This window comes from Buteo buteo, chromosome 13 (genome assembly GCF_964188355.1).
Source record: "Buteo buteo chromosome 13, bButBut1.hap1.1, whole genome shotgun sequence".
Taxonomy (NCBI): domain Eukaryota; kingdom Metazoa; phylum Chordata; class Aves; order Accipitriformes; family Accipitridae; genus Buteo; species Buteo buteo.
In genome coordinates this window covers 18162103-18287780 of record NC_134183.1, presented here as the reverse complement: position 1 = coordinate 18287780, position 125678 = coordinate 18162103, and the positions used below count along the sequence as shown (strand labels likewise).

Here is a 125678-nt window from a genome sequence, read left to right as displayed (position 1 = left end):
ACAGTCCATTTGCACAGAGAGAAGGAAAATACTACAGACACTTGTAATAACCGACAATCCCCCAGAGGGGGATCAGAGACAAGAGAAGCAGCCTGGTGTGCACAGCCGCCTCCCGCACCCGCTGTGCACCCTGGCAGGGCAGACAGACAGACAGACAGACAGGCTGAGCTTAGACACCCGGGCAGGCAGCGGCTGGGGGGTGGCTGAGCCCCTTTGGGGCTGGAGCTTTGTTATTGCAGATCTGGTGAGGCTTTTTGCTGTATTTCTCCTCCAAACCAACCTCGGCCACCACCCCGTTAACAGCAGCCAGACCGGCGGTGTCAGCAAATTTGCTCTTGCAGATCTAACGAGAGCTGGAGGAGAAGATGCTGCCCACAGGTCCCCCACTGTGGGTCCCCCACCAAATTTGTGCTGGGACAGACCGGGACTCCCACGTGTCCATGAACCCCTTGGCTCGGGGAGGCAAAGCTCGGCTCACCTGGGAGCTGCTGAACCCACCAGTGTGCAAACACAGCAGCATGGTCAGCCCTACCCGGCTGGAGGTCAGGCATCATTCAGGTCCCCAATAACACCACCACCAGCTTCCAAATCATCAGATTTTCACCAGCCAGCTTAAAGTTTGGATTTGCCTTCTGTCCATTAGCCACTGGGATCAGCACCCATGAGCCCGAGCTCAAATATTAACAACAATGTCCCCAGGTGGCCACCACGCAGCAGAGAAACCCCTCTGGACCCAGGATGGCATGACCAAGCTTATCGCTCTCCCTTAAAAATGCAGGGGAAGAGGCACTGCGCTTAGACCCAGCTTAAAACCAGAGCAAAACTGCAATGCAGCACTAACACTTTCAAAAAGGGAAAAAACTCAAATTCTGACAAATACAAACACTCAGGCAACAATCTAGGTGGAGCATTGGTTAAGTTATTACTTGTTGTGTGTTTAAAGAAAAGGACTCTTCGAAGCTTTCGTACCTTGGGTCTCAGTCAATACCGGGCTTACAGCTTGGTACCTGGTTACATGGTGAGCCTGGCTGCAGTGGGCGCTTCACCTTGCTCCCTGGCACTGGGAGTCGAAGGGTCTTGGCTCAAGAGTCTTCATTTAAAACATTAGAAAATATTAGAAAAGTAAGTGAGAAATCCCCCAGCCTTTCCAAGGTTTCTGCCTCCCTCTTTGGGGACATCACATCTGGCCCCGGCAGGAGCCCAGCCCCGTTCCCACGTGCCATCCCACTCTGCAGACAGGAGACGGTGAGTAAAGCGGCGGCGATGCTCTGCTGCCTCAAAATCCCAAATGAACTCTAACAGCCCTGAACTTCTGCGTCTCGTCCCAGATGTGAGACATAAATCAGGGGCAGGAGCACAGGCACACGCCGTCATGCGCCAGCCGCCCGTTTCCATGGTTTCCCGCAACTATTGCTCTCGAGGGCTCAGGGTTAGGAGGCAACTTGTTCCAGAAGGAGAAAGATGCTGCGTTGACACCATTGCGGCAAAATCCCGGCTGGGGATTGCACTGGCAGGCAGGCAGGCAGCATCGCCCTGTCAGTCTGTACGGCCCCATAGTGGGTCAGGTGACCCCCCCAGTCCCTTTGGTGCAAGGTGCTGTGCGGAGGGAGGTGGCAGCCCTAAGGGCTGGGATGGCATTTGCTTGCCTCGCCCAGCCCAAGGTTGCTGCTTGCTGTCTCAAAGGGGAGCTCAGCACAGTGCCCGCTGCCGTGGCAGGGTGGCCCAGGGCCACGGGGCTCAGGGATGGGGACAGAGGACTTGGTCCCCACAGCCGGTGGGAAGGCTGAGATGGCATCAGCCTGGGTAATCCATATGGAAGAAATCACTCCATCTCTCTCAGATCCCAATTAATTTCAACACCCTGATCCCTCTCCCCTCTCCAGTCGAGCATCACAGCCCTCCTGCTTTCCACCTCCTTCCCACGGACCCGTTCCCCGTGACGGGGTGGCACTGCCTTGCCAGCCTTGCCAGCGGGGCCCCGTCCCTGCCGAGCCGGAGCCTGCTCCTCCCGCAGCTTCTGCACGGCAGGGAGAGATCAACTGTCTGTTCAAGCCGCCCTCCATTTGCACAGCCGCAGGGGGTGAGGACGGGTTTCCAGGCCCTCTGAGCCTTTGTTCGTGGTGTGCTGTGTTCCTGCGGGGTCTGTACCCGCCTGCAGACGGCTTCTCCCACTCCCCTCCGTGCCCTCCCACATCGCCTCTCCTCCTCCCCGTGCGCTGGGTGCAATGAGAAATGTACTTGGCTCCCGATCTTCGAGTAGGAGGTGAAGGCAAAAAAACCCGAGACTTCAGCTCCACAGTGTGTGGGATGTGGATGATGGCAGATCCCCACCCTTGACTCCTCCACTGTCTCTGGGGCGAAGGCGGAAACCCCAAATCCAGACCCTCGGGGCTGAGCCCACCTTCCCTTGTGCGTGGGGACAGCCTTGTTATTCAGTTCCCAGAGAAAAGCGGGTGACTTCTTGGGCCTCCTGCAAAGTCAGCTCCCTGGGACCTTCTGACAAACACCATTAGTTGGGGTGGCCCCGGGAAGAGACCCTGTGAGATTCCTCAGGGATTGCCTTGGGAAGGAGCTGCTGGAGCTGCCCCAAGCCCGTGATGCTGGTGTGATACTGGGAGTCCAGCGAGGACCCCTTCTCCAGACCCTCAAGACACCAACCTGGCCAGAAGAGGAGCAGTCCTGGGATTTTAAGTGAAATAAGGCTGAAGGCACCAGTGTGGTTAAGCCCAAGGCATCCAGAAGAGCAGCCCTGACTCTGCCCCTTTCCCCTCTGAGCTGGACAGGGTGGGAGGTGGAAGATGCTGGTAGGGCTCGTCGTCTTTTTTTGCTCCCACCGACGTGGCTGAGGGCTATTGCAGGACACACGTGTGTGCCAGGTTGGATTTTCCTCCTTCGTCCTCCTCCTGGAGTCGCTCCGGGCTGCTGTGCTATCTCACCCGGAGGTGTTGGACTTGTCACCCTGAACACTGCTGAAATGAAGCCCCTGGTTGCCAGCCCGGCTGACCCCGCATTGCCCCCAGCATGCAATGCCTCTTTCTCTCCCCCTTCCTAATCCAGCCCTGCTGCCAACTGCAAAGTCCTGATCTGAAAAGGAATAACAAGACTTTAGGAAACGGCTTTGCAGTGCCTGCTACCCGGGGAGGGAAGGATTTAGCCTAAAGCCTATACAAATGCTCTGTACTTATTGCAGGTTTCCTTCCCCCGGCTTCCCTGATCCCAGGAGACCCGTGCACAATCCTGATGCTTCAGCTCTGCACCGGCGGCACCTGGGGCCTGTGAGCCATCACTGCAGGAACAGGCTGGAGGACAACACGCCGGGGGGGTTAAAAGGGGCTGCAGCCAACAGGACCCCCCCAGATCCAGCTGGGCTTGCATCACTGCCTGCATCTCCATCACGTGGGGGTGATGAGCCCATGCAGGATGTTGTGGGCTCCCAGTTTAATCGCGCAGCCATCATCCGCGTCGCTGGCACGCTCAGGCGCTAACTGACTCATAAAGACCAGTAGTATCGAGAGACTGGGATTCCCCCAGCTCCATGTCCTCAGCACTTCTGGGAAGAGCTGGGCAAGGGAGGTGACAGTGCGGGAGCTGCTGTCTCCCTCCCCGACCCTGGGCAGCCCCAGGGAAATGAAACCCAGGCTGCTTGTGCAGGGCAAAGCCGGGGGGCCGACGCTCCTCCTCTGATTGAAACCAGACCTCAGGCGGTGCTGCCGGCGCTGGTGGGGAATGCGTTTAAACCAAACCAGCCCACGCTCTCCTTCTTCCATTGAAATAGGGTTTGTCTTCTTTGGGGTCCAAGTCCAACAGATGCGGCTTTGTGCAGAGACCGAGGTCTGCGGTACCACCGAAGCAAACCCCCCAGTGGGACCCTGCCCCGAGCCCCCAGCTCCCAGAGGGGACCCCCAACCCCTGAGGCCACCCCGACCTCCAGCTCGCCACCCCCACATGTGGGAGCAGGATGGTGTGGGATGCCAGGGATGCTGGCCTGGGGACCGGGACAGCAGCAGCGCTGGGGTGATGCCGGGGAAGGGAGCACGGGAAGAAGACACCCAGGCAGGACCCTCAGCAGCAGCAGGTAGAGGGGCGGCGGGTGGGTGAGATGGGGACAGTGCAGACTCCCCGTGACCTTCTCAAACCTTGTGTCAGCTTTCCACCTCCTTCCCCCAAAAATCCCTACCAACCCACACAACCTAAAAATCCCAAGGATTAGGAAATCCAGGGGAACAAAGGGAAGCCAAGAGGGCCCCTGGGAGCAGGGCTGGGTGCTGCCTGGTCCTCGCAGGCAGGGCAGGGCAGGACGAGAAGCTGCCAAGGCAGCCCTGGAGAGCGCTTCCCACCCAGACAAACCTGGTCTCCGTCTGGGAACTTTTGCAAAAAACCCCAGTCCAACCCTGGGATTTGAGGAAACTGAAACCTTGTGATGCAACTGGGAGGGATGAAGCAAGAGGCTCAGGAAGCAGATGACAGATCCGGCACTCTGGGGCTGCATGGGCAAGGCATCAGCTGGCTGCTAAACTTCCTCGGATCCTGAAGAGCCTCCGGTGTCACCACCTTCCCCATTGCCCCTCCATGCCAAGCTCTCCCCGTCAGCAGGAACCGGCTGCCACCCCGGGAGCACGGCCCTTGTCACAGCTGGGTTCTTCAGTGGTAAGCGAGGATGACAGGGTTATTGGGAAACAAGTCGACACTTCCAAACAGATTCTCTTTGCTGCTCTTTTCCTTCCTGAAGCTGGTCTGAGCGTGGCAGGGGTTGCTCAGGAAAGCCAGCAAGCTAATATATTCATGTCATCTTGCATTTGGTGCCAGGACATGAAGTAAACACCGTCAGGGACCTCGCTCCGGTTCAAAGACAAGCCCTGTTTCTTATTCCGATCACATTATCCATGCTCCCTGTACAGCTTCATTGATTCATATCTTAAAAAGAAAAGCCTTCAAAACCCATTAAGTCTGCCTTGCCGTTCCAGCCCTGCTCTCAAGGGCCAGGGCAAGAAGCATTAACTAATCTGCTCACATTACCTTGCCTTTGAACCGAGCATCTCTTGGTGTCAATCAAGAGTGTTTGGAAGTGATATGCTCCCGTGCAGGGCAAGTTTTGGCTGGTGAGGTCACCCAATGCCAAGCGAGTGGAGGGACCGGCACTTAGGCATCACCCCCTGCACCGGGCGCCTTTTTGCACCCAGGGAGCACCCAGGGTTCGTGCCCGTGGAGGCATGGTGGAGCAGCCCAAGTTATGGTCCTCTGTTTGGTTATGGAGGACTGTATGGTTATAAACAAGGCCATGAAGGAGCAAGCTCCTGCGGCTGCTCTTTCTCAGGGCCTGAGACAGCACGTGGGGCGTGAGAGCGGGGACCTTGCTGCTGTCAGCCCGGCTGAGTCTCGGAGAGGGGAGAAGGGTTTGCAAGCAGCGATGTCCTCCCAGGGATTACGAAAGCCACGCTGCCTATTGCCAGGGAAAAGGAGGTCCTTCCAGCCTCTTGGGCTCCAGCTCAGCCAGCAGCCGCTGTTTATTTGGCTTCAATGACTTCACAGCGTACCGAAACATGGTCCTGGGGGCCCAGCGTGCTCCAGTCCGTCTGGCCGGGATGTCAGGCTCGGCCACCCCATGCGCTCCCCGGTGCCTTGCGTAAGGCAGCTCCGCACCCTCCAGCCTGAGTTCCACTCGGGAAGAAATTACTCACTCTCGTTTTCATCTGGCTGCAGGAGACGCTCGAGATGTTTCTTCCACCACCCTCCCAAAGGCTTCCCATCCCACTGGTGCCAGCAGCAAGGCCAGATCCATCCCCTCTGCCCCCAGCCATACCCCAAGTTCAGGGACGGAGACTGTTTACTGGACGGGCTTACAGGGATTTGGTTTTACTCACATTTCAAGTGCTGCTCGTGACTGTTGTTTTTAGGGTCTAGAGCACTTTGAGAGGACATGTCCACCAAGAGAGGATTAACCACAGCCATCCCAGGCCCTTGCCATGGCTGGATTTGGGGGGCATCTCCTGCCCCGGCTGGATGGGGATGGAAAGCCAGGCTTCCTGGAAAGCTCTGCTTTGCTTTCTCTTTCAGACTCAACCAGTCATTGAACCTGGACCGATCTGGGTTGCTTCATTTGGTTCTGGTTTCAAAATCCTTTTGCAGGGGGAAGCTGTTTTCCAGCCGATTTACGGGAATGCTCAGCATGGAGCTTTTCCCAGCCGTTGTGCTGCAGCCAGCATCTGTCCCACGTCAGCCCGGTTGTGCCCCAGGGCCAAAATGGAGCCGGGGCATGGCATAAGACCAACCCACAGAGTTGTGTGCAGCCGCCTGGGCATGGCCCCGAATGGAGACACGTCCTGACTTTGGTGAGCACCAGCATTAGACCCCCAAGGGTCTTCGTGGCTCGGTGTGGGGCAGGCAGCACTGGGGGTATGGGCAGCACAGAGCATTCACCTGAGGTCCCTCTTGGCAAAACCCCACCTGGGGGCAAAAACCCATGTGGCGACAAAAACCCACAGGGGCACCGACCCACGGCTGCCCAGGAAGCCAGTGCCCATGGCTCCCTGCCTGCTCTGGGGGTCTTCTCCCGGTCAGGACCTTCATGTACTACTAAACCCTACATGTGTGTGTTCACGGGCATGCGTGTAAACGTGTAAAGGAACCCCACAGAGCTGCCTTGCCCTCTCTCTTACAGAGGTTTCTTTCCCAGTTGTTCTCCGTAACCTAAACCCACAAGTCACTCAACTCCAGAAAACGTGTTTTGCATTGCAAAGGGCAGAGCTGGGGCAAGGTGTGTGAAGGCACTTCATTGCCCGTGGACCGGGACATCTAAGGAGCTTATAGGGGAGGCAAAGGCTTCCCTGGCGAGACAATGGAAATGGGCACAGAGGTCTGCGGGGAGACCGTGGGGCCAGAGCCATGCCGTGGGGAGAGGTGTGCGTGCTGCTGAGCGATGGGAGAGCGGGGAGGCAGAGGCAAACCCAGCCTGCGGGAGGGGAGGATGCAGACAAGGTCTCGGGATCAGCTGGCTGAGATGCGTCCATGGGGAATTACAGGCAGGTCTGAGCCTGTCAGATTACGGAGATGGGAAGGGGGGAGTGGGTTGAGGCAGGTCCGATAGGAGGAGGGCTACAGGAGCTGGAGGGAAAGGGAAGAGCGGCGGAAAGGTGGGCAAAGAGGGGGGGAAGGCACATGGTAAAGGGGGGAGCAGAGGGGAGCACCCAGCCCTGGTGGTGATGGGGCTGGTGGGGGCAGGAAGATGGGCTGGGGGAGCCATGGGGTGGATGGGGTGGGAATGGGCTTGGTCCATCACACATCAGCCCCAGCGCCCACCTGGCCGAGGTGCAGGGCTGGGGGCCAGCCAGGGCGGGAGCACCGCACGCCAAAACCAATTAAGTGCTCAAGGGGTCACGGACCAGCCACTCGGCTCCCTCCCATCCGAAGGTCAGAGAAGAGCGTCCTCATTTGTTGCCTCTTAATTACATCTGATCCTGCCCTAATTCCTCCTAAAACCAGCCCTGAGAGCCTTCAGGTGACTGCTGGGGAGAGGCACCCACCAGCTGGGGTGCCGGACCAGCCGGGCAGGGGTGCCAGCCCCGGGCTGAGCGGTGCCTCCGGGAGGGACGCGAGGGGCCGGCAGCGCTGCGTGGTGATGGAGGAAGCGCCATGTGCACCACCGTCCTGCTCCTCGGCACGCTGGTCATGATGCTGCGGCGCCGCTTCTTCAACAAAGTCGAACCGTACGTCCTCTCCCGTCCCCTTCCCGTCCCCTCGGGGCCCTGGGGGCGAGGACAGGAGGGTGAGGGGTGGCCCTGGGGTGGAAGACCTTGCTACTCAGCCCAAGATCCATCCTTGGAGATATTTGGTTCCCTTCTAGTTGCGGTCCTCTGGGTGACACCAGGAGACGTTCCCTTGTGGTGGGCAGAGGGAAGCCTTCTGTGATGTGCCGCCACCTCCTCCCTGTTGCACCAGTGCGAACAAGGAGCAAATGCAGGATTGGTCCCCTGTCTTTATGATGCAAAGGGACAGGGCTGAGCTGGGATGCTTTTATGGGCACTGATCAAGGTGTTTCCCAAATGGAGCAGTCCAGCACCCTGCTATCCATCCATTCAGGCAAGCAGCCTGGCTGCCTGTTTGTCTTCATGCCTTGGCTGGGGAGGAGACTGAGCAGTGCTCTCGGCCGTGGGGACATCACCAGGCTGCCAACGACACACAGCAACACCCAGCTGGCAAACCTTCATCTGGCGTAAAATAGCCCCGGGAGGGTCCCGCTCCATCCCTGGAGTGCTGGGAGACAGGAGGAGCGTGAGGGTACGGAGGATGCTTGAGAGCATCAGCTAAATGTTGGCTCTCAGACGAGCCAGCAGCCACCAGCCTGCAGCCGCGGCCCTGTTGCGGCGTGCTCCGTGCCCACGCGCACGCTCACTCACACACGCTCACACGCATCCTGGCTCCGAGGCAATGGCAGGGAGCAGATGGGAAGGGACTTGCTGCAGTCCCACATCAAGGCAGTGACAAAGCCGCGACCGGAGCGCAGGATCACCTCCTGCTCGGTGCATCCCTGCTGCGCCACGGGCACGGTGCCGGCGGCTGCGGCTTCCACTACCTGCAGCTCCCCGTGTCTTTTGGGAGGGAGTTTTGTTCCCGTTCAGCACTCGCTTGGCTTCAGCTTGGCGGCAGCGGGGCCACGCTCACAGCGTGGCCGAGCATCGCCCTCACTTGCTGTGCAGCCGCCTGCTCCAACGCCAGGCTCGGCTTGAGGAGGTTTCCGCTGGAGATGCACAAATCTGTTTACCAGTGGAGACTGGAGACATCTGAAAGTGGGGAGGTCAAATTGGCACTTAATGAACCAATTAAGTCAGGGAGGGAGAAACAAGACTCGAAGCAGGGAAGGCATCTCCTGGCCTGCATGCCCCCAGCCCTCCCCGTGCTACCTGCAGCACTAGCTAAATTAAGGACTCATTAAGTGCCCGAGCAAACATGGGCTCACTGCAGAGGTGGGAGCTGTCTCTGGGCTGGGGCTATGGGGGTGGCTGGCGAGGCTGGCAGAGCTGGCAGCCTGCAGGTCCATCCCTTGGGAAGCTGCAGGGCGAGCGGGCAGCGCTGCCTGCACACAGGGCAGGTACGCGGCTGGGGGACAGGTCACCTGGAGTGATGGCACCGATGCTGGCAGCGTGCGGGCAGCCCAGGGCCCCTGCCCTGGGGAGGCAGCTCCAGCCCCAGCAGAAGCCCTGCCCGTGGGAGCAGGCATGAGTTGCCTTCAGGGTGGCCGGGGCAGGGGAGCGGGGACAGCTTTGCAGCTGGCTCGGTACCCTGTTAGGAGCAAGCAAAGCATGCAAGTGTGGGAGAAGGTGTCTGGGCTGCAGGACCGGTTTGTGGCTCAGCTACCACGTCCTTGCTGTTAGGAGCAAACAGTGGGAAAGCACAAAACCTTGCAGGAGGAGGCAGGATGGAGCTTGGAGCTGAAAATTTGGGGTTGGGAGGGACACTGGGGCTGCCCTGGCTATCTCCACTCATGGCAGGATCGCCAGCCCTTCCACGACGGCTAAACGGGGGCCCCACAGCCTGGTCAGACCTCGCACCTGCCTGCCATCATCACCACCATCATCATCAATGTGCAGCTGGTGAGACAGCAACGCAGCGCGGGGAGAGAGTGAGCCTGGCACCAGCACCAGCAGCTTGAGGCTGGACTCAGCACGAGGGCTCCCCGGCATGGCGCAGGGCCCCACGGAGCATGAGGGAGACTCGCAGCTGGATGGCTGGGAGAAGCTTCCTCCGAGCCCTGCCGCAGCTTTCAGACGGGCACTTGGTCCAGATGCAAAGCCACCAGCCAAGGGAGAAGCCATAGGCTGCTAGATTAGTCCTTCTGGTGATTAATTGCTCTAACCATTAAAGACCAGTGGCTATTAACAGGTTTTCTACTTGCTCTATTTTGGACATTCATCTACTCACCTTGCTCTGTGCTGGCATAAATCAGAGCAGTTCCGCTGACAGCTTTATACCAGGAGAGAATTTGTCTCCAGTCTTTCGTATTTTGGAAAAGAGAAGTAGCAGAAGCAAGAGAAAAACGTGCTGCTGGCCAGGGACTGGGGAGAAGTGGGACAGGCGACCAAGGCAGAACAGGCCAAGGCTTCAGATGGGCATGGTGGAGGGCAGGCAGCATCCTCCAGACCACAAACTGACCTGAGGCACCAGAGCCTCAACCCGGTTTTGATCCAACTGGATTTTGCTGAGTTAGAGGACCAGGGTCAGGCTGGGTAGGCACCAGGACCCCATACAGCAACAAAGACTAGGATTCTCCATATGTGCACTGGTCTGGATGACCCCTGGATTAAAGACATCCCTGAAAACCAGCTCACAGTGAAGAAAAAGACAGGAGCCCACATGTTCCAAGGGATAAAGCTGCCTCAGTGCAGGAACGTCCCTCCGGCTCTGACGTCCCCGTGTGCGATGCAGAGCGTGCGTCCTGGCAAAGGACACAAATGAACAGCACAGGCAAGATCAGATTATGTGAAATCCCCTGCTCACTTGACCTCCTTCACGTCCTGTCTTCTATTTATATGCCTTGGAGCTGCCAGGGACAGCGTGGGTTGTCCTTGGCCCACACTCGCAGGGCTGGGGGGCTCAGCCGTGGGTCCGTGGGGTTAGGGTTGGCTCCTGGAGCTGGCTGCCACTGTCTTGAAAGGAGAGGCTTGAAGGGTTTCCTCCTAACAGCCCGACTGCGGGGTCTGCTATCCACCTCTTGCTGGAGGTGAAAAGCAAACTGAAACACTACCCTGGACTAACCTCCCCGTCAAGGGACAGGAAGGTCAAGGGGGACTCCTTGGGCTTCGGTGCGTGGGTTTCCTCAACAAGCGGTGATTTATTCTTTGTTTTATGCGATATTTAAAGAGAAGGTCCTGGCTGGGGGCCAGGGCTGGTTACAGATGTCTGCTCTGTTTGCCTTTCTCACGTTCTTCCCCTCCGGTCCCTTCCTGGCAGGAGCTGCTCACCGCCTGCTCCTGAGGGAGATGTGGGTTTGGGGAGGTAGAGATGCCGCTGGCCCGGAGCCCGGGGTTTGGTCTCGGTGCTGGTCTAGCATGGGGGGATGCAGGGCAGTGAGCACCCAAGGGAGTACGGGAGCACCCGAAAGAGCCTGCTGGGAAGAGCCAGGTCTGTGAGGGGAGATGTTCTCCATGGAGAGCTCTTGGAGAGGGATGAGGTCGGGGGCTTGGTGGGGCAGGGCTGGACTATGGCAAAGCAAAGGAGGTGCTTTGGGGAAGTGATATGTGGATTTGCCTTTACTGCTGCTTTCTCAGCCCCCTCACAACAGGCTGGACATGAATCCCCCAGGCCCAAGAGGGGTTATTTTCCTAAGACTGGGAGCCATGGCCATGGAGAGAGGGAGCGTTTTGTGCCTGTGCCAATCTCTCCCCCCACAAGGACACCCTCATCGCACCCCACACACTGCTGCAAGGCGAGAACAGACCCTCCGCACCTCAGGCTGGGGAAAACAGAGCCAGTAGCTTGGCATCATCTGGATTTAACCTTCCAGTTTAGTCCCCTCTGGGAAGCAGGACGTGACCTCCTCATTTCCACCGCCCAGGCACGGCTGGCAGCCGGCAGCAGCGGCACACAGCTCTGCATCTCTGGGCTGGAGCAATCAGCGCGCAGCAGGCATGCACAGACAAGTGTCAGCTGAATTTCTGTATGACTTTAAATACATTAGCAAGGCCACAAACACAGCTCCAAAGTGCTGCAGGCACAGCCAAGCCAATAAATAACCCCCAAACCCACCAGCAAGAAAATACCCCCCCTCTTTCCACGGGAGATAAGGCTTAGCATCACTTTCCCCCTTGTATCTGTATAGCAACTGAGCAGATCCACTCTCTACCTTGCTGTGTTTGAATCCAGTACCAGAAGGGTCAATTCTGTGCCACTTCTGCGGAGTCATTATACTGTCGGTTATATAAATGTCTGGGCATGCACAAAAGGCAGTGCTGATACAGAGGCTCCGACACCAACTCTCTCCAACACCTGCTTTTCAGCTGGAGAGAAAGCCGAGCACAAGAACATCTCGAGAGCTGTCACACAGAAAGCTGCTGTCTTTCAAGCTGAATGGAGGTCTAAATAGCTCTCACTTCTCCTTTAGAATCTCATTTCTAAATGCAATTAATACTGGCACATGCATAATGAGAGACTGACGAGTGAATACAGACTCCGGCAATAAAGAAGCCAGCCCCAAGTGCTATGTAAATATTACAAATCCTCACTAGAAGCTGACCCAGGGAAGACAGCTTGCTGATGATTAAACCCAAGTGACAATACGACTGGATTCCTACATCTGTCACAATACTACCTGCAGATACATAATGAGCCACACTAAAAGAACTAGCTCTTGCTGCTCCTCAATGCAGATAAAATGTCTATTTGTAGAATGTAATTAATCTCTTCTTCAAAATCAGGAACCTTAGTGTCCTTGGTAACAACATGCCAGTGACTCAGAGAGCGTCTCCAGCTTTTTCTTCTGATTTTTGAGCAAGTTATTGAAAGTGACCCCAAATTCTAGCACTGAAAAGGAGCTGTGCTTCAGAAGTGGAAAAGCCAGCTGGGTATCTGGAGGTGGGGATGGGTTTTACCCACCTCTCTGGTCTCGGCAGGGCTCCTTTGGCAGCTTAAGGAGGTTCCTGGACTTGTTTCAGCCATGTTCCCTAGGATGAGACGAGCTCTGTCCCAAGACCCAGTCCCCAACCCATTGAGGACAAATTCCCTTTTACCATCAGGTGTAACCAGGCAGAGAATAATACTGCAAGCAGAGCAAGGGTGAGAATCACAGGGCAAAGCTGCTCCCTCTTTTGCCTGGTTTCCACAGGCAATTAAGCGCTGTGTGATCGCACTCTGTGTCCGTACATGCACACACGCGTATGGCTGCTCCCCCAGATGGCTTTCGAGCCTGCTGGCTTATTTCGGCCAAGTTTGGCAGGGGATAGATGTTCAAAGACATCCAGTCCCTACCAGGTAGCAAAGATGCAAAGCCATAAGCACTGGCAAGGCAGAGGGATGCAGGCAAGTGTTGCTGGCAGAGCCCTGGGTCCCTTTGAGGGTTGTGCTTGGGCATCGCCTGCTCCTCCGGCCACCTGCTCCGGGCTGGCTGAGACTCGTGCCGAAAAGGCAAAGCTGGGCCACTCAAAAGCACCCAGGGGCCATATCTGCTTTCTATGAATTTCAGTGGGAAGCAACCGCTGCTGGATGTTGCTCACTGACCCAGTTCCAAAGCCCAGGGGAAGGATGGGCCATGATAAAGGGACAGCTGGTTGGAGAGAGTGGGTGACGGAAGACTTGCATAATTTATTTATTTCCTAGCAAAAAAGAAAAAAAGAATTGTTGGATAAAACCAGCCTATTCCAGGCTAAACTGTGCTGCAGGAATTCCTTGTGAGACTTGAGCTGAGGTGCTTGGTCCCCCTGCAAGGGACATTGACCCCTGCCTGCTGCACACTGCTTTGAAGAGCCTGGGGAGGGGGACACGGGGAAAAGGAGGTTTTTGTTGTTACCGAGGGCTCAGCTCCTTCGATGCAAAGCTTGCGGCAAGTTATTGCTTTCATTTAGAAAGGGCTGCAATTGGCACCACTCCCACAGCTCACCCCATCTTCTCTGTCCCCAGGCATCCCGAGGGAGAGGAAGAGACCAGAGGAGAGGCTGGCTCTGACCCTCGCGCCACATGACACTGCTTTGGAGTAAAAGCCAGGTGGGATGTAGCAGTTATCTGGAATAGATGCAGCTTTGGGGAAATTGTGGAAATAAAGTGCTAGCTTGGGGTAAAAAGCCTGGCCTTTGCCTTTCTGCCTTCCTCACAGACCCCACATTTGAATGCTGGTTTTTAATGATGGTTTCTTCCTGTTTCACCCAGGATTTCACCCAGGTCTTTTTTTGCCTACTGGTGAGGCTGTGAAGGTGCTAGAAAAGTGGCTTACTCTGGGGGAAGGAAATTAGAGCCCAAATGGCCATTGGAAGGGAAAAGCCCATTTTTCCATCACTTCCAATAGCAGCTCAGTTCCCAGGTGAGGGTACATTCAGCCCTTCCTCTGTGGCCTCCCACCCGCTGCCTGGATGCCGAGTGTCTCGTAGGGACAGAAAAGGCAGCAGAGCCGGTGGTGGTCCAGCTGGAGTGGGGATGGGGTGCATGTGACATGGGGATTTGGGACTGTCGTTGCTTTGTGTCCTGCACAGTGACCCCAGAGAGTGAGGGCAGCCTCCAGGCTGTCCATCTGCAGCTCCTAGCAAAGGTAGGGCAACTCACACTGCTGTCTTGGCCCCAGGAGGAAACCTTTGGTGTCAAGGGTGAGGGGATGCTGGCCTGGGCTGGGGCACGTGTGTGGGGTTTGGGGGGAATTGAGGCCAGGGCTGTCTTTCCTAATTCCTGCCCAGACTACAAGGCACTGCTGAATGCTTGTGAGCAGCTCGGGGACTCACCCTGCCCTGCCTTCCCTTCAGCAGATCCCCCAAGGCTCATAACCCCACCTGTCCCAGCTCTCAGCAAACAATTAACCATGACTCCTTCTCCTCCTGCAGCTCCCCTGCTTGCTGCAGCCGGCACCCAGCACATCCTGGCCTCGGCACACGCTGAAACCCCCGGCGAAACAACCCACGACATCAACCCGCAAGCCAATGAACCCGTATCACCCTGGGTCCCCTCCTGCCGCTCAGGGAGGACCAGGCACTGGGCTAAATGCTGGTGCAGGAAAGAAATTTACCTGCCTTTAAGGCTGAGCCCTGGGGGGAGGCCGGCAACCCCACGGCGATGCCCTCTGCAAGCCATAACACAGCCTGTGGACCTGGGGCGATCAGGCGTCCTGCTCCCGGCAGTGGGGTTCGCACACCCTCTGCAGATTTCCCTTCTATATAAATACATTAATAAAAGATCAGTTTGCAGACGCAGCTTGCTGTAGATGACAGCATTAGAGGCGCATCTGTTTCTACTAAGCACCAGTCTCGTGCTGGGTTTATTTGGTCCATTTGCGGCAGGGAAGAGTAGCTTTCAGCATTCAGAGATGTCTCGTGTCTGGGAGAAGTGGGGAGGAGATATATTTTTGGCTCTATTTAGCCACAAAAATTTGGTTTTAGAATAAAGAAAAATATTCCTGTTTTCTGTTTGCTGCCAAACTGAGGCAGAAGATTTCTTGTGCAAGCCTTCATTTGTTTGAGAACTCGGTGTCCTGTTGGAAAAATAAATGTTCTGATGGGAAAAGTCTATCAGCATGTATTGATCAGTCATTGGGACCAATGGACTTACAAACATCAGCTTCAACCTAACTGAAAAAGCAGTTCCCAAAGCTTTTGCCAATACACGGGAGGCAGAAGGAGACAGGTCTTTGCTTTTTTGGTGAGTGAAGTAGTCACACAGCAGAATCCTTTCTGTGGGCACAGTTGCGCCAGCCTCACCACGGCTGCAATGAATTTTCCGTGCCAAATACACCCCCTTTGCACGCAGAACAGGCTGTTTGCTCCTTTCTGAAAGCTGACCACCACTGGCAGCCACGATCAGGACACAGCAATGGGGGAAGGAGAGCAGCTGATCAGCATCAGTGGGGAAGAAGCCTGGGATGTGGCTCCTGCCTGGGATGCTCCTGGCTGATGGCAGAACCTTCTCCCTATCCTGGGGCTGTAGGGTCACCTCCCCACAACCAAGGTAAGGCCAGACATACGGACAAGAGTTCCCAGTGGCTTGGTTCTCCACAGTGAGAATTGCACAAATGCCTGTAGAGTTTTCCTAATAGATTTTCCCCCCCTGAAGCTTTTAAATTAAGCCTTTACAACCTCAACTCACTTTAAACAATTCCTTTTCTTCTTTTTAGTAAAGGAAATATTATGATCAGGAAGAATAAAACTGCTGTTTTACCTGGAGCTGCCTTCATTTTATAGCAGTTTAAAAGCAAGATGGAGAGTCAATAATGCCAGGAAGGGGGGGTCGGGGGTGAATACAATGTACATGCGCTGAAAGCAGCGCAGAAGAGATTGGGGGCTGGAAAGACAAAAGCTTTTCAGGATTGAAGTCTCACAAGCAGAATCAGCTCCTGAGATGATATAAATCACCTGGACTCCCCTGACATGCTGGTATTGCTGTAGTGTGGCTTTTATGTATTGATTTAAGGGAAAAGAAAGGTCAGGGGCTTAGCTGCAGAGGAGGCATCAGGGCTGAGGCTGCTCAGCTCTGGGTGGGCAGTGACGAGCAACAAGGAGGACCTGCAAGGTCAGAAATGGGATGGAGAGGAGCCCCAAGAAAGATGCGCATATGCTGGAGCTATGATAGCCCCAAAGACTAGGAGCAAAGCCTAGAGTAACCTGCTGAGGGTAGCTGACTGGAGCCCAAATTTGCAATCTTCATCCAGGCACAGTCATCCTGGACTTAGGGAAAATCTGGATTTCATTCTGGAACTTACCAGCAGTAACTCCGACCTTTTTCCCCATCTGAACTAGCACACAAAAAATCCCAGAAAGGACAACATGGGGCCAGCTGGAAATGGTGCCTGCAAATGTCATGGTGCTGCCAGGAACAGGGTCACTGCACTGCAAACCTGGGTGTGCAAACATTGTTCGCTAAATCGACTGCATGGAGGTGTTATAGATTTGGGGGATAAAGGTTTCCTGAGCCATGGAAAGGCCAGCTCTCTGCTTGGGGACCTCTGAGAGGGTGGATTTCATGAGAAATGTTCTTTATTTACTCAATCAGCCACAGCCAGCCGCTGAGCTAAGAGCGGGCAAGTCTGCCTGTAGCAAGCGGCTGCACAAGGATTGCTGGCCGCGATGAGGTGTTTGCTGTCTGCGCTGAGATTTGTGATGGTCCCAGAAGGCCCTTGGTGGGTGGGAGTGGGAATTCGCTTAACCTTGTTTACTGTGTCCTCTCTGCCGGCCAAAACCACCCTCCGCTTTACGAGAAACACAGAATTGGTAGTGACAGCCCTCACGGGCCAGGCACGGTGTCACCCGCGGTTCTCCGAGGGATGGGATGCTGATGGTCTCCTTGTGGCCAGGAGGTTGAAGGACATGGTCCCACCATCATGGTCCCACCATCGTGGTCCTGCTGAGTAGATGCAGTTTGAGGAGGAAGGAAGGATTGTGACATCTATGCTCTTCTTCTTTCCATCTCTGTCCCCACTAAAATACAATTTGGGAAAAACCAAAAGGGAAATGAAACAGTGAGGGGGCTACACCGAGCTGGGGGGGGTGGAGGTGGTGTGGGACCAGCAGTCCCACACAGCCTGGAGGAGGGGGGGAAGCTGTGGGGCCTTCTCGGGCCCAGCTCCCCAGGGTTTATCTGACTGTCTGTTTTCATCATTTCTCTGTGAGAAGGGAAAGGGACCACACAGCAGCAGAAAGTCCTGGAAATCTGCGAGGGAGACCGTTCCCAGCACCCTTCCCTCCACCGTTGCCCCTGTATACAATTGGCTATGAAGGACGTATGGTTCTGTATAGGCTCCAACTCAGTGAGATAACGCCTCGCAATTAAATTCCTAATTACAGCCAGCGAGTGCACTTTCCCAGCTCAGATTCTCCTGTCTTGGTTGCACAAATAGTTGCTCTGACGGACCAAGTGGACCAGGGCTGGGGTCACCCCATCTTGACTGCCCTGTTTGCTCCATCCCCTCCGTATCAGACACTGCTGCCTCCCCTCTGCTTCCGCTTCTGAGGCATCCTAAAGGCTGCTTGTGCACTACAACTTTTCCTTTTCTCAAAAAAAACCCCAACCCCCAACCAAAAAACTACAGTAGAAGCAGGGGGAGGAAATTGTTTCAAGTTTCTTAACTATCTCATGGAACAAAAATGCTTCTTAAGGCTGTTCAGGGAAAGAGAGGGTCAAATGTCCCTCATTAACGCTGATTTACTGAGAGGGCTGGGAAGTGGAAGAGGGAGACAGTCCAGCTGCCTGTCTCAGCGCACAAGGAGCCCGGTGTGGGATTCAGGCTGGGAGGTGAGGGCCGGTCCCCCCACCATGAGATCGGGGTGATGGGTTTACCAGCAGAAGGTACAGCAGGGTGCAGGCTGCTGTGCACCCACGCTGGGCTGCCTGCACCCCAGAGCAGACCTGACCTGCACTAACACGGCAGAGAGGCAGAGCAGAGCTCTCTCGGCTCTTAGTCGCAGTTTGGAAATTTGGCGACTCTCTGAAGAAAAGAGCAGAAGTTGAGTCCTTTGCAGGAAGGCTGGTGCTGGCAGTTTCCTTGCACCAACCTCAGCCCGTGCTGCCCTTCACTGGGCAGCCTGCAGCTGGAGCCTGGCAGAGAGGAAATGGAGAAGGCTGGCCCAGATTTGAGGGTGTAAATCAGCAGGGTTCCTCTCCAGAGAGAGCTCAATTACACTGATTTACACTTGCTGTGGATTTGGTCCATTCAACCCGATTAAAACTCCAGAGGAAGTGCAGAGAGGCAGGATGTAATTACCCACGCTGGAATCCCAGTTCAGAACAGGAGGCAGAGCTCTCCGGATCAAATTAATCCCTGGTGTAACTCTGCCGAAGTTACACCAGGGCTATAATTGGCCTGAAACATTTTAACTATCTCATTTAATGTTATTCATGCTCTGCTGGAGATGAGAATGTTTATCCTAAATGAGAGACTCTAATGCTCCGTAGCAATAATAGAGTGTGAGGCTTATGCGGTTTCTCATTTACAAGGATGCTGGGGAGGCCAGATTGTCACAGAAGATGCGGCAGATCTGGGCTCCCCAAATCTTTAACCATTTCCATGGCTCCTGCGATGGCTGGTTGTCCCGTTGTCCTTCCTCCAGTGTGCCCACCCTCCCCGTGCCCAGGCTGCTTCTCCATCTCTTAGAGATGTGGGGGACTCGTACCCCAGACCCAGCCGGGGACAGAAGTAGGAGGAGATGTAAACTGGTAGAAGAAGGAGAGGAAAGCACTGAGAGAGGCCTTTCAAGATTAAAGCTCTTATAAATCAGCAGAAGTGAGATTTCCCAGCAACAGCCTTACCTCCCCAGTGATGCTAGAAGAGGGGATGTCCATCGATGAGAGCTGGCTCCGTGGCCTTTCTCCGAGTCACTCCAGGGAAGCAGTCCCCCCAGGCTCCTGCAAAAGGAACAAGGTCAGTGCTGCAGGTAGCTCAGCAAGGACGCAGAGTGCCACAGTCCCTGCTGTTGGCCGGACATCCCCACAGACAGTGTTTCCAGCCCTGGGTTATCCACCAGGCTCAGAGGATGATCCCATGGTCGTTTGAGCTGCCAGCCCAGAGGAGGCCTGAGCACGCTCCCCACAGTGGGAAGCAGCAAGGCACTGGCACCTTCTGTGGGGAACGCGTCTCAGGAACCACGATCCATCCCGTTCCCCCTCCCGTGGCGATGCCAACGGCCAGACCAAGCACGCATCCTGCCGCTTGGAAAGCAAAGCCCGCAGGTTACATTTCTCTCTGCCACAGCTGGTGGCACCCTGCCAGGGATGCAATTTGGCCCTGAACGTCTGCTGCGTGCCCTGCACCCTCCCTGAGCCAGCCCTGGCAGGTACTGCTCACTGCAGGCTCTGCATCGGCATTACTAGGCTTTTGGAGGATTGCGATTATCGGTCATTAAATTGTACTTCCACTCCCTAGGCTGTTTTTAAAACAGACCCCTGGTCTTTCCCTCTGCTCCCTTGCCAGTGGAAACCACAGGAAAGGCAGATCTGTTTGTTCCAAAGCAATTTTTATGCCCTGTAGCTTAGTAAAGGCTCGAGCATTACAATTCATTCTGGCTCCTCTCTGTTCCTCAGAGGATATTGGATCCTTCTCTTGATACTTCCTTGCTCTTTATAGATGTTACCCTAGTTTTAATTTCCAAGGCTTCCAGACTGTTTTTAACAATGCTGAGCTTTCAAGTTGCTTCCTTCAAACTTTCTCCAGCCATGCTTTCCCAGAGCCTAAATAGCTTTGATTATTCCCAGATGTTTTTAGTTTGTTAACCCCAGAGTAGTATTGTGTAATGGCTTGGAAAGAAGACTAGTAGCAGGCATCCTGGGTTCTCTTTCCTGGTTTGCCAAATTACTTCCCAAGCAGAACACCTATGGGATTTATCCCACAGAAGCAACGCCAGCAGCAAGCACCAGGTTATCTTGTTGTGGAGAACAGGACTAGAGGTGGCTGAAAACCTCTTGCTGATAAAGGTAACCCTCTGAAAGCATGGGTCATTTTCTCCACCCAGTTCCTCCTTATCCTCTCTGCTGAGATTTCTAAGCAGGATGTCACGCTGGGGCAACAAGCCCACAGGGAAGCCTTTGAGCAGGCATCACCGAGGCTGCCAGGCAGCACCTAATGGAAAAGACCTTGCTCACCTCCAGGCCAGGCTGGATTCAAGCTATGGCCATCCCTACCCGTCAGCCACCCGGCCAACAGCACAACAGCAGCTCTGCTCTGCTCTGCTTGGGCCAAGTTTTCCTTGGCCTGGGAGGATGCGTGAGTATATCCTGACAGGTCAAAGTGTGGGGAGTAAGGAGTTTTACACAACTGGCTGAGCTCCTAACAAACCTCTACGGCCCTCCTGACTCCGGCAATCCTGCCGCTCTCATGCTTAAGCCATCGTATTGCTAAACACACATAAAAAATATCCCCATTCCCACTAGCAGAGAGCCAGGGTGTAGCCGGGCTGGCAGGAGATGCGGTTCCTATCAACCATCCATAAATCTTTCCGAGAACACCCCAAATATCCCATATTTCTTGGTGCCTCCACCCACATTGCTGGATCCTTCCTCTTCCCTTTCTCGGCTCAGTGCTCAGGTCCGCAAAGCCCAAGGTTACTGGGACGGATGTGAATACCTCACATAGCATCTCCCTCCCATATGGGGAGGACCACGCCTGGGCAGGGCAAGGAACAACAATGAAGAAGGAGGAAAACAAGATGGGAAAAGGAAAAAAAGCATCAAGAGAGAATATTTTTTTAGCAGAGGGCTAAACTAACGGACAAACCAACCTGCCCCGGCATGTCCCCATGACTGCAGTGTGGTACCCAGCCTTGCCAGCTTGTACCAGCTACAGCTGGGAAAGCAGGTGAGAGGCAATCCAGCAGCATGAAGCCCCTGTACAGCCAAACTGACCTGCTGTACGAAGACCCTACCCCAAGGAAAACATCCATGTCTCTGCTCTGGAAACAGAGCATCCCCAGCACCCTGCCCCACCGCAGCAGGGTGCAGCGTAGGGCTGAGCAGACGTGCCTCAGGCCAGCTCTGTCTGAGCTGGTCGGACCAGGGTTGCACCTAGAGGTGTTCAGGAGAGCAGGGAGAAGGTTGAGAGAGGAGGACCCGAAAGCCAAGCTGTGAGTGAAGAGTGTCAGTGCTTGGAAAGCGCAACCAATTTGCTTTTAGTACAGTTCATGCCTCTCCAGCAGTGCCTAGAATAACAAATTCCTTCCACTCTCCAAGCCTGAATACTGGAGGAAGCTGCTGAGAAACTTAATTGATTAGCTAGATGCGTGCACAGAAAAAAATTGCCCAGCATCAAGGAAGTCACTGTCTTGAGAGTTAATGCAGACACTGGTGGGAGATTAGAGAAACCAGCTGCGGTTTTTTATCACACAACCCCTTCTTTTAATCTGGAAACAAGGCAAGGTCTGTTTTGATGGGGTGACCCATTTTGCAGTGGCATCAAGGGGCTGGAGCATTAGGGCTGTGTCCACACTGCGCTCACCACTTACCCAGGGCTCGCTGGGCAGGTGTGACCCGATCCTCAGTCCCAGCATCTTCAGCTGGTGAAGGGCAAGGAGGCAGGCTTTGGGCTGCCTGCACCTCTCACCCCCCCCTCTCCAGCCCCAGAGGTCCTCTCAGCCATGGCAGCCCCTGAGCAGCAGAAAGAGATGCCCTGAGAGCAACATCAGCATCCAGGGTGCAGTGGATGGAGCTAAGCACACTGGAGGAGGTGAGTTTCCAGATGCCTCACAGCATCCACCCCAAAAAAGAGGTGCCCAGCTTCCCTAACCCCTGCAGGTCACCTCCCCCCTCCCAGCCCCTGCCTAGGCTTTCTGCTTTGCTCTCAGCATCTCTAGCTCTGCCCTGCCTGCCACAGGGTCACCGCCTGTGACTCTGTCACCGCACAGGATTGCTTTCCCCGTTTGGCAAAAGAAAACAAGAAGCCAAAGGCCTGCAGGGGCTGTGAACTTGCCTGTCATGTTCTCTGACAGTATCAAAACCTTTTACTGCTTGTGTTTTTCCCAAACTGTCACTGCTCATCACACCCCTTGTTTAAATCTCTGATCCCGAAAGCTTCCCTGAGACCTCTGCAAAACAAATGGAGACAGCGTGGTCTGTTCTCCGGGGGGATCAGACACCACCTCAAAAGCAACAAGGCTGACAATGCCAGAGCTCCACAGAGCAGGTACAGGCAGAGCCAAGCCCGCATGCTTGTGCTGTGTGGCTGCCAGAGGTGGGAGGCAGGCAGTCTGCTAACCCCCAGCTTCCTCCTCTCCCTCAAACTGCTCAGCTCCTGCTTTTTGGCTCAGGGGAGGGTGAAAGGGAAAGGAAAGGGCTCAGCCCTCCTGTTTGCTCTCTGCTGAGCAAAACTGCTCTCCTGGCCCCCGTTTGCCCTACTGCTGCTATTTGCTATTTGACCTGAGCAGCCCAGAGGAATTTTAGTCACGGTGCGTTCCTAGCAAAGCATTGGTTTTCTAGAGCAAAATGGGAACAGCTGCCAAGAAACAAATCTTCCCCTGACGCCTGGCACTTCTCATGGATGGAACGAAACTTCTTGAAACCCCAGGGGAAAAAACACCAGAGCTCAGCTGCAGCAAAACCCATCCCACTCCAGCCCATACCCTCCAGGGATTTTTGCAGCATGAGGGGCTCAGACAAGAGACTAATGAACATCATGATAGCATCCATACGGTACCACTTTGAAAGCTTTGAGTGAAAGAGGAGCTAAAGAGAGATCTCTTCTTTAGCTGAAAGCAGAATGCTGTGGGAAAGAGTGTACTCTGGCTGACCCCCCCCTAGCCCCAGCATCCAAGTCCAACTGTGCCCAGTGCCCTCCTACCTGTCAAGGCCTGTTGTGCCTATTGTAACCAGGAAGGATAGAGGCAGGTAGATGGTGCCAATATGGGACACACTGAGTTTACACATGCCTTGATATGAAAGAGCTTTTGAGGCTTGTCAGGGCTAAGTGAGGTTTGTCTCCAAGAGCCATGACAAAGCCTGGTGCTATCAGAGTCAGACTAGTGAGGAGGGATGCACACAGGGGTTGCATGGGCTGAGCTGGCTCTCAGATTTCAGGTGGAGGTGTCTACGTCCATGGGATCGCTGCATGCTTGAATAGCAGAGCTGGCTAACCCCTTTCCCCACAAAGGTTAGTATCTCCCCCAGGTATTAACCAAATGTGGGACAGAGCCTGCAATAGTCTCTCTGCCATGCTCATCAGTTTCTTCTCAGATTGCTGTGGCTCAGCAGGGTTTTCAATGGAGGCTAAAGACTGACATACAGAGTCTCTGGTTACTTGGAGGAGTAAGGAGCAAAGCAGCTCAGGTAGCTGACACAGTCAGGCAGAGCTCCAGCAATGCTTCGGGAGCAGCAGCATTACTTGGGAGCAGGGACATGGTCAGAGATAGCCAGAAGGGAGTTGAGGAAAGACTTTCTGGAGGCCTGGGACCAGCTGAGACACACAAGCAGCCTCAGAGCATATGGTCTCTTGGCCCTTCCAGCTGAAGGAACAACGTTTGCTCTGTGTTTGCTCACATCTTGAATGTGATAGATAGAATAAAGTCAGAAATATTGGTAACTCTTGGAGGGCTTATACCAGCTGACACCTGTTTTTTGCTGGTAACCAGGTTCCACGCTCAGTCGCGATGCAGAAGGCAGCCTTCAGACAATATCAAGGCCATATGCTTTTTCTTGTTCACCCTGATTGATACCAAGATTTATCTTGAAAGTTCCCATTGCAGTTAGTGCTCAGCAGTCTCAGTCTGACAGCAATGGGCCTGATGGAGGTTCAGCTTTACCTTCTCAGTGCATCATTTTAGCAGAATATGCTGGAACAGGCTCAGTCAGTAGCAGTACCAGCCAATAACTCACACCATCTCAGTGATTCACTCAAGTAAGGGCACTGTTTCTCCAACCACGAGGATTTTTAGGCATGAAACATGTAGAGTTCACAGCTAGGACAGATGTAGCACTGATCTGCTAAAGCCTAAGGCAGTGACACCAGGTTAACCCCAGTTAAGATGCATTTAGGTTTTCTGTGAAGGTAACATGAAGTTCACATTGCAATATGCATCACAACTTTGGTCACTGAGAGTCCTGGGAGATTGCCATGAATGCTGCGGAGTGACTAGAGCTACTGGCTGCAGGCAAGTCATGACAGCACCTTAGCTTGTAAGTTGAAGATGGCAGAAAAGTCTGATCCTTGAAAAAGCAAGAGTTCATTTATGATCCAGGCTTTCAGTCCAGGTTTACACAGCAAGCCAGTCTCAGCAAGCCTAGACTGCAGCTTCTCCTTCCGTTTCTTGGCTAGACCAGGCCATTCTGTTATAACAACACAAACAAAGTCCACTGTGGTAAACACCATCTGCTGAAGAGGAGGAAGGTTTCACACTGTGTCAGTCTCTTTTATCTCAGTGTAGATTCTGCACAGGAGCTGGCTGAAGTTAGAAAAGCAAAGGAGACCCAAGCAACAGCTTTTCCTGGTGCTGTCTGTGGGCAGTTACTGATTTAACTAGAACAGGAATTCGGAGAGGCAGGACAGCACACAAGCAGGCCAGTCCCTCACATCACTCTTCAGGCTTTGGTTGAAAGTAGTATCAGGGTTTTCCCCCACCAAACTGCATGAAGCCCCAGGCGACAGAAGCAGCCCTGCTCAAGAGCTAAGCCAGCCCAGCTGAGCTCAGTCTTTCTACTTTTGATCAGGTCACTCCAGCAACAGAAGCAGCAACAGCCAGGCTGGGACTAGCTGTATGAGGAACCGCCGCATACATCTTCCCCCGTGTACCTGCACAGAGGTACAGCCACACGCAACTCAGCAGCAGCAAGGCCAACTTCTTAAGCCACCCAACAGATATTTGAGCTTCTCTGGAAACAGCATCTTCAGATCACAGCTCAGAACCATTGTCAGACTGAACAGCTGAAGCACAAACGTAATTCTAGAGACTGTAGAGCAAATACAGCAGATCAGAGCACATTTCTATAGCAATACAGGTTGCACACAGCAGCCAAAGTAACTCACAGCAGAGACATCTCACAGCAGAAAGCTACCCAGCTATGAATGCTGAGGTGATATATACCCCACAGCTTCACATGGGGCCAAGCAGGATTGGGCCAGCGGGAGACCGGGGCAAACACAAGACTGGGCAGGAGCACAAGCCCCTTCCCTGGGTGGGCAGGAGCAGAGCAGGTGGGACTGGGCAGAAACTAGGCCTGACTGGGGGCTGGCAACCAGCTGAGACCTCAGGCAGGTTGGTGGGGAGTACAGTCCTCCTCTGCTCCCCAGGGACCTTGTTCTCATAGGTCCTCCTCACAGATCTACCCTCATTTTCCCAGCCCACAGTCTCTCCCATGCTGAGAAGGATGCCCCCCTTCCCCTGAGATCCCACACAGATGATGGTCCTGCTCCAGAGCAGATGCTCCAGGGCTTGGGATCTGGGACCCAGAGCAGCCACTGATCTCCAGCAACCTGCAATACCCAGGGCTTCAGATCAAGTCCCTCTCAGCCTGGAGCCAAACCAGGATACAGTTCCAGCTCTTCAACAGCAAAAAGCTGAATTAGTTAAAGTCATGTTGCCAGCTGTGTATTTAAACAGGAATTACATAGGGTTTCTGTTGTGGTAACGCACCAGGTGCCGGTAGTGCTACCAAGGCAGATGAGGAGGAGGGGTGGTGGGTCGGGAACTGGAAGCTCCCATCTCCTGAGAGAGGTGCTCCGGGGAAAAGAGGGGCTCCTGATTCCTGCCCCGCTCCCATGCGGGCGAGGTACCCCAGCAGTCAGCCAGCCCACAGCACCTTGCTCCTTTGAGCTCCCTGGTTCCTGCTGAGCTCTGACCACTGTGAACCTCAGGTGTGGGAAAGAAAAACATCATCGGGAGCACTCACAGCCACTGACTCCTACCATACATGCCCTGGCCACGAACCGGGATCCTACAGCACAAGGTGCTGGCCAAACGCAAACATCAAAGGTGGCACCCGTGCCAAACTGCAGCCTCTTGGAGGAAGATGTTAGGGAAGCGATTATGAATTTGGAGCCTCCCGAAGCGTGTTGGCAGCTGGATCCTCTGGATGAATAAAACCCTGCCAAAAATTAAAATCTGTTTCTGTGAAGCTGAAACAGCAAACTTGTTTGTCTTTCCTCCTTCCCCTCCCAACTATGTTGTTGTTTTAAACATTTACAGAGACCTTTATACTGTTTAAATAATGATTGGGGGGAAGAGGGAGGGATTGTTTTCACTTTTTTGCCAGCTACTCCAAGTCAGCAGCACTTCACACACAACTTCTGGTAAATCAGGTGCCGCCCACGCTGTCCTGGTTACCCCTGCCTCAGTTTGCCTGCCCCACAGCTGGCCTGGCAGAAGGAACCCCCACGACCCCCCATAAGCCTCAGTCATGCCCCCCCAGCTGCCAGGGAAGGGGGTTCCCCTGAGAGCAGTGAGCTGCAGCAGCTCCTCTCCTCTACAGGCTCTGCCGTGTGTCTGTGCGGGAGGAGTGCCAGCGAGCACAGCCCCCGGTTCGCTAGATAAAGGGGTGTACATCCAGCTCCCACCACACAGCCCCCCCACAGCCCCCCAGCAGCACTCCCCAAGCCACAGAGCTCACACACCAGTGCTGGTACACACGTACGTGCCGGGCAGCCGTAGCGTGGGCCTTTCTCCCCCCGCCGTGGCGAGGAGAGGTGGAGGACGATGCCGCCGCGGCTGAGTTCTCCCATCCCTGAGCACAAGTGCTACGGAAGATCAGCCATCTCCTGCGGTGTGCGTTCTCCCGCCCACCTCCTTCAGCAGCAAGGCTGCTCGAGATGACAGCCGAGGGGAGAAAGGAGAGCACTCGAAACGTGCAGGGGGAGAGATGGCTGAAGACAGACCGACCTTTATGCAACAGCAGAAGCATTAGGTCAACAGCAAAGCAGCAGTACATGTGTTGGTAGTTAAATCAGAAAGAAAGGCACCTGAGTCTCTCCCTCGTGGGCAGGTCTCCAAGAATTTGGGGGTTGTTTGGGGCTGATTGAGTTTTATTTGCAACCTGACAGAGGCCGGGGTGTGGCGGGGGAGGGAGTGAGGAAGGCTGCTGAGGAGAGCTGGAGGCTTTTTGCAGGATGTTTGGACTGAGCAAAAGGACAGAGAATTGAGTATGAGACATGCTGTGGAAGCAGGATGTGGGATAGAGAAAATGTTTATACAGTCAACTGTGGCCTAATCCATGGGAGGCTTTGGAGACCATAAAAGCCATCTGCAAGTGGATAGATCACATTCTGTAGGAAACTAGTGGTTTAAAACAGTGCTACCCTCACTCTTTGATCTATTCTGAAGAGATCAGACTTGGGAGCCTGAAGAGAAGGGAAGGATAAGTGGATCCATAAGTTCTGCCTGCACAGGCAGGGTGGGTAGGAAGGACCATTCACTGTCTCTTCCTGTACAAGAACTTGGGGCCACCAAACAAAACTAACAGGAGCCAGACACAGAACAAACAAAAGGAAGCTGGTCCCTCTTGCGGCATGGGCTGACCTGTGCAAGTCCTCCCCACAGGAGGGAACGGCTGTTACAGGTTCACAGGGGGACTGGGCAAGTTCATGGAAAAGAAAGTTACCGAAATCTCCATTCCAGAGAAAACCCATTAGTGGAGGCACTGAACTGACATCTGGCTCTCAACGTTCGCACCCCTCAAATGGCTGGTGGCTGGAAAGGTAGTGGGAGATGTACCATATGTAACCACCCTGCTACTGCACTTTCCTAGGCATCCATTTTGGACATCTCTCGGAAAAATGACATTAGTCTGGGTGGCCCTTGGTCTGATGCCCTGCAGCAGGGCTCCTTCAAGGAGATGTCACCTGGAGGCTGCCCTCAACAGATCTTGTTACAGACAGCAGGAGGAATAACTGCAGGTCTTTAACCAACTGCCCGCTGTAATCTCATGAGGCCTCAGCTTACTACTTTGGATGTGGTCAAATTAGGCATTTGGCCTGCTTTCCCCGCATAAGGGCAAGAAAAATGACCTAACAGGTCCTGAAATAATGTAACCTTTCATCATTTAAACACGTTCTTTCTCACTAAGCAATGAAAGTAGCAGACATGCTATTCTCAAAAGTACCTCAAAACAATTATCTCCTTCCTCTGGTATAAACAATGGGAAGCAAGAGGTGAGCCAGAGATATGGTATTTGCAATTCTCCATTTTCAGTCTTCGGTAGGAAGAAAAGTTGGTGATTTGTATTATGCTGACACAACCACTTGACCTCAGTGCAGCTTATGCTAATTACTTGCAAGAATATCCTTGTTTGCTCCATGCGTGCCTAGCATATTTCTTGTATCGAAGCTGGATAGATGAAATATTGCTTATATGACAGTGCAGACTGGGTTGACTGAATCAACGGCTGGTTGGCCAAGTAATCCAAGCAAACAGAAATACTGTTTGTGATGCAAGAGGGCCTGAGAAGTTACTCATTAATATTGGCTAGGTATTATATTTTTACACCAGCTCACTCCCTTTCTGCTTACCATGTCTTTAATCTCTCAGGCTGACACAGAAAATAGAGAGGACCCACCTCTGCCCAAAGCAAGGTCAACTCTCCATTCCTGGTAACTGCTTATCTAGCTTGGCCTTAAAGACCTTCTGTAATGGAAATCTTACTCCTGGTTTCACTAGCTTTACAGTGTTAAGTTTTTCCTACTATCTTTGAGTGCATTTGTGCAGCTGTAGACATATTCCATCTCTGGGTATGCTCTGAGGATATACATTTTAATTAAACATACTCATCCATGAAGAGGATGGATTCCTACTGCTATTGTTCAACAAGTGCATATGTCTGGCCCCAGGATTTATCTATGCATGCACTGCAATCAGAACAATTTGTTGTGTGCGCTCTGTTCTGATCAGCTCCTCCAAGGAGCGAAGCTGTGAATGCAATCTGGCTAGCTCTGACAAGATGGTCACTTTGCCTAGCTGGGACATCGGGCCTGAAGCGATCAAGTCAGCCGATCAGCTTGTCTCCATTCCCCTGACATGATGTCCTCAAGCTCCATTCCTTGTTGCACTTGAAGATGGTACCTTAAGACTGGTTTTGTTGCACTGTGCCCAAAACTCAGTTGAGGAAAGGGCAAGAAGTGGGAGGAACAGCTGAGTGGCTGAAATTGCCATTTCTTCTGCTGTTCAGCACCATTGGGAGGAGAAAGGGGAACCTTTTCTGTTCTCCACCTGCAGGAATTCATATCATAGCCCTGCCTGCAGATACCACCATGCTTCCAGAAAAGCCATCCCTTCATTGCACAGATATTCTGTAAAGATAAAGCTCTTGTTATTCAGTGTATGAGGTTCAGACTTTAGATAGGCTTCAGTTACAGCAGAGCATTTCTGAGCCTGCTAAAATTCTACATAAGCACATAGGACATACTGAGGAGGAATGGGTTTAAGTGTATATTTAACATTAAATGGAGGCTTAAGAGCTTTGCTGCTGGGAGAAGGAAAGGGTGTTTTGTTTGCAGCATGCCTTGTCCTGTGTGGGAAGATGTTGCTTGTCTGCTACTAAGCTCCAAAGAGCCTTTCTGGTATTTCTTGGGACTGATTTGAAGCAGCAGACACCAGGATCTGGGACCTCATGGCAGGCTTTTTTTAACACTACAGATCTTTTCTCTCAGAAGTCTGGCACCTGAAATACCAGCAAGCAATCTCCAGCCATACCCCAAGGGACTGTTCTTTGTGCACTGCTGTGCACACAGCATATGTAACAGAGACAAGCATCAATCTAGCTACCCCCTGCACCTCAGCGTCTCCTTGTGCTTCATACGCTCAAGCCACGCAGGGGGCTTGTGCCTGCCAGACGCAATTAGCAATGGGGGACTAGCTTTTTAATGTGTTCAGATACCCTGGTTGCTTCCCCCAGCCATATGTCAAAGATGATAACCACAGCACGACATCTCTGAACAGACGCTTTGTTTCTCCAGGCTTTGTGGAACCCTGTCTGCAGGGTGGGACCAGAACAGGCAGAGGGGGCAACCAGGAAGAAATCACATTGCTGTCAGTAAGCATGGCAAGTTTCTCCCTGGAGGGACTTGCAGACAGCCAAGAGGGGAAATGGGTGGGAAACTGGGAGGAGACCTTGTCCTTCAATTTAAGCATGGGATCAAAGCCCAGCTGAAGTTAGAGAGGTTCTGTCAATGATTTCTGTTTGTCTTTCCTTCTTTCCCTTCTCTGTCACATGTTCTGCCCATGCTCCTGTTATCTGCTCTATGGATAACCAAATACCCTACAGCAGAGCTCAGACTTCTTTGTAGAGCATAATGCTGTGGTTTTGCAGGACAAATACTGAAGTGCCTTGAGAAAGCAGAAAGATGGGGGCTTAATATATCATACAATTTGCTGGAGGACACAATCGCCTCCAGATCCTCTGCTGGGAAGTTGAGAGCAGCCCCAAAACGTTCACATGTAGAAGATCTCCATGTCCTTTTAATAGCTTTCCTTACTTGCTCAACCTTTCAAAGATTGGAGCAAGAAAATACCATAGCTGATGGAGATTGGCCACAGGACATCTATCAAAATTATGTCCAAATTGCCTCTGGAAGCAGCATTGCAACTGCCTGAGGAAGGAGAATATGTTCAACCAGAACTGTTCAGACCAGACTGTCGCTTCCTTCGCATCCCTAGGAAGGTTCACAGACCCTTCAGAAGAGCCACCCTGTTCTGCTGACCTCTGGGAGGCTTTGCCTTGTACTGCAGCTCCCGGGTGAAGTTTGCACGCCGAAGATGTGTGTGACATGGACGCCCTCTAAAGGGAAGAGCTGAGAAAACTTGATTAAGTCCCCCACAGGCGAAGTTGCAGAGATTTAGGAGACCGTGGGCATGGGCAAGGTGATCACCATCTCTCTTCATCCAGAGTCTTTGTTCTGCCTCTAAAATATGCTTGGAAACATTATCTATGCACTGCAACCATGAATAATTACAGCCAATCTACCGCATACTTAACTCACGCTGTTCTCCTGAGCTTTAATTATTGAGTCAGTTCATTACTTGGTACCTGGCGGAGCTTATCCATTTATAGGCACAAGCAGACAGTTACTCTATGGTCTGAGCAGCTTCAACCCAAAAATCACGATGGTGGCAAATCCCTCAGCACATCCAAGTCTGTCTTCTCTCCTTCCAGGATCTGAACTCTGCACAAGGGAGGATTTTATTTGTTTTATTTTAAAAAAACTTATGTCCCTTGGGGAGTTAAAGGGCTAATTCTAGTTGTGGGGTTTTATGTATTTGCTTATTCGGAAAGCTAAAAGTAGGCAGGCAGACTGCCAGCCACATCTTCACAGAGCAAAGGCCGCTGCAGTGAAGACTGCATTAATTACTGCCATTCTGTATCATCATCCGCCTTCCCACCTGGTCAACACTTGTGCAACAGGCTCCTGCAGGGCAGGAAGGTGCTGAAGCTCTCTCATGTCCTCATGCCAAGGCATGGGACTTGCTGCAGGCTGCTTCCTCCAGGCTCCTGCCCAACCTGCCAGGGCAGCCTGCTAGCTTTCTGCAGCTAGCAGAGGGCACAGAGGGCTGGGGAAGGCCTCATAGTCAGCCACTTATGTTGGAAGCTGCTTATTTTTAACAGCACCTTGGCATCTCTTTACAACCTCCCTGCACCACTGAAGAAAAAAAAAAAAAGGCACTTCTTGCAGTCTGTTGAGTTTTTAAGAGACTTTTAAGAAACACCATGGGCCATTCTGGAGAGCAAAGGACTCACAAGTCGGGTTAAATGTATGCTCTGAAAAAAAAAAAGAATCAGGTTCTAAAACAGGAACAAGACCAGGAGGATCCAAGCACTAAAAATAAACATGAAGTCATGCTGCCTTTCCCTGGGAACTTGACTGTCTTGCCTGGAGAAGGGCCTCCCGGAGCACAGGGCCAGCCGGTGTGGGCAGCAGCATGGAGCCATCTCCCTGCCGTCGGAGGGAATCCAGGAGCAGAGAGACATTGAGCCCCTGGGCAGCACTTCCCTCCAGCTCACGGCGCTCAGCTCTTCAGGATAACACGAGGTGGTGTTTTCACATGTCAGACAACAGATGAGTTGGCCGTGCCATACAACGCCAACGTAGGAAGCTTACTTTGCTATTGCTGTGGGGAACTGGACAACTTTCCCACGAGCACATCTTTGATTCCAATGCCCCAAAGGACTGTGAATCCCCCACTTCTCTCAGACATTTCAGGGATGACACCAATTAAATGCAGGGTTTTCATCTGTACTCAGATTCTCCGCTTTCAGTCTCAGGTTTGTCTGCTTTCCATTTCCAGTCACTGGAGCTTTTCACCACAAGGGTGGATAAAGATTTGGGGCAAGAAAGTGGATATTAGCTATTCTTATTTTTTTCTTCCCTCGGTTCTGTTTACACTTTGTTATTGTTCATAAGATAAACAGAATCCTACACATTTCATGGCAGGTTTTAACAGCAAAGGACAATCCTAATACATACTGGAAGCATCACGTATTCAAAGCACAGCACATACATTTACTAACTAATCTCTGACTAATCCCCAATCTCCAGCTAATTAGTCTTTTTGAAGTGTGCCCCTTCCTACATGAGCTAATGCTTGTTCAGCCTTTTGAAGCATTTAGCGTGCTAAGTACAATCATGTGCGTCTCCCTAGTAAACCGGGCAGATGAAGAATGAATAAATGCAATTAACGAGCAGCATGACAGCGCAGAAGCTCTGCGTACGGAGCCCAGGCCCAGCTCCGAGCCCGTGTGGCTGAGCCTGACCCCATCCACCTCCGTGGCTTCCCTGCACCGGCTGCGGAGCCCTCGAGTGAGGCGACAGCCGCGGAAGCAGCCTCTGGAAGAGTCGAGCCTCACTCTAGGGAGAAGTTACACACATTTCTTTCTTTCTCTTTCTCTCATTTGGCATCCCCACCCAGCAGAGACAGGACGGAGTGAGGGACCCAGCCCTGCTCACGGCTCCTGTCAGAGGAGTCCTGCCCCCCCCCCCCCCAGACACCCGCTGTCACAAACCCAAGCCCACCCCCACGGCCCCGGGGGGCCATCCCCGAGGGCACGGTGCCTCGGCCGGTGTCCCGGCCGTAGGGGGAGGGGGAGCGGCGGGGCAGGTCCGGGCCCGTCATGGAGGCCGCGGCGGGACGGGACTACACTTCCCATGAGCCCCCGCGCCTCTCGCGAGGCTTGGCGGGAGAAGCGGGCGCGCGCAGCCCGCCCCCTCCTTTCACCGCGCTCGCTCCCTGCCGACATGGAGGCCGGGCCGCAGGTGGTGAGTAGGGCGGGTCGTTATCGCCAGCCATCCGTGGGCACGGCAGCCCCGAGGGGCGCGGGGATAACGGTAGGGGAAGCGGGGCACTCTTGCGCGCCGCTGCGGCTGTCTATGGGGCGCGGCGAGGCCTCGACGTCTGCCTGTGGGGAAAGTAATGGTGCCCCCCCCCCCCCGCCATGGTGGGTGGAGGGAGGCAAGGCCGAGCTGCGGTGGGCCCCGCGGCTCCTGCTCGCCGCCTGGACGGGGCTCCGGCCTTCTCCGTGCGGGGGATGCTCCTGGCACCACGGCCTGGCCCGGGCGATGCTCGGCTCGCCGATTTTGACTACGCTTGTACCGATTCCTCCCCAGCAGCGCCTGTGGGAGGAATTAAATACAGCAGCTGGTGTAGCTCTGCCTGAGCGTTGCCCTCAGTACAGTATTGGGCCTTGTCTTTGAGCACCCTGCAAGCAGTGAGGTTTAGCGGGCTGAGCCCACGTTACCCATTGCTCTTGACCGCGTACCCACGCAGAAGGAGGTCAGCGGAACGAGTTGTACGCTGCAGGTGTCGTTGCTGCCCAGGGGAGTAGCACGCTAACCACAGACTCAAGAACAGGCTTGAGTTTTTGGGCTGGCCCTGCGTGGCCCAGGTTTGGCTGCTCTGGAAGCTGAGCTAGTGATGATAAAGTTATCCCTGTCTGAAATTAATCTTTCCTCTGTGGAAGCATGACTCTGAGGCTCAGCGTTAAAGACACAAAGGGAAAAGAATGGTCTGTTACATGAACTAACTCTCTGTCACCTTCCTCTCTTTCAGAGCATGGCATGGTGTCAAGCAAGGGTAAAAACACTCACCTGCCTGGGAAGCTGATTCCTTCACTGGACTGTCAGTAAACCTGCACCAGCTGCACAATGGTGAGAAACATCAGCTTGTCATAATCTAGTTTTCTCCTCCTACAAGGCTATGGAAGTGAGACTCATTCTGCTGTGTCAAATTATATCCTTCTGTGTCCCCAGGGCTACTGGGAGGTGATATAAAAGCCCAATGGCTTGATTAATATAATTAAGCCAATCAAGGCTGTAGCTTTGTTGCAGCTGCCACCTGACTGTGCAGCCCTTTGCTGCCATGGAGCACAAGTTGAAAGGCAGCACAGAATGAATGGGAATTTTACTGTTGTTGGTGCCCAGTAGAGCACCTGCTTGTCAGCATGGTCAAAGATGAGCAAGAGTAGAAGGGATTAGAAGTAAGAGGGATTGGATGACAGCCCATTATGGAGACACTTGACACAGCTCATCTCATAACTGTATTTGTCACAGAAATAGACCTAATGAAAGAATAATTGTTCTGTTTGCCTTCCTGGAGGTGCACTGGGACAGTTTCAAACTTGGATCGGGTTGCTGGGGGTGGGGAGGTGCAGTTCACATACACCAAAAGGTCATCCTAGAAAGGGCACACCCTGAAGAATCCTTCCCCAGAAGGGATGTGTCTGTTCTAGGTCTGTTTGAATGCATTTCTCAAGTTAAACCCATAGACAATTTACATCCTGGATGAATGGATTATTCTTGTGTGCAAAGAGGGAGTTGGATTAAGATGTCTCTGAGGAGGAGGAGGAGGATGTCTGCTTGAAACGGCTAAAAAGGGTCTAAACCACCAAAGTCTCAGAACTGGTGGGGTTTTTTTTCTAAGCAAGAATTTAAATAGCATCCACCTCCCGAAGTTTATTGTATCTGAGTGAGACAACTCACTGAAAGCATGCTCTTTTGTCTCCAAGGGACAGGTTTCTGCTGTGCTAAGTTTGCGTCAGAAATTACCTGCCTCTGAACGGAAAACTTCCTGTCTTTAATTCTTGCTCTGTGACCCAGTGCTGTTTGTTTCAGAAGAGGTGGAGAAGAATTGAGCAGAGGACAGACTTTATACAGAGTACTGTTGCTAACAGTGTTCAATACAACTTGTGTTTAGGAGGAAATTGTCCTGCAGAATCCTGGGGTTGTACTGTTGCCCAAAGACAGCTTTGGCAAGAGGACAGCTGCTAAGCTGGGCTTCAGGCTGGTAAGAATGCTTCAGTATTGCCTGCTGCTTGTTTTTAATTTACCAATTATATGTCAGATCTGTAGGCAGCATGACTTGTCTGCTGCGCAGAATACCTAATCTACCTAGTCTTTGAATGCTTACCAGAAAAAATACTAGTCATCATGAAGAACCCTGGTCATCAGCATGTTGGCATCTGGGTGTCTTTGCTGTATGTAATTTTGTAGAACTTGAGGAGTTTATATAGCCAAGAGCAGGAGAGAAACTGAGCCTGTGATGTGCTGTTATCCCTGTCTGACAACCCAGCTGTGAGGGAGAAACAACTGTCCACTGAGGCTTATGTATTTCCCCATAGTGGGTCTCCTGCCGCTTGCAAAGACTCAGATGACACAAGTGGTACTAGTAGGCCAAAAGCAGCGTCTCTCCTCTTTCCTCCTGCCCTTGTGGTGTGCAACTGCAGCACAAGCACTGTCCTATTCACACAGGCTGTTCAGCAGCTAGCTCTCCGGAGCCCGGAAATGGCAAGGCTCAGTACAGGGACTATAAGCGCTGCCTGTTGTTGTCATACCACAGTTTAGATCTGCAAAGAGCTTTTAAGTTGCTTATCCAAACAGGGAGGCACAGCAGCAGGTAGAAGGGCAGGTAAGAAATGCATTTTTATCTCATGTATTGGGTTTGTGTGGCAGGGTTTTGGTAGTGGGAGGGCTACAGGGGTGGCTTCTGTGAGAAGCTCCTAGAAGCTTCCCCTGTGTCCAGTAGAGCCAATGCCAGCTGCCTCCAGGGCGGACCCACCGCTGGCCCAGGCCGAGTCCATCGGTGACGGTGGTAGTGCCTCTGTGGTAACATGTTTAAGAAGGGGGAAAAGTTGCCGTGTAACAGCAACTGCAGCCAGAGAGATGAGTGAGAATATGTGGGGGAAACAACCCTGCAGACCCCAAGGTCAGTAAAGAAGAGGGGGAGGAGGTGCTCCAGGCACCAGAACAGAGATTCCCCTGTAGCCCGTGAGGAAGACCATGGCAAGGCAGGCTGTCTCCCTGCAGCCCATGGAGGTCCATGGTGGAGCAGATACCCACCTGCAGCCTGTGGAGGACCCGCACACTGGAGCAGGCGCATGCCCAAAGGAGCCTGTGACCCTGTGGGAAGCCTGTGCTGGAGAAGACTCCTGGCAGGACCTGTGGACCTGTGGAGAAAGGAGCCCACAGAGCAGGTTTTCTGGCAGGACTTGTGACCCCGTGGGGGACCCACACTGGAGCAGTCTGTGCCTGAAGGACTGCAGCCCATGGAAGGGACCCATGCTGGAGCAGTTTGTGAAGAACTGCAGCCCAGGGGAAGGACTCACAATGGAGAAGTTCGTGAAGGACTGTGGAGGGACCCCATACTGGAGCAGGGGAAGAGTGTGAGGAGTCTTCCCCCTGAGGAGGATGGAGCGGCAAATGTGTGATGAACTGACCGCAACCCCCATTCCCTGTCCCCCTGTGCTTCTGGAGGGGGAGGAAGTAGAGCAAAGTCTGGGAAGAAGGGAGGAGTAGGGGGGAAGGTGTTTTAAGATTTTGGTTTTTATTTCTCATTACTCTTCTCTGATCTGTTTGGTAATAAATAAAACTAATTTCCCCAAGTCGAGTCTGTTTTGCCCATGATGGTAGTTGGTGAGTGATCTCTCCCTGTCCTTATCTCGACCCATGAGCCTTTCGTCTTATTTTCTCTCCCCTGTCCAGCTGAGGAGGGTAGTGATAGAGGAGCTTTGGTGGGCACCTGGTATCCAGCCAGGGTCAACCCACGGCTTCTCACCTGATGAACAGTCATTGAATACACACGCTGTAACAGCACTTTCTCTCTAGGTGGCTGACAGCTGCATTCTGCTAAATAATTTTACGCTTTATTTAACAGAATTTGTATTTGTTTGCAGAAGAAGGCTGAACCAGCAAACTCGACAACAACAGACTTCTTGAGAAGTCAAGGTTGGTATACAAAAGGGGAGGGGAATGGTGCTAACAAACCATCAGTCACAGTGGTTGCTCTGTCAATACAGCTGTTTTCCAAGTGGGACCAGTCACTGGAAAGAGCACGTGGGGCTTTTGGCTTCCAAGGAGTGAGGGCAAAAAAGTGACGAGGCAGTCTGATGATAAATAGGAAAAGTAAAAGCTACTCACTGCTTTGACAATAGAGAGGGGCAGGAATTGTTTCAGAATTTTTAGGAAAGCAGTTACAGCATTGCTTTGTGGTGTCTCCCAACTCTAGAAGCAAGAGAAGGAAGATTGTTCTGGAGTGGGTCTCACAAATGATACCATCATTTGAAACAGTGTAAAATGACCACTTGGGCGTAACCACAGGCTTCTCACTGCTCAGTGTTTGCTGCAACCACATCATGGGTAAGTTACCAGTAAAGCCAAAGAGGATTTGGGCACTAGTGCCATTGGCTTGGGGGGAGCTAGTTTTTGTCTCAAGACCTGTACTCTCAAATAGTGCAAATTGGAAACTTCTCAGCTGACAGTTGCATTGCTCTAACACTGTCTTTTTTCCACTAGGACCTGATCTACAGCTGGCTGGAGGAAAAAGTGGTTCCCTGCTGTCTTCTGTTCCAGAATAAAATAAGTTATGGAAAATCTTGGGAGTTGAAGTTGGGTTTTGTTTGGGGTTTTTGTAAAGCTTATCTACTTGAACCGAAATGGTTTTGAGTGGGGTTTGGGGCTAAAATGCTTTCTGAAATTCAAGCAGTTGTGAGCTTACCCTTCATAGCAAGACCTGCTCCTCCCTGATACGTGAAGACTTCAGTGTCTGCAGACGCTGAAAGTTGCAGAAAAGCAATTCATGGTAACAGTGACAAAACTACTTATGGCTAAGCTAGTACTGGTGACAGAAATAGTTCTTGTGGTCTGCTTGGAAGCTCAAAGGAAAGGGAGAAGTAGTGAGAGGCAGTAGTACAGCCATCAGGTTCCTTGTCTGGTAAGCCCTTAAAACAGAGTCTGTTTAACTCTAGGGCTAGGCTACACCTTTGGCTAGAAAACCTCCCTTTGTGAAATAGGAAAGGAGGGCGTGTGTATTTGTGCCTGATGTGCACAAACAGCTCTGCCCATGAGCTGGATGGGATTCTACCAGGATGCTGCACTGTGATGGCACTTGTTTTTAAAACCTGTTCTTTTTGCCCTGTGCATCAAGGTGCTGCTGATTGCCATGTTCAAAGTCACCTCATGGGCTGTGCTGTGGCTTGGCCAGAGCTGGTTTGAGGAGGTTTTGGTGCTGTCTTAGTCAGGTGATGTGAAGATCAGGCTCATTCTTGTCATGAAAGAGGTTTTGCTGAATGCTTGTGAATAAAAAAAAAACAGGCTTGACTGGCTGCCTTGGTACCATTGTAAGGTGGCTCTGATGCGAACAAAGGTTAATTTGAGACCTAGGAACACAAGATGGGCTCCAAGCTAGAGATTACATCTGGAACAGGCTTAGAGACTAACCTTCACTAATGCTCATTTGAACTGCCTGAAAGCAACCTGCTGTGAGCTTGAGGAGGTTTTGAGGTTCCCTGGCTCATGACCAGGATATCTCTTGCCATCTCTGCAGTAAATCATTGCTCCCCAGCTGACGTACAGCAAATAGCATCCCAAGTAGAAAAAGTCTGTACTCAGAGCTGCTCCCAGAGATCCAGCACTGCAGCCTGCCTGGGGCACCAGTCCTCCCTGCCAGCCCAGGTCTCTCCGGTTTAACCCCACTCCCATCCCTGCCTCTGGGGCTGTTACCCAGTCGAAGGCTTGCTCTACTACATGCTACAGCTCCTTTGCTGCGGGACATAGGGGGGTCTTACCCCCACCCAGTTCGTCAAAACAACAGAAACAGGGATTAAAGAAGACATTGAATATTTTATGTAATTACACAAAGTGGGAAAGTGTCTCAGATTACACTGCTCCCTCCCCTGTGCCATATCAACCCTCTGGCCACCACCAGCTGGAGCAGCCTCCTCAGTGGGTCTTCCTGAGCAGTGCTGGCTTACATGGGATGGCTGAAGGGTTCAAGACCTTCACCTCCCTTTTTCTGGGGAGGAAAAAAAATTAAGAGACAATGACTTAGACTCACCCAACAAGCTAGCAGGCTCCTTAACCCACTTGGCATGGGGCTGCCTTCTCAAAGCACTTGGAGGGCACCACGTGGTCCCTGTGCAAGAAAAGCCCAACAAACCCACTACCACACACACGTGGGCTGTGGGCCAGCTCTTGCCTCCAGGATGCTCAAAGGCCAGCCGCATTTCTGATGTCCCAGCTGAGTTGCAGTAACCCTTTTCTTAGCTGATAGCTTTTAACACCTTGTTTGTTTGAAAACACCATGACCTAGAGAAGGCGAAGATCACAGGGCATGCTGTGCATCTGTCACAGGGGAGGGCAGCCAAGCTGCTGTCTTTCCTGCTGATCCCAGAGGCAAACATCCTTCTGGGAAGTGGCACACGTCAACCCAGAGCTGGCTGGAATTCAGGTGCTCTGTGGTCTGGGAGGGAGGTGTTCTCCAAACACACCACCTTCCTGTTAGCTGGATGATCTAGTCTCCAGTCCAAGGATTCATCATGCCTGTTGTGGTCCCACCACAGTGGTGAGCATTTGAGCTGGAGTGTGATGGCAAAGTGAAGGGGTGTTTTCCACACGTACACGTCTCCAGCATCCTCTTCCAGCATCACCCTGCCCCTCCTGTGCTTCAAAGGGACCACTGCTGCCCCACAGCTGCGTTCGTGGGGCTGGGAGGTCACAGCCACGTGCTGTGCTGCTTCTTGGTGCCCCAAAGGCCATGTTCAATCACACTGAGCCACGAAACATTGCTGGAGATCCCTGAGAAAATGCAACATTTCTCTGCCAGCTTCAGCTTGCCCCTTACCATCACACCACCACCGGCTGCGGTGTGGCGGGTCTTGCTCCTTGGGCTGGCTGGCCAGCTGGGGAGAGCCCTCGGGAGGGAGAAGGTGGCCTTTGGGAAAAAGGAGAAGAGCCACAGGAGTCCTCAGACTTGCCCCTGTGGGCGGCTGCCCAGCCTCACCGCTGGTAGAGGGTCATGATCCCCGCGTGGTGCAGGCTCCTCCACAGCGCTGACTCCAGCATCATGTCATGGTTGGCATAAAACACCAGCGGTTTCTTCTCCAGCTCGTAGTAGTGGTCTGAGAACTGCTCATAGTTGGCAGTGATGAACCCGTAGGCACTGACCTGCAGGGAGGGAGGTGGGACAGACAGACAAAGGACAGGGTCAGGGCTCCACCTCGGGTGGTCCATGCACCCCAGGGATGGGGTGGCACATGTAGGACAGCCACCAGGACACGCTGGTCCCCACCAGGAGCCTTACAGCAGCTATTCACAAGCCCCCAGCAACCAAAGGGGGGGATGTCCTTGTCCCCAGGGGGAAGGTGGCCCCGTGGCCTCTTACCTGGTCGCAGGTGTGGAGCGCGGTGAGGAGCATGAGGGCACCGGTGCTGGGCATGTAGAGCGAGCCGTACTGCGTGTTCAGGAGCTCCGACCGCAGGAACCTGCCGGTGGACACGGCAGGTTGGGGTGGGGGGAATCATGGCTGGCACAGCACTGTGGCCCCCAGCACCAGACCCAGCAGCACCCAGCACCCATCCAGCCCCCATCACACACTCGGTGACACCAGTGCTTGGTAAGGCAGAAGCACCAAGTGAAATGCAGGGCTCGGGGATTCTCTGATGGCTACTACTAAGGTTCAGCTTGTTTGTTGCAGGTTGCTAAAAGGCACCTCTCTGCTGTTTGAAATCACACCAACCCAGGTGCCTGCTTTCATGAAAGGTAGGAAGAGACAATCCTTTTGGGCCCTACCTCTGCTCCTGTTAGACTAGGTCAAAATTTAATTTATCTGGGGAAATGGGGAGACAAGGTGAGCACAGTGAGGTGTAGGAGGGGATGTGAGCTGTGCTGCAGCAAATAGGAATGGCAGGGGAGAGATGCCTCTGCCTTGTCTGCAGAGAGTAGGGCAGAGGTGGTTCCAATGCCTGGGGAGGACTGGGACTGCGTTTTGATGCTGGGCAGCCACTGGTCTGTACTGGAGAGAGCAGTGGTGGGAGGCAGATGGTCTGAGCCCGGCACGGAGCAGAGCTGGGCAGCAGCCACGGTCCTCATCATCCTCACCTCGCTGTAAGGTACTGCAAGAAATCTGGATGCAGCAGCTTGAACTTCTCTGCAGATGCCTCTGGTCCAAAATACTTCTGTGGTCTGCAGTGGGGCAAGGAGAAGGGCAGAAGTCATGTCACAGGAGTCCTGGAGCTACTTAGGGTTTATCCCACCAGGGACAGACACGGGGCGAGGGCAGGCAAGTCATACTCCCTCTGGTACATCACCAAAGGTGCTGGAGGGTTGGGGGGAGGATTTGGGGGGGCTACTCACTTGTCCCCCTTGTCCGAGCCCTCGGGGACTGGGATGCCCTGGATGGCCGACTTCAGCATGACATAGTCCCGGACATCCGAGGGGATGAAGATGTACTTCAGGTCCTGCAGTGGGGACACAGACGTGGCACCTGGGGGGGGGCTTTCGGGCACTGCCCACACCAGCGGGGCGAGGACTGAGGGAGCAAGCCCAGCCTCAAGGGAGAATTTGGGGTCACCTCCCCAACAAGCCCTGGGGGTCTCACCTTGGCCTGGGGTATCTGGGTGAAGCCGTACTCCTCGTAGGCGATGAGGGAGTTCTTCATGGTGTTCACCGTGAAGCCGTAGAAGGAGATCTTGGTCCCGACATCCTCCTCAAAGCCTTTGATCACGGCACCGTTGAGCCTGCGGGAAAAGCGCAGGACACATGTCATGTCCTGGACTGGCCTCTCCCCAGCACCCGTGGCCCCATCCTGCCCAGGACCCGTCCGCACCTGAAGACCAGGTCGTGCGCATCGATCGCCTTGCCCTGCCGCGAGCCGTTGAGGATGCCGCCGTTTCCCACCACGGCGCAGCGGACGCAGCCCCCGGGGAAAGCGTCCCTGTCGAAGAGGTGCCTGTTGGCCGAGGTGTTGAGAAGCCGGAGGGTGCTGCCCACCACTGGAACGGAGCAGGATGGGGCCGGTCAGCGAGGAAAAGGTGCGCATCAGCCCGCGTGAGCACCTGCGCGCTTAAGCGTGCGACAGCGCGCACGGACAAGCTTGTGCAAGAGCACATCCAGGAGCAGCACACAAGGAAGCTCATGCTATCCTCGTGTAGGAGAGGGGTCTACAGGTGGGATGGGGGGACGCCAGCCAGTCCCGCCTCTCACAGGCTCGGTGTCACCCCCTCACAGCCCCCCACCTTCCTAAGCCTGCTCCAAACAGTGGCCACCTGAGGCCGTGCAAGGCATGGGGATGCATCGGGACATCTCCAGCCCCAGCCCTGCGGATGCTGCTGCCTGTGCTGGCCGTGTCCCCTCCTGACAATGTCTCCTTGCAAATGCCACTGGTTCACTCCCCCCCCGCTGCCCCCAGCACTTCCCAGCCCAGGGATTGAAGCTGGCGGCTGCCAGGGAGAGCAGAGAGTGGGTCTGGGGTAGGAAGGGAAACAATCTCCATCCGCAACAATGGAGAGGGTTGTCCGAGCTCCTCCGGCCCCAGTTAATAATCATGCACACACTGGAGCTTTTATTCAGGGAAAATGTCACAAGATGCAGCAAATGGCATTTGCAAAGCCATCCCCTCCGCCCTGGGAGGCAGAGTGGGAAGAGATCAAGGTTCCTGGCTCCTCTGCAGGGCTTCTCTGCCTGCCCCATGTCTTCAGTCCCTTCTGCTGGGCTCCACAGCCCCTCAAGCTGCCCCGCACCCTCCCATCACCCCCCTTGCCCCATCTGCTGCCACCCCCATCCCGCTTGGGTCCATACCTGTGTGGGACAAGCCTAGCCAGCCGTAGGGGACGTGTCGTGCCTTCAGCCTGTCCCAGGTCTCCGGGGTGAAGTGCTGGTCCCACATCAGCACGGGGGTGTCGAAGCGGAAGATATCCCCAAACTTGGGGTCCACCTTTGCTCTGGCCATCACTGAGCGGAGGCACGTGCTGGGCTGGAGGGAGGAGGACCTTGGTTCAGTCTCCAGCCTGGGTCTACCTTCCTCCGACATCTCCACCCCTCAGCAGGCACTGAGGAGAGGACAAACCCAGGGACAGAGATGCTCCTTGTCCATCACATGTTCTGCTGGGTCACCCAGGCAAGGGCACTGCCTCATGCTTCAGTTTCCTGCTGCAAAACACCCTTTGGTACCCAGCTCCCTGGGGCTGGAGGGACCAGGACTTACAGAGTCACCTGAGAGCGTGAGCCCCGTGAAAGATTCAGCACCTTCTAGTGTGGGCACCCCGCTAAAGGCCCTTGCTGTACGAGAACAGCCCCAATGCCCAGGACCGGTCCCTCCTAGAGCCTGGGTCCATCCTTACAAGCCTCCAGCCTGGGCTGGTGGCCCAGGCATCATGGGGTTGGAGAGAGTGGGTGATGCTGGCTCCAACCTCCACATTGGGGAACTGCGAGGGGAGGTGCTGCCACAGCAGCAGGGAGGCCTGGGGAGACCCATGTGCATGGATGGAGGAGGTTTCTCCTCCGCACACATGCACAAAACCCTTTCCAGACTGTGCTGCTCCTCTTCAGCTTCCCCACAGAGACCTTCAACCAACAAAACCCAGCAAGGAGGAGCACCAGGGACGCTAACCGTACTGTGCTAACGATTACCTGCTTTCTGCTGGGCTTGGGCTCCTCCAGCTCGGCAGAAGGCTTGAAGGACTTCCCACTGGAAAGGGGAAAACATATAGCGGAGTTAAAAATCCATCACGTGGGCACTGGGGAACCCCACAGTGGGCAGGGGGCTCCCAGCTCGTGCCCGGACCGATGCGCACACCTTAGTCCCTTACCTCTCTAAGCTGCCTTCAAGGGCCCATCTGTGGCTGCCGGCTCGGCGCAATGTCCCCGATGGAGCCAGGACCAGCGGTTCTGGCCGCAGCAGGCTGGGAGAAGAAGCCGGTAGGGGCTCAGCCAGGGAGGTGACACTGAGCCACTGCACCCTGACACCCCCAACCTGCGAGAGCCACGGGGCAGGACCACGTCACCTCCACTCGGCTCCTCTCCACCGCTGCCTGCACCCACCCACCCTGTCTGCGCCTGTTTCTGCAAGCAGAGAGCCACAGATTTGCAAAACACGGGGTTTGTGCAGAAAGCAGCCCCTGTCTCCTGGTGGGTCCCACCTCCAAAAACTGCACCCAGCCCAGCCTGCAGCCCTGGGGAGACCCTGCCGAGACCTCCCCTGCTCTTCCCACCATCCCACCTTTCCCGAGCCCGAGAGGGATGAGGCTGGGACAAGCTGGGCAAGCCAGCAGGACACATACAACTGCTACACTGGCGAAGCAATCAGCAACTGGGATCTGGAGGCTCTCGGGGTGTGCAGGACCCCCCTCTGCCAGGGGGCCAGCTGGGGCATGCCCTGATCCTTCGTTTAGCGCTGGGGGACAGAGGCAGAAGGCTTCCCACCCCGAGCATCTTGGGGTGCCCTGAGCCCTACGGGGCCAGGCAGAGCAGACCCGGCCTCCCGGGGGGGTGTGTGGGACTGGGGGCCAGGGGCAGGCAGGGTCGCAGCCTGGCAAGCAGGAGGTGGGAGCCCACCGGAGGGGAACAGGCTCCTATTCATCCCCGCACAGAAGGGCCCTTCAGAGCCCCCCGGCGCCGCCTCCAGCCCAGCCGGCAGGTGCTCAGGCCAGAAGGGGGGTATTGTGGAGGAGACAAGGGCCCCCTTGTTACGGGATCTCTGCTTGGGAGCCTGGGGACAGGTAGAGGCAGGTGGGGAGCGGAGCTCTGCCTCCCCCCCCGGCCCCCGCTGGCGCGACGCTGCCCGGCGCGGCGGGCATTGGGTTTCCATCCCCGTCACGGCCCCTGTCGACACCAGCAGCACCCACAGCCCTGCCCGGGAGTAGATCCAGACCTGTTTGCCACCCAAACCCCGCTCTGTGCCACCCTGGGGGTACAGCATGATGCGGAGGGACAGCCCAGCCCCTTGCCTGGGTGCTGGCACTGGGGGCTGGAGCATCTCCCCAGGCACGGACAGGGAGTCATGGCCAAGCAGGTTTTAGTCCCAGCTCCCTCCTTCCACCGTCCCAGCACTGCCAGCTCTGGGCAGGGGATGCCGGGAGCGAAGGTATCCCCCCTGTGCAGGGGGCTCAGCACTGCTAGAGGAGCAGGGCAGCTTTTGAAATCAAGCCAGCGCGTCTTGCCTCAGTGTCCCATAAAAAGGCAGCTCCCCAGCAAGAGCTGCTGCCCTGCAGAGCCCCCACCATTCAAAACACACACGCTCCAGCCCAGGGGCAAGGTCCCTGGCTTAGCTCTACCCCATGGCCAGATCCTGCCCTCCAAACAGGGGCAAAGAGCCGTCCTGCTGCGTACAGTACAGGAGGGCTGACACCGGGCTGGCCCCAGAGGCAGGAGAGGGGTCGGGCTGGCACTGCTCCCACCTCTCCTTGCAGCCACCAGCTCATCCCTGAGGCTCATCCCCGGAGCACCTGAGCTGATGGAGAGGAGGGAGGGCAAATCCCCAGGAAGGTCCACCAAGGTGGGACTGAGCCATCCCAGAGAGATGCCAAAGCTGCAGCTTTCTGCAGGGCCTTTCTGGCGTTATCGCTGTGAGCATCTAAATAAACCCAGCCTGACCAAACTTGCCTGTTCCCTCAGCTTGCAGATGGGAGCGGAGCTGCCCTGGCAGGGTCTGTGCACAGCAAGGCACTGGCTGGGAAAGGCCATCCAAAGGCTGTAGGAGACCTCGTGGTTACGCTGGAGGCTGCTCTTTCAGCTCATCTCTGCCAGGTACAGGCAGTACACCCTGGTCAGAGCAGAGCTCGCCCATGCAAGAGTCTCACAGCAGCTACAAGGAAAGCTCTGTGCACTGAAAACAGCTGAGCTGCAACGAACAGCCATGGGACCCCCACAGAGCTCACCCTCAGCGAGCCACCCCAGCCCTGCTTGCTTCCTCCATTTCACGACACAGAAGATCCCCAGCCCATGTGCCTCACCAGTAGGAGCTTATCAACATTACCAGAACCTGAACAATGGACCAGGGACTGAAGAAACCTCCAGAACCAGCTCCTGCAAAGCACCAAGCTCCCCGGAGCAGCACACCCCCCTGCACCCAAAGCCCCCCTGTTTGGCCACCCACCCTTTTTCTGGCCACAGAGGCGCAACCCACCACCAAACCCCAAAAGCCGTTACCCTCACACACCATGCCCAGGCTCGTACTGCTCAGGAGCTGCACACAAAAAGCTTCTCCTACCCTGCTGCCTCTCCAGCCCTTCCTCGTCAGGCTCACGAGCCCCAGCTGCACATCTCTGCCCACCCAGCCCTCCGAGCTCTCCCACTCTTATTTCTTGGTACAGACCCTTCCATTCCCATTCCCTGGCTCATCCCAGTGCCTGCAGGACAAGGCAAAGACCCAGACGCTGGCAGCGGGAGGGTGCTGTGCTACTTTCCGAACTGCCAGGGATGCTGCGGGAGCGCCCGGGGCAGCGCGGGGGGCTGAGACCCGGCTGTGCTCGGGCTGGCTGGAGGGAGGTGGGCGCAGGCAGCCCGGCAGGTTGGCTCCTGCTGATGTTCAACGGGAGCTGGTTCCCTCCTCCACCTGTGGCCACACATGGTGCGTGGCACTCGCTCATCGCTTTTTCCAGGACTTGTGCTGACCTGATAAACTCAGTCCTTGCGTCAGCACCTCCCTGCACTCGCATCCCCGCTGTGGGTGCTGGAGCCAGCTTCCCCAGCATCACGGCAGCCATCCTGGCTGTGGCTGCTGCCCAAATGCTGCCAGGGAGGGCGTGGGGCGGCCGGGGACACCCCCCCCCCCCCCCCCCCCCCCCCCGCAAAACAGAGTGGCGCACTGGGGAGCCAAACACTTTGACGTCACCCGCCAGGATGTGGTGAAGCACCTCGTGATGCTTGGTTGACTCAGAAGATGACAACCCTGCCCGGGACCGGCCGATGCACAATGGGGCTCCGGGGAAGGAGTGGCCCGTGGCTGCCCGGGCACCAGCTGCGGCAGCGGAGCCAGCCAAGCCTGGGTGCGCTCTCTCACTGCCGTGGCATTCACAAATATGACGTCTCTGGTCTGTGGCCACCCCCCATTTCCAGAAGATAACACCGTGTATGAGTGTTGTGAGCACACGCTCTGGCCTTATCTTCAGCAAACACTCCCAGGGCCCTGCAGAGCCATTTGAGAAAGCCGAAGCAGCAACGCAAACCCGCTCTCGGAAGGCGTTTGCTCCATCCCACCGCAAAGGGCCGAGCTCCAGAAAGCATCTTTCCCTGGCCCAGCGCCAGAGCGGCACAGTGAGGCTGGGCAGAGCTTCGCGCTCGTCCTGTCTCCCCTAATAACAAAGCCACAAGCAGTGCCGGCAGCTCACCGGTGGGGTTTCAGAGAGATGGCTGGGCAGGGAGTGGGACGAGGCTGTGGCCAGCTGAACCCGGGGTGGGCTCCAGGGATTTCGGCTCCCTGCAGCCCCACTGAGCACCGGGTGGCCAGCTCTGCGGGGACGAGGGCATTTCGCCCATCTCTGTAGGGGCCTCACCGCTGCCACCAGCTTCGTGCTGAACTGGAGGGGTACTGGGCATTGCCGTGGGTATCTGGCCCTCGGGTGATTTGGTGCTGGCAGCAGCCAGCATCAAGTGGGGGGTCAGCTTCCTCCCAACCCCCTTTGTCGCCCCGTAAGTCTGCACAGAGACGCTGCTCACACAATCCTCCCTGCCGAAACGTGGCCACCTGCACCGACGAGTGAGCACCCCCAACCCTCCCTTTCCACCCCGACGGCGGGCAGAGCAGAAAGCGTGCACTCTGTGATGGCACGTCAGCCGTGCAAAAGACCAGCTGTCCCAGTTTCAGCTCCGGACTCAGCCCCGCATCCATCGGCAGGGCAGCACCAATTCCTCCGGGTGCACGGTTCAGGCTGGACAAAGAGCAATCACGGGACGGCGTGTTTGTAAACACAGGGAATCGGAGCGAACAGGACTCGCTCTGGTTTGGAGTGCAGGTCGGCTCCCTGCTACCTCGCCCTGGGCTCCTCTCTGGGGCTGGACGAGCTGACCCTCGGTCCCATCGGTCGTGGGGCAGGAGGCTGGGCTGGCTCTGCGGCGGGGGGACCCGGGGCTGGGGCAGGTCCAGGCAGGGTTAGGCAGTGACTGAGTTACCTGCAGCCTGCCACGGGCTGGGGGGAACCCACTCCCGGCTCCCATCCCGTGGGTCTCCTCTGCACCCTGCTCCTGGGATGGGCCACGGACCCAGTGCCACGGCAAGGCTAGTTTCCATTCCCAGCTCCAGCGTGGTCCTTAGGCATGTCCCACTGCCCTCGCGGGCCCCAGTTTCCCCTCTCATGGACATCAAGCTCCTTGTGGGGAGCTGCTCCACACCCCAGCTGCAACCTGCCCCAAGCGCCATGCGGTACAAGCTAACGCTGCTGCTGTTCGCAGCGCTGCTCGCCCAGCGTGGACGAGGGTGAAAACAGCCAACCTCTGCCCGGGCTGCTGGGGATACTTCTGCTCTGCAAGACCAGCGGGAGAGGAGATCCCTGCCCTGGGCAGGACAGGAGGGGGCAAGGAGAGCCCCCATCTCCCAGCTGGAGAAGAGAGAGCGTCTGGACCCCAGGGAAGCCCAGCCAGCTGCATTCCCAGCAACTCCCAGCACAAATCTGGCTGCACTCAGATCACCCCGTGCAGGACCGGCTCTGGTCCCCACAGCACCCTCCATTCCCGGGCAGCACCCTGGCAGCTGGGGTCTATCGCACCCATGGCACCCAAGAGCACCCAGCATGGAGGCCAGGGACACCCACAGCACTCTTGTGGCACATTACCTGACGCTCACAGGAGAGGAGGGTGGCTGGTCCTGCAGGACAAGTGCTGCGCAGGCTCCCTCCCACCCTGCCCACTCAGCCGTGCTCCCCAGGGCTCCCTGGGGGACCCCAACACCCTCACCCACCTGGCACCGGGGAGACTCAGGAAGGGGCTTGGGGAAGTTGCAGGGAAGGCAGATGTGACCACAGATGGGGAGATGCAAATTGCTGGAGTTTGGGAAACGCTGCAGCCCCTGGGAGTTTGCAAGCGATGGGGCAGTAGCCCCGGGGATCCGAGTAGGATCGGATGCCTTGCACTGGCAGTGGGGGGGATCAGTGCAGCTCCATGGGGGCCAAACCTCCCCCCAGGACAATCAGCCGGCTCTGATCCTAAATCAGCTCAGCGGGGACACATGGGGCTTGCAGAGGGGCTGGCTGGCTGCTGAAGGGGGTTTGATCCTGCTGGGGGCTGAGCACCCCCAGCCATCCCCAGACCCAGCAATGATTTCTTTGCACTCTGATGGCTTGAACCCCTGTGGGGACCCCTGCAGCCCCCCACGACCCCGAGGTCCTGCGCTGGGCACCCCTGGGCTCAGCTGGTGGCCATAGGCAGGACCCGGTGCCCAGGACACCTCGTGAGGGGGCAGCGCCTGCTGCAAGCACATTTCCCAAGCCAGTCAACAACCGGGGGCACAGCCGAGATAACCCGCACTGAGGGGCCCACACCGGCACCCCAATTCCCTCTCCCCACCCCAGCGCATGGTACCTCATGCTGGATTTGTACATCCCTGCCTCCCAGCCCGCTCCGCGTCCCCCCTTACCTGGCTATGATCCTCTGGCTGGGGGGCAACTCCACCGTAGCATAGTAGTGACCGTAGAGGAGCAGGGAGGATGTTAAACCTGCCAGGAGCAAAAGGCAGAGCCGTTTCCAGTGCGGGGACCCCATCCCAGACACTTCAACCGCTGGAGTAGCGCAGGCAAGCGGGAGCGTGGGAGCCCGTGCTGCCTGCACCGGGCACGCCGCCGTCCCGCCGCTGCCTGCAGTCGGCCCTGCAAACTTCCCGACCCCTCTCCTCTCTTGGCCCGGTGGGTGCGGACACCGCTCCGTCCTGCCCTGGGTGTTCTGCTGCACCTTGGAGCAGACTGGGATGGATATTCCTCCGGAGCGGTGGGAGGGAGGGTGTGAGCCGGAGGGAGGAGGCAGCCGGCTGACTGGTTCAGACTTGCTGAGAAAAAAAGCACTTTTGAGCTGCTTTTTTCTCTGAACTGGGGATTAAACATTTACTCAGACCAGCAGGAAAATGTGCTCTTTTTTGCCTCCTTTTCATGCCACCCACCTACAGCTCACAAAGCACGAAGGTTCCCCCTTTCTGTAACTTTCTTGTTTGGCTAAAACATGTGCTTTCACCACCAGCTGCTTCACAACCGGCAGCGCGCGCAGCCCACGCCAACACCCGGCGACCCCACAGCGCAGCCACCGCCGAGCGTGGCCGGAGGTGCCTGCTGCTTATTAGAAGTTTATCAGAAACTCCAGGCTCCAAAGTAAAGCCAGACTCTGGTCTTGGGGTGCCCAATAGCAGCACCGCAGCAAGCCACTCGCAGGCAAACCTGCCACCGCAGGAGCAAATCTGGTGTAAAAGGGGAGAAAGGGGGGGGGACGCACCGGTGGGGTGCTGCCTCCGGGTCCCTGGTGGCTTTTTGGCTGAGCAGATTGCGCCCCCACAATGTGGTTTTTGTAGCAAACAAAACCGTTCAGGGCTTTGTGCCAAGTTCGACAAATGGTTTGGGCTGGGGGAAATGAAAAACGGGTTTGGGGGGAAATCCGAATGAAGCATTTTGACATTTTCGGAAGCAAAGTGCTTCAGTTCCTTTTTTGCAAGAATATTTTGACATTACTTTAGTTAAACTCATTGAAACAAAGAAAACGGCCCTGCTAACTGTAGGATATGCATACCAAAATGTGTGTTACAGCGGGGGAAGGGACTCAGCAAGGAAAACAAGCGTTTTCAGTTGAACTGCAGTGACTTTGGGGGTGGATGGGGTTGTGCGTTGGATTTTTAGGAAGCCACCAGACTTGGGGAGAGGCAGCATGGTGAACCCTGCTCCATCCAAACCCTCAGCCCTGCACCCACGGCTCCCCAAGCACCCACAATGCAAGTCTCCATTCGCTTGCATTACTGCAAGTCCCCCAGTTGCCAGTCCTGGTCCTCTGGGAATTTTGGCTGTGCAGGGATGGCACCGTGCCAGCATCCACAAAGTACCCCGGTTGCATCGGTGGCGATGTCCTGATGAGAACACGGGAGCAGGTCTGCGACCCAAGGCTTGCAGCGGTGCCAGCGCTGGCCTTGTCCCAACTGGGAGAGTGGACATCAGACCTGGGTCACCACCACAGGATGGCGGCCAAGCAGATTTTAAAGAAAACTTACAGGGAACAAGCCCTGCTGTTGCGCAGGGGCTGGGGAGCTGCGGCAGGCAGGTGTGGCTGGGCACGGGGTGTCTCGGGGAAGGAGAGAGCAGGCAAGAAGCAGGAGGGACAGAATAGACCATTGCCGCTTGGACACGCAGGGATGAACAGAGGTCTAAAGCTCAGCTGGAGCTAAAACTACAAAAGGAAGGGCAGGAAGAAGGAGTTAACACGTACCCTAGTAGCAAAGGGCAGCTCAGAGAAATGTGGGTGCAGCGATGGAAGAATTTGATGCTTTTTGCCTCTATCAGTAAAGCCTGCTCCCAGCCCCTGGCAGTGCTGGGACATCTAGAAGATTCAGGGCCAGCGGAGGTGGGACAAAAGTCTGGGATCCTGCTCAAAGGTCCCCCAGCCTGGAGCCTGTCCCCACCTGGTGTGACTTGGGGATTGCCCTTGTTCACTCTGACCTGCTCCCTGTGACCCAGCGCTTTGGCTCAGGTGCTCTCAGGTCTGGCCCTTCGTTAATCATGGCTAATTATTACCAACTGTTCTACTAAGTCACAAGGGACATAGCAAGGCTTGGCCCTGGAGGTGGACAACCGATGGTCTGGAGCGAGTGGCCTGGGGAAAGTCAGGAATTTGCCATCCGGAGACATTTATGGCCCAATTACGCAAACGCTGTGAGTGGCAGCTTCACTGCATTTGCCCAGAGGGAGGAAGGAGCTCATTTCTTCACACCACTCTCATCTCTGTTTCCATGATATATGGTTTTCTACTGTTGGGGTTTTTTTTCAAAGGGGTGAAAATGAGATGCACAGTTCTTCATCTACTCTACTTGTTTTGTGCTACAATGCATTTTGGCCCATGCCCCAAAATTAAGTGGTGCTTAATTTAGAAGTTAAGTAAGCGTGAAAACCTTTTAGAATGATAGTTGCCAAATAAAGATTAGGAAAAGAACACAAAAGAAATTACAATGAAAACCAGCAAGTATCATTTTTAGCCTGGGTTTTTTATTCCAGTGATTACTTCTTGGAAACAAAACCCAAGCCATCCACATGGCTAGAGAAAGCAAGAGGAAAATAAGCACATTTTGCACCAGCTGGCTGTTGGCCACAGGTTGGTGGAGGAAAGTCTTATGCTCTTTGCCATGATGAACTGTCCAGCTGGGAGAAAGAGATCTCCAAAAATCTCCTGGAGGATTTATATATCCCAATTTGTTCAGCATAGGTCAGAGGTGTATTTAAGAAAGTGCCAAAAATCTGCTCATAGGAAATTTCCCTGAAATGCGAAGTCTGGACCTAGGAACGCGTTGCTGTCAGCCCCGCTGGAGAACGTGGGGCCATATGGCTGCCTGCGAAGGCAAGGCCATCGCATAATGAAAAATTTGTCAGCAGATGTCTCGGGAGGCTGACGCACAGCCCCTTCCCAACAGGGTGGGGAGAGCAGCGAGAGCGCGCCTTGGCCAAACGTCCTCTCGCCAGGTTCCCTGCAGAAACGGGGTCAGGCAAAGCGCCTGCCCGCGCTAACGCTGCCTGGGCAGTGCTGTGGATGCTCCCTGACAGTCTTTGCTTGGATTTTTAGGTGTTACTGCAACCAAAGTCAGGAGGTGAGCAGGGAAGTGACCACACAGAGGATGCTTGGACGTGGGGACCCCGGCACCCGCATGACGGCAGTGCGGTGGCAGCTCTCAGCTGTGGGACCGGAGATGCTCAGGGCTGTGCTCAGCATCACCCCACGGCAACTGCAGCTCTGAGTGCTGGGCTCTGCTTTTCTGCCTTGTACACCACCCCACGCTGCGGGTAGGGAAAGGGGCTCACGGATGCAACTGTGCAGTGTAACTGAGCTGATGTGCCCCATCTTTGTGCCAATCTGGCAGGATGCGGCCCGTCAGGGAAACACATCCTTTAGTCCCCTCCTGCTCCTCGCAAAAGCAGGAAGGTTGTGGGGACAAGCCATGGGCTGAGGTGGCAGGTCGGGACCTCGCATGCGGTGGCAGTATGTGGCTTACGTTGGCTCGCTCCCCTCGGCACTGCTGGGGCCCAGCCTAGCTCTCATGGCAGAGATGTCTGCACCTGGCAGAGCCGTTGGGCAGCCCTGGACCATTGACCAGGGCTGAGATAAGCTGAACACACAGTCTGAAGGCCTCTCTGCCAGGCATGAGGCAACCTGTGAGGCTCTGTCCTGGAGGGGTGCAGAGCTGGGAAACACCTTTGAGAGATTTGAGAGATTAAGGTGACAATGCAAACCACAGCCTTCCCCTCTCTTGCCAGCTCTGCACCAGGCAAAGCAGATGTACACTGATCTTAGCACGGTAAAAAGTCCCTGAGGTCTGCTGAAACACAGGAGCCTCAAAGCCACATGTCCCACGGGTCAGGCCAGGCTCTGTCCCCGAAGCACACAGCTGGGGAGAGGGGACACTGTTTCTGAGTGTGGGTGGGTGCCAGCCCCTCGTCCGTCTGTGTGGTCCCGCCTGATGCTGCACGGCTGCTGTGGGAGGGATGGAGGGAGCCTTGGGATGTCCTCAGGACTCAGCAAGTGTCTTTTCAGAATTTACCACCCCGAGGGCTGGGTCAGGCCAAGCTGGAAAAGCCCCACAGCACCCAGGGTCCTGCTGCTCACCCTGGCAGAGGAGCCCGGACTACCACAGCGCCTTGGCGTGGGAACCAGGGGCTGCTGCACCTCCAGGAGCTGTTTGCCTGCAGGGCCCTGCCCCAGCACCTGGAGATGAGGGCTCTCTGCAGGGTAGGTGCTTTTGATCACCTGGTACTTTTTGCACAACAAAGCCATGGGCTGCTCCTTGATCTTGTTCTCCCGCCCCTACTATCGATAGTTTTTCTGGTCTGACTGGATTTCCCTGCTGCCACATCCCCAACAAAGGGAGAAGGTCCACACAGTAGAGGTGAGGAGGGTGAACCCCCCACCCCTGCACAATAAGAGCCTGCCCCAAACCTCTCTCCACTTGGAGAGCATAAATAGCATTTGGTGAGTCACCAGCACAGAGGTTTTTGTGCTGACCTGGAGCTGGCACACTACTCTGCTATACTCCCATGGCTGACCTCCACGGCTGCTTGAGAGCGACGTATCTGGAGGGAGCACCTGCTCCATGCTGGGAAGCCAGGCACTGGTGTCCAGCTCTGGCTGCTCTGTGCCTCGGTTTCTTGCCTGGGAACAAGAGAGACAGGACTGACTACCTGGATGTGCCATCATGGCACCAAACTGCCTTGGAGCCATGTGTGCCACATGCAGTGGCTCTCTCTGGCACCTGGTTTGGTTTGGTCTTGGCTGACAGCACTATCAGGCACCCCAAGCCTGAGGACACCCCTTTCGGGCTCTGGAGAGCAGGGCTGGGCTGACCAGGAGCGGGGCAAAGATGGGTGCTGCACTGCCTGCATGTCCCTGAGGCACATCCCCATTCGGCCCCAGCCCCAGCTGAGGAGCTACTCGCCTGCGAACATGCAGCAGGACATGGTCCCTGCTTCTGCTAGATGAGGGTGAGCAGTCACACCGCAAAAAGGAAGAGGCTAAAACCAAACAAAAAATTCAAAGCCCAGCCAGGAAGGTGACACAGCGAGAGTTGCTGGGTGACAAAGGAATTTGTTTCCCGCAACCTGGCCGTTAATATTTAGAGGCCGTTAACTCATGGGGAGCCCCAGGAGGGGTTGGGCACAGCTGTAATAATGGCTCATGGTACTCACCCAACAGTGTCCCAAAAAAGCAGGGCTGATACAACAGCAGCTTCTGGACACGCTGAAGCACAGTTGTGTATTTCTTCCCCAAATCAGACATCTCTGGTTAAATCCAGCAGACCCTGCAGCTCCTGGCTGGCACCGAGTATCGTGTCTGCGCACGAGTAGTTGTTGCTGTGTCTGAAGCATCTCTCAGGATGTCAGACCCAATCCTGCCGTCAGTCCCTTCACTTGTGCTGCCTTCAGCACCATGCCACGTTGCACAAGCCGAGGCTGCACCTTTGCACGCACTTTGCAGCTGCAAGAGTGGCACTCACGGGTACGAAACCTCTTCTATGCATGTCCCCCTACATACCCCAAGGAGCTCCTGGACCATAAATCCTACGGGCAGGCGGGTGTTATAAAGCAAAGGACATGGGGGGACAAAAGTCTGATGCAGTGTGGGTGGCTGCAGGGCTGTGCACAGCACTCAGACATGACCTGTGCCAAACCTGGATGTGCCAGACATGGCACAATGCTGACAGGTCCCTGAACAGAAGCTGCCACCTGGTGGCACTGGGACAATCCTGCTGGCCTGCCAGCTGCAAGGACCTGGATGGGGACATTTGGGGTGGCCCTGCACCATGGCACTGGCTCTGTTCAGCCCCACTGAGGAGGCTGGGGCTACTCCAGCACAGCGCAGCATTGCTGCTTTCACCCTGGGACACACATCCAGCTGGGAGACTCACTCAAGCCCTGAATCCTGGCTCTTGCCAAGGGTGCTCCAGCTGTAGGTGCCCTCCACAGGTTTTGCCACACTAGTTTGGGGCAGGCTAGAAGTTGGCTGGGAAATGCCACCTCCAAACCTCCTCGACTTCCCGCGGCCACTCCGGACCCAATGGCACAAGGTCAGGTGGCTCTGGTGAGATGCAGCTGGACTTGTGCTCTGGGGGATGTGTCCCCGAGTGCACCACACCTCAGCCAGCCCACAGTGGGATGGGATGCCTTGGCACAGGGGGATGGGAGCAAAGTGAGGAGGTGAAGAGGACCGCCAGGTCAGAGCTGCTTTTCTGGGGCCAAAGAGGATGTGGTTTTGAGCTTGCTGGGAAACTCCAGACCACAACAAACACTCTCCTCCAGCTAAGATTATCCCTGATAACATCAAACTATGCCAGCTGTGTTGAGAGGAAAGCCTGGAGGGAATAGGCTCTGATGGTGGCGAAAGCCTCCTGGGAAGTTTCCTTCCCTTGACTCTGGGAAGCCTCAGCAGCACAGAGGAGCTGGGCGCTGGGGGAAAGCACCAGCTGGGGGAAAGTGCTGGCTGGGGGCTGCCAGCCCATCCCCAAAGCCGCTTTGCCCACCATGATCCCCTTGCTTGGCGGGACTCAGCCCCAACATGCTTCCCAGAGGAGAGAGAAACAAAAGAGGAGGAGGGGGAAGGGAAGGGTCTAAGAGAAACTTCTTCCAACTTCTTGGGAAGAGAAAAGCCCTATTCAGGCAGAAAGAATACCCATGCAGAACTGGTCACTAAGCAACCCATAGCAATTTGGTATGGCCCGACGCACAGGCAAGGAACAAAGCTGCCTCACTGCCCACCAAGAGCCCAGCGGGGTCCAGAGCTCCTGGGTGCAGGAGTTTGTCCTCAGTCGGTTCTGGAGAGTGACTAGCCTCCATCAGGCTCCCTCTTCACAGGGAGGCCGTTTGCTGCTCAGGAAGTATTTCTGATCTGCTTCAAAGCCCATGGCTCTCCATGGGTCTGTTGTTCACATGAGGCTACATATATCATTCCCAACAGAGGCACAGTGCATTTCGGCTAACTCCCTGCTCCTACAGACACTACAGGGCTTGTATGGGCAGAGCAGCCAAACGCAGGCTACACCCTCTCCCAGGCAAGCTGAATTCTTCATTTAGATTACCAATGCGGGGGGGGGGGTGTCCTTTGCCAACAAGCCTAGTGAGACATGAGAAACTGCTTGGCCTCTCCGCAGCACAAGGAAAAAAGGGACAAAGGAAATCAGGCCTGACAAACCCTGCTGACAATCCATGCTGAAATGCCTCCCTCGGAGTCCAGGGGATCCCTGGAGATGCTGCCGCCCTCAACAGAAATGCTGCACAAAAGGAAAACCGCTCGCAGCCACAGCAGGTCCACTGGGACCAGTCAAGTGTGCAGCTGGGCCCCAATCCAGGGCCTGATGAGCCCGGGGAGATGCACTGGACCTGCTTGGACACTGGAAGTGGCTTTTTGCCTGCGTGGTGTCATGGGGGAAACATCCAGCCCTTCATGCATTTGTCTCCAGCATCTGATATACTTGGAGAGCAGTTGCTGGGACAAGGACAAACTTGCCAGGTGTTTACCCACTTCCTCAGAAAGGTGTTTGGCCAGCTCCGATCCCCACCCTGCAACAGCAACGTGAACAAGTGGCGGATGCTAAGGTATGTCCATGCAAGCTGCAGATCCCCTGCAGGTGGAGGTATTCTCATTAACAGTCAGTCCTGCCCTTTCCTGGCTTCATCGTCTGCTATCTCAGCCTTTAAGTGATGGCTTTGGACGCACACTAAATAACCACAACCCACAGGGCTGCAATGAAAAATCAGCTTGGACAAAGTAGTGCCATTTATTTTGCTTGTAAAACCCCTTTCAGAAGGCCAATACACTGCAGGTTTGCTGGCTGCAACTGGGCTCCTCTCAGCACAATGGAGGACAGGCACTCCAGCAGCAGCAAGGACGGATAGCATCCATCCCTGGACTTGGAGAGCTCCTACCTCCCCTGGCAAGAGGACAAACACAGCATTTCTGGCACAGCTGGGAGCCAAGCGTGCCAAAGCCCAGCTAAGCAAGGACTTGGCACACCAGGACCATGACACAACATTCACATGTCCTGCAGCCAGGGGAGCCTCACAGCAAGATGCACCAAGTACAGCATGCCTGCTGCACCATGGAGAGCATTTACCTGCCTTTGAGCTGAGGGTGGTGCTCCTTTGGAGGTGGCATGACAAGGCCACAACGGGAAGCAGAAGTGAGACTCATCCTCTCTCAAATTAGTCACGTGGAAGTGTCCAGTCCATCCTTTTTATCTGCAGGGAGCAGAGTGAGAGCAGCAACTCCAGGAATTAAGTCAACCTGAGACAGGATCTGTGTGTCCACCTCCATCCATTGGCTACCAAGGGAGCTTGCTTAGACAATACACCCAACTCCAAGACGGGCACCACTAATGGAGAAGATCCACCCAGAATAGAAGTAGTCCCAGCCTGAAGAGCATCTCCTTGCAAAGACAGAAAAGCCCGATGAAGATGCAGGACACTGGACCATATGCTACCCAGATCCATCCTGGATTCTTCTCTCCCAATACCAGTGCCTACAACCATCAGCAACAGTCTTGCAGCACAGCCAGATGGGACTTCTTTGTTGATGTGCTGCATTTTCTTGCTGTTCCTTTCCTGGTCTGTAGCATCTGGACATTTGTAGAAATGTTGTGAGAGAACAGAGGTGCTGAAGGAGGGAAATAGCTTTGTGGGAAAGAAATGTGCCTGGAAGTCCAGAGCTAACCTTGGCTCTGGTGGTCCTCTTCCATTCCCAGTGAGGTGTTGCTGAGATTTCCCAAGCAATGGCCCTCGCCACACAATCAGGATCTCTGGTAAAGCTTCATGATATTCTCATCGTGAAGCTTTTTCCACACCTGCTTCTCCAGGTTGAAGTCATGGTTAGTGTAGAAAATCAGACGTTTCCAGTTCTTGTCATAGTAGTGATCCGAGTACTTCTCATGACCCTCTGTGATGTAGCCATAGGCACTCACCTGGGAAAGATGGAGGGCTCACTGGGGAGAGGTACCAAGGATGGAGGGAGCTAAGTGAAATACAGGACACAGTTCCCAAATGGGGAGGGAGCACAGGACTGGGATGCCAGTCAGGGCTCCTCTGGGTGACGCTGCATGGGGGTCCACAAGGACCAGACTATGAACACTGGCTCCAGAGAGCCTGCTGTCCTCTTACTGCCTCCCTAGGAGGCAGGATCACTCTCAGGCCACAGCAGGCTTCACAATCTCTATGTGAACTATTTTGGGGCTGTTTCTCTTGTCTTCAATCTGTTCCTCCACAGTTGACAAGAACCCATATACCCTCAAGGCAGATGGTAGGCAGGGTTGGAGCCACTCCTGCTCTTCCCTGTTAGCCTATCCCCCCTTCCAGACAGTGCTGTGTGCAAGAATCATCATGCCCTTACCAAGTCATAGAGATGGAGGGCAGTTAGCAGCAGGAAGGTCCCCGTTGTGGGTCTGTACAGCCGCCAGTAAGGCTTTTCCAGACTTCTAGATTTTAAAAACCTGCAGCAGGAGAGAAGAAAGCACAGAGCAGTTGCTGGTTGTGGTGGTTCAAGCTAGGCACACTTTGTCCCCCTGTGGCCTACGTGGCATCTTCCCTCCTTGCAGCAGTTTCTGGCCATACAAGGCATTTCAGACAAGCCATGAGTATGCCCACATGTGTGGGTCCTGGTGTGTGCACAGTAAAGCACAAGGCCAGCCCAGAATGCTTCATCACCTGCACTGCAACCTAAGCCCAGCTCTGCCCCAGCTTTATGGAAGTGGTAGGTCCTGAGGCAGTGGGGATAAAGAAGGGGTGGGTTAAAGGATCTAGTATGTTAAAGCCCACTCTTAAATCTGTCGTTTGCCTTGCAGTGCAGAGGTGGCTTCGAAGCTCCCTGGTGCATCCTGCTCCCCATCCACATTCAGGAGTGAAACGAGACACAGGAAAGGTCTAGAGGAGGGTCACAAAACCCGCTAGGTGCCGCAGTGTTTTATGCCAGCAGTTGTTAGGAAGGTAGGAGTCCACACCAGGAAAAAACAGCATTCGAGCCCTCTTGGCCTTGGAAAGGACCCAAGTCAGAGGGGAGACGGCAGAAGGAGCAGGGTGGTGCAAGCCATCTGGCACTGCATTTGCCTTCTCTGAGAGAAGGCATAACTCAGCTCTCAAGGAGACCGAAGGGTAAACGAAGCCAAAGCGGGGCACAACAGGAGCTCTTCTTCCTAATTCTCTTGGTCACGTGTGGCCCACGACTGGCAGATCTTACAGTGACAGTGTCCAGCAGGCTTGTGAAAGGGATTAGAGAGGCAAAGAAGACCAGCCGGGCCAGGCAAATGGGATACTGAAGAAGTGCCTATTACTGTGTTTGAGGGCACAAACAACCTCCTGAGTCAACAAGGGATCCCAGGAGAGAAGGGCTGTTACAGAGCCGTCCTCCAAGGTGCTAAGCAACGGGGAACATTAAAGGTTGGTTCTGAACTAGATCAACTCTTCTGGCACTTTAGCAACACTCTTCCCACATCTAAAGTTGCCATTTGCCCAGGACCTCTTTTGGATGCAGAAAGCCAAACTGTCCAATGGCTGCTACTTCTCCAGCTCACAGATGCTGGACATCTACCCACCACTAACATCCCACTGCAGCACCACAGAGAATTTTAACTGGCTGCACACTGGTGAAGCTTACCCCCAATCTGCTGGTGTGGTTAAACTGCAGTTACAAGGGTGTGAGCTGGGAGGAGAGAGCCCAAGGATAGACAGAGATGCTGCTGGCCAGAAAAAATAAACTTGTTAGAGTACATAACCTCCAGCTCACCTGTTTTTCATGTATCTGAGAAAATCTGGGTGAACCACCAGGTATCTGTCCATCGTGAAATCTTCATCGAATCTCTCCCGGGGCCTCTGCCTAAGGACAGGAATGGGGAGACTCAGGACAAACTCATATATTTCATCACAGCTGGAAAGGATCAGCCCTGATACACTTGGTGATAAGAGAAGAACCACAAACATTGTTAAGTTATTCTGCAACATTGCCCACATTATGACAAAGCGTCCATAACCTATGAGCATTGCAGAGATCAGGGAGGAGAGGCAACAACAGGAGACTGGAATATCAAAAGCATGTGTGTGTATAGACAAGAATTGGTGAAACCAGGCCTTCATCCATGAGTAGGCCACCATCTACAGACACCAGACCAGACAACAGCATGTGTTCATCCCAGAGGACCACAAGCTTTCTCCAACCTCTGGCCACACATTATTGAAATCAGCTATTTCTGGGAAGGAGGTGTATTAGTTACAGTAGGGCTCAGAGCTGTGGAGGAAATAAGAAATTTCTCCAGACAAATCTGCCAGGGGAGGGAGGATTTAACCTGGCTTTACCCTGGCCTGCACCTCAGCAGGGCTGAGCCCTGTGGAGAGAAAAAGGGCACAACAGGGAGCTCCACAGTGAAGGCTGTAGAGGTGGGGCCAGTTTGTTTTACCCGTAGTGGTTCAAGAATCCTTTCCTGATGTTCTTGTTCAACAGAAGAGCCTTCAGCCACTCATAGTCTCTAGCTCCCTCCAGGAAGTGAATGTATCTGACATGCTGAGAAAACAAGTGAGCATTAATGAACAGCACAAGAGAGATACATCCTTTAAAAATAAAAAGCAAGCAGGCATCTAAGTTCCCTGAGTTTCTCAGACACACATCTTTGGTCTGCAGCTTTTAACTATCCCACTGAAGCAGAATGGAGATAGCATCTGATGTGCAGCTACTTCTACATGCCAAAATGCTGGGGTAGGACTGACACAGCTTGCCACTGCAAACACTCACTCCAAGCCAAGCCAATGCAGGTTCCCTCACCAAGGGTAATGCTAAAGTGTTAGCTCAGCCCCTTTCCTCCTCATGCATGGTAAGATCAGAACTGAAGGCCACAGACTAAAAGCATCCCATAAAGGTGTGCATGCATACAGCATGGACCTGACTTACTTTTCCCTGTAGGATGTTGCTGAACCCTCTGTGTCCCAAGATCTGGAGAGAGGACACCAGGGAGTAGGCTGTGAATCCATAAAAGGAGGTTTTTGTTCCCACATCTTTTTCATAACCTTTGATTAGAGCCCCACTCACCCTGGCCAAGGAAATCAAACAGAGGAGCAGAGTTAGCAGGTGACCAGTGAAAACCCTCGCATCTATGTTTATAACAGGAAAAGACAGTGTTATTCTGGAGGAAGGGAGGATTAGGCCCATTTTGAGCTACACCTCTTGATCTGCAGGAGAGCCCCTGCTTTGGAAATGGCTCTTTATGGCTATCTGTGAACCCAGGCTCTTCCTGTGTGTTTAGGAACTTTCCAATTCCTTTTTGGTTTTTCATCTCCTCCTGCCATCAGTCATTTTGGCACTTGGCAGTTAGTGCAATACGAGAAGAGGTGAAGTTATCCAGCCATAATTACCTGCTAGCCAGCATAAGCTAGCTGTGTATCTTCTAAGAAGGAAGCCTGCCTTACCGGAAGACGTAGTCATGGGAGTCAATCTCCTGGCCCATCCCAGAGTTATTCAGTATTCCTCCATTCCCCACGACAGCACAGCTGATGCATGTCGGCCTGCTGCTGTTGCTGTCAGCCAGGAGCAGCTGCTGGTGCGAATTTGGGGGCAGCAGGGACATGACCTCCTCCACCACTGTGAAGCAAACATGGTGGAGAGTTAGCATCAAGAGCCTTTGGGATGGACACAGTGAAAGCACCACAGTTTCCACCACAAGATCCACCTAGCCTGATGCCTTTGACAGGGAGATGCTGCGAACCTCCAGCTACTTGGCATAAGGTTCCCAGAGTTTGATGGTCCCATCCTGACATGCCCTGAGGGACTCACATGAATAATTCAGCTCCATGAAGCCATACGGAGGTGCAAAATGCTCAAGGCGGTCCCACTCACTGTCACTGAAGTATCTCTTGTCTGTGAAGAGCATGATGTTGGGCAGGAAAAGATCTCGCAGCCAGTCAGACTTGGCAGCTTTGGCCTTCACTGATTCAGGGCAGGTCTTGAAAAACAAAAAGAAAACAATAAGGACTGATTAGCAGGGAGCTGATAAACCTGAGTGCCAGAGCTTGTCTGCCTGTGTGTGAGAGTATTAGAAAGAAGCATAGAAACTCCAGTGGTACATCATCCATTTCCCTCAGTGTCCCCATCACTATGAACAGGAGGCATAATTTCAGCACTACATCAATAACTAGCTGGTGGAAAGTCACCTACAAGGAAGCCAGAGTGAATCCAGATCTCTGAGACTTTCCTCTTCAGAACAACAGGCCTGCAATGCTCACATGTTTTACTGGCTTTGGGCCTCATTAACTAATGCTGTCTGTAATAGGTCTAACCTAGACATACCAAATAAGGCTAGCAGTCCCTTTTGGCAAGGTACCTCAAGGTCCTGGCCTCAGAGTGCACGTGAGCAAACACAGTGAAGAAGATGAGAGATCAAATCACTATTATCACTCCCTTTAAAAGTAAGAAAAAGCATGCAAACAACTTGTTCAACATCATAAATGAATCACACAGAAGCATGCAACTGAGAAGGAAATCCAAGACAGCTTATCCTCTATAACAACAGGGGTATCATTGCAGCTGGCCAGAGTTAGGCCACGTGTACAGATGGAGAGCAAACTCCACTGTGCTGGATTTTCCGCTGAGTCAATTTGGGCTCTACTTTCTTAGACATCTTCCCCAAATACCTACTGCAACGCCTACTGAAAGTCAAAACAGGAGACCAAGTGGACCGCATGGCCAGCTCAAATCCCGAGCAATGACCAGACTGCATTGCCAAAGCCTTGCTGCGTGCTCCACAGCTGAGCTGGGCTTTCTGCTATGGGTGAGGATGACAATCCAGTCACAGCCCGAGGAGACAGCCTTCACTCTGCCTGTCACAACAGGATTGCAGCGACAAGAACATTGTGGAGGGTTTCATGTTGGCATCATTTCACTTGCAGCATATTTCATGTCCAGAGACAGTACTGCTCAAGCTGTACTTTGTACTGTCCAAGGCTTGGTACTTCTTGTGCCTCCACAGCTAGACTGGATCAAAACCAGAGGAACTAGGGAAAAGTCTGATCATGTAGGAAATGAAGGAGGTGGGAGTGCTTCTAGTCACTCCCCCTCTCTGCAGAATTAGAAATCAGGATTGGAAGCGAGACCCAACATGTGACATCTGGATCCACATCTTCACTAACAACTTCCTATGTGCATTTTCTCCTCTTTTCCATACTGAGGAAGGGTTTTCCCCGCTGTCTCAGCTGTTCTGCACACCCAGATCCTTTGCAGCCTCAGTTACAGTGGAGGATGTTCCCAGCTTCCTGCTGTGACTGTTGTCTTCCATTTCTCTGCCAGCTCCTGCTCTGCACTCCTGAGATGGCTGCACATGCTCTGCAGCTCATCAGATGAGAAGACAGGAGCATGTGACAGTCAACAAGCAGGATCCTGGTGACCTAACCCCACTGTGTCTACAGGCAGTAACACTGGGCAGGAGGGGTGAGGTACTGTCTCATGTGGCATGTGCACTCTTAGCCATATAATTTGCCCACTCCCATTTGTATTCAGCGTGCCCAGAGACCATGGGGAGCCCAGGAAGAAGGATGCACATCCTGCACCACAGACTGCATCATCTGCCAGGCCCTTCTGCTGTGACTCATTAAGGCTGGTCCAGTGCACGAGCTGAAGCATTTAACAGCCAAGTTCCACATTTAATAGTCACAGATCTTTGGATAACAGAGGTATCTTTGGGGCCAGCTGCTCCTCTCAAGTGGCTCAATGCCACACTGAAGAGCACATCCCACCAGCAAAAGAATGGCTCACACTGCCAAAAGGGGCAATGGGGAACAACATCAAAATACCACAAGGGAGAGAGAACTCAAAAATAAAACATCAAAACAATAAAACTCCTCCTAGGATTTTTTTATTGGCCCAGTTCATCTACCTCTTCTCTCTGCACATCTCCCAAGGCATCCTGGGCACCCTGGGGTTGGGGAATGGGATTAAATTATTCAAGAGTAGCCCCTACTCCACCGGGAGAAGTCTGAGCAGAACAACATGGTGCCTGCAGCTCTGACAGTCCGCTGGAGCAACACCTACATTCCCCTAATGCCACCAAAACGTCACATGGCAACGGTGGAAGATTGTGACACTGAGATTTTAAATAGGCAAATGGCTCATCTAAGACCAGCGAGCTAGAACAGGCACTCCTGTCCTCTGCTCACATGCCTACACCCTCCCTCCTCCCTGAGCACATGAACAGTGTGTAAAGGCCACTTATACTCATGCATAAAGACCTTTCTCACTCTAGAGAGGGTTACCTACCTGTCCAAGCCTTCCAGCAACAGGGGTGCCAGCAAAAACTGCTCTGGGTAAGCTTTACAAAGAGTTACCGGCATAAGATGGTGGACAGAGACAGTACTGCGCACCATAATATGCCCCATCTGCTTGCTGAGAACTTTGCTATAGTTTACAACTTTCCTAAAGACCCTGTTCCTGGACCTGAGTAAAGATGAGATGCTTAAATTTCATTTTAAGTTAGTTCCAAACCCTCATAGCTACAAAGGAAAGGCTAAAAATATGGTCAGAACAAGAGTTCAGTGCAAAACAGAAAAGAAAAAGGCTCTCAATTCCATGGCTGTTAAGACAACCTGATGGGGGGCACCAGGCTTACTGTTTTGGAAGATCACATCAGTAATATGACCTACACAGGCAGAGGTGATCATGAGAACTAATGAAAAGAACAACACTCCCAACAAAAAGGATCTGTAAGAAAACTTTGAAGCTGTAGCTGTGCAAGTGCTACTGCCTTGACAGGTACAACTGTATCATTTGGGATTCTCATCTTCACCTCTACCAAAATATTCTACTTGAGCTGACCAGGCCTACAGTTATTCCTATTTAACAAAGAGGAACAAAGCAAGACTTGTTGAATGCCACATCTGTTATGAATTATTTGCTCTGCTGTGACGATGGTTCAATGCATAGCAAGAAAATCCTAGATAGCAACCCAATATGGTGGGACCATCTGAGTCATGGAGCTCTGAATGGGTAAAGAATCTGCTTGCTTACTATGGGTGTCTACATACAGAGTGGAAAAGGTGAATTGGCAACACCTGGGAAAGGCTCTCCTGCTGTTGATAATAAACTGCAAGGACAGTAAAAAAAGCTACTTTTTAACCATCATTTCTCCAGTGGGGCACACATACACAGTTGAATTTTTGCCAATATTGACAGAAAATCGTAAAATATGAATGGTCTCCACCCTACTGTCCCCAAAGCAGGCAGGTACATGCTTATCAGTCCTCATCTAATCCTTTTTCTTTGACCTTATTTTGACTTTAATACAAGCAACTAAGAAAGCCTCTGTTCCTGTGCACTGAGACCCTCCTCACCATCACTGCCAGTGTCATTCTTCACAGCCTAGCACAGCACAAGTGTCACTGCTGCCCCACTGCTGTCAAAGCTTTTGACTTGCTTTGGTACAGATGTGCTTGGGTGAACAGGCACACGGAGGCATTCCTTTTCCTGTTCCCTCCCCAAGACACTGCTTGTTTTCTTTAGCTGGGCTGCATAAAAGAAAGATCAAGGCAATCTGGGGATTGTAAACCTGAGTCTTCACAGGAATGCAGATGTTCCGTTTCCCAAGAGACTGGGTGAGAAATGGGATGCCTGTATGAAGACTGCCATTTAGTGCCAGACACCTAATGCCTGCCTGTAGGCATCACAAGACTAGGTGTGACTCAACTTACCTCAGGGTGCCAAGTCACAGGGAACACATATGCTGCATTGTGTGCCTAAGTCCCCTATGCAATATATCAAGGCACCTAAGAGTGGGACCACCTTGTAGCACATCTAGAAGGTGAGATATTTTCCCCAGCTTCTGATGCACCTGAGCTCCAGAAAGGGCTGCTTGGGCTGACTTTCAAAGGAACCCATGGAAATGCGTGCAATTGCAGTTAAATTCCCATACTGGAGCATGGTGGAGGACTGGCCAGGCTGAGTCGTACATATAGGTCTCCCTCGCTGGGTCCCAGCAGCATCTGCGTATACCAGTGAGTTGACCTACCAGCTTGGAGATCACCCTCAACTGTGAAGGGCACATACACCCAGGGGACAGCAGACAAGGAGGTCAACAGGGAGGCATTGTTCTTGGCGAACACACACAGCCATCACACCTACCAATGGTGGAGATGAGTTGTCCAGCAGGTACTTGTCCTCGAAATCCCAGTGCGGCTCAGACTTGAAATCAGCAGCCCTCAGCTGCTTCTTTTCTGTCACAGCAGCAGCCTGAGGAAGAGGTCTTACAGTTTTCACTGATGCAGGAGGCTCTTTTGGCTTTGTTTGGTCTTTAGATATGTTGTTTTCACGAGCTCCCTTCATCCCAGAGGATGGTTTCACCGTTGCCTTCTCCTTGGCTCCCTCCACTCTGGGAAGTGGTTTCACCATTGTCTTTTCCTTGGCTTCTTCCACCCCTGGGGCTGGTCTCACTGTTGTTTTCTCCTTGTTTCCCTGCACCCTAAGGGGTGTTTTCACTGTTGTCTTCTTGACTCCCTCCAATGCAGGGGGTGTTTTCACAGTCATGTTCTCCTTGGCTTCCTCCAGCCTGGCAACTGGTTTCATCATTTTCTCCTGCTCCTCCTTTCCTTCCCATCTTGGTGTCTTCTCAACCATATCTTGTTCGAGCCTTGTGATGTCTCTCCCCAAAATCACCTTTAAAAAGCTCCTTGAGTTCCCATTATCAGATATAGTTTAAACCCTGTTGCTCTTGGGTCTCCACTTGTAGCATATCTGGGGCACGTTGGAAAATGCTCAATTGCCTGAATGCAATCAAAGGAAAAGCAGAACCATCACACACACCTTCAACTTAACACTGAACACCTTCCAGCCCATTTCTAGTGCTCTTGACTCTGAGCCCCTCTCTGTGTTTCAGAGCAACCACTGCATACAACCACCACACTCAGAGGACTTGCCTTGGCAACTGCCACTTGAGTTTCTGCAGGATGCTGTATGAATTCAATTTCATCTTCAACTTTGCCACCAAAGTGTTATTCAACTTCCCACACCATCCTGGCCTGAATACTGCTTATCTCCCCACTAAGCAAATTCCAGAGGCTACACACTCCTCTTGAGCACTTGGCTCATGAAACATCCGCACCAGCAGTAATTGCAAACCAGCACAGAACAGCTTTGCTCTGCACTGGACAGACCACTGGCAACGTCCCCAGAGCACTGCGGGACTGTTTTGGAGATCCCGAGCTCAGGACAGGGCACACACCATGAAGGCAGCCATCTCGCTCTCTTTGCCGGTAGAGCCAAGTGCTTCAGGAACAGAGCATGAAGAACTTCCAGAATTCAGTAAGGGAAGTCTAATAAGAAGTGAAACTCACTCCTTTACCATACATCACTTATTGAGCATTTGGGGCCACAAGGCGCTTTTTCCTCTCCTCCTCACCCTTAGCCAGCTAATGCCATGGCATCACACAGCACTCGCCAGGCACACGTGTCTTAAGACAGGCACTTTGAAGCTATTAAAATACACTCTGAAGCTTAAAAATGTAAAATCTCTGCATTTTCAACAACCACCTCTAATATTGCAGCTGCCCTGTTCCCCAGTTCAGAGGCATAGGCAGGTACTAGAATATCGTAGGAGGATACAGCTGCCAACAGACTGGGCTGAAACCCAGCAAAAAAATCAAGGCCGAAGTGGTGGGGTTTTGTCCCAAACATTCATTCTTATCTGCACATGGCTGGAGGGTGGAACAGGAAAAAGGAAGGTGAAAAATTTCTGCAGCTGAGCTTTTATGTACAGCAAAGCTTTTCAGAATAAACCAGCATAGTTGTGGCAGTCTGATTTCACACTCACGTTCACCCTTTGCATGATGCATTTGTTTCAGAGAGCTGTGGATTGCTTCCGAGGTGATAAATGGGGAAAAAGAGCACCTCTGCAGATAGCAGGCTGTAGATAACAGTTCAATTGCTGCTGAAGCTTCAGAGTGGTATGGCATTCATTAAAGTGATTAGGAAATTATCAACTAAGAGGCTTTTAAAAATAATTTTGTATCAGATAAATACTTGAACCTTTCCAATGCTATTTCTGAGAAAAAGAGGTTGTGGTAAATAGCCTATCAGCTCTTCCTCTACCTCCCCTCATAATCACTAGCCAGTTTCAACCAAATAGGCAGCAGTTGCTTTCTATCATAGTGCTTCATGTATAGCCTTGTAACTGTTTACTGCCTAATAAGAGGAAAGATTTCATATATATGCCCTAAGTAAAGAGAAATTTGGTAAGGTAGCTCAGGCAGATCCTAAATCCCTGGATGACCTTCTCTGGTATTTTTAAGATGATGTTTAAAATTTTGAAATTAAAGGGCAGAGAACAAATGAAACAGGACAGTATGACAAACCACCCCCAACCCCAGACTTTCTGTATGTGCTGTCTTGCAGGGCACAGATTCCATCCCAGCTCCATTACACTTTAATTTCAAATACTGTGCCAAAGATACAGAGACCAAAACGTAAAACCGAGAGCCCTTCACATCCAAAACCTTGCTCCCTGCAGTCAGACCCACATGGCCAGGCACTCATGCCTACACAGGATCCTGCTCTCCTGACCAGCATTTTAAACCCAGACAAATGGTCAAAGCAGCTCATCAAATTTCAGGCTCTAGTGTCCAGCTGGCAAACAACTGCAGAAGCTCAATGACATTTACTGTCATTTTCCTCTCCATTTACAAAGCCCTAGGACAAATAGAGGATAAAGCCATGTAAATGCTGCTTTGTGTATTTTATGTTACATATAAAGGTATGGAAATAGAAGTGACACAAAGATAACCACATACAGCTCGTGACTAGTTGTGTTTTACTTAAGTTGCAAAAATATGGACATTTCCATTATCTGAAACTATGGCAGAATGAAATGGCTTCAAGCAGCTGGGCATGGAGTTCTTGTCCCTGCTCTGCCGCTGATGGGCTCTGTGACCAAGGACAACTCACTTCACTTCTCTACACCTCCTCCTTCTCTCCTTTCCCCTGCCTCCCTTGTGCAGATTCCGACCTCTCCAAATTGATAGCTGTCCTCCAGGTGTGGTCTCAAGTCGCTGGAGCTGAACTAAACTCATGCCACCTCCAGAAGAGATGTAGGTGTTCCCAGCCTCACCCCTCCTGCCTGCCCCCCCAGTATCAGCCCTGAGAGGTCCAGCTGAAACCAGCCCCCACGAAGACAAGCCAGACATGCTCACCAGGAGAGCTGGGACCATATGAGGGCTGGTGGGGAGGCTGGGGAGTGATGCTTCCTATACACAGCACAGGGCACTAACATGTAGGCAAGCCATGCTTTTAGTAGGAAAGGCTCAGGTATCTGCTGTGCTCCTGCAAGGAACAGTGCTTTCTGCCAACAATGCTGGAGACGTTTTACCGCAGTCTACACTGCAATTCCCTCCACACCCATTCTTGTAGGATTTACTTGACCATTGATATAAAAAATAATATATATATTGATCATGTCAGCATGACATTGGTCTCCCAGTATGCAGCATATTTGTATTAGGAATCAGATATTGAACTTGCTATAAATTCAAAGGTATCCCACCAAATTTAATGTTCAGCAATGAAATCTGGACTAGGGCTGAATGACCTTCTGGGAGCCACCAGGAAAAGCAAATACTATGTAGTGCCAAAGTATGAAATCAGGTAGCATTAGTAAAGCAAAAACAGCTTTCTTAAACAGCTACTCAAGGAAACACTGGAAATTAGTGAACCAGCAGAAGCAAGTTTTTGACTATGGATCTTCCAAAACCATGCTCTGATTCTACACAACATGGTCTGCTAAAGCAAAGTGGTCATCTCAGTCAGATCAAAAGTACAAGTTTCAGGGTAAAAAGAGACAGAGAAAGAAAGTGAGTACAAGCACTCTATCCAGACAGTGCATATCAAAAGGAAGCAGGTCTCTTACCTGAAAATCCTTGTCTGTGACAAGCCAAACAAGGAGCTGAAATTAGCAATGAAGATGCAGAAGTGTGTTAAAACAATGAGCCAAATGAGGGCTCTGGGAATTTTAGGAAGCCTTCTCCTGAAAAACCACATGGCGAGATGCCTGAAAGCGACAGAGGCTCTGCTGCTGCTGCCCAGAGGTGCTCGCTAGGCAGTGCTTTCCAAAGGTGTGTTGAATGAGTGGGCTGGTCTTCTCTCTGGATTTCACTACAAGAACACACACACCCTCTCTCCCAACATTCCCAGACACTCCGCACACAGATCCAATTTCTCAGACAAGAGAACAGCTTTGTACTGTTCCCGTCTATCATCCTAAGCTCATTGCAACACAGAGCGGGGAAAGAAATACCTTTTACTGCAAACAATGGAAGTTTCCTATATTTTCCTTAATGAGGTTAGTCCAGCGTAAGAAGGAAACCCTTTACCTCCAAATCCGGTGGAAGCATCACTGGGAACATTTGTGTGAATTATGGAAGTAGCCGTAGTTACAGTCAAAGAAATTAGCTTTCAGACCACCACCTACCCAAGGGCTCAGGCAAGATTCTAGCCATAACCATAAACAGATCTTTATTTTCTTCTTCATACAGTAATTGCTTGTAGCTCAAATCCAGAAGCAATCCCTGCCCCCAAAAGCTGATGGCTAGATATGCATCCATTTTACCTTGTGATTGCTTTGAATAAGTCAAAGTAAGACTCCTTGCAAATCCACCATAGAACAGAGGAGTTTGTGTTTAAAGGCATATTAGTGCTTGAGTAAAGCATTAGAGGGCAGAGCTTAGAGTCAGACAGTTCCCTCCCTCTTTAATAAAGCTGACCTGCCTTTAGGGCAACTGGAAAAACTTCAATCCAGCATTTCACTTGTCTGAAAGGTGCCAACTCCATCACAATCTAACAGCACTATTGCTGATAAACTTGTTACACAGGCCTGCCTGGAGCTCAGGTTCCCAAGCCAAAACACGAGTCTGCCACTTCAGCTCTGAGCTGCTTGTACAGATAGCAGCAGTACACATTCTTCATCTGCTCGTCTTTTTGAGCTCTCAGTCAAGCTGCCTCCAGTACCAATTCTAGGACTGGTCTTTTACTTACAGCTTTTGAACCATCCCATCACTTCACAGGGATCACTGAGTGGCCAGGAAATGATAGCTATGTCAGTTCACCATTAAACCAGAACCTGGACGGATTTGAGTCTGCGGCTAGCTGTAGAATTTAAAAGAACTAGATCACCCTGGGGACCCCCACAGTACAGCCCCTTAAAATTCAGTTGGTTTCAAGGGAGTATCTAATATATCTGAATTTTTATTCCACATAACACCAAAATAAATTTCAAGTTTCTCACATCTGTGAATTATGCCATCATGGACAGACAGACAACTGCCTTCTACACTATTGCCCTTAGTGGGACCCTGGTCATTTGGGTTTTGTACAGTACAACCAGGCTTTGTTCATCAACAGTGTCAGTTAAAACAAAGCTTCACTAATGCCATGTGCACACGAAACACTCCAAGGGTAATGAGTCCCTGTCACAACCCCACGGGTTTGCACTACACTTGATTTGAGCCATGAGCATATTCAGACCTGGGATATGTTGCTTCTCATTGATAGGTAGCACCTGACAATATCTCCCCATCCCAAGTTCCATGATACATATCCCATCCTGTCCTCTTCATGAAAATCAGCAGTCTGCCTGGAGATCAATCTTTGGCAGTCCAGAATACATCTCCGCACCGGCAGAGGGAAAGCTTAGCAGAGATGAATGAACACCACAGCCAGAGAAACGCTTACCTGTACCAGAGATGTAGTTTTACGTGCTACAGCAAAGGGCTATTTTAACTTCTGGGGAGCTGTTAAATATTAACCCTGACAGTTCAAGGGGAGATGGCTATATTGCTTCTTACAACATAGGCTGCTTTTCCACAGGTCTTATAAAAAATTAAGCTTAGATATAAAAAAGCTTTTGTTGACAATACCACAAGTCTCAGAAGGTAGCACTCGCACTGTTACTGAATACACAGAGGACTGAAGATGTTTGCTTTAAGTTACAGGAAAGCCAGTCAACAGGTTTCCCACCTACCTTGTAACTCTCCACCCATCACAGCAAAAAGCTGCAAGGATTCCCTGTACAGGCTCAGCAGTAGCTGCGTTTCTTTATTGTCTATACTTCCTGACAAGTTACTCCCTCTGGATTTGAGTGCAAGACATTGGTTATGAGAGGACCTGGGAGAAAAAAATGAAACAATAACACAGGTTTGAAAAGCCTTTGAAGAAACACAAGGGAGGTTGTTAGTCTAGGGTACCATCCCGCCTCCACCTACAGCAAAACATTTCACTATTGCTCAAACTGAGCCTAGGATCAAAGGAGATCTGTTGAACAATTACAGGCACTGAGAAAGGGATCAGCCAAGGTATTGCCATATTCCTGGGCAGCCCTCATCAGCTTCAGGCAATTCTAGAAAAGTGGGCTACAGGTCTGGGTATGCAGCAGGCAAACAGCAACTCTGTGCCCACAAGATCCCCAACAGGACATTCTTAAGGAACAAGTATCAGTCCTGAAGCACCAATACGCAGCATACATAGCAACGGCTTCATTTTAGCCTTCCTCTTTCAAGCCCTATGCACTTCAGGCATACTGCTTGGAAGAAGCTGCTTGTGTGCAATTACAAGGCTTTTTTTGTTGATAGGGTCCCAAAGGGAAATTCTGGAGGCAGCAAACATTTTCCTTCAACCTCCTCCGTGTAACATTACTGTGAAACCAAGAGCCACAAGGGATAGCAGGATTCTTACAACCAGAGAAAGACAGTTTTCTTTGCTTTTAAGGAACTGGGCTGGCAATTGTGGAGAACATGTCTGTAGTACTCTATGTTCAGGAAAGACTGTGCTTGGGGGAATATCCAAATCTCTGGCAAGCACATTAGCCAAAACCAGGCTTGCTATGCAAAACATACAGCTTTTCACTTTCTTGGTCTAAGAAAAGAAAACCTATAAAAAACCCCCAACCTATCGGAGTACTGGCTTTCACTTCCTTGGAGTATTATTTCATCATCCTCTACCGCCACTGCTGAAATCGGTCTGTTAGAGCTCAGGCAGCCAGGCTGGTGAGCTCAAACACGAGGTCAGATTGGGAAATGGGGATGTATTGTAACTCGTCAGGAATGGTCTGGTGAAAACTAAGGCCAATAGCAGAGCTGTTCACTTATAAAGTTCTATAAGAAGTATGATTCCTGGGATACACAGGGCTCCCAGCCCACAGACAGGAAGATAGTAAGTGAAGACTGCACCTAACACAGGAGTTGGCAACCTCTCAAGGGCCACAGGCCAGATGCCAGCCTCCTTTTCCAAATGAGAGGTTTTACATGTTTCTCTGGCAGTCCTACTGGCAATCCCAGGAGATGCTGCTTCTCTCCTGGTGTAGAGACTCGGAGCCCAGCACTGCCGCTCTGTGTTCAGTGTGTCCAGCTACTAACATCAACGCCCACACCAGAAGTTCTTCTATTCTTTAGTGCCATGAAAACAGGCCCTTTGCTTTTTTTAAGCAAACTCCACCTGGGACCATCAAGTGAAGATGGTTATCTATTAGCTCTTTTCTATCTCCCAACAGTCCTTTTAATTCCACATCTACTTAACTACATCCTTAGTTACATCCTGGACAAATAAAAGGCAGATTTGCCTTTCTGTTTGTTTGTGGTGGTTTGTTTTTTTTTTTTTAAACAAACTTTATCTCCATTAGATCTTAAGCTCCTGTATGTTGTGTGTGTCAGCTAGAGTCTGAACTATGCCAATAATTCATCTGCGTGCACCTTCTCCAGAGGGCTATGCATCAAATCTTGTTTACTCGCCTGTGCCCTGTGTGCTTTCCACTTTCCCACAGCTCTGAGCTAGGGAAGAGGGCATCACAAGCTGTGCTTTAAGGACAGAGCTGTTCTACAAATTGATCAAGCTTCACTGTAGGACAAACTTGTCTTTCAGTGATGTCCACAACATACCAAAAACCAGTATGTGACTGGAAGCCTGTGGAATAAGGAGCTGCTAAAGAAGCTGGGTGTGTGTGGACCTGTTCACAGTATTACTTGATGATGTAAGAACTGAGTGAGTTCTAACTAAGAAAAGGAATGACAGTGCCTACAGCATGAGACTGCTCCGTGGACATGCCTGTGGGTTAGCAAAGGCTCGGCTTGGAAATGTTAGGGTCTTGTTTTCCCCTGCCAGTTCAGTAGTCATCTTCAGAAGCACATGCTTTTAGGCTGGGAATCCAGGGGGGGAAAGAAATTACAAGAGCAAACTCTGCACAGCTATTTGTCTTGCTTTCACCAAACAAAACCGATAGCCCCAAAACTCCCAAGCTTGCCTGAATTCCACACTCGCTGGCCATTTTCCAGCAAGTCCGTTCCCTTCCGCACCAAACCTTCTCTCAAAAACACTGAACACACCCTGAGAGACAACTGCATTTATTGAGGCAAAGCCCCCACCTCTCTACTGCTGCACTTGCAAGAATGCCCACAGTTTTGTCACAGAGCAAAGGCTCAGCGAACTGCGCCAGGAAGTAGGGAACAGCTTAGTGAGCCAACTGGTCTGTGTTCTCCATGCGCTGAAACACCCCAGGAGAGAAAGAGACAGTGGCTTTCACAGTGGAACACTAGGAAGCACCTCCTCAGTGAACACACAGCAGAGTTGCAGAGAATGCAAAACTTGTTGTTTTTTATTAGTGCTGGTTTGTCTGCTTGGTATCCAGCCCCACCCAGCTAATGCCCCAGTAAAGAAACTGCTTTGAATCTATGTTGTGACAGCAGATGATATGTGTCCAAGATGGAATATTTCCCCCTCTCCCACACAGTAATGGGACCACAGGCAGGCTCCTCCAGCTGGCTCCCACATACCACAGAAAGTCCTTGCCTGGAGCAATCACTGGGAGATGGGGTCTAAGTCCTCCAAATTTGGCTGTATTACAGCCTCTGATCACTGGAACCTGTTTTAGTTCTCTCTGTAAGCACAATGACTACTCAGCTATTGAGCATGTTCCCTATGCCCACAGTGATAGGTGTTAACATCTCTGTATTGAGTGAAGCAGACCAAGTCTTCCATCACACTTTTCTGCTTCTTGATCTCTTCACAATTCACCCCATCCCGCTTAAGCTGCAACACTGAAATGGCTCTGGTCCCAGCATTTCTTTCTCAGACACACAAAGCTGAGAAGACTGATGAGCCACTTCATGTGGAAGAATTAAAAAAAAAAAAAAAAAAAAAAAAGAAAAATACACTCCCAGCAACAATGGCTGGAAATGTCAGCTGGAGTTACACAGGCTGGAAAGAACCAGGGATCCTTTATCCAAATGCCTCCCTCAACAGCCTTTTGTCTGTGCCATCCCAGCAGGAAGCCTAGCATATCACCCAAAAGCTGACAGAGAGAGAGACAAACTGACACTACTCCAGGGCTGATATGGGTTGTGGCTTTTTTTCCCCTTTAAAATCTATTTGATGGAAAGCAAGAAAATATTCTGTTCCTTGACTAGGAATCTCTCAGAGAGCTGTTCCCCCAAGGAGCAGGGCAGTACTGCAGACAGGTGAGGAGGTAATTTATTAAACTTATGGCTAGCTGGTCTCCCATCAGAAAAGCAACCTCTCCAGCTCCTGTCCCTGACAGCTGCCAGGAGCAGGAGCATTCCAGGACTCTCCACTGTTCCAGAGAGAGAAACACAAGATTCACAAAGCTCAAATCCCTCTCTGTACCCCTGGCAAAAAATGCAGGCATGTTATCTCAGCACTTCACATCTGGCTGCAAAAATTAGGCCTTGCACAGATACGAATTACAGAATCACGTCTGTGTAAGGGTCTACTAATTTTAGAGCCAGAAGTGAAATATTTCTTGCTAAAGGTCTTTCCCATACTCTTCCCACTGACTTAACATCACAAACCACCCCTCTTGACATTTGGCAGGACAAATGTGCCATTTGGCATCCTTTGGGGTGAAAAGTGCTACAGGAATGCAAGATGTAAGCCTGCTTCTTGAGTGGTATAAATCATCATGCCCCTGATTTACACTTGGAAAAATGTGGCCTCACAGTGCCTTCCTCTCTGCTCCTGACAGATGCATCGGCAAAGCGCAGTCATGTTTTTAGCTGCAAGAGTAGCACAGCCACATGGTCCTGTGATAAGGAAGATGGATTTACTGCTGGAAATCACATGCTTCTCTTCCCTCCTTTCTGTCTATTGTCTTCTATTTAACAGTTCTTCCCTTGCTTTATTTAGATACCTAGAGGGTCCTGTGCTAATCTCCATCCTCCTCCTATTAACTTGACAGAGGCTTTTGCCAGCCATGGAGAGAAGGTAATTCTTTGCTACTCCAGTTGCACACCACCTATCAACTTCATACTGGGAAAACCCCAAGCAAAGTAATTGCTGGGCAGGAAAGCAGCACACTGTGCTATTGTAGTGGAAATGTGAGATCCTTGTGCTCAGGAAGGGCATGCCATTCTCTCCTGGTTCCCTGGGAGCTGCTTAGCATCTGTTCAATGGGGGTTTGTCTCACAGGCCTTAGAACTCCAGGAAGGACACTCCTGTTGCACAGTCTCAGCCGGGGCCAAGAGGATCAGCCAGTCTGTTTCTAATAATGCTGCGCAATGACATTATTCATCTCTTCCCATGAGATGCACTTCCTAAAGATGGGTGTCACTCTAGTGAAAAGTGTGGCACGGAAAAGTCAGGCAGGACATACACTGAGTGTGTTTGTTCCTACCTCTGCAGCTTGCATCTCAAGCCTTGTGTCCCCTTTTTTAGTTATCAAATGAGAATGAACAAGCCTACAACAGGAACAGTCTAAGCTGTGTTGTTAATGGGATGACGCCAAATTCAGGTAGTGTCCAGCCCTTGTGTTAATCTCCACTAGCCTGCCATTACAGCTCTCTCTTCTGTAGTGGGCATTTTGCACTCACTGAGATGCTACCCACTCATCTAGAATGAGTTATGCTGCAGAGCCACTGCAACAAAAGCTGGAAGAGACATCTTGAAAGGTCATCTCATACAGCTCCAAGCTTCAGTGATATCTAAACCAACCCTGTGCGAAGATGTTGGTTGGGGCTTGTTGATCTTTCCAGGCTTGAGGTTTTTCCCTAAGCAATCTACACTGCTGCGTCATGCTCCACTGACAGTCATCTAGGGCACCTCCTTTGCTCCACCTTGCCTTTCCGTTTGGTCAATGTTTGAGTTCATATTTACCCCTTGATATTGCAATCATAAGTAAATGCAAGCCCAGTTTACTAAAATAATTAATACCTTAAGAGTAAATGCACAAAACAATCAAGAGCAAGAGGACACTGAGAGCTCTGTAGAAAAATAAGAAACACGGAGAATTACTCTTCTGGTTGTTCAACTATGTGTGCTATTTTGTGAAACCATATGGTAAAAAGCTCTGAGAATCCAAGAGCAAGTTACAAGCCCTTGGGTTTACAAACTTTATGTAATTTACCCTAAAGTACTTGCAAATTACCTTACTGTGTTTCCTTCAATTGATACTGAAAGGTAGTCATTGCTGAGAGGAATATGATGAGCCATGCTACACCACCACAAACTTTTCCAGACAGAAGGTCTCTGAAATAAACAGAAAGAAGACAGAGCGGTAAAATGCAGTTACTCACATGAAAATTTAAATGATGATGCCAACAGTCCTGCTTTTGCCCAGAGCTACATGGATATCTTTTTGCTTTCAGCTTTATCTAGATACCGGTGGCTCCACCACAACGTCCTCAGAACCCTGATGGCTGAAGCCACAATGCTCCAGCAACTCACAAGTCTAAGGTGGGCTATTTGTTTTGCCACTACCAAAGTATTTCACTGTTGTTCAGGAGGTCTATCTTATTAAAAACATTTAGATATGTCAAGTGCCCCACAAATACATTAAAATAACTACACTGTTTCATAGATAGAAGTTCAGGTCCTCCCTAAAATATAATTTGATTTGAGAATTAGCTTTATCTCACTTGTAACTCACATCTACAAAACGCACATTGTCTCCTTCTCTTTCAAGATAAATAGGTGGCATTTTACTTGTGGAATTTCACATGGTTTGCTATCTAATCTATCCAGGGGAAAAAAAACCCTTCCCATCTTGTCATGTGGTTAGTCTTTGGGTTCTCTGTTATCCTGTAGAACAATTTATTGTCTAGGGATTGCAGCTGAATTGCAAGACAGTTTTTCTACAAGGCCAGTTCCTTCAGTTGTTTACTGTTGCCTGTAGAACACTGTCTTCAGCCAGCCTCTCACTTCTCTTAATATCAGCACTTGACAGGGTCTGGCCTTACAACTTCAAGAAACCAGAATACTCCAGTTCTATTTATGCATAAATAAATAGTGCATACTTCACTAAAAAGGCCATTCACTCTACATACCCCAGGTGCAAGTTTATCTGCTACAAACTTTGAAGTGCACCACTTGTCCGGAAAGCCAACAAAAACGGTATCTTAAGGCTGTCCGATCTTGTGCCAGGGACTCTGTGTTAGATATGCTCAGTCACACATAACTGTTCTAACTGCCTGCTCTGCTAACTGCACCCGAAATGCCAAAATCAAAACAGGCCTGGTGGTCACCAAAATTACCAGGGTTTTCCTGCAGGCCAAATCAAGTCACAGTCACGCTTGCAAACCCTTGGTCACCAGTTTTATCAATCTGGTTTGACTCAGAACAAAGTCCAGGTGATCAAATTTTGTTTCAACACTGCAACTGGCAAGTGGAATTGATGAACAGAGAAGAGGTGAGCAGAACTGGCAAACAACAGCCCATCCTTACACCATCCCTTCCTACATGCACCAAAAACCAACTTTAAATAACATACTTGTCAATACTGTCAGCTAAGTGACCCAAGGAGCATGCTCTCAGTACCCCAGCCACCCTTCTCCAAAACTAGCTATACAGATGGCTATTTTCTGATATTTTGTGCTCACAAAGAAGGAAAAAGAATTGAGAACATGAGACAGGCAGCTAATGCAGTGTCCTGTCCTCTAGTAGATTTGTTTAGAGAGAGAAAGAAGGTTTGTGTGAGGGGGTCTCCGATCACTGCTGTGCTGTCCCACCACATGCTGATGACCAACCTAGGTCGAGGGGACAGAACCCTGCCATTACCATCACCACATGCTCTCCCAACTTAGGACAATGTGATGGACCAGTCTTGGGCTCCTAGATCCTAACCACAATTGTCTGCATATGTGTGCCCCCACAGACACTGAAAGTCACTTTTTCTCAGCTGAGTCAGTTGCTGTGACTGCAGAGGGCAGGATAAAGCCCACCATATTTTGATGCAATTAGCAAAAGGGTGTCTGCCTCATCTCTTGTTGCAGAAAGGTGAGCAGGAAGATCAACATCATGGTTACAGGCTTGTCAGTATAACATTAACAAACTGTCACGCACGATGCAGATAACTTCTGGGTACAGAAATATCCATGCACAAACAAGGATAACCCACCCTTTACTAAGAAAGCATTTTCCACAAAAGGCTATAGGAGGAGCTGGCAAAAAGGATGGTGCGAGCCAGGGAGAGCAGGTGAGGCTCCCACAGCTCCACGGGATCCCACCTAGACAGACAGCGTCACTCAGCTGCAAAGACAGACCTTTGTCATGAAGGAGCCTGGGAAGAGGGGGATTTCTCAGGACAGGACTTCTGCTGGAAACCAGTATAAAGGTACTGGATGCAGGTCCATCATCTTCTCTGCCTGTGCACGCAAAGTTTTGCAGCAATAAAGATGCCACTCCCCACCAGTACCAGCAGTGGAGCAGCTCTACGAGCAGCCTAGCATGGATTAAGGGGCTCCTCAAAAACCTGCAGCATCTCTGCTGAGATAACGGCTGAGCTGCAGGTGAGATGGCAAAGTGCACAAGGAGAGGGACCATCCCAAATTTTGTCCGCACAAGTTCTCAGTCCTCAGAACAGGAAACCACTTGCTAACACCACAGTTAGCAGGATCTTCACAGCCACGATTGCACTGTGTCGCCAGCAGAACATTTCAGTGGTGAAAGCTTCCCAGTAGGCATTTCCTCAAGATAACACACAGGTCCAAGAGCCACTGGTGCTGGGTTTTCTTTTTATGACTTTGCACAGGAATTCCTCTCTGCTGCAGTAAGTTATATTCCCAGCATCAGCATTACATTAGCATCAGATTTTCTCCCCTAGTTCTGCTCTCTGATGTGGATGTTCACCTGTGAGAACAGATATAGGGGATAAAGAAAAGCTTGGGACCACAGTCCGTTGCAGATCTCAGGGGCAGCACAAAGGACTGCTGGATCTTCCAGTTGCGTGAATGGCATGTTAAATCAAACAGCCAAACAGAAAATTTCCCACCTCAACTGTGCTGACAGCAGTTTTTAAAAAACAAAGGAGGTGCGTAGGACAGTGTGCAATTTCCTTGGGACATTTTAGGGAACCATCTCATCAACCCACTCAAAGCACTGCCAATTTAACAGTGCAATTGTAGGGTTGTTGAAACTGTCATTGTCTACACACAAAACAAGACTAAAGAACTGAGGCCCAACACTCTTGCGTGTTCATGGGCAGCTTGAAAATAGCCGGAAGATAAAATTCCCCCCTAGAAACAAGTTGTCAGAATGCCTCTGCTCCTTTCTTAAGGTTGCTGGGTTCACACACTGTGGTACTCCCAGTCTTCACTAAGGTCATACAGCTCTATCCTGCCACAAGGACAGCGATGACACACAGGAATCCTTTATTGCAGGGCAAAGAAACACAGCCCACGGAGAAAGAATTGGCAATACCCAACCTACAATTTTCATGCAGCGCTGCCTGAAATAGAAGTCTTTTTGCTCGTGCCAAAAGTCAAACTTTACCACTACAAAGCTGATTTAAGTGTGTGGGTGTGAAAATTTCAGCATAATCTGTACAGAGAAAAGCTGGGGTTTCTATTTTCTCCATCCGGTTTCCACTGGTCTTTGTATTGCTAATATGCAGATAACATCCTGTGTAACTCATCCAATAGCTTCACATCACAGTGGAAAAAACAAACAAAACAAAGACCATGGAAGAGGAACAGACGACATCTACCCAGGCCAATCAAAACTGAAGTGCATAAACACACACAGAGGACATCTTTTAACAAAAAGCCAAAACAAATAGAAAGTTCGGAGATCCAACAGGTGTGAGTCTCTCTCCCAGTCATTCTGACCACACATAGACCACATCTCAGAAGTGTCCAGAAACTGTAACTCCTCCATTTTGCAAGACATAGTTCTGGCTTTTAGATAAAACCTCAGATGCTGGGACAAGGCTAGGCAGTCAGTCATTCCACCTCCCTGCAAATCTGTTTCCCCAGGCGGTCATGGTTTATCCATCCAGTCACATTCTCAGTAAGTCCCTCTTCCCTCCAAAGGTCACAGTCATCTTCCTTAGCTACTGGGCTACAATATTTCTCCTCCAAAAGGAAACAGCTAGATTTTTAAATGGTCCTTGCTGACATGAAAGGACACACTCCACACAAACAGAGTGGCAATTAAAGGGAATTCACGGTGATGGGAAGGATTAGAAAGATCCTGTGCTTCAGTGGGGAACCACTACACTGAGGCCAAACAGCTTACAATAAGATGAGAAATTAAGGCATGAATCTGATGCTGTTACTCATCTGAAGTCAGGACTTGCTTTACATGTGAACCACTGGTATCCTCAAAGTAAGATACTATCTCTTCTGACCTCTGCTTTCCCCCCACATTTGCCAGTCTCTAGACCCTGGTTAGTGACACCCACGCATGCATCCCACCAGATCGGCGCTCGATTAGCTCAGACATGACTACTGCAGGAACACGGGTACCGACGAAAGCCTTGCCAGTGACACAGAACACAATGCTCTGCACTAACCCACTGCCATCACACAGGGGTTTTCTACCTGTACTCCACAAACTAGCAATGGTCGTTAGAAACATCTACTGCCAGCAGACTGCAGTCTTCTATGCAAAGTTCTCCTCTGCTACCAGAATTCAGGGTGTCTGGAAACCGAAAGGAGCTGACAGCCAGTCCTCTGTTGCTGGAAGGCACTAAAAATTCAAAGTATCACCTTTCCTAAGAGTTACTGAACCAATGCGGCCATCTTCACTTACTACAAACTAAACACTTTCACCACTTCCTTCCCCACCATCTCATTTCCTTAAAACCAGCATCTTGAGTTATTTTCTACTTCCATCAATTATTAGTAGCAGAATTCCAACAACTGAGTTGTAGGCAGAGCTTGCAAAACAATTTCTCACATCACATGGGCTACTATTCTTTGTTTCCTTTCCAATAAAAGGCTGTAACAGTGTTTACAAGGAACACAAATTACAGAGGCAATGATCCACAAAGTCCTCTCCTTCTTAAGGATAGCAGTTACATCTTTAAGAGAGAGTTATAAAAGAATACAATAAAAAGTTACAAGAACATTAGAACAATGTCACGTAAGTAGCAAATACCTATTTCAGATCTTATCTGATGTTATGTTAGCTGATGCTATGGCAAGCAAACAAAATTCAAACTCAAGTCTTGGCCTCTGGAAAGGCAGTTTCATCAGAAGAATGTGTCTTCTCTTCCCCTACAACGAAGTATAACCAGACGCTGGAAACAACCTTTTCCTCCAGCGACTCCTAGCTAGCTTACTGCACTTGACTGAGCCAACAAATACTCATCCCACAGGTGAAACAAAGCTTAACTCTTGGGGGCTGGGGGATTGGGGGAAGTTTTAAATGAGATTTTTTAGAAAAATTCTGGTCCTGATCAAGAGGAATTGCTCAGAAAATAGGAGTTTTCCCACCTGTAGTCATTAGCTAAGTTTAGCGAGTCTCAGGAATGCTGGGTAACAGGCGGATCACAACATGCAGGATTTGTGAGAGATTCGCTAAGGAGAAAGGGACTGTGCATATCCTTAATTCTCTCTGAAGCAAACCAGTACTTGAAGTCTTCAGCCACAGCAACACAGGACCCCTCTGCTGTTTGTATAAAACAACAGCACCATCCAGCGGATAAACGGTACTCACTTTTCCTCTCCTACCACCTCACGTTTACCTACATTTTAAACTTGCTTCCAACTGTGAGCATTTTAGGGCTGCATTTACATTAGCCTTGGTTAAGAAGATGTGAGCCATTTCAGGAGAGAGGTAAAAAATAGCTCCAAGAAGAACCACACTTTCTACTACCAGGCAGCTCTGCCAGCAGGAAATTACACAGCACCATATCTCTCCCAGTGTTACCTTCCCTTGCACCAGGGCTGGAATCTCTTAACCACTGCAGAGGAGGAAAAATTGACCCCAATAGAGGTAAGGACTCGTCATACCTCACCCTTGGATTTTACCACTGGGAACAACTTCACAGCCAGATGTGCTGCAGCAAGTCCACATGTGACCACATGGATAAGGCACGCAACCTCCCCTGCCACGTTTGGCCCAGTTTGCACTGCCAATTTTGGAGATGTGTTGAGACTGCTTATGATTCCCCCGGACTAGGTCGGTTGGCTGTTTCATCTCTTTCTATAGCAGCATCCCTAACAATTTGGCTTAATGCTTGAAAACAGTCACAGTCCCCACAGTAGGTTTGACACTATCCTTTCACGGAAAACAAAATCAATTATCCCCTTTCTCTGAGACAAATGAAGATGAAACAAACTATGTAATACCTCCTCTTTGTTAGTTTATTGTTCTCAATGCAATTTAGCAGTTAACAAATGCAAGCACTACACAGCATTCCCAGCAGCTGATCACACCATGACTCACTCACTACACATACTTATCTCAATGACTGCATTCCTGACCTACTTTGGGAATTAAGAAAGCATTTCAGACAAGAGATTTTCCCCTTTAGAGAAAGGAGTGTCGCACAGCTATTACAGAGCTGATGGCTGGGATCCAGAGATCCGATGTGTTTGATGTGCAATAAATCTATTCAAATTTTTAAAAAAGTCACAAGGACTTCCATGTTTTCCTCTGTTCCCATCCTAGCAGAAAGCCAGATTCAATTCCATCCTCATCTCCTGAGCTTATCTTCAGGAATTTTTACCATCTAGTGCTGCTTCCATAACTCAGTCTGAACATGTACTCACAGATCAGCATCTCTGCTGCTTCACTGGACATTTAGAGAGGACTCACAAGAAAGATCACATTCCTGGAACATGTCAAAATCCCAATAAAAGCACACCTTTGTGAGAAAAGCTCTAGTCATATTATGGAGAAAGGAGAATAAAACAAAATACCATTCCCTTGCTAAAAACAGAAGGTAGCAGATACCACTGTACATTTTCCACCACCTCTGAGGTTATGTTGGTCAGACAACTTCCAGAGAAATGCAAGTAGAAAAGACTACAATATCAAGGGGTTTACGGAGATATGTCTCTTTGGCCCTTTTCATACAGTCCTCATATTACACCAAAACGTGATTCACCAACAAAAGCGTGGATGGTTATAAAGGTGAAGCTGCCTTCTTAAAACAGGAGATGTTTATGCCACATGTTCACTATTTGATTACTACACAAATTCCCTATAGCCATCAGTTACTGCAAGTTTTAGAACTAGTTATTTCACTCCCCAGAGGAAATTACATTCTCTAAAATGGATTGTTATCTACAACATGTTTTTTGAACTTTGTCCCACCATTCTTATGGGAATAAACCCAGTCTATTATAAATTCAGAGACTGTGGATTTAATTCCCTGTCAAATGCATGTAGCATGGATACAGTGATTGAGAGACATAAGGGACTGTGAGGGGTGGGGCTGGAAGGAGTGGGGTGGTTTTGGTTTTATAGTAACTCCAAAGCTGGTCTGGAAACCCATACTTGTTCTCCTCTGGTGGATATTAATGAGGACTTTTGCCTTTGGTTCATTCTGAGAAATGCCCCTGAGGAATTTATTAAAAATATTTGACATAGTTCGCAAAAAATCTTGTAACTCCCCTGAGCAGCACAGAAGGAATGTAAGATGGAAAATAACCTTGTAGGTGCAAAAAGCAGAGGATTTATAGTGGGCATGGGGCCACACTCTTTCCCGTCTATAACTATTCCCACTTCCTTCAAAGGAAAGGACAGTGGAAACCCACCTCTTTGCTATCAGATACACTTGACAAGTTCACTAGCACAATTCCTCATACTGTTGGAACAGCCACCTACTTCATCTACACTGCTAATGCACTGGGCCAAGACAGCCGTACACCAGCTCTACAGTGCAAAGCAGATGCTATTGTATCACAGAGTGTAAGGCTTACCAATGCCAGAGGCAACCTATGCAAAAAAGCTCATTTAAGTGATCTGTAAATAAAGTCTCCAAACCTGAACTTCCTATCAAAGCTACCTACAGAGCCAGAGGAAAGGAATTCTGCTTTTGCTTTCCCCTGCCTTCATCTCTCCCACTTAAAGCTCCTTAACTAAATAATTCCAGATTTTTTTTAAACCTGGATCTGCTTGGTGCCTAATGATACCGAAAAGCCGGTCGAAGAAACTCTCTAAGACTCGTTCCGGAGTTTTAGAAAGCAGGCATTCTTTATTGCAGTGCTGGATGCACGGGGGATAGATAGTTCCACCTAGCATGCATGCCACAGCTTTAGCACAAACAGGTTATATAGAATAACTAATTGCATATTAATCAGATTAGTATACATATACATAAAAATGATTATAACTGATTATTATAGTACTGCCTACATCCAATCATGCGCAATGAAGGATCCATTTGAGTTGAAGGGCTGCTTTTCCAACCACCGACCCATTTGAAGTTCTTGTTGGCTGTTCTTGAAGTCTTTATTCTTGTCCCTTGTTCTTTGATCTTGAAGCTTAACGCAGTTTCAATCACATGTGGTCAGTTTCAACATTGTTCTTATCTAGTGTACAGGAACATCTAGTCATAAGAGCAAAGAACTGCAAAACTTACGAGCAACTACCTCTACTAGTTAATTGCTTGGCTATACTTTTGTCTATTGTTTCAATCATAGTGTTAGTATAAGATTTCTAATAATTATTTACCAAATCTCACTTTTACAGTCACCTAGCAGCAAATGTTTCCATGGCTGGCACGAAATATTACAACCATCAAAATATTTAGACATAGCACACAGAATGCATGGAAGTATGCTATCAATTAAGACTGCCTGAGCTTGAATGAGAAATTAGAAACATCAAAGAACACTGAAGATGCAGAACAAAATGCTGTCATTCTCTGCTCTACCCAAGATCAGATCAAGACAACACGATCTGTTCCTTATCTGCAGGATGAAGAGTCATAACACTAGATTACACTAAAGCATGCTTAGTGGGATGTCAGGAACACACAGAAATAAGAGCATCAGAAAAAACGTGGCCAGGAAGTATCTTGGCAAAGACCTAGGATGAACCGTTCTTGCCAAGCATGCAAGTGAGGGTAGCTGCACACACTTTACATTGCTTTGGGCACTTTTAGAAGGATAGATTCATTTCTCAAGGTGCCTGCCCAGGCAGACCCCAAGACCATCACCAAACATGGATTTACTAAAGAACAGCTTAAACCACGCTCACTTCGACTTATCTCACTGCATTCCCACTCCAAACCCACTGAAACGAATGTCCTGACGACTTCAGTGGACCCTGGGCCAGGTTAAACACCCGGTGAAAACTACCAGTGCACACGTGGGTTAACTTGGATGCCTTACAAAGCCGGAGCCCGGCGTGCTGCCTGTCGGCTGGCAAGTAAAGTCTAGCCCCCCTGCCTCCCCCCCACGGCAGCCACACCTCACAGGCACCGAAAGGGCCCTCTCTGAGCGGCCGGGGACGCTGCCGCACACCCGCCGGCCAGACATTCCCAGGAGGCTCCTGAGAGCCTCCCCATCGCAGAGGCAGCCCTCAGCCTCTCGGCCGAACACCACACCGACCGCGTCCCGCCGGCGGCAGCCCTCAGGCCCACCCGCGACCGCCGCCATCTTACTGAGGGGAGCGGCCCCGCCCCGCGCATGCGCGCTCGGCCCCGCCTCTGGCAGGCAGCCGTGCGACGTCACTCGTGGCGCGTGACGCCAGCGCCGTGCGCATGCGCACTGCACGATAACGGCGGTTTCGACGTCTCCTCAGTCTGCCCCCCCCCCCCTCGGTCGTGGCGGGTTACGGGGGCCGGCTAGGGACAAGCCAGTCCCGTTCCGCGTTGCCGTACGGGTGCCAAATGGGGACACGTGTGTCCAATGTCGAGCGGCCCGGGGCTGGTTGCCATAGCAGCGGGCCCCCCTCGACGGGCCCTGCCCCGGGGACCCGCCGCGCCCGGACCGCGGTCCCCTGGTGTCCCGGTCACCTTCTCGAAGCGTCGGCGACAGGCGTGGGCAGGAGCGGCTCCCGGCGGCGGGGGGGGGGGGGCGGACATCCCCGCGACTGGGGCTCACAGGAGTCCGGGCCTCCGCGTTATGAAGGGCTGTGAGAGGCCTCTCAGCGCCAGCGCTGCTTCGGGATCCTCCCGCCCGTGTTTGCAGCCCCAGAGCTTGTCAAAGGGGTGAAACGTTTCCCCAGTGGCTCTCACGGTGTAACCCCCCTGCCGCGCTACTGGCAGTGCGTTCATACGGCCACTTTTGTACCGTACAGCCCTGCATGAGGCTGAGGAAAAGCGGCCAGTGTAACTTAATGACAGTACCCAGAAGGGGAGATCCTGCCGTAGCAACTGGTGAAATTTCCTGTATAAATATTGATAAGCCCAGAGGGAAAAGGAAATTCGAAGCTGGCCAAGCCAAGATGGGACGTACCCCATGGCTGCAGGTCCCAGCGGCCTCGAAGGCGGCCTCTGAACGCCACCTCCCCGCTGCCGTCCACAGACGCACACAGACGTGTCCAGTGGGCTCCTCTTTATTGCAGCCTTGCAACAGCATGCAGAGGAAATGTTCCGTTTCAAACCCATGGGTTTTACCATCTAGATATCCCTTTGTTTCATGTCTTGGTCAGAGGCCTTTTTACTTAGCTTCATTTCTTCCTTAAATTTGGGCCTAGTAAATGACTGTCCTGTCTTCAACAGCATCTTAACATTTTGGTGACACTGCTTGGAGTTGGTATGGGCAGGACAGGTTTCATGCCAGCTGCTCTGCCTTATTCAGCATTATCATTGCTGGCATAATGTGAAGCTGAGGAGTTTGAGGATTTTTTTTTTTCCCCCAGAAATGTTCCTATTCAGAGAAGGCCCAAACGTAAAAAAAGAAATATAAATATATTTTGGAAATAAACTGTAAAGTCTACAAGACAAAGACTAAAAATCAACTAAACCTTAACTCGCCTTTGCTTGCTTTCACAAAGAGCTTTGGAAAAGATCCTGCTTTCAGTTTTGAACTAGGGAGAAGTCCCATATACAAATTTTCTACATTTCTTCCTTTATACAGCTTGACAAAGGAAATTGTGGCCTGGGGACATGGCAGGCTAGCACGATGTTTCACATCATAAGACTCCTTTTCCCACTTAATTCCTTCATGTTGAATAAAAAGAGGTACTTTTCAGACATTAAATTTAGATTAAGTCATGACTGGTAGTAAAACCACCTTGATCTCATAATAAATATGCCTTCACCTAAGTGAAAACAATTAGAAGATTAAATGATTCTTAAAAGTCAAACAGTACAGAGTTATACAATAAACTGTAGTGGGAAACAGTGACCAGATAATGTGAGATTTGGTTTCCCAGACTCCAAAGAATTACACAAAATAAAGCAAACCTAATCTTGTAAGAGATCATTCCCTAAAACTGGGTCAGAAAATGTTGCCTCCCTCTGTCAGCAGGTATTAAAACTGAGAAAATCCTTCCTGATAATAAAGTATTTAACAGGATTTCGTAGGAGAGATAAGTACACCAGAAGACATTCAGTTAAAATTAGGAATGCTCATTGATTTACTTTATCCAAACCACCAAGGGTTGGTCAAGACTGTTCAAAATACTTCATAAATTCACAGAGATTTCCTAAGTATGTAGTTTCTCACATCATTTTTATATTAGGAGAACAGGATATGAGTTGGACACAATCATCCTTGTAAAAAAGCCAGCCACCTTTTTGTACTACTTTTACCAGTGCCAAGAGGCGAAGAGATGTTTGTGTTTCCAGGTTGAAGTTAGGTGCTGTTTTCTCAGGCATGAAGATGAGCTCAACGAGGTCAGCCAGAACCAACTTGGATTTGTTTCAAAAAGCCAGCATGAAGGAGGATGAAGTGTTCCTTCCAAGGAGATGAGAATGGCAACTCACCCCTAATCGAAGCACTAATGACTCGCCTTTGGCTATTCATTTTCTAACCATAGGATCGGAAGCCTCTCTGCCAAGAGAGGTTGTGCAGTCTCCATCTTTGGAGGTTTTCAAGAGCCAACAGGATAAAGCCCTGAGTAACCTGGCTTGGTCGCATAGCTGATGCTGCTTTGAGCAGGAGGTTGGACTACAGACCTCCTTAGGTCCCTTCCAACCTGAGTTATTCTATGATTCTATTATTTTCATCCATTTTATATCTATCATCTTTGGCTTTCTTCAGATATCAAACTGATAAAGACTAGGTTTGAAAGTTTGTTTTTATAAAGCATGGCCAGAAAAAAATTGCGAGTTTAACTGCTTTGTATGACTGAGACATGTGACCCAGACAGAAAGAGGTAAAAATCTCTGTATGAGATGAAAATATGATAATAGCTTTTCAAGGAAAAACAATAAAAGGGTGAGAAATGACAAGTTTTTTGAAATACATATCACAGGCATTTGCAAAACAAACTGGAACTGCAAAATAACTACCAAAACAGGTTTATAGTACTACAGCCTCCAGTGTCCTGCATAATAAGGGCCAAGATGACTTTTGGGCATAGTCTCCACTGGCTGCAAGGTTATATATCATACAGTCTAAGCTGCTCCTTCATGTCTCCTTCAGACATCTCTCCAAATGTGTCACTTTTTTCCTTCATGAGCCTGAAGATGGCAGCCAGCTGCTCTCTCTGAACCCTGTCAAAAAAAAAGGAGAAGTAGGAATAGCCAGTCCCCAGAAGGCACTTTGAGCAAGAACACCATGGTCAAATGAAACACAAAGCCAAAAGCAGGTCATTTTACAAGCCTTACTGGCTGCAGGAAATCTGCCCATGGGAGATAAGAAAGAGAGAGCCTCTGGTTCTCCTTCCTCCACCTTCCCATCTATCCAATCATCCCGCACATCTCTCTGCAGTTCTTTAAATATGGAGTTAAAACAGACTGCTGTAACACTACCTTTGGGGTTCCTTAGGGCTTATCTATACTCAAAGTTTCAAGATAACTCGACATGTGGAATTTCATAAGACCAACATGTCCCACTTTAGCAGACTCTATCATGAAACTGGATTAAGCGTCATCAGCACAGTGTCCTTTCATTCTGTAATAAGAGTATGTAGATACAGAGAAATTCAGGAATAGCTATTAAATTTTTAATGTGTACCCTACCTGAAAACTAGAGACCAGACTACCTTCCTGAAAACTAGAGACCAGACTACCTTCCAGTGTGGACATGACTTTAATCAGCCACTGGAAGATAAGATCACAGACAGAAATTTGCTTTGATTTGAGAGTTCATCTACCAGTGTCAAATGGTGCTATGGACTCATGTAGCCAGTCCAGCAACAAGATGATCCCTGCGTGGGCAGAGACTGACCAGTGGACCATCTAGCTCAGATTTCCATCCCTAGAAAGTCCTGTAGTAGATGATTAACTCCCTTCTCCCCATAACAGAAGATATCCTGATTTTTCCGTAACCTGAAGCAGTTAACCATTGCTGTATGTCCTGCAGCACAAAGATTTGTATCTGTCACAGGGCTTTATTTGAGGAAACTTTATAGGAGGGCTTATATTGGTCATACATCTACTGATCATCACTCAGGGATACAGAAGGGTGGGCAGCACAGGAGTGTCACTTTTTCGCAGGTAGCTCATGAACTGATGCAACAGTCTACAAATCTTCTTTTAGGGCAAAATGAATGTGCACCTTGGCTCCAGTCAGAGCTGGTTGTGGGCTGGTACGTTCTCACTGCTGGACTCTACCTGATTGGGGTCAGACTGCAATATTGCCTAGCACACCTCATTTCTGACTCTTCTGTGTAAGATTAAAAGAACCAATGAGGTTGTGGTGCTTTATGGCTGTAACAAGGGAGAAGCAGTTTCTAATACTTCAAGCCTCATTTTGCCCTTACATGACTGTGGGGCTGGAATTCAGTGATAACTTAGCAGCTCAGAGCACAGATCTGCCGCAATCCCAGCTCCTCCTGCTTGTTTAGCTTCTTTAGACCTCCTGTGGGCTAGAAAGACAGACTCTGGCTTTTACTTCCACATGGTCACCCTGTCAAGAGTCCTTTGTCTCCATCACAGCCAGCTTTCCACATAGGACTTTAATACACTGTAATTAATCCATTTAAATGCAGGCCATTATTTAACCTGGAGTAGTCTTCCTGCAAGTCCTGTGTGGACAAGCTATTCGTTGTTCCACTAACAGGAGGGACAGAAATACCTATTGACAGGCAAAATGAGGACACAATCTTTGCTTGAAAGAAGAGAGGGCAGCATCAACACATCAGAAGCAACCACACCACGAACAAGATCAATGGCATGAGACAGTCAGGAATGAGCAGAGGAGCCTTCACGTGCTGAGCTTCTGCGGAGTGGGGCTCTGCATTTTCCTCTCTCCTGGACTAAGCCCCAGCAGAAGCAGGAACAGCAGGCTGTCCTCCCAGCACCATTGCAGCAGGCAGGGCAGGAAAAAAACAGATCCTGGCAAAAGAAAGGTCATTTGCCAATTCTTTTCTATTGCAATTAAAATACAATTGTCCTAAGGCCAAACATATTCTGATAATGATGTGGGATCTTCTGGTTACGAAACCTCTGGCTGTAGGCTGTCAAGCGCCTGGATTTGTCTGTCTCTTCTGTAATTTTTTGTGCTCACATGAATAGCATCCAACTGCCCTTTCCAGACAAGAGGAAGGGAAGCATGGTCATTAGTGATCAATATTTTATTTTAGATCACTGCTGGGCACCAGAGGGCATGTCTCCAGTCTGGTGTGGAGAAATTCAATACACAGCTTTGCCTCACGTGTCTGAAATGCATGCCAGCTGGGAGTGCTCCACACAGGTCTGCATCCCTCGCTCGTTATTTCACAGACATTAACACTGCTGAAACCTCCCCAAAGGCCCATTTCCTTGCCTCTAAACCTCCAAAATCAAGATCACAGAAAACATTCACTCAATTTTTTTAAGCACGACATTAATGCATTTTGGCTCTCCCCTCAACTTTAAATATCACGACTGTGTGTTTGAAAAACAGAAATAAAAAAGAGCTGTTACTGCTGTTAATTCTCTGTGCTACATCATCTACAACAAAGGGAGAGCAAAACAAAGGTAAAGAGAGAAAAGAGCCTGGGAAGGAAGAGTAAGGCATCAAAAACATGAAACTGATTTCAAAAAGGAGCTTCTCCTATCAAAGGTGACCTTGCAAATCAACTTTGTAGTGCTCCAGCTTGGGGTTTGTTTTTTTTGTTGTTGTTGATTTTGAATCAAACCTACCCCATTCACAAGTAAAATCATTCTCTCTTCCCACAAGTGTTGTCCTCAAAACTACTTGGATTTAGGATGTCAAACAGGATTTTACTTATTCCTGACAAAATAGATGAATTAAGGATTTTCAAAGCAGTCTAATTCTTCTTGATAGGCAATTGAATTTGCATACTTAACTCCCTTAGGCTCTTTTTAGACATTTCAGTCCAAGACTTCTACAATTAATGGAGGTTTGGGGCAGTGAGCCATAGGTATGTTAAAGGTGATCTCCGTTTCAGGAACTGCTAGGCACCCATGTTCACACCAGCTGAAATCCTGGGCAGAGCTCTGCCTTGGGAACATTGCTAATTGTTCTGCAGCCAAACAAGACCAGGATCCTGCTGCAACACTGCATTGCTCCAGCAGAAATAAGGGAAAATCCCTGACGTTCACCACTGGTCTGACTCTACTGTTAAAGCCGCCAGTGGAATCATTTATGGGGTAAAAAGCATAGGAGGGCAGAATGTACCTCTAACCTAAAATCCAGATTTTCAACACAAATCTCTTGAGAAAGAAGTTACAAGCTGCTGGAGGCAGGGAGAACAAGCACAAACCAAATAAACTATTCAAAGGTTTATTGGACCAAACAAAGGCAATTTTTACAGATTCAAGCCACTAGAATTACAGTCCTTTGTATAAGAGCCACCATCAGATACAAAACAAACAAACAAAACAAACAAAAGTAAAAAATACCCAGACAGCCATTTGAGTTGAAGAAATCGTTTGACTCGCTGCCACTAGCAAAAATCTGGACTCAACTATAGACTTTGCTCGATGTACATATTGCCATGTAACTTAAACACAATGTATATAAGGCATTCTTTGCATAGTTGGGTGCTCGGGACACAGAGTCAGCCAGCCAGCACCAAGGGGACACAGCAGCTGTACCAGCGGGATGTTGAAGCAGAGGATCCAGATGTGCCTAAATTCATATGCAAACCACTGAACACGCTTGCAGTTGTCGGCTGGGAAGGGGCAGCCCAGCCTCTTCTAAAGCTGAAGCCTCCTGCTGTTCTTTAAATGAGCCCTTTTATTAAGAGTTTGCCAACCCCAGGCGCTGGAAAGGACAACTGTGTACAAGGTTTCAAGTATTGTCTGCATAGGAATTAAAAAGGGAAAAAAAAAAAAAAAAGCAGCCTGTTGGGTTTCCGATATGTTTGCAGCGTTAGCCAAGAGGCAGTTGTCCGGCAGTGAAAGAGAAACTTTGAAGGACACATCCCCACCCAGCCTGATATTTCTACAACATTGCTAGAGAACTGGGACCCTCTTCTCACTCTTGCAAACCAGCTGGGTTTGATTTAAAACCTGCTATGTCTGAAGCAGGTATATGTGCCCAGCCAAATTCATCTTCTATATGTGAGAGAGCTGAGGAGCAATGCTGAGCTCTGGCTCCAGTAGACAAGCCACAGGGCTAGCAAGAGAAGAGGACACTGGAACAGCAAGCGGGCAGAGGAATGGGGACAGTGTCTCTTCCAGGACTCCCACTATCTCATCCTGAGCCAAAGGGAACCCCTGATGCCATAGCTACCTCCTTGGGTCTCTCCTCTTGGGAACTGGAGTAGGGAAAAGTGAGAATCCAGATATTAACAGCAGCCAAAGTGTGGTCTCCTAAACCTCCACCACAAGCAGAACAGCTAAACTATCAATCTTCATCACTTCTAGAGTCTTCTGTCTACCTACAGAATCAGCTCTCTGCTAAAATAACTACAGAAGCAAGATTTGAGTCAGTCCAGCTACCATCTGCCATCCCTCACTTGGACCCCACTTTATCCCTCCACCCCTCAGAATAAAGCAGTGTTATACAACATTTGAAATCATAGGCAGTTCCCACCCTCCAACAATAAAGAGGAGTTTGGTCCCAGGAAGCAACATAGTCTGGTATAAGGTCCAGGCTGGTCTGGGAGAGGAGCTATGGTTCGCTCACCCCAATAAAGGAACAACACAGATTTCATGTCAGGCCTAATACATGGTAATGAACACAACTAATAGACTCGCTGCATATTTAGTGTCCAATTTGGGTTCTGTTTGGGGGAGAGGGACGAAGGTTCATCCCAGCCCCCCAAACACAACTCAAGTCACTGCTTGGGCCCAGCCCCAGTCCATGGAGCCACACAACAGGATCTCCTCAAACTTGACACCACAGGAGTTTTTGAAGAACTCAACTTCAGACCAAGAGGGGATCCCAAGTTTTGAGGGTTTATGGATTTCTCTTATGGGTGTGTTTGGTTGGTTTTGGTATTTCTCTCAAGCCTTTAAAGATGCCAAGGGATGCCTTTAGGAGGAGGCTAGGGACAACTTCATATAGTCTTCAGTTCTGCAAAGAGAAACAGGGAGAGAAGAGAAATCATTTCAGTCATTTCACCCCTCAGGTTGGTTCATTATCATTCACATAAACGAGCAGGGGGAAAACTCAGTATGTGTCGGGGGGGAAGGCAAAGCAACTTCCCACCTCAGGGCAGAACAAGCCACTGTTGGCACACCTTGTGCCTCTAAGGAGGAGGCACTTTGCTTCATCAACTGCAGCAGGATAGTCGAAACCCAATCAGAAGCGTAAATCGTTTTGCCTGGCACCAGTCTAAGTTACAACCTTTCTGACCTACTGATGAGAGCTGAAGCCCACCTAATTGGAAGCCTTCATTAGCTCCAGGGGTTACCACCTCACTGTCCTGCGCAGAGCCTCCCTGGGCTGCTGGCACCCTTGTCCAGCCCAGATCCCTCTTTTCACCTGAAGCCAGATGAGCCGGGAATGAGTACTGGTTTCACAGGGCAGTGTGCCTGAACAGGTCGACCTTTCTCAGTCCTCCTGCAGCTGTGTCTCTTCAAAGGAAGAAGGCAAAACCCCCAAGACTCTCTGCAGGTCACAAGGCTTCCTTTTGATGGGAAGCTCTCCCAATGTCCCAGGGAAGGAGAGCGAGATGTGTTTTATAGTGGGGACATCCAGGCACTCCCTGAGGTCTTGCAGCATGTTGTTAGCAGAGCCAGGGCTAAAAAAAAATAATGTGTTCCCTTGTTCTCAGTCTGAACCTTTCAGACACTCTGCCTTTACTGCCCCAGCATTTCTCATGGCCCAACCATCCACGCTGGGAAACACCTGACAGTAGGCTTGGCAGCTGCCCATGGACACAGAGACCTCCACTGTGGTAAAGGGAAGCTACAAGACACATTGCCTGGGTACTTACAAACACTCACAGATGCACCCCAGCCTAATTCATCCTGGATTCAAGAGGGTTCACTGTTCACAGGTAACATCTGAACCCCATTTGAAAGTCCCTTACTCCTGCCAGCCACAGCATGAAGGCAAGTTACAGCCTCATTTCTTCCTCACTCTTCTGCAAAAGGTTGCCTTCTCCAGCAGCCTCATAAGTGCAGCCAGCGACCCGGATCCCAGATGGGAGATGCAGGGTGAAGCATCACGTGGGACCTCAAGCAACACTGCAGAGGCTCAGTGGCCGGCCCATTAGGACAAAGAAAGGAAATTCTCCGGAGTGGATAATCGCTCTGCGGGATTCGCAGCACTGAGGATCGGATCATCCTGCTCAAGTCACGCAAGCATAATCAGATTTCACGCGTGAGGGCATAAGCTTGTTGCCACGGGGGCCCAGAAGGAGAGGTCCGCTCCAGCATGCTGCAGTTGGAGCAGGGAGGGATGGAGGACATCAGGGAGGGTGGAGGAGGCTCAGTTGCAGCCTGCAGCCCCTCACAGGGATACTCACCTCCTGGACAGGGCCGACAGCTGGGGTGAGATGATCTTAAACCAAGCACGAACTTAATAGAGGATGTCCGTCAGAGCCATAAATTCCCCATCTGCACAGCAGGGATACCCCTTTCTGCTCCTGGAGCAAGCTGTGAGGGGGATTAGACTAAAGAGCATAAGGCAGTCCATCACTGGGGACATCAGGGCCATATAAACCCCCAGGCTGAGAAGCTCTGGCACTGCTGCCACGGAGCCTGAAAGACTTAATTAGCTTGGTATGGAGGCTGAGAGCTTTGAACCACTGCTTATCTTTGGCTCTTCCCTCCTTTCCATTCACCTTGGATGATGAAATCCACCTGATCAGCATGCTTTCCCCCAGCAGCACATCAGTCAAACCAGGTTAGGGTCTTCTTTTGCTGGAAGCCCATATCCTTTCTTCAGATACAGATTATCCAAATATCTCTGCTCTGGCCCAAGCTGAGGGCCACATCAGTGAATCGTACAATTTGTCACCTGGACATGCTTCTGTGCAAGGAACAGCTAGAGAACAAGGAGCTCAGACAAGAGTGGGTCCTGGATTATGAGGGAGGCTCAGGTACTGAAGGTCTCAAAAGACCACGCTTCAGGAGAAACTGGGTGTCCTTCTGGTGGCTTCAAGCATTCCCCTCAATCCAACTCAGCCATGGCATTGGCACAAGGCCTCTTGCCTTTGAGAGCAGACAGCATCCCAGCACTGACAGAGGGGGTGGGCTGGTGGCATTCCCATCTGCATTTATCCCTCATGTGTGCAAAATCCGCAACAGGTCAGGAAATCCTGTAGCCCATCCATAGACTATAGCTTTCCAAAGGAGTTCTGACCCACTCTAAGGAGATCGCAGAGCATCTTGCTGTAACCACCTCTGGTAATTGCTTGTGCCCTTTTCAGGAATAGTTTCATTCAGAAAGCTGATTTTCAGAAGCATGGAGCATTCCCAGCTCCTTCCCCTGGCAGAGAGGTAAGGTGCTCGGCTTGTCGGGACCATCAGTCCTCTGATCTGAAATCCTGGCAAGGAGGGCAGATGGCAATCTGGCTCCAGACTGGCTAGGATTGACCCTTGAGGATCAAGAGCAGTGAAAAAAAGCCCTGGGCAGATCCAGCAATGAGTGGTCAAGCTCTCCCCAGGCAGTTCTCACTGCTGGGGATGGTCCCACCACCGCTTCCCATTTCTTTACCATGGGGACAGCTACCATGTCATTTCTGGTAGCGACCATAACCCAGTCTTGTCCAGGATCGGGGTATTGCAGGAAAAATATGTAGAATGACATAATAAATCTAAGCTTTCCCAGTGGTCCTAAAAGTGTGGGCCAGTTGCTTCAGCCGACAGGTAAAACACAGAAAGAGAGAACTTAAATGCAGAACAGGGACAGACAGTCAGTACTTAGAAAAGAGAAGAGCGGGAGAGTGAGAGGTACCAAAGGGAGCTTCTATCAACAGAAATCTGAAATTCCTCCAGCGGGACAGAAAAGTTGAAAGGTGCACTCAACCTTTGGAAATACCTAGTGCTCCTCAGGAACACCACGAAAGCAGTTGAGACTGCTGGAGCCTGCGTGGACCAGGGAGCACAAGTCCCATTGCCTTTAGGATAGGGGCCAGCAAGAAGTCAGTGGGGTCAGACACTGCATCACCCCCTGAGCAGACTTTGCCCACTGCTGTTTCAAGGCAGAAGCCTCCCATGTTTTCCAGCCACAGCAGCAACAGCTGAAAAGGCCAGAGCACAGCCAGGACGGTGGCTCAAACTCCTGGCCAGCTCAGCCAAGAGGCCACAATCGCCTCCTTCAGCCCTGTGCCCATCCCCTTGCAACACTCCTGACACCCGCGGCCAACGTCGCAGCAGTAGGGAAAGCCATGGACGGGCCAGCCTGCCCTTTCCTCCATCACTCAGTGTTTGTGCTCCAGCTCGCTGTCTACTAGTCTACACCCAGCATGGTGTGATGCCCTGATTCCCCGCAGCCCTTGGTCTCCCCTGGCCGCAGGGGAGCCGCAGGAGAGGCAGAGCCAGGCTCCCAGAGAGTTAGCAGATAGAGAACGGCAAGCTGCTCATGCCGCGCAGGATTAAGCAGAAGCAGATGAAGACAAGTTGTGAGCGTTGGGTGAGGGAGACGCAGAGCAGCAGCCACAAGCTAGGACAATTCAGGACCTGAGCCAAAAGAAAAAACCCAGGAGCTCAAGCAGAGTTGCTGTCTGATCTGAAATCTCATGCCAGAGCAGGCTCAGAGACTCACACCCTGCAAAGGCTATGGGGGAGCTTGCAAAAGTTTCCTCTCCAGTACAGGAGGAGGAGACAGGGAAGAGGCTTCCTGGCCTCCCCTTCCCTGGGTTTCTGAGGGAGGCATCCTAGTTGCTCCGTTTTTAAAGCTGCTGGGGACTCATGACTCAGTCAGATGCTCTATAAATAGGGCCAGAGCTCAAGTCCACTGACATCTTGGAGGTCAGAGGACATTTTCCCTGGGGATATGGTGGAGGCAGGGAACAGCACTGGGCCACCAGGAGACTCCCTCCTCATACAAGCGGAGTCTGGCACATACGGAGGGAGCATCAGAGCAGGGGGAGCTCAGCAGGGACCCCCAAACACACAGTACCCCTTTCCTACAAGAGGCAGGTGGGAAGAAAATGTGCCTCACGCGCTGGGTGTTTTGCAGCTGGAAGCAGCCTTGCCCATGGTCAGTGCCATCCCCGTGGCTGGTGGCTGCAGTGAAGCAGTTGCCAGCCTGACCTGAAGAATCCCATGGCCCTAGGCTTCGCAGTCCCCTGCTGCTACTCCTCCTCCCTCAGCCCAGGACGACTATCGTGCTGCAGAAGATGAAAAGCAAACAAATAATAAAACCCCAAAGAAAGCCCAAACTTACCAGCTTCCCTCATCCAAAAGAAGCACCATGCTGGACAGGACAGCAAAGCCACTGGGTTGAGGGGGTGAAGATTAGCAAAAGAGAAGGGAGGAGAAAGAGGCCCAGATCCCATGCTATACAGAGGGGGGAGCAAGCAAGCGAGCCAGGGATATGTGATGGCAATGCAGGGGGTGGACAGGGACAGATGCTGATGGAGAGCTCTCCCGAAATGCAACCTCCCCCAGCCCAGTCCCACCCACTTATTTTTGGAGGGCCAGTAGTGGAGATGTTCAAAATAGGTCAAGGTCTGTCAACACAGTCATTAAACCCCTGCAGCTGCTTCCTGCCCTTGTGTGCTCCAGAGTTGTCACCACAAGCATTGTCTCATTCAAAACCAGACTTCAGCACAGTTCTCCCTCAAGCCACAGCTGCATCCCCACATTGGTCTGGGATGTCTGGCAGAGCAGGGAAAGGTCTCTCCTCTCCGCCATTCCCTACAGCCAGTGTCCATCCAGGGCACCCTGCCTTGCTGAAACTCCAGGGTCCAAGCCCAGTTTTATTCAGTGCCTCGTAACCAAGAGGTACTCTGAACCCAGCTGGGGAGGAGACAGGTTTCCATTGCTAAATTACCACCAAGAAAAGGACTGAGCATGAGACTTACAGCCATCCAATTCCCCTTGCATGAATTCCAACTTGCAGTCGAGCCCTAGGCTTAAATCTAGCCTGGATTCAAGCAGTTACTCCTCAACCCATCCGTGGCTGGCCAGGAGATGTGAGGAGAGGATTGAGAGGCAGGAGAAAAATCTGCTGCTACAACGGGTCCCCTGGCTGCAGGAACGGAGCCCATTAGCCAAGGAAACTTGGCAGCCATCCCTACCTTCTCCTCAGTCTTACACAGACTAGACTGCGGTCTGGGGGATCACCTGCTCTATCCATGAGTGCACCTGCAAACAGCAGAGCGTGTCTGAGCAGTTCGGTGCCATTCATGCAGACCCTGCTCAAGGGGTCTGCAAGGGTGCCCTAGCTAAGGCCCCATGGGGCAGCTTCTGGCTCTCCACCCTCACCTCTTCCTAAATCCCAGAAACAAGAGAGAGGACAGAGAGGAGAAACCTTTTCACAGACTATCAGATGGGATCTGCTCTCCTTTCTCCAGCCAACACACCTAGCAAAGAGCAGCAAGGACAGAGCACAGACAGCTCAACCCCTTGGCATCACCGAGGCCAACCAAGACTTGGCTGGGACCTGCTCTGCCTCATGGAAAGAGAGAACTGAAAGCAGAGACCCAAGGGGGTCATTTCTCCTGATTGTTTTCTCTTTTACTATGTCTGGAGCCTTGCTGCAGCTGTCAGTGCTCAACAGAGTCCTGATCATACTCGTCTCGAACTGCAAAAAACCCCCACTAACCTCTTTCAACCTCAAGGGAGGTTTGAAGAGCAGCTGGCAGAGACCACTTCAATCTATCCATGCGAGCCAGGCCCTGAAGGCACACTGAGGAGCCCTTCCTCATCTGCACAAGGTGCCCAGCCAGGACAGCAACACCTAACAGTCGGCCCTTGTGGGCTGCGTCTCACGCTGACACAACTCAACCCTGTCGGAACCAGGGCAAGCTGCACTGCTACAAGTCATATTTCTCAGCCTTAACTAGTGCTTTGCACCATGGCAGCTACAGTTGGCAGTAGATGGCCAAAAGCCTCAGGTGCAGAAGAGAAGGATTTGGGAAATACGCTGTGCTGGCTTGACTAAGGGCTGCATCCTTCCCCTCCACTCTTCCCCTTCCTGCCCAGACTATTTTTCTCCCCCAGGGGAGCAAACGCTAAGTGCTTCTGTTCTAGAAGTACTGGTGACCCGCCAGGTGTGATCGAGCACAACCACCACCTGAGCAGATGTATTTGCCAGCTAGATTTACTGTCCTCCTCCCTCACTGAGCAGTCCCTCTATTTTTTTAAGACTGAAGTAACCAGAAGCAGGAAGTTGCATCACTCAGTAAAGGTCACATTCCTTCCCCTTTTAGTCCAGATTTAGCACCAGTTTGAAGCCACAAGACTCAAGTGAATACTAGGCAAGACAACCACAACTTCTGGATTGATGCAGGTTAGAGCAGAAGTGGGGTTTTGGTTAAATAACCCGATCTACTGCATGCCTGTCCTCTCCTATCTGAAGTCCTATAGCTCTTCCTGGAAAAAGCAAATAATTATTTCAGTGGCACCTCCAAAATTAGGGGTCCCTAAATTAAGACTTACGGACTAGTGATCAACACAACAAGTAGCCTCAAGGGGGTCTGGGAGGCCCACTTGCATTTTTGGGAGGTTGCTTACAAGGTGCTGGAAAAGGCAAATAATTCTTTCAATGGCACCTCCAAAATTAGGAGTCCCTAAATTAAGACTCATGGACTAGTGATCAACACAACAAGTAGCCTCAAGGGGGTCTGGGAGACCCACTTGCATTTTTGGGAGGTTGCTTACAAGCTGCTTCACACAGGAACCTGTTGGTCCATGGGAAAACTGGAGGAATTACAGGGCTAAAATCAAAGACTAAGCCTGTCTCAGCTTCAGCAACACACCTTAGGACTAACTACCCACTCACTCAGCAGCCCTAATTTTCCAAACCAGTAAACAGAAGTGGTTGTGGGATGTCCAACTTCAGGCATCCAAGATGGAAGAGGTGAGCATCCGAACGTGAGAGCCCCCATTCCCCCCGAGCACTCATGGAAAGCAAGATGGAGGCAGAGGGGAGCGGACTTATTAATCTGTTATGAGGAGGGAAGGGGAGGGAGGTGGTGAGGGAGGTGGGACAGGCAGTCAACTGCAGCTCAGAAACAAACACTCCCCCAGAAAATGAGACCCAAAAGCAAAAAAAAACCACCAAAAACCAAAACAACCACATTAGCAGATGTTACCAGTGGTACCACTACTTCTAAGAAATAGTGTGTCCTTACCAAAAAGATTTGCAAGAATGTTTGTGGCCGAGGACCTAAGGTACTTGCTACAGAGATGTGAGATCAGAGGTCAGCTCAATCCTGCAACATAAAGGTGGCAAACCTGGGTCACAGCAGATCAGCAGCACGGTCAGGGTGCACGGAGTCAGGGAGAGGGACGGGACTGCCAAGGGAGAAGGATGCAGGACTGGGCTGAGCCGCTGCACTCAGCTCACCCGGGAGCTTACCTGGCAGCAGCCCTGCCCCCTTACACCACCCGCGAGGCCTGAAATGAAAAGCTGCTGATGCTGCAGTGAAGATTCGGGGGCGGGGGGGGGGGTAAGCCAGCAACAAAGCAAGACAAAAAAAATTCACAAAGCTGCCTTAAAGAAATGAACAACACAAATATGGAAGAGAAGAAAATAAAGGAGCAGTAGGAAAAACACATCTGCCAATGGCCCTCAGTGTGGAAAGCTGCTGAGAGCCTCCAAGGGACCCAGTGCCCAGGCACTATCCATCAGTTCTAGGTGCACTGTCCTGCCCTGGGACAGCTCCAGACGGATGTGAGCAGCGACGCCTGGGAGATCCCACTTGCCCAGGGAAGGTCCATCACCCCCTGGAGCCTGTTCTACAGTCCCGAGTACAAAACCCCTATCCCACTGCTGTCCATAGGCAACGTCCCCTCAGTGTCCCCAGGTGACAGCAGGAGCATTTTTTGCCACAGAGGAACCAGCTTAAGGCCCTGTAGGACTCCTGGCCCCGAAAACCTGAGCAGCAATTGCTGAGCTGGTTTGGATAGAACTGCTGGTGCAAAGGGTTTGAATTTGCCTGCTGCAGGTAGATTTTTGCATTGGTGCTTAGCAGGATCCTGAAAAGCAATTCTCATTGAGCCCCACAGGTTTCTCTCACAGTCACTCAGTTCATTCCACCACCACCCTCCCCAAGTGAAAAATACAGTGTCACTAACAGACCTGCTTAGCATTTCACAGGTTGGGGGCTTCAGGCACAATAAAGATATAACAAAAGGAAGAAAGCAAACAACATTTATCCTGATGCCACCAATGCAGAATCAACCCTGTGCCAGAGGAAACTGGAGCTCATTTCTGTTGCTGACCTCAGAGCACAGAGCCCTTGCAGATCTTTGCCCCTGGCAGTGCTATAAGGCAGATGAAGCCCAAGACCAGATGACTGGGAGCCCAGAAGCCAGGGGAGAAGGAGAAGACATCTTTTGGTGGGAAGGTCGGGTTTGACGTGGAAAGAACGGCTGCAGGCTTGGCTAGTGAAGCCAGCCTGCCAGAGCCCCATGCACCACCCGAGCTTTTCTGAGGACCAGAGTGAGCGTGTGTCAGCACCAGCCCTTGGGCAGCTCTCTGGATTTACACTGCCTACCACAATGCCCTGCTCCCGCCATGGAGACAAACCTTGGCCATCCCAGCTGCTGGCAATGCAGAGATGTTGCCCAAGGGCCTTGAGGCAAGGCTTGCCAGCAGGAGCATGCCTGACCCAGGGGCAGGGTACGGTCCCTCCATCCTTGCCCTCCCTGCTGCCCTCAAGTTTCCACTTGGTCCATGTCAGGCCTTTACACCATGCCAGTTGTGGTGGTACTTAGACCACAGCATCACAGGCAAGGTGTGACAAATTCCTCCAAATCATTCTAGGAGGTGCACACCACTGGGTGGAGAATTGGGTCCCACAGCCCTTGGAACACCAATGGAGAGAACAACATCTCCCAGGCTTGGTGAGCCACCACTGGGAAAGCAGTTCCCTGCAGCTCACCCAAGAGGGAAGGGGTATGAGCTGCACACATCTGCTAGGGAGCAGCCTGCCACAAAGCCTGCTTGTAGGGCAAAGCCCTTGGCTGTGGGGTTTGACACCTCTGGTTTAGCGCGGGCTCTGCATGCCTGTGGGCTGAAGGACTCCATCTGCATGTGGGCAGAGACTTCATACTGACAGCACAGACTGGCTTTGGATAGGGCTTTGCAGCTCGAGGTGCAAGGTTGGGGTTGATTTCCCTTGTATAGGATAGGAAATCTTGAGCTAGAAAGCTTTTTTTTGGTAACAGGACAGGCTCTTCCTTTCTTCATGCAGGGCTCAAGACAAAACTTTAGCAAAAAGTATGAGATGGATAATTGTCCATCTCTGTCAGGCCCACTACGTGGCAAATCCCCACCACAAACAGCTGAGGAGCCAGCCCTGTGTATGGACATTTCCAGTCTCAGCTCCATCACAGCGAACTCTAAAGCTCCACACTCACTTTGCTCCAGTATTTCTGAGCTACGCCCATGTCCTCAGTTTGGAGACCATCCACACGGTAAAGGGAGGGGAAGTAGCCAGAGATCAGGTCCTCAACAGCTGTAAATCAACGTGTTGCTAATGCGATCAGGGGAACTACACCAGTTTGCATCAGCTGAAAATTTGGTCTAAGCAGCCAGAGAAGGAGCTGGAACAGCTCCAAAGATATATAGGGCCACAGTGTCTCCATCTCCTAAATCAGCATGACTTTATTTGTTCTCATGTCTTCCTGGGTGGGAGAGGTCTGGACCACGGTGCAATGAGACATTGAGCCCGAGGCTACTAAGGTAGTAATGGGGAAGAGAGGTCTGAACATATCCAGCTTTCTTCAAGATGATGCCAACCAGATGGCCTTGGGCAAGAAGAAAAAGGAAACTCAAGTTACCTTTGTTCTTCCTCGAGTTCTTCTTTGGTCATCATTGACTTGTACTGGTTTCCCCTCAGCTTTCCAGGACTGTATTTAAAAGAGAACGTCTCATCTGCAGCTGGAGAGGGAGAGACAAAGAAGAGCAAGAGATCACATGAGCCAGAGACCTCCTGAGACCAATGATCAACAGCAGTGAGCTTGTTCTCTTGAGATGCTCATTGACCCCTGCTCCTGCATGTGCACCCCAAACATCATGGCCACCCCAAACACTTTTCCTCAGTCAGCTCCAGTCTCTGGAAAGCCTGGGAAGAGTTGGGGAAGCTGTGTGGATTGCAGCGGGGAGCCAAGGTGCTGCTGGCCAGACGATGGCAAGAGTCCTGGCTGCAGCTAGCACTGGAAACAGCGAGGACTGCTGCAAGCAAGCAGCCCTGCTTGGAAGCAGATACAAGTAAATCCTACAGCACAGGAACGATATGCTATTGCTCTCCCTGGATTCAAAGCCTTGCAGGCCCATCTTGGCTTATCGAGACATGCTAATCCTGCCCTGATTAGCTCACAGCATTTTCCGCTTCTCCTCTCCACACTTGCATTCCTCCTCCCTCCCTCTCCTAGTCCAGGGGCCCTTTCCCATGCTTGGGGCTCACGGATGATGCCACGAGCAGAGCTGTCGCGGGCCATGCAGCCCAGCAACTCGCCTGCAGCCCTTGACAAAGCTTGTGAAAAAAAGGAGGTGCCACACTGCAAATCCCGGGGCTGCAAACAGAGCTGAGCCAAGGCAGCCCCAGGAGCATCAACACAGCTAGTCCAAATCCTTCTGTCATCAGCCAACACACCTGAAGAGGAAACCGAGGTCTCCTTCTCCAGGCCTGGGTGCTCTTCTACCCAGCTCACCAGCCTCAGCCCTGTGCTAATTAGAGCACCGAAGCTCACGGACTCTGAGCCAAAGCCGATCCTTTTCCAATCGGATTTTGTTCAAGCACTATTTGCTTTTAAAAACCTCTCCCCTGCTTTATCTTCCTACAGATGGGAGAAAACAACAGGAGTGGAGGTCAATCCAAAGGGCAGCCCAGGAAGAGCGGCTGCTTTGGGTAGTTGCCTTTGTTGGTTATCTGTGGGCTGTTCATCTGCGAGCCTTTATCTCCCAAGGACTGCAGGACTCAGCTGCTTCACGTCGAGCCATCTAGCACTGCTGTTTCCACATCCACCCAGAAACATCTGCTGCTTCCACCAACCCTCATAGCCCTGGTGATATTTCTAAGGGGTCCACGAAAGGAAGGCCTTATTGTGTTATCTGCATGGCCCTGAAAAATTGGACATTTTTCCACAAGCCAAATATCCAGGATGATACCTCCCAGCACCAGCAAGACCACAAAAGTGGTGAAACTCCCCTGACTTCTGTGGTAGGAGAGAAAGCCCCAACTTGTACATAACCCATGGACCCATCCCCTCTCCCCAGTCACCTAGGAAACCCCTTCCAATCCTCACTCCTGCTGTTGCAGGCACCACATTGATGAAAGTCTCTCCTCCTCCACCTGCCCAAATGAAAAACAACCCACAGCCCCTATCCTCCCTTCCTCACACTCAGAAGGATTCAGCATCAGCAGCTTCTCTCTGTTTTCTGGTCAATACTGCCTTTAAGGATTTTCTCCCCATGCCCAAGGTCAGCTGTTTGATTTAGTGATTTCTCCAACCCTAAACTCATGCATGCCCTCGGCTACTGCCAGAGCTCTCGCAGACCTTGGGGACCCCCATGCAAAAGGCAAGTCAGAGCCTCATTTTGTAGATGGGGAAACCTGAGATCTCAAAAACAATCTGCGCAAGGCTGCGTAGGCAGGTATGGGACCGAGTGAGCCAACCACTGCAAGGTCACTGCTGCTAGTGTATGCAGTGTGCCTGGAGCAATGGGAGCAGGGTGGGAATTTAACAGAAACCTCCCTGCAGATATCCACATTTCCTCCCTTCTTCTCTATATCTCCATGTCCCTGATCTTCGGGAGCTTCCCTGGGAAGTCCGAGTAGATTACTGCTCAGTTAATGATCTAGAGTATTTCTCTAATCCCAGAATACTATTGGGACTCCAGGGGGAACTACAAGGCAAACCCTTTCCCTAGCATCTTCACAAGTGCCCAAACACAAGCACTCGGATGCTCTGGTCCTGCAGCCCCAAACATTCAGCTTGGCCATATGCCACTTCCCTCGGTGGGAAAACCCTCTGAACGGGCAGACAAACAAGCCTGGCCAGCTGGAAACGAGCATTCATGCTGCGGCTTATCAGCCTTTCGGGTGGCCATAAAAGTGCATGGAAAGAAAATTCAGCTGGCTGCTGCTTTGGGAGATATTATGAGAAAGAAAAAAAAAAAAAAAGAGGGTGTAACATCCTGTTTCTTACTCTGATGCAGAGCAGGAGCTGTTTCATTACCTTTGTATAGCTTGCCTGATTTCAAGGACAATTAAGATCATTTCCCTCATGTAGTTTTCTGCCAAGTAAGTTGAGATTTGGGATTTTGCCCCTCCCAAAAAGGGCAGTTTAATTGCCACCCTGACAGAAAAAAATAAAGGAAGAGTGAGGTGAGGAAGCTACCCATCTCCCTGCCCACATGTTGTGGTTAAAAAGGAGCCAGCATGTGGCTTTGGAAACCACTGGCTCTTTTCTGAGCTCAGGAACTTTCTTTGCAGACTGAAAACAAACTTCAGGAAACACAGAGAAAAGGGGAGGCTGGGTTTTCACGTGGACAGCGAAAACACTACAGAAATATGAGGTGACCTACTTACTCAGAGCCTCCGTGAGTTCATATTAAAGAAAACATTTGTCTTTCATCTCTCTGCCCTTGCATTGCTGGCACCGTGACCCTGAGCTGGCAGGGAGAAAGCAGCCCCAAGAGCGCACCTCTCCCCTGAACATATTCTGGCGTGCTCCACGTGTGGTTCCTGCCAGCTCCCTGCAAGCCTTCCTGCCCAAAGCGGGGAGAAGGCTGCTCTGGTGGTTTTGGCCACTGTGGCAGCATCCCAGGCTGGTGACAGACTGCCTGCACGATCCCCACATGCCCAAGGGGAATCTTTGCTCACAGGCTTGCCGGGCAGCAGCTCAGCGGCTTGAGTTGGGCCAGGACCAAGCGACGTGCAGGAGAGACAGTGAAGGAAGGCGTGAGGTTGCTCCCCAGCAAAGCCAAGGCACTGCTATTATTCCCAGCTGCACAACACTCGCCCGCTCATTATCAGGCTGAGCCATCGCTTTACCCAGTTCCATTATAAAACACTTCAGAAATGGTGTAAATAATTCAGAAGAGGAGTCAGTGGCTGTCTGCAGGAGATGGTTAAGGAGGATGCTGGGCTAGCCACGACACATGGCCAGGGACCATCATCTCCCGATCCAGAGCCACAGCCACTTTGGGGTAATGCACAGTGGTGCTGGAGCAGCCCTGAAACAGAGCTGAACTGAAGGAGGCAGACCCTGGCAGTGCAGTGTTACTGAACATCCATTTGGCAGGATACATCCATCATTCCTCAGACCAGGTCTCCCACAGTCCTGCCTGGTAACATCCCCAATCACCAGTGCTGCGAGGAAGCCTAACAGGGTGGAATAAGTGTCTTTTGGGAACCCCGCCTCCAAAGGTGCTTTCCCCACCTTGTGGGCACAGCACCAGGATTAAAATTTCATTCTCTGTGGCATTAGGCATAATCCTCCCGAGCCAGGGGATTGCCACACAGTGCCTTAAAAAGGGCAAGCGGAAAGCGGGGCAGGGAAGAGGGAACACCCCAAGCTCTCCTGCTGCTTCCAGCCACCCCAGGCAGGGGCTCCTGGGGACATCCCAGCATCTCCAGTGCTGCTCAGATGAGCAGAGTCCCCTTCAGACACACACTCTTGCTTGGCACCATCTGTTTCATTTTCTTACGAGCACAGCAGTTGTCACCCCAATTAGTCAATTAATCATTTTCCAATCAACTAATTGGCTAATCAGTTAAACACGGCTCTGACTAAAGCCCCTGGAGATCGTCCTGGATGCGAGCAAGAAGCTTTTGGGGCAGCTTCATCACAAAGCTACCCCATGGCAAACAGCCCAAGGGCATCTGGGGAAGCAAACAGGGGCTGCTGCTGGGGTAGGAATTTCCCCTACATTTCCTGGAGGAAGGGGACCATGCCCAAGCACTCCAGGCTTCAGCCCCTCAGACCCATCCGTACCCTCCCTGCAGGGTGCTGGCTTGCCTGGCACTCACCATCCTCATCCTCTGGTTCTCTCACCACCAGCTTCTCGTTTTCCGAGTCCAGATCTTCCTCCTGGAGGAGTTAAAAACAGAGCAGCCATGAGGAGAAAGTGCTGCCTGCAGGGCAGGGAGGCAGAGACCAGAGCTCCTGTGGTGAGGGCTGAGTACCCCTTTCCTGCCTCCTTCATGGAATAGGCCAAAAGGATGCTCGCTAATGAGTGAGGTTCATTAGCCTGCTTTCCTCTCACTAGTTAGTGGGGAGGGATTTGGCCTTGCTTACTGTGCTCCCACCCAAAGGCTGCAAACTGCAAGTGCCTCCCCATAATCGAGGAGATATTAAGGTTTTTACGAAGAACCTGCTATCCTGGTGTCCCCAGGCACAGTCTTGTGCCTGAGCACCCTCCCGGACTGGCACCCCCCGTGCTCCCCACCCTGCCCAGGGATGTGCAGGGGACTGAGCCACTAGCCACGAGAACTTCTCCAGTATGCCCCCAGGCCAGGCTTGGACAGACTGTCCCAACACTAGGAAAAGCTGGGTCCTCAGCAAAAGCCACCTTGCAGCCACGGGCCAAGCGGCTGCTCCGAAGTACAGAAGCACTCACTAGCTGAGACCAGTGGTCGAAGCCAGCGCTGGGAGGTTCATGCTGGGACCCTGCCAAGACCCCCCCCAGCCTCGCCTGGCAGCAAGCCCCAGAGACAGCTCTGGCCCCTGGACCCCCAGCTCCTCCTCGCTCCTCCAAGAAATGCCTGCCCACATGCACTGCAGTGGCACAGCTGACCTCTGGAGCACAGACAGGGTCAGCAACAGTGCTTTTTTTTTTTTTTTTTAAATGCAAAGCAATTTTGGAAGTTTTGGGGGTTGCCTCCTACAAGGTACAACAAACTTTATCAAGCCCAGATTCCTTCCCCTTGCAGAAAGTCATGCAAACTGCAAGCAGGGAGGGAGAAGAGCGCTCCAGCTCTGGAGATAAGACAGGAACACAAGGTAATGCCCCCGTGTACATTCCTTCCTCCCGCAAAGCGCAGCACCCAGCACCCCGGCTGCAAACCCCTGTGGTCAACAGCACCCTGGAGCACACGTCCTCCCGCATCCTCCCCTGCCCCATGCATCCCATTCAAAGTAATGGGGCTGGCATGCAAAGGGCAAAGCACATGGGAGAGAGGGAAAGGAGCATGAAGGGAGCCTGGCGAGCCACCATGCTATCGAGCGGGACGCAGGAAAAGTTGGGGTGGAGGAGACCCGAGGGAAATGAAGACCATCTGAGAAGGACCCTGCGCAGAGCTGAGCGCTAGCTTTGTGGTGCATAGCTTTAGATAAACTGCTGGAGCGCTGTATGCAGCCCCAATCCAGAACTAGGTTAGTTTGTCATCGGTGAGGAATGCGCATTATTCACAGCCATTTGGCTTCTTTTCGCCACCCTGCTCTCGGGCTCCCCAGAAGGACATGCTGCTGAGACCCCCACCCCCTACAGCCACCACTATTTTGGGCCACGCTTCCAAACATGGACACTTCCCGCTGGACACCCAGGCGTCCCCTGGGGACGACTAGGAGCAGGGAAACACCCAAAGGAGTCACCTCAGGGAGGGACTCAGCCACAAGCCCGGGGCAGCGGCTCCCCATCACATGGCTCCCCATCCCTCTCCCTGTGAGCCAGAATGCCCCCAGGAAGACCTGACCTTCAGGACCTGGTACAAGAAGGGACATTTTAGCCTGTTCCCTGCCCAGGTGTTAAGAACTGAGCGTTTAACAGTGGAAACAAGTAGGAAATTTGGGTGCCAAACCTCCAAGGAGGGAAAATATCTCCACTCCAACCCAGAGGATGAAACATTTGATGGGAGCAGAGAGGGAGCAGCCGGGGATGCCAGGCTGGCAGGCGACAGCAACATGCCCTGGCTGTGCTGGGAACCCCCCACTCGTGGCAGCTGGTAGCTCGCTGCAGCGCGACATTTTTCTGCTTGGGTGGTTTAGAGGCAGATGCCAGCACCTCCCTTCCCCCCATGCTGCGGCCCCAGCCTCAACATCCCTGTCTGTCTTCCTCGCCGGGGCTGCTCACTCCCCCGCAGCCATCGCTGTCCCACCACCAGAGCCCCCCAGGCTGCCTTAGCGTGACCCCACTCCCTGACCCCCCCAGGAGCCAGGCATCAATCCCTGCACATCCGAGAAGCACATTTGCACCTGGACCACCGTTTCTCTCTGCTTTAAATGGACCAAGTCATTAAAAGCCCACCCAACCCCCCCCGGGGGGAGCACAGCAGGCAAGCTTTGTCCCCCCCCATGGCCACTGCTACGCTGGGACATGTCCCATCCATGCAGGGACACCAGCACACTGTTCACTGTGCCACCCTCACCAGGCCACCTCTCCGTCCCACGCACCTCTGCCTTGGTGCCTTGGAAAGCTGCCTTGGAAAGCGCTGCATGGCCACATCCATCCTCCACTTGTTCCGTGTGCCCGAGGCTGGACCCAGGTGAGGCACCCAAAGGTGGTATCTGGAAAGAAGCAAAAACTTTGAGCACAAAGGTCCCTGAGCCTTCCCCGTGCTCAATCAACCAGCCCCGGCAGCATCAGCACACGCAGACAAATCTCCAAACGCGGCCAGCAGCCTGCCTTGCCCTGGTGCCCGAGCCCATGCTGCCTCCGATCCGTGTGCCAAGCCATGGCATGGCTGGTGGAGTGAGGAACACCAGAGACCTTCAGTGCCCAGCCCTGGAGCCAGGGTTTGGAGGTCGTGAGCTGCCCTCTGCGGCATTCCCATCCCGCAGGACTGGGACCCTTGCAAGGAGCCGTCGGTGAGAGGGAGCAGCCTGGCCAGCACCGGGCTCGGCTGCCCGGCTGTCCTGGCAAGGCTGGAGGCAGCTGCCCGCGATGCTGATGCAGCAGGTCAGAGCTAGCAGGAGGGGAGAGGAGAGGAACGGCGCGATATGCTCAGTTCGTTAACACTTGCAGGGCCTACTCTGCCAGCTGCCTTCTCCATCGCAGAGTAATACCCCCTTGAAACCCCCCCGTCCCCCTACCGTAATCCCAGAGCTGGGGCTTCCCTGCCCTCTCAGCCCCATGTCAGCTGTGAACGCAGAATGGTCTCAACCCCCATGCAAAGCCTTCCTTCCCCTGCCCTCTCCCAGCACATACACTTCTCAGCTGAACCTCTCTCCCTTGTGCCGGGAGGGCGGCTGCGGAGGAAGATACGCGTGGGCAGGGAGCGGGGACATTGTGTCTGTTGGCCTTGCAGCAAAATACCAGTGCTGGGCTGGGAGCAGCCTCTGGGCTGGCTTAAAAAAAACCAAACTATCAGCAGGGATAAAACCCCCACCCCCAGCCTGGCTGGTGCCCATAGCTCCTGCCAGCTGGGGCAGAGGGGAGAGTGTTCCCTGCTTGGAGCATCCCAACACCTCCAGGGGGTCTGCCCCAAATTTCAGGGCTCCTCAGCCCTGCCATGGCCGGTGGGAGCCCTGCTGTGCTGGCTTCCTTGCAGCCGTGGGGCAAGAGGAGCCGAGCTGGCAGCTGCTGTGCCCCCACCGTGGGATGCTCTGCGAGAGGAGGGCAGCATCCTGCGGCCAAGAAACGGAGGGGGAAGGTGGTAGGGCAATGCTGGGAGACTTGACAACCAAGAGGACACTACGGCACCCCAGGCACTGCTCTTCTTTAAGAAGCACAGCCCAGGGGCAATGCAGGGAGACTGTTTCAAGTGGTAGGGAGCGAGGGAAGTGTGGACCAGGGCCAGATGGCAGCAGGAGCTGCTGGAGAAGCAGGGACCCAAGTGCTCCGGCCACCAACCTGCAAGCCAGCATCTCTCCATGGTTGCACACCGACCAAGAAAACCTCCCCGCAGAAAAAAAAAAGGTGACAAGAAGCACTGCAGGGAGACGACGCACATCATTATCCGGGAGCATCTGGAGGAGACTTGACGTGGGCCGCCCAGGCCAGCTGCTGCAGCAAACAAAGATCACATTGCTGCCGGCATCAGTAAGGGGACGCGTTCGGCGGCAGCTGCCTGGCCCCGAGGCCACGCAGGGCTGGGAACATGCCCTGCGCTCCCTGCCTGCTCCCACTTGTGGGCAGGGTGGACCCAGCCCACTCCACAGCACATCCCGTGTCCTCTTACATCTGAATCATACCTCTGCACAGCTTGCCAGGGGCTCTGGAAAACCCAGCGCCTGCCACCGCAGGGTTAAAATCCAGAAAGTCATTTACTTTAAATACCAACGTAGCAATACATCTGTCTTGGCTTTTGGCAGCTCTTGGCTTTAGAGCTGAAGCATTTGTTGGATCATCGGAAACGTGCTTTTGCCCTTTAGCTTCCATAGCCAACAAGCGAGACGCCTGCGCGTGAAGCCGACTCTGGCAGCGGAGGCTTTGGACCAAAACAAGAGTGAGGATGAGACCTCCAGGGACATTTTGGGTATGGGCAGCACTGACCACAGACAGTCCCAAGTCTCCCAGGGGAAGACGGCTTAGGCACAGGAGCTTGGCACTGCATCCCCAAAATCCCCCCTCGTGGCTCTGCCACCACATGAGCCCTCTCCCAGCCCTACAGGAGACGGAGGCCGGGCTCCCCATCACAACATCATCTGGTTTTCAGCTCATTTCTGGCTGTTTCCTCCCCACTTCCTCCGTCACTGGTGCAAACCCCTCTGAGCAATGGGTTTCCCTTCTCAGAAGAGACACGGGGACAGTGCGGGGCCAGTGTGTCCCTCTCCCCGTCCTCGGTCATAGGGACAGCCACGGTGTCTACGGGCAGGATGAGAACAAACGAGTGTCCCACTCCAGCTCCAAGAAGAGGGAAGATCGCAGGCTGCAAAGCAGGGGGAGAACATTGTCTTGGATTAAACTCCCGGCCCCTGCATGTTGCCATTTATGGCTGCACTTTCTGCTCCAAGCCTGATGCAAGATGTTGCAAGAGGGAAAGAAAGCAGACAGGAGACAGCCAGCCAGAAGGAGAAAAGCCAGGAGGAAAGGGGGAAGGAAGAAGCCTTTAAAAAAAGAATAAATAATGATTTTGGGCAGAGTTTAGCAAAGCAAAGCAGCTGCTACGTCGGCAAGTCCCTTTCACCCCACTGCTGCGGCTCTCCATCCTCCCACCAGCCAGAGAAGCAGCTGCTACAGGACGAGTTTTCCTGCCCTGGGCAATGGTCCTGCCAGCCCTGGGGTGCCCAGCGGGTACATGCCACATGCAAAGGTGGTGCTTTGCAGATCTGACCCCCGCCACAGTGTGGGGAGCATCTGCTCCCACCCGTCCTCCCCATTACCGCTGTGGGCAAGGATGAGCCATAGGGCGGCTAGAGCCCTACCGAAGCTCCAGGGCCATCCAGCCCTCAGCGAGGGGTCAGGCAGTGCCAGATCTGATGAGGAAAAACCGCGGCATGTCCCATAGTGGCCTGAGGAGTCCTGGCTCAGCAGCACCCATCTCTGCGGGCACCATCACACCCCAGGGAAGCACTCCCAGCATTGCACCCAGCCTGCTCATCCACTGCTCTCCCCTTTTTGCTCTGGCCTCCGGCAAGCAAACACCCCAGGCAGCAACACTGGGACATCTCTTGCTGGCACAGATGAGCCAGCTGGCATCCTCGGGCAGGGAGCAGGGGCAGGCAAAGCCTGCCCTCACCTCGGAGGCTTACCTGGCACCCATTCACATGGGTGGGCACTTCAGAAGGCAAAGAGTCCTTGCGGCCTCTGCTCCAGCAGCCGGCCGGCTCCAGGCAGCCTCCCGGGGCTGTATTCTGCCCAGAAGGGACTGAGCAGCAGCCCAATCTCCCAGACCCACTGTAGGGGACACAACGTAAAGCCCCAATGCAACTGTGCCCCACACGGCGTCCCAGCACCAGCCCTGTGCTCCGACCCCACGGCTGGGATGCAGGGGAGGGCACGACACGTGCACAGGCTCCCTGGGGGGGGTGACACACGTCCCACCTCGCTTCCCAATTTGCAGCCACTGCAAGAGATGATGGGTTTGTTATCAACACAGACTGCACTGGGTGAGAGCTGGGGCACATCCAAGCAGTTACAGGTCTGGCTGGAGAGTCCTGCATCCTGCTGGCAGGGGCCGGTGCCGCTGCCAAGGCTGTGATGAGGGGTAGCACATCGTGGCATCCCTCCCCACCACACTGTGGGACAGCAGAGCTCCTGCCCCAGCCCTGTGGCAACACAGAGGCAGCTTGCACAGCTGCCAATTAAAGCCAGACTAATTAGACACCCTCTCCCCTCTGGCACGGGGAAGGCAGTAGGAGGTATTAGAGAGGGAGATGCTGACTTAAATTTAAAGAGGGTCCCTGCTGCCTGTGTGTCCAGAGGTGCCAGGAGCCCCCGGGAAGGCACAGACAGGGGTGGGGGAACACAGGGAAAAGGTGCCAGGAGCTTTGCAGAAGAGGCAGGCGACATCCCCTTCGTGCCTTTGCTATCCAGGTGACAGCACCGCACGCTGCCCCGGTCAGGCAGCGTTTGCATGACTCCCTGGCCAGGGCGAGCTGGGCACCTCTGAGTACAAGTCCCACCCTGCCAGATCACCTCCAGAACTGTCCCCTCTCTCCCCACTGTCACCCACTTGACCCTGCTCTCTTTGAAGCCACCAGCTGCGGTTAACCCTTGGCAAACCAGCCAGGCTGCCGTGCCCAGCAGAGCCTGGCACTGCCTGCTCGCCCTCCCCATTTCCAGAGCATCCTGGCCAGGATGGCATCCCAGCAGTGGCTCTGGACCACCACTGAAAACCCTGCCCTGTCCCTGCCATCTGCCATTTCCAGGACAGAAATACTCATTACAGAATTGAGGTTTTCTGACCATTTCTCGCAAGAACCAGACTCAGCAGCTTTAGCGACACTGTGGTTCCCACCCAACAGCTTTTCATTAGGGGATCGCTTTGACAGCACTGCCTCATCCGTTAACAAGCTGGGGACAGGGATGAGAACAGACAGTGACACACTAATTAACTTTTTTTCAGTGATGGGAGCCAGCACAGACAAGGAGAATCACTACCAGCAGTTAATGGAAACAAGAACTCCTAGGCTCCTTTCCCTGCTCTGCCACTACTTCATTTTATAGCTGTGGGCACAATGCTGCAACGGTCCGTTCCTCCCAGAGAGGGGCAGGGAGGCCCCGACCCACATTGATTTTAACCAGCCGGTTTCACATCGCAGGCTACCCTTGTGGGAGGTGGGAGCAGGAGGGAAGCTGAGCTACGCAGCTGCCCCAGCAGATACTGGTTTGCAGAGACAGGGAGAAGGGAAGAGGTAGCGGGGTGCACAGCTCCAGCCAGCCATTAAACACACCAAGGCTGCTCTTCCCAAGCAGGTTCATCCATCAGCATTTTGGTCAAGTGGTTAATGGCTGCAGTGAATCCGAACCAGCCTGGCGCAGTATGTGCTAAGCAAACAGGAGGGGGGAAAAAAAAAGAGGTAAGAAAGCTCTCCGAGTGCCGAGCACAGCCCTCTGCTTGTTAATGTATCGAGAAGCCCTGAGCCTGCAGCAGCTCTGACACCGCCGGGAGCCCGCAGCCGAGCGGACAATGTCTGGGAGCCTCGCCTGCTGAGTCACATCAGCGGACTGCAGCCCTCAGCTGAGCCAAGATGGGTTTGATAGGGCACATTTCCACCAGCAGCCGCCTGCAAAGCACTCGCTGCTCTGCCCAAGGTCAGTCCCATCCCTGCCTGCAACATCTGCTGGGCTTTGGCCTAAGCACTGCTGGAGGAGAAAGGAACTTTGAGGATATTTGCAGGGAACAAAACCGGGGGAGCCAGTGGAGACTCAGCAGAGCTGTGGAGGGTCTCCCCCACTCTGCCCACAGGATCAGCTCCCACATCAGCAGCCCGGGCACTGCTCCCCGCTCACGTGTGCGCAGCGCCTGCTGGAAACGCACGTACTCCCTCCGCCGTGCCACCCAGCACCGTGGGACCGCCAGCCCCGGCCAGGCAGCCTGTGCCGAGCAGTGCTGGCAGCCGCGAGATCACGCGCGGGCCAGCGCTCCCAAACACTTACTCAGCAGCGAGAAGCATCCCTCCCCCTTCCCACTGCTCTCCACCACCACCCAGATCGCAGCCACCGCCCGGTCCCTGTCCTTCCCAAAGAGACACTGCTTACGTCCAGGGCAACTTGTCCTGTCTCGCTCCTACAGCACGGTAACCATTTCCCAGGAGGAAAAACTGGCAAGGACCCTACTCGGCTCTCGTGTCCCCTTTGCTCTGCTGTAAGAGGGGCTGAGGGCAGCGCAGCAGAGACCCTGGTCCCACCAGGCCCAGCCAGGCTCCTGGAGGACACAAGATTCCCTGTGCCTTGGGTAAGGGCTCACCTCCAGGCATGCAAAACCCCGTTACCGCACCTGTACCCGAGTGGGGATAAAAGAGCTGAGCCCATCTCTGAAGGCAACAAGCATCGCAGCAGTGCCTTTTCAAAGAAATTGGGACTGAAGAGCAGCCAGAAGGGAAGAGAAACATTCCCAAGAAGACTCAAGCTAGCGAGACAGCAGAGGAACCCGTGAGCTCTGGCAGCACTGGATATGGCCATCTGTCCTGATGGGGTGCTGCACTTCATCAGAGAGTGCTGGGTATGCCCCAGGCCCCACAACAGCTCCGGCCAGGTGGCCAGTTTTGGTGCCGAGCTAGCCCAGCCAGGACCCAGCCGGCTAACGGCAGCCCAACGGCTCTCCAGCTTGACAGAGATCCTGGTACTCAAAGGCACCAATAAATCATGGGGCAGAGGGACAGATGTGGCTTCTGGGATGCTGGGACGAGGGAGGGGGCTGCTTGAGAGCCATACCCGTGGCCAAGGGGTGTGGGGAAGTAAAGAGGGAGAGCTCTGAGCCTCAGAAACGACAAGGGTAGGCGAGAGGAGCCCACGGAGACAGACCCACGTCCCAGCCCTGAGAGCAGCTCAGGGCTCACCCTGGGCGTTGCGGAGCATCACGGTACAGAAGGGAGTGCGCAACCCCCTGGGACTTGCCCAAGGCCGTCCAGTGAGTCAGTGGCGATGCTTTCCAAGGCGAGGGCTGTCTACGCACTGCCCGGCAGCCTGGATACAGTCGCTGAGGATTACAAATGCTGCTAATAATAGCCAGCAGGCGCCTGGGCCCCAGGCCTGCGCTCCCCGGCCGAACCACGCTGCCTGCGCACGGACGACGCATCGCTTCTGGATTTCCGAGCCACCCCATTACTCACTTCCCCCCATTGGGACAAGGGGCCACCCTGGGAGAAAGGGACCTACGGAGGGAATTCAGGCACCTCGGGTTGTCACCGAGTCCCATGCGAGGCAGGCAAGAGCAGAGCAAGCTTTTTCCACGGACACTGGGTCACCCTTTTATTCTTAAACAAGATCCAGTGCCGGAGGAGGATTTACCGGGTGTTTATAGGCATCGCTGCCCCCCCCAGTTCAGCCAGGGGTCAGACCTTGGGGCCGGCGTCCTGCTGGGGTTGGGAGGGAGGGGGAAGGCAGTCCCTTCCCCTGGGGCTGGCGAGGACAGCCAGCCGGGGACAGCGTAAGGGAACCCGGTGCTGGCAAAGGGACAGTTTGCTGCAACCCACAGAAAGAGGATGCAGACGGGAAGAATAAACACCCCCCAACCCGCCAGCACCTGGATGAGCTCTTGGGAGAAGACTCCCAGGGGCTGGATGTGCAGACAGGAGAGGCTCACACAGACACACGCCTCTCTTCCCTTAAATCTTCGCTATCTTGATTATTTTTAAAAGTATACCTCGGGGAGAGCCAGGGGTGGAAAGGAGCCCGAAACAACCACCCCCCCACCCCGCTGCCGCCCTCGGGGACAACGGGCTCGTCCCCACCCGAGAGTAAAACCCGGCTTTTGCCGGGACCTCTCTCGTTTTAGAGGAAAGCCCCGGGCGCTGCCCTCCCGCCGGCACCAGCCCCTCCGGCGGGGACGGAGGCAGTCGCGAAGGGACACTGCGGGGGACGGGGACGGGACCCCGGCTGCGGGTTGGGGGGGAAAGACGGGGACGGGACCCCGGCTGCGGGGCCCCCAGCGGTCCCGGGGGACGGGGAGAGGCTCCGCAGGGAGCCGACCTTACCTTGCTCTCCGCCTCCTCCCGCTGCCCGGGCTCCCGGGGCTCGGCGGGCGGCTGCCGGGGGATGCTCTCGGCCGCCGCGGGGCCGGGCTCGGCCGCGGGGCCCGGCTCCGCCGCCGCCTCCTCCCGCTGCTCGGTAGCCGCCTCCTTCCCCTCCTCGCCCGCCCCGACCTCCTCCACCGGCACCCGGCCCCCCTCGTCCTCCGGCCCCCCGGCCGGTCCCGCTCCCTCCGCCGCCGCTTCGCCCCCGGGGCCGGGGCCGCCCTCCCGGGCCGGCTCCGCCGCTACCGGCTCCGCCGCTACCGGCTCCCGGGGCCGCTCGGCCGCCCTCTCCCCCTCGCCTCCCCGCAGCCTCACGAAGACGGAGGCGAGGACGAGGGCCAGGACGGTGAAGAGCAGCGGGACGGCCAGGTACAAGTCCACGGTCACGTCCATCCTGCTCCCGGAGCCCGCCCGACCCGACTGCGCGGCCGCGGAGGGTGCGCGGCCAGCCCGCTCGGCCTGCGGCGGGGCTGGGCAGGCTCTCAGCCGGCTTTACCCGGCGTCATCTGCCTGGGCCCTGCCCACAGCCCCGGCCCCCCCCTTCTCCCCGGCCTCGGCACCCACCTCCCGCACGGAGCCGGCAGCCGGAGCTGCGCCCACCCCCTCCCGGGGCGCCCACCCACCGCCACGGGTGGGATTTCGGCAAAGGGGACCGGGTGAGGAAGGCTGCCTGCAAGCAGCCCCCGCTATCCTCGATGCCGGCGTCTGGCTCGGGGCGGGAGGACCTTTCATTAGACGCTGCCCTATAGCCCAAAAGTCGTTGCCGGACCCCTCTGCCCAGCCGCTTGCATCATTGTAACTGTTTGATTTGGAAAGGTCTCTGCCTCCTGGGATGCTCGCTGTGGGCAGAGAGGCACCCACAGCTTGGTGAGCTCAGCCCCATTGCAGGGAGCTCTGTGCAGGTTGGGGTGTCAGCTGGCCTCCATGGAGTGTTTAATGAGCATTTACACCTTGTTAGCCCTTGGCTGGGTAGCAGAGGAGCTGGCAGGGCGAGGGAAGTCCGTCCTGACTCTCCTCGGTGAGGAGCATCTGGCAGCGCATCTCCGCCAAGCTTCAGAGCGTTGCTCCACCTTCCCCAGGAGCCGTGGGCGATATCGGTGGCACTCATAAACTGCTGTCGCACCCACCAGGTAAGTGGGTGCTGAGAGCAGCTGGGCTGCGAGAGCCTCGCCCCGAGCACCTTGCTACTGGGATGTCTGAAACACAGGAGGCTTAAAAACCAGGATGTGCTCAAAAGCCATCAGAAGCTGGCAAGGAGGCTGGCCAAGGGGTTGTCAAGTCCTTCCAGACTCTGCCACCAAGGATTTCCTGCCTCTTGAGACTGCTGGGAGGATTAGCCAACCTTTTACAGAGCAGGCTGAAATTAGAAGGCCTAAGCTATTCCTGCCAGGGTAAAAGCAGCATGGAGCTCTCTCCCAGCTGCGTGCGAGGGGAGCAGACATGGGAATCTGCCCCCAAAGTTTCCTACAGGGAAAAGGCTTTGGAGATATCTCCGGGAGCAAAGTTTTTTATTGACTGGCTAAAAACAAAACACGAACAAAGACGGGATTAAATCCCTGGGGCGGGAGGAAGGAAGTGAAGCCATGATCCTCACTGCGATTTGTCTTTATTGGTAATCCTATCAGGCGGGCAATCGTTAGCGTATGGATAATTGTATTCTTAGTAACAACCAACCATGGTACTTATCTTCCCTTCTCTTGAATAGCGTTGCTTTTCCTGGGCCCCAACCATCAGAGCTGCTCTAGAGCTCAGCCAGAACATCCAGAGATGGTAGTGTCACAGTGCTGTCTGGTTCAGCACCTTTTTTGATGTATATTTGGTCCCTTGTTCTCCCTTCCTGTCCAAATCCACTCTTCAGCTTGGTGAAGCTACTGGCTTCCAAAAGTTTGACTTGCTAGAGGGAAGTAGTGGAAAAGCACAAGGGATGTGACAGCCAGGACTGCTCCACCAGATTAATACAAAGGGGTATAAACGGGTCTGGAGTACTGTGAGACTGCAATTCTCTCTCAAGCAGCTTCTGGAAGACCCTTCCAGGGGCAGAAGGAGCAAAGAACCTCAGATGAAGTGTTTACGGCAGAGCCTGTCCAACAGAACAAGGTGATCATTGATTTAGAGCCTGGCACGGCCTCGGGTATGTCATACGTCACTGTGTGTTTGGGAAGGCAGTTTGGGAATCAGCGGTTAATCAGGTTTGTTTGTATTTCTTCTGTTTTTTAAGTAACCTTGGAGTTGAGCTGACCACCTGCAGTAGCCACGAAGGCATGGTCCTTGCATCACTTGCCTTCTGAGACTTCCCCTGAGGCCTGGAAATTGCTCACAGTGAGAGACAGAACCAGGGTGGGGAAACTCACGGGTCTGGGTCTTTGCTCCTGTGCCTAGGCAGACTGTCAGATTTGGGGACAAGGAGGAATTTTGGGCGAGACTGCCAGAGACCGGGCACCGTGGTCTGCTAGTAGGGTGACTTGGGGTGTTTTGGCCTTACACACTGATGCCCACGTTTGCAGCTATCGCAGTGCCCTCGACTGCTGCCAACACCCAGGACATCCCCTGCTCTTTTTCCCTGGCACTGTACATTTTCCATAGCTCTTGGCTGGAAGTCTGTTAGAGGGTGTTTGCCCGTGCAGGAATGTGGTGGCATGTGGCGGCATGTGGCTTGCATTAAGCCAGTGCAGAGACCGAGCCCTTCAGTGGGTACCCTCCCAAGCAGGATTTATCACTGCCTTAAAATATGAGGCCCTGGCCCTCACAGCTGCTTCTGAGATTGAGATCACTGATGGGGGAACCAAACAGGAGCTACAGCCAGAGAAAACTGTTAGCAGCTTCTGCCTTTGGCCCTGCAGTGATTCACTATCAGGTTGCTGGAACCTGTCGTGCTCGTAGGAGTTGTGAGAACTGCAGCGCTCCGGCACCTCTGAAAAACAACACTCCCGGTCTTAAGAGCAACAGCCAGGAGCATCAAGGACACATCTGCAAGAATGTGTCCTTACACACAGCAACAAGGCAGCAGAATCAGCAACAGGGCTCAGCTTCCCACGTCCAGACCTGGGGTAAGAGCTAGACTATCCTGCAGAATATGATCTGATGGTCTCCCAGGTAGAAACTAGGCCCAGCAGGTCCTGTGTGATATCGACTTGTCCCCTCTGTGGCTCTCCAGAGGCAACTGGATGGAGTAAGCTTGCCCTGATGTAGCAAGGCTCCCACTGGCAGGGACAGAGGGTTATCTGTATGGTTCCCCCATCAACTCACTCACAAAAACACGCTGCTGTCTCTCCAAACTGCCAAGGTGGATGGGAAAACCTGACGTCCGGCAGAGCAGGTGGCCCGTGGACGCTGGTGGCAACTCTCTTGCGCTTGCCTGGAGCCGGGCTGGTGCCACAGCCGCCTGGACTGGACTCCCAAAGGATGGCTGTCACGGAGTTTCGCCAAAACTGAGGAGAGGGGACTGCAACCCAACAGCAAGATCAATGCTTGTGGCTCCTTCCACGCAGCGGGACAGGAGAGGACGGATTCGCACGCCAGGCCAGCCAGGCAAGGCTGCCAGCCAGGGGTCTCTGCCCTGCTCCTGCCCGCCAGCTCTGGGAGAAGACGAGCTGCGGAGGGGCTGTCGCAGCCTCTGCGCAGAGACTGCTGGCAAGGGTGGAAGGGCTCGGGGAGGGCAATCCTCCCGGGGTACGGCATCCCCAGCCCAGCCCGGGGGTGCCAGCCTTGCGGTGGGCAGCCCAGAGCGGGGAAACCGAATGAGCAGGCTGCCCTCTCTTGGGAGGAGAGCAGCCCTGCACCGGCTGCGGCCAGGGAAGGGGCTGGCTGGGAAAGAGCTTGTCGAGAGAGCCCCGGCTCCGCACAAAAGCTGCTTTTAGATAAAGGGCCGTCAGCTCCAGGCTGCAGCGGGGGGGGGAGCAAAGGGCTGGGTAACAGCTGAAGAGCTTTACCAACAAAGGAGGATTCAGGAGAGCTGCGGTGACAACTGCGCGGGGAAGCATCCCCCGCCACGGAAAATGCTGTGCTGCAAATCTGCCTGCAAGAGGGATTTAGCTCGGTTGGCTCCCTGCAGCCCACGCCACCACGGTCAGCGCCGCTCCCAGTCTCCCCAGTGTAACGTGCTGGGAAAGCCTTCTGTGGGCACAAACGTGACCCGATTTACCACGTTGCACGTTCTTACTCTCTCCCGCAGCTTGTGAACTGTGCAGGCAGTAGCTGTTCTGATGTCCTCTGCTTACACAGATGCATCCCTCCCAGGCAAAGCAAGAAAGTCTGCTGAAGCAAGCAGTTTCAATACCTCTCTCCACCACAGCTGCAACCCAAGCATGGGTCTACAAGATCCCGTGAAGTGGGGTGAGCAGATAGATGCTGGTTTCTAGCAGGGAAAGCAGCAGCTGCTGGTTTGCACACACCTTAGTGACTTCAGACAGCACCTGTTCCAGATGATTCTGTGTTCCCAGGCCCTCCAAGAACCCATTTCCCCTCATGTAAAGCTTGGGCACAGACTGGTCTTATAACTGGTCCAGACTCAGATGATTTCTGCAAGCCCATCATGCTCCCAGTCACCTATACCACATTTTCCTTGCCAAGAACAGCAACAACCTCTCTGTGTTGATGCCAGAAATTAGAAGCTATTGTAGGAAATGTCAGTGTACTTGCCCTGTTGTTCAGCTGACACAGGTTTGGAGGTCACTAAGCTATCTGGCTGGCTGTTCGTTTGCTTTTTCACACCCGGCTGTGTGCTAGCTCTGATGCTGCAGTGATGCTCAGAGACCTAGTTCAATTCACAAGTGGCAGAAAACTAAATACCATAAGAAGAGTTCAGCTCACCAAGAGGTCTGAGCCAGCGCAAGGGTGGGGATGGCTGTACCTGCTCCCACTGAAAGGAACGATCCTACCGAAGAGCTCTCTTGTGAGTCCTTGTTTCTATACTTTCTCCCCAAGCTCCCGTTACTAACCCCTCTGCTAGCTAGGCCTCTGGTCTCACCCAGTACAGCTCTTCTTCCATCATGTTAAAACTCACTTTCCAGTCTAATCCCTGCGCAAAGGCAGGCTCTGAGTTGTTGTTGTTGGTCTTCAAAGTTTTGAACCAGCTGTGCAACTGGCCTTGCCCTTGAAGGCAAGCTGATGGTTCTAACAGTGAACCAAAAGCTCATGGATACTGGCAGCCAGTCCAGTCCTGACTGCAGCAGCACAGCTGAGAAAAGACACAGCCTTGGGTCTAAACAAGGCAGTGCTGCATCAGAAAAGCAATTCTAAAATTCTCCTCCAGCCTTGGTTATGCCTTCCCTGCTAGCACAGCTGGGACACGGCTGGACCAGCTGCTGCTCCTCCAGCTGCCCTGATCCTCCTCCTCTTCCTCCCATCAGGCTGCATAGACACTCGCTGTGGTGGCAGCCCCGCAGTTTCAGGTCCTTCTGTTGAACGAGAGGACGCACAACAATTACAGGCATCACATATGGGTGGGAGCTGCCAGCTCTCAAACCAGAAGGGACGTGGAATGATTATTGCCTTTTGAACACATTTCCAATCAGCTTTACCTGCCTCAATTTGCACTTCTCCAGAAACAGAGAAGGTGCAGTCCCACAGGAGTCTTTACATGTCTTGGAAAAACAGATGAGAGGCTGCAAGCATATTAGTTCAATCCCAAACCAGTCTTAAAACATGCAGCTACTTAGTGCCATGCCTAACACTCAAGTAGGAGTGCAGCCCTGTTCTCTTTGTGACTTGCTCTCCAACTGCCACAAAAGAAATAGCAGTAGTTACTTGCTTCTGCATCAAACTGGAGGAGAGGAACAAGAACATCCGCAAGAGTGCAGCACAGACAACGCAACCTTCGCATTCCCAACCTTGTCCTGTTGGCTCCCCGGTAGCAATTAAAAAATCAGTGTG

The 125678-nt window shown here is 52.3% G+C and overlaps 3 protein-coding genes, 2 long non-coding RNA genes and 1 other non-coding gene across 8 annotated transcripts; 2 read left to right on the top strand and 4 right to left on the bottom strand.

Moving 5' to 3' along the window:
- The first annotated feature begins 33248 nt into the window (after window positions 1-33248).
- Window positions 33249-37933, top strand: LOC142038949 (uncharacterized). The gene is made up of 6 exons (XR_012652750.1): window positions 33249-33328; window positions 34119-34216; window positions 35262-35351; window positions 37237-37288; window positions 37569-37699; window positions 37856-37933. It is a non-coding gene; the product is annotated as an uncharacterized LOC142038949 (long non-coding RNA).
- On the top strand, window positions 33973-34047 carry LOC142039282 (small nucleolar RNA R38). The gene has a single exon (XR_012652858.1). It is a non-coding gene; the product is annotated as a small nucleolar RNA R38 (small nucleolar RNA).
- Window positions 37934-39053: 1120 nt separating the features above from the next.
- ST6GALNAC2 (ST6 N-acetylgalactosaminide alpha-2,6-sialyltransferase 2) lies at window positions 39054-50246 on the bottom strand. The gene is made up of 10 exons (XM_075044935.1): window positions 49905-50246; window positions 44146-44238; window positions 43967-44024; window positions 43136-43310; window positions 42165-42330; window positions 41937-42075; window positions 41693-41796; window positions 41438-41521; window positions 40722-40821; window positions 39054-40504 (listed from the first exon to the last, which is right to left on the bottom strand). Exons 1-10 carry the CDS (start codon window positions 50027-50029, stop codon window positions 40337-40339), a joined length of 1212 nt encoding a protein of 403 aa, XP_074901036.1. The 5' UTR covers window positions 50030-50246; the 3' UTR covers window positions 39054-40336.
- Window positions 50247-57524: 7278 nt separating this feature from the next.
- ST6GALNAC1 (ST6 N-acetylgalactosaminide alpha-2,6-sialyltransferase 1) lies at window positions 57525-71043 on the bottom strand. The gene is given in 10 exon segments (XM_075044934.1): window positions 57525-58946; window positions 59372-59471; window positions 60761-60850; window positions 61428-61531; window positions 61916-62054; window positions 62431-62602; window positions 62795-62963; window positions 67127-67690; window positions 67692-67764; window positions 70899-71043. Coding segments are annotated over 10 exon segments (1713 nt in total). The 5' UTR covers window positions 71030-71043; the 3' UTR covers window positions 57525-58775.
- Window positions 71044-86387: 15344 nt separating this feature from the next.
- LOC142038947 (uncharacterized) lies at window positions 86388-87764 on the bottom strand. The gene is made up of 2 exons (XR_012652749.1): window positions 87630-87764; window positions 86388-86748 (listed from the first exon to the last, which is right to left on the bottom strand). It is a non-coding gene; the product is annotated as an uncharacterized LOC142038947 (long non-coding RNA).
- Window positions 87765-89820: 2056 nt separating this feature from the next.
- On the bottom strand, window positions 89821-120303 carry MXRA7 (matrix remodeling associated 7). Of its 3 annotated transcripts, XM_075044933.1 has the most exons (6): window positions 119769-120303; window positions 112140-112253; window positions 109778-109838; window positions 105582-105681; window positions 102926-103006; window positions 93990-95745 (listed from the first exon to the last, which is right to left on the bottom strand). In XM_075044933.1, exons 1-5 carry the CDS (start codon window positions 120198-120200, stop codon window positions 102973-102975), a joined length of 741 nt encoding a protein of 246 aa, XP_074901034.1. In that variant the 5' UTR covers window positions 120201-120303; the 3' UTR covers window positions 93990-95745; window positions 102926-102972. The 3 variants fall into 3 exon arrangements, with proteins under 3 accessions (XP_074901032.1, XP_074901034.1, XP_074901033.1); XM_075044931.1 differs by lacking the exons at window positions 93990-95745; window positions 102926-103006 and adding an exon at window positions 89821-90827; XM_075044932.1 differs by lacking the exon at window positions 102926-103006.
- Between the last annotated feature and the right edge of the window lie 5375 nt (window positions 120304-125678).

What these genes read in the sequence shown, in the direction of transcription:
- ST6GALNAC2 (XM_075044935.1), bottom strand. Translation starts at nt 50,029, where the DNA reads ATGGGGTCCCCGCACTGGAAACGGCTCTGCCTTTTGCTCCTGGCAGGT. An exon ending in GGCTCGGACAAGGGGGACAA is followed by an intron (nt 41,522 to 41,692) that starts GTGAGTAGCCCC and finishes GCCCCACTGCAG; the next exon opens with ACCACAGAAGTATTTTGGAC. An exon ending in CGCTCCACACCTGCGACCAG is followed by an intron (nt 40,505 to 40,721) that starts GTAAGAGGCCAC and finishes CCCTCCCTGCAG; the next exon opens with GTCAGTGCCTACGGGTTCAT.
- MXRA7 (XM_075044931.1), bottom strand. Translation starts at nt 120,200, where the DNA reads ATGGACGTGACCGTGGACTTGTACCTGGCCGTCCCGCTGCTCTTCACC. An exon ending in TCCAAGGCACCAAGGCAGAG is followed by an intron (nt 109,839 to 112,139) that starts GTGCGTGGGACG and finishes TAACTCCTCCAG; the next exon opens with GAGGAAGATCTGGACTCGGA. An exon ending in GAACTCGAGGAAGAACAAAG is followed by an intron (nt 90,828 to 105,581) that starts GTAACTTGAGTT and finishes TTTTTTTGACAG; the next exon opens with GGTTCAGAGAGAGCAGCTGG.